Here is a 144,179-nt window from a genome sequence, read left to right as displayed (position 1 = left end):
ATTGTCTGCTTCTTGTTAGTGAAACGCTCTCCTGCTGTAGCTGCTGTCAGACATGTCCATGTCTGTGATCCTGAGTTGATAACCACCGCTGTGTGACCGCTTAGCGCGATCGCTATTGTTCGGATAAGTGAAGCCAGGTAACTGAAAGATACCTTTAGTATGTTGAACCTGCTTTGCAGTGAAGACCGCACCAAAAAGGCAGTATGATGATGAATATGCTGCCACTAACCAATACTGGACTGGTGGACCTGGCGAACCGGACCCGTACCACTGTCCATCAAATTCCTGTCATCTACATCAGTGGTTCTCAAACTGCGGTACGCGGGCTCCCATTCTACATTAATAAATAAACGCTCTGAGTTTGTACACAGTACCAAAGAGTATCTTTGACAGTACTTTACATTTAGACCAACGCTCCTTCGTAACCATTATGCTACCACAGATGCGGACAGGAGAACTGAGGTCTGATGAAGCGAAACAGGGACAAATAAACATCAACTAAACTCGTAACACAAATGATATAAAAATGCTATATTCAAGACAATTACCATTGAAGATTAGTAATAACATAATGTGTTTGCACTTTCTTCCTCTCGTAACGACTGGTGGGGCACTGCCCCCCCTGCCCCTAATGACCAGTCACATGTCTGTCTCACTGAGTAACTGAATAGCCTAGAATAAAAAAAAAGTAATTGAACTTCTGTCTAAAGTAGGAAATGACACGTAAATGGAATATGAAAATACAACCTCAATTAAGAAAAATATATTCAAATGAAAGAAAATAAACGTGAAGAAAAGAAAAAGAAAAAATCCTCTCAGCAGCCTCCAGTTTGAATAGTTGTGTAGTGTTAGTGTGCTTCTCTAAATTGTGTGCAGTCCATTCAATTTGCCATATGGACTCCAATCAAGGTCTGCACAAATTGCAAGGATAATTAAAGCAAAAACGGTCAACTGATTACGATATAGTGACACAGGAAAGTCTGAATGTTTTGTTGTTTGTTTTTTAATAAATGACAGATTTCAGTTTTCAAAAAATCTGTAACAACAAAAAAGGCATTCATTGTTAATACATGGAAAACAATACCAGTCCAATCAATTAAAAATCAATCTACAACCTAATAAAGTGCAGAGTGAAGGGATGTGAATACTTTGTAAAGCCAGAATAAGAGCTCCTTTTTGATCTTTCAAAATTCAGCATTTCTGTCAATTACACTTGCATTATTTTAGATATGACGTATTTATGGATGGTTATGTTTTACACTGAATGAAGAAACAGAGACCTTCACTTTCAGCTTGAATATACTCACAAAATCCATTAATGCTGGAGACGTTTGATTGCCTCTTGCAAGAACGTAGCTCAAAGTGACCTCCAAAAAATCATACAGGTCTCACCTTTTAATGGGCTTCAAAATTTTGAAACTGAGCTGCTTCCAACACATTTGGTAGGGGAACAGAACTCATAAAATGTAATAGCACTGACACAACAGAGGATATTAAAACAGTTATTGGGTGTTGCAGTCTCTCATATTTAAGGACATTCTTGAACAAACAGAATCATGCTTTTGTGACAACATACTGTAGCAAGATACTAGGAAATGATGAAGAAGAAATCACAGAGCGTGTGTGAGAATGAGAAGCAGTTTGAGTGCATGTGTTGGATAATAGAGAATAATATTTCTAGAGTCGTGCCACTGACCTAAATGAATGTTTCATGTGTGTGAGAACTGTAGAGATGTCTGCTATCATGTGTTTACCCCATTCTGCCAGCAGAATTCAAATTAATTGACAAAATCATAAGCAGCAGCAGAAGAAGTGTGACATTACAACAGTTCGGATTCCATGTTTCAACATAAAGTTCAAAGCAAACTTTGAGCTCTTTTAATCTACTTGATCACATCTTGCTCTTTCTCCCTGATTCCATTCGTCCGTTTTCTTCTTACCTCATCCGTCATCTGTGAAGCACTTTGAACTGTGCCAACCTGTATGAAAGATGCTATACAAATAAACTTTGATTGATTGATTCTTCTTTCCCCATTTATACTGGAACTATACAGCTCGTTATTCTCAGACTATTTACCTAGAATTTACAGCAACCATATTTAGTTTTTTTCATGCACTATCCTTGCGGTATGTGAGAAATTAAAATGTATCTCTCTACCCCTGCATAAGCTCTCACCAGTGTCTCTAATAATGTACTTTCACATGTGTCCCCAGAGCTAGTCACTCTGGGTGACACAAGACACAACCTTGATAGGTTTTTTAAAAAAAAATCAGGGGCAGTATTTATCAAGTGTCTTAGAGTGCCATTTTAGTCTTAAGTGCTGAGAACTTGTGGAATTTTGTCCTCCTTTCAAACTTAAAGGGATATCCCCCCCCCCCCCCGAGAGATGAAGTCTGCTAACCGCTAGCTTCTCTAGTTATAGCAACTTTAGCAAAGACTGCACCATAACAAACAGTGAAGTCTATTTCTCTATGCGCAAACCGCGATCAAAAAGCGACTCATAGCCACAAATAATGCTCAGAACAAACAGAGTCCCAGCACATACGAGGCATCAAATATTCTGCTAGCTTTGCCTGGTTTCTATTGAAAAGAGACAAAACAACTCACCCACTTATGCAGCAACTTTCTGCGTCCAGCATAGTGTCCAGGCATTGACAAAAGATTGTGACAGTGTCATGTCACTCTTATGACGATACCTTCAAGTGTTACCCATTATTCTATTGTGTAACTAAGTAAATTAAAGCAGTGGAAGTTCTGTACGAGTTGGGTTCAATTCAAGAACTCAGATGCAGTATCAGGCAGAGACTGACAGGCTACAGTACCACATCCCACATCAGTCGCATAGATGAAACACTTATCTTTTTTGGTGTTTTTGACGGCCCATTGATGTGGCATCCTGCCATGATTTCTCCTGGCATTCCCAGTGTTCCAGTCCAACCATGCAATAGCCTAAATTGAATTTCGATATGCTGAATTAGCATTTAACCTTTTGTTCTGTTGTGCATATGCTCACACTCACCTTTCTGTCCATGAGACAAGGCAGCTGGTTTGACTGGGAAGGAGATCTTGCGACAGAATTGTTTGAGGGTTCAATATGTATTTAGATAATACCTTTGATGATGCTACAGTAGAAATACAGGAATATACAGAAAAGATAGAGACAACAAAGGAGGAGGCATTGCAATTTACATTCAGAATCACATCCCTGTTAATGTCAGAGAAGATTTAATGTCACATGATGTTGAAATGCTTTGGCTACAGGTCCACTTGCCACATTTAAAACCTATCCTGTTAGGATGCTGTTACAGGCCACCAAGCTCTGACAGTCAGTATCTGAACAATTTGTGTGAAATGTTTGAACGTGCATGCGATGAAAATAGAGAAATATATATCCTGGGAACGCCTTGGGTCCCCCCGGAAGAGCTGGAGGAAGTGTCCGGGGAGACGGAAGTCTGGGGATCCCTGCTCCGACTGCTGCCCCCGCGACCCGGACTCAGATAATGCGGCGGACAATGGATGGATGGATGGATGGATATCCTGGGAGACCTGAACATAAACTTTCTGGCAACAAACTGTCATTTAAAACACAAAATTCTTAATGTAACCAGAGCCTGTAATCTTACTCAAGTTATTGATCAGCCGACAAGGGTGCACACTAACAAATCAGGAACTCAGGTCTCATCTACATGCATTGATCATATTTATACTAATTATGTAGAACTCTGCTCCAAGGCTGTAACTGTACCCATCAGCTTCAGTGATCACAATTTGATAGCCATATCAAGGAGAGCTAAAGTCCCAAAAGCAGGGCCAAAAATTGTTTTTAAACGATCATATAAGACTTTCTGTCCAGACCAATATGTAGCTGATGTCAGAAACATTAATTGGTCTGAGGTCAATAAACAAACAGATATAAATATGGCACTTAATGTTTTCAAAGAACTACTGGTTCCAGTGATGGACAAGCATGCACCTATCAGGAAGCTGACTGTGAGAGCTTTCAAGGCCCCTTGGGTCGACGATGAATTAAAAGCATTTATGAACCAAAGAGATAATGCAAAAAATGTGGCAGCTAGGTCTGGCTGTATATCTGATTGGCAAAATTATCGTGAACAAAGGAATTATGTAACTAAACTCAATAAAAAGAAGAAAAAAGAGTATTAGCCTATAGATCTACATGTAGGATCGATGATATAAAATATGATGGAAAGAAGCTCTGGAACACTTTAAATAACATCATGGGAAGGAAGAACAATTCCACTCCATCATTCATTGAAGCTGAAGGGCATTTTATAACTAAACCGATAGACATAGCCAATTATTTCAATAATTACTTTATAGAAAAAGTCTGTAATCTGACTAAGGTAATGCCAAGCTTGCAGTAAACCATCATATACATGTATACAAGATATAATAATGAAAAATAAGAACTGCACTTTTGAATTTTGTAAGGTGACATTAGAAGAAGTGCAGCAATTATTACTAACCATACAGGCAGAGAAGCCACCTGGTATTGACAATTTAGATGGTAAGCTATTGAAACTTGCAGCGGAGTATATTGCCACTCCAATATGCCACATCTTTAATCTCAGTCTTCAGAATAATGTGTTTCCACAATCCTGGAAAGAGGCCAAGGTAATTCCCCTACCCAAGAACACTCGTGTTGCCTTTACTGGCTCTAACACTCGTCCAATCAGCTTGTTACCTGTTATAAGCAAACTTTTGGAAAAAATTGTATTCAAACAAATGCAATTGTATTTTTCAAGGAACAACATAACATGTATTTACCAGCATGCTTACAGGGAAGGGCATTCAACAGGTACAGCACTCTCACAAATGACTAACGATTGGTTAAATGACATCGACCAACAGAAAATGGTGGGGGCAGTTCTACTGGATTTCAGTGCCGCCTTTGATGTCATTGACCATAGTCTGTTGTTGGCAAAACTAAAGTGCTATGGCTTTACTCAGCAATCCTTAGAATGGATGGAGAGCTATTTGACCAATAGGACGCAGAGGGTCTTCTTTAATGGTAGCTTATCAGACACAGGACATCTATCAAGTGGAATTCCGCAGGGCTCATCACTCGGGCCTCTGCTCTTCTCCATATTCACAAATGATCTCCCACTTGCATGTACCAAGGCCAGAATGGTAATGTATGCAGACGACTCCACACTCTATATGTCAGCTTCTACAGTGGAGGAAATTGCTTTGGTCCTCAACAAAGAGCTGCAAAGTATATTTGATTGGATTACTGCTAACAAACTCGTTCTTAATATTCCTAAAACCAAGAGCATCTTATTTGGGTCAAAACACACTTTGACCTCCAGTCCCCAGATGGATCTAATCCTCAATAATATGGCTGTTGAGCAAGTACAGGAGATTAAACTCCTTGGGGTAACCCTAGACTGCAATTTGTCATGGTCAAAACACACAGATATACTAGCACAAAAGATGGGGAGAAACATTTCCATAGTTAAGAGATGCTCTCATTTCTTAACAACAAAGTTGAAAAAATTAGTCTTGCAAACACTGGTACTGTCACAACTGGATTACTGTACGATGGTGTGGTCGGGAACATGGAAAACTAATTTAGGGAAGCTACAATGGGCTCAAAACAGAGCAGCTCGTGTTGCCCTTGACTGTACCTTAAGATCCAACATTAATGACATGCATGTCCAACTTGACTGGCTGAAAGTATAGATGCAAGGTTAAAATCATCTCTAATCTCCTTTGTGACAGACATTTATTATTTTAAAATCCCTGATTGTCTATGAACAACTTACACTCAGTGCTGATACACACTCATATCCCACCAGACATGCAATTAGTGATAAATACTGTGTTCCAAAAGCAAAAACAAACTTCAAACAACAAACAGTGCTCTACAGAGCCATTGTTGAATGGAATTCTCTTCTGGGTCACATCTCTAAAACCCAGAGCAAGGTCAGTTTCAAAAACAGGTGAAGAAACACCTAATGACAGCTCACAAAAGGTTGTAATGTACCCATAAATTATCTATTTCCTGTGTGTGTCGCTGTATTTGAGTGTGTGTTTTGACACTGTATATGTGTGATGATTCCTCACAAAATCACATGTGTCCCTATATCTGATATCTGATTAGATGTTTAGATTAATGACTACATGCTGTTGATTTTATATACAGTATGTTGTCTATGTAAATCTTTTGTTATGTTTGGACTGTGTATTTCTGAATTGTATTTTTATTTTTATCTTATTATTTTTATTGTTACACTGATCGGACCCCAGGAAGAATAGTTGATGTAAACTACATCAGCTAATGGGGATCCAAATAAAATAAAATCAAAATCAAATCAAATATGCATTATGCAATGTGATTACTAAAAAAAACATTTCAATATTAAGTGGAAAATTCTCATATATTTTTTTTCTCCAATTACAGCTATTAGTTACAAAACTAAGGCTATTCTCAGCTGTTACAATACATAATTCATATGCTGGCATCAGGTTCGATAATAATTATGGTTTACATTTATATAGCGCTTCTCTATCGATACCCAAAGCACATACAGAAACCATTTTTCATTCATACCACACTTACACCAGTGGTGGTAAGCTACAGCCCCCTGGGGCAGACTCACAGAAAGCGTGGCTGCCAATGTGCGCCAAACAGCCCCTCTAGCCACCACCATGACCATTCATATGCATTCACACGAGGCAAGTTGGGTAAGGAGTCTTGCCCAAGGACACTACGGCAGAGCATGGGAGAGAGCAGGATTCGAACCGCCAACCCTCTGATTATTGGAAGACCCGCTCTACCTCCTGAGCCACTGCCACCCCGATGAAAAGAAATTATCATACAGAAAACCTTGACAAAAACACAAAACTTCCCACCGGATTTAAGGAAGAGGACTGCTGAAGGATTATTGATTTTTGACATTTCCCATGATCCCTTGGGTTGCCTTCATTTGGATTCTGGAGGAAAGGTGTGTGCTTTCACCAGGTTTCTGCACTGTAGCCATAGTGGTATTTTAAGGCAGCTGTGAAAAAAAAAGTGGGATAGTATGTTGGCTCATCAGGACTTTTCGCTTAAATAATTTTATTTTATCATGCCATTATTCATTCCTCCATGTACTGTAGACAAAGTTTAGAGTGTAGTTCAGTTTGTCCTAGCAACTCATGTAACATTTGCTACTGGGATATCATTCCTTTTGGTGAGGAATGTATTTTAAGCACCAAAATGTGCCTACCAGAGAGGCAAAGGAAGTCAGGAGAGTCTGTGAGATAATATGAAGAGATACAAAAGCCCACATATTGAGTAGATCACAGTGGATGTCTGGAACTTTCACCTATAGAGGGTGAAATTTTTGTCTCATCAGACCAGAAAATCTTTTTCCTCTTGCTCCATCATGCCATAATGTCCTGATTGATGGAGTGCTGCTGTGATATGGTCATCCTTCCAGCAGGTTCTGCAACCTCTGCAGAGAGCTTCTGATGCTCCGGTTCTTGGTCACCCCCTGACCAAGACCTTTTGGTCTGGTTACTCAGTCCAATTCTAGGAGACTCCATACCGCTTCCATTTCACAATAATTGAGGCTGCTGTGCTCCTGTGAATACTCAAACCTTTTCAAATGGTTTCACACGTTTGCCTTGATCTATGGTATTGCCAAAGTTTTATCACTGCAGTTCCTTGGACTTTGTGTGTGTAAGATCACACTTCACACTGTTTCCCAGACAGAAGTCAAGCCACAGCCTTTCTTAATGGAGTTCAATCAAAGTCTAGACACATGTCATGAGCAATAAAGGCAAAGAGGATCTACCTGACTATGATTTAGAGTGCAATAGCAAAGGATCTGAATACTTTCCTAAATATGACATCCATGTTTTCTTTCTTTCTTTCCTCCTTTTGTTAAAGGGATAGTTCACCCAAAATTCAAATTTAACTCATTTTCATCCTCATGTCGACTAAGGGATGGGAGAAGTTTCAGAGTCATTTGCAAATTGTGCAAGACTTCCGCGCGATTTGCTCACTGAGGTTAGTGATTACATGCAAAAACACAAAGTTTATACTGTTTATACTGTACACTATATGAGTTCAGTGGTGTCTTGTAAGGATTCGAGTCATGTACCATAGATATTTGATTGTTTTTTGAGTGTTTGTTGTGGTTGAAAATATTGCTCCCATAGGTTAGTGTTGCCGCTATCCCTAGCGCCGTCTCGCCATGGTGTAACTCCAGTTTGCCTACAGTACATCAATTTTAGTCTTGTTTTTTGCTGCCCCCAACACTGGGTGAACATCAGGACAACGATTTAGGGGTAAAAAATGACCGAAATTCTCCTTTAACTTTTTACTAGTAGCCCAGTGTATTTTAGAAAATATAGTTAGTCTCAATTTATTTTTTGTTTAATTAAATATCATTACTTTTTAGTGACTTTAGTTAGAAACTTTAAAGGGACAACGAGGAGTGTCTATTCGGATGAATCTCCGCTACCCACACTTGTTAATGGGCCCATTTTCGATAAATATATCGTTCTGTCTCTATCGTTATTTTGTTATTATTAGTGGTGGTGGAAATGCTGGTCGAGCCGAGCAGCGTTTCCTTCGTGGCGAGTCATGAGAATAACGCAGCCGAATCGCCGTTTATGGTTGGAACTACGATGGTATGTGAACCTCTTTGAACCTCTGACTTTACAGTAATTATTGATGAATGAAAACATGAGTCCGTCTTGCGCCGGTCAAATAATTTTACGGTGCGCGCGGAGGCTCATAAATGTAGTGTGAAAACACTTCGCTTTTCCAAAACTCCTCGTTGTCCCTTTAATATAAGCTGAAATGCATCAACAGACAACATTAATTATTTGAACATGATCAGTTAGTTTTCATCCAAAGCCAAACTTTGAGTGATGTAGGTTTTTCATCCAAGTAAATCTTAGTGACGAAAGTAAACAGGGTCAGCTGATATTTATACGTAAATGTTTCCGATCTCTGCTAGCCTTATGTCACAATAAAAATAGAAACATATTGGTGTAGATCTTCCTCATGTTAGCATTCATTTTAACACAAACTGAATTGATTAATTGCAATGTTTATTAAATTGAAAATTATGAATGTTACAGTATATGTGTAATTTATTTCTAGATAGGACTAGACTGTAGTATTAATCATTAATTAGGCTGGCAGAAATACTTTTTTCTTGCTTCTCTTCAAGCTAATTATAGGAAGTCAAAAAAAACCTTGTATGCAGTACTCCTGAGATACACTTAAAATGAAAGCTGTCTCTCTGGATGGGTCTCAAATAATGGGCCTAAGACTGTCAGCAAACAGTGCATAATTTGGGTGGCAGGAATGCATATGTGTGCTCCAAAAAAGATTAAAGTCACTGAAAGGGCAAGCAAATGTTAACGCAAGCCAACCTGCGAGAGAGAGAGGGAGAGAGAGAGAGAGAGAGAGAGAGAGAGAGAGAGAGAGAGAGAGAGAAAATTACTCCAAATGAGGCTTCAAATAGGTAGGAACCTGACAGCCAGAAGAACAGAGGCAGCCAGTCTGAAAAACCTGAATGTACTGTAAATCAGAACTTGAGGCTTTCAGATGCACGGGTTAGAACAAGACAACTTGTAAAACTGACAGAGGGTGGCCAGAGACACAGCTTGTAACATTGTGAGGCCCTGAGAAGCTGGGAACTAATCAGGGAGATGCAGATGCAGCCAAGGTGGAGACAACTGAGGGCAGAGTCTGGAACTGTCAAGTGATGCAGAGAGCATGACATGAACACAGTAAATGTCGAAAAACAACTCCTGCACTTTCAGGCTCAGGAGGTGACACCAAAACCCGATGTGTGTCTCTCTTATCAATCTCCATTGTTCCGATAATATTTGTCATTTCCTGAAAATATATGACACCATCAATGGTCATGTACATGTGGGTATGAGGTCTCTCTGTTTGTTTTTTGTTTTTCTTCTTGGGTTTTAAAAGATGGGACGCAATCTTAACACACATTTAAATGTCAGCTCTGTTTGTTTAAGTTTATCCAGGTTCAGTATGTGTGTGTGTTTGTGTGATAGAGAGAGAGAGAGAGAGAGAGAGGAAGGTCATGCATTGTTTCTAAATCTTTGTTGGAGCTGGTGTGTTTGAAATATGTATCTTAGGAATTTCTTTTCCATTGCTTTTTATGTATAATAGGCAGCATCTAGCAGCCCTGGTAGCCTAACAGGGGGTGAAATGTGATGACAAGCAGGTAAGTTGTTATCCAGGAGCCTTCACCAGTTCTAGTTATGGGCCCAAAAAACAAAGGGTAAGGAGAAAACACAGATCACCAGTCACCTTCTCTGAGGGCCATTCTCAACTTAATTGTCCAATAAATTAATCCCCAGTATTGATCAGTAGCAATAGAAAACAAAAATTGTGCTTTACCAAAACAAAATGTTGATGCAAATGCTCTCGGGGTTGCAACATCTTCTCAAATACTCATATCTAATCACCATTGATAATTTATAGAAAGATATAAGTTTGATCAATAAAAGTTTGGTTGGCCTCGTCCAAATGTGAGGGAAATAAAAAAGGGTTGCAACTGTCAGCAGTCCTTCTTAAGCTGCATTTTACCAATATTCTCAAGCAAGTTGTCAGTTTAATGTCTTGTATTTCAGGCGTTGACATCTACAGTATTTCACTGAGCCAATTAAGTCAGCATACCTGAACAACAAAATGCATCATTGTTTATTTAAACAGCAACATAGGAGTGTTTTTACTCTGCCAAATTCACAGTGTAATTTGCGCATAAGTAAACAACCGCCCACCCAGCAACTGTGCTGTCCCCACTCCTCATACTGATGCTGGGTCTTTAAATTACAAAATATGTACTAAAACACACATCATACTGTACAGTAAGCATCTTCACACACACTCATACACCTAAATTATGTAAGTGTATGAAACAATGAACAGATGGATGTCCCAAATATAGAATTGAATCATTCACTTATCATGACAAACACTGAAACTGTTGATTTAGATCAAATAAAAAAAAAGAAAAGAAAGAAAATCGAGCTATGATGCAGGTTATATCAAGTCATGTATCAGTTTCACTGTTAAAGAGAGAAAGATACAGAGGATATAAGGTCTGGGGTTAGATGTATAAACAACACACCATGTACTAAACTCATCCTTTTGAAGAGTACACACTTTAATACAGTGAGGTGGATATGAAAATAAGTTTTTATATACGACAAGAGGACATCCGATACTTTTGTGTGATAAATTAATATAAAGTCAGTCAGCCTATGACATTGTGTCATTACGATGTTGCGCCAATGTAATGGGGCAGATAAATCAAGTGTAGCGTTAGTTCTGGCAGGCCATGATGTCAAGCTCTTAATCAGCACAGCGTAGCTGTCATCACCTGTGCAGATCAGCTGATGGCTCAGCTGACTCCCCGTGGCTGCTTCCTATTGGGGAATTGCATTCAGAGCTCGCTATTTAAACTGCTCTAGCCCGACGTCACCTCCCTTGCTGCTGCTGCTTCCTCTGCTGGCTTTTTTGCAACCCACCTCCACCCCAGCTCCTCCTGTCATTGTATTCATGTTGGTTGCTCTGCTCTGTCTGGGTTTTCTTTGCTGCTGCGCTCCCTGCTTATGCCGTTCATGATGGCTCATGAAGGGCAGGAAGGTGCTCCTCCTGCCTCAGGCTTTCCACGCAAGTGTGTGGAAGAGCAGGGGGTCCCAGAACAGTACCATACCGCCAAATAAAACTTGTGCAAGTAAATAAATATTATTTTGACATAGTGGTCCTGACAGAAATAAAGTTGTTGTCCTCACACAGCTCTGTAATGCATGAGACCAGTAATGCCTCGCGCCCTACAGGAAGCTAGCTCTTTCAAAATAAAGCTACATACTGTAGAACAACAAAACAACATGCAATTACCGAAATACAAATTTACACTGCACCAACACACCAAAAGAGGAAGTGAATGTTTTTGTTGATCACAATTTTTCTGTCTCCTATAATGACATATTGCTCCTTCTCCCCTTTCACTTGACAGAGGTATTGACATGCAAACACACTAGAAAAATTATAATCCTTGTAGAGTTTTTCCTCTTTCTAAAATGCTGTCACTAAATGAAAGGAAGAGACACACCTCATAAATCCAGATTACAGTTGATTAGCTATTACAAAATTAGCTCCAAAATACAATACAGTGGGATGAAATAAGCACTGAAAGGGTTAAATATTAAATATTGAACAGTATTCATAACACACAGTGAACATGTAATCAGACGAAAATACTTCATCAATGTTGTCTGTGTTAATTGATGAGAACCAAGTGAGAACAAAGTGGTTCCATCAGATGAGACTAAGAGGAATGAAAGGCAACGAGGAATTAATAGTAGTATATATTTTTGTGAACAAGAGTAAAAGACTTTGATGTTTGCACTTTGGCAGGAAGATGCTTTCAATGGAAGGATTGTCTCCAAAGCACTGGCACTGGTGGTGGAGGTAAGGAAGATTGGGATTGTTTTTGTGACAGGAAAACCTCTGATCAGAGGGTTTAAGGGTTTGGAGATGATCAGGTGTCCACAGGTAAGTTGGTGGTGAGTTGATTTGACGTGTTACTGCAGACGAGTGTGTCTGGTTGTAAGTGGATAAAAACAAGAATGAACTGAGCCGGTGACTGAATTCAGGCAGAATTGACACATGGCTAAAGTTGAGTTCACACCAATCTTTTTATTTTTGTCGCTGTCGCTCGTATTGCTCCTTTGTCATCGCTCTGTCGCTCAGCTGCAATCGCTTGTCAGTTTGGCATAGACTCGCCTTTTCGCTTTCATGGCATCATGCCCACTGCCATGTCTCTCTGTATACACTGGCACCACCGGGATTATGACAGCCAATCAGAGTTGAGTAGCAAGCGACTGTCGACCAAAGAAATGACGTTGACTTGGAATTTCCCATCTCTCGTCACCCGTTTGCATTGACTAAGTAAAAGGTCCATTGTGAACGCACCATAAGGAGAAGGTGCTGTAACATTACTCAAATCAACCTCATCTAATGGTTTAAATTCAGTCTTCATCTGTCTTTCGCCATTATTTGCTACAATATTTTCATGAATTTTGGGATAGGTTGGACCATTGGTTGGATGCCTTCTTTCCCAGAAGGCCACATTACAGAGACTGAAAATGGAACAGCCAATTCTAGGGATGGGTATTGATAAGAATTTAGCGATTCCGATTCCATTATCGATATTGCTTATCGATTCGATTCCTTATCGATTCTCTTATCGATTCTCATTGGGTGAGGGAATAAAAGAGAAATGGGTTTGTTTGCATTAATGCAGTGGTTCCCAACCTTTTTTGGCTCATGACCCCTTTTGACATCACAAATTTCTGGTGACCCTCAATCAAGATGAGCAAGCTCAGATATTTGTATATGCTGCATTTTATTTGATCTTGATTTATATTCAAGAAAGTGAATGTATAAAGAATATAGTTGTTTAAGATTGTGAAAAATAATTAGTTAAAAAAAAAAATTAATCAATTACTAGACATTTAAGGCGATCCCATTTGAATTCCAGGCGACCCCACATGGGGTCCCAACCCCAAGGTTGAAAACACTGTATTAATGGCTCTAACATTAAAAAAGTAGACAGGACCGACCTGCCTGGACAGGTTAACACTAGACCACTGTGGCTGTGGGCCAGCTGTGCTCACAGGAGGAATTTAACAATGTTTCCATTTCATGGTTTTTATGCATCTGTATCTTCTCACTAGTTATTGTTTTCATAACGTTCGTTTTTATGCGGAGCGAGCGAGTGAGCGAGCGAAAGAGAGAGAGCGCGCAAGAGAAAAGACACACGGCGCAGCTACCGTTTCACGTGGCTACGAGCAAAACCTGAAACGAGGTGGTTGGAAATGAAGAGAGAAAAACACAAAGAATAGACATGTAGCCTGTTCAGGAGACGTTGACCTGTCCTCCTCACGACGTGAGGGAGGGAGGACCGGAGGGTGGCTCTGGCTCACAGGTTAGTGATGAGGAAACGTCACTGTCAGCTGCATCTGTCAGCAGCTCCGCTCCACGCAGACACCACACTAACTTTATTTTGGGAGAACAAACGGTGACACGTGGATATAAACACTAAGCACCCTCATTTATAATGAAGATTGATTTTAACGTAACGTCACGTAACGTCATTAATCAATTAATGCGCGGGTTTCTGAACCAAACGGAATCGATAAGGGAATGGTTAAAGCAGACACGCACACGATTCCAAGAATTGATCCAAGTTGGAACCGGTTCCGAAGAGGAACCGGTTTTCGATACCCATCCCTAGCCAATTCTCATGCGGCCGTGACTCTATGGGATTTCTTATTCAACCTCTGAAAAACACAGCCTGAAATTATGCCAGTAGATCAATTCCTGCCTGAGTTTTCCCATAAGATTAATTTCCATAGTTACATGTAATGCCAGCCGCAACTGTTGACAAAATCACCTCCATGATGACAACAGTTAACAGATGTCTGTAGCTGACTGTTTGACCTCAGTGAAAAGGGTGCAACGAAAGAGAGTTCCTGTGAGGGATCATTTTAACTAGATGTATTATTTAATTAGTCAGTTAAAACAGGATGTTTCCCCGCCTCGTAAATCTCAAAACACCACTAATTTCAATAAATGGCACAGTCCTTTTTCTCAGCTCTCTTTTTATCTTGTCAGAAAAAAATGACTGTTCAAGAAATTTCCCTCCCTCTAGCTTAGGAAGAACTTAAAAGCAAAAATTCAGATCCCCCTTCTTTATTCTTGTGATCTTAGTTCAATCAGTTTTGTAAATTTGAACATTTCTAACCTTAAGCTATGAAACCCGAAACACAAGGCTTTACTACATAGACTCATTGAAAGACAGAACCTTAGGGTGCTTCATTAAATGAGGAGTCGTGACCTAATGTTGAGCTCTCACACAGAAATGGGGAAAAATATGCTGGTAACTCACATGCATTTTAGCACTTGAAGGATTTATCAGACACACTTTCCCTATTTTATTTTCACTCTTTGCTGTGCCACCATATTTCTTAATTGATAATATTGGTATTTCACACATAGGCCCGTGTCCCATATCTATATACATTTTTGTCAACACAGCCTATGCTAGTAGAAGAAATATGCAGATTAAAGAGTTGTTGTTTCTGTATGTTAAGTTGCAGAAATCAGTACAGCAGTGGCATTGTTTAGGCCTATGTGGAATCCACATAGACCCGAACCCTCTTATCTTTCTAACAGTGTACAGCCTACAGTAAGTAATGCCATAACATCAAATTCCACCAAAACATAAGGTGTCAGTGGATCCAGTAGATTTGGCCTCCAACAAATGTCACAAAGTCAGTATGGAAGGTTTGTGTACTGTATGTCTGGTAGTGGTCGTGTGTGAAAGAAACCCCCGCAGAGAAATGTGTGTTTGCCACAGCGGGTTGCTCACTCTTCCATTAATATGAAATCTGTCTTCTGCATTAAAATGTGCTAAACCTTGTGTGTGTGCAAACAGCAGTGCCAACAGGGCAGGGCTCTGAAGTGAAGCAGGTCACTGCAGTGAATGTTTCAAGGGTGGTTGCAGCTCAAAAATGATGTGTACAGTTCGAAAAGAGATCCACCTACAGCATAGTTACAAAATAATAAATTGCTTCTGTCTTGTGCAATAATTCAGACAGGGTTTGGGGGATTCAACAGTGGATTATGTCACAAAGTGATGCAGACATATTTTTCTTTTGACAATGAAAGCATCGCCCCAGTCAATCTAAACTTAATATTTCACAATTAACTATAGTCTTTCTTTTCTTATCTGTCTAACAGTGTACAGCCTACCTCATGAGGAAAAACATTATGCCAGTAAGATATGAGGCCTCTCGACTTAAGCGCAATACAAAACAATACTCATTAAAAGAAATTGAACTTCTGCTGTGCTGGCATCAAATTTGAATCAAATGTCAGCGGTGCACACACCACTCCCTTCTTCTCTCAGCTGAACCCACAGGTCGTTAATATAACTGCCAGTTTCTTCCTGCCAAAACCTTGTTTACACGTAATTACCTATGCATGATTGGTACGTGTGCAATGTTCCTGCTGTGCAATCTCCATTTACTGCCAGTGGTTGGTGTGTATCATCCAATTGTTTTACATGGGGGTGTAGCATGTAATCAGAAGCATGACAGCCTGAATTAATGAATTTAGCATATTAAGACCCTAAGCCAGCAACAAACATAAACACACATACTTATTAACTTATAAATGTCTTATTTGGATTTCAATCTGTTACTTTGAACAAGTGTTAAGACATTTTACCTGCTGCACTGTATAAGTGGAGCTATAGAGAGCTCAGAGTTACTTAACGTGCGTGCGTGTGTGTGTCCACTTAACCCTTGAAGGTGTAATAAACTACCATGTACTTTTTATCCCCTGTGTGTCTTCATCTGTTGATTTCCCCAGTGAGTGATCACAGGCTGATAAAGAGTAAGCAGATCACCAGTCACCTTCTCTGAGGGCCATTCTCAGCTTAATTGTCCAATAAATTAATCCCCAGTATTGATCAGTAGCAAGAAGCTATGGTTTGAAACAGATAGCACATGTGCATCTGTAGAGAAGAAACAGAAGCGGTAATGAATCGTCAACGATAGATCAGTGCCAAGGGGCTACCCGTCTTAGCCCGCTGCACCAGTCTGCATTGTAGGTGACTGTATTAGGTAGAGACGTATCAGTGTTTGTGCCTATGTTTGAGCATAGTGTCTGAACAAGTGTCTGAATGTGTGTGCACCTTCTTGTTTGGATGCATGATTGCATCCAAATGCCTAAACTTAACCATTACTCTAAACCTAATATAAACCTAATTACAACCTAATGCCTTAACCCAAGTCTTAACCCTCAAACAGCCCTTGGAAAAAGTGAGGACCGGCCAAAATGTCCTCACTTCCCAAAAATGTCCTCACTCTGTTGGTTAAAAACTCGTTCCGGTCCTCACAACGTAGCATGTACAAGAACACACACACACACACACACACTGAGCTTGGCTTTTCTCTCCTGCATTTGTAGCAGTCACATTTACCTCAGGTGCCACATTGGTCTGACACCACTGTTATTGGGGAAGTTCACACAGTAATCATGCTCCTGTTCTTTTTCACAATTTTGAAATGTATCTAAACTATATTTCAAGATTCATATTTTCTCCTGTTTTTAATTATTGATTCTTCAAAGTAGAACCTCATTCTACCCCGATTGTGACTATCAAATTACATGAATTACTTTGTACTTTTTAGAAAAACCAGTGCAAGTTTATGTTTTTATGTGTGTGTGCTGAATTTGTCTGAGGTTGAGAAAGTTTGTGGCTGTAGGATGATGGTCTTCTTAATGATTTCCTGTGATCATCATTCTATGGCAGATATGTCTCAAGACCCGCTGGATGCTTCTGCTTGATGTGTCTTTTCAAATTCTTCACTGATGAGGCTGTTTATTACGACCCACTGAGAAATTTCTATTTCTGTAGGAATTTACACTGATTTGTTCATAAAAGTTTTCAAATGACCTAACTTCAGCAGCAGCCAGCACTTCATACTACGCTGGACACCGAACGTAAACGTGCCCCCCCCCCCCTCCCGTGGCTGAGTGGGGGCCCCTAATAAAAATATATAATTATTAAAATCATGTTTTTTCAACGGCTGGTGGGGCCCAGTTTTAGGCATGGAGGACTGCTTAAAACCCCTGCATGCCTGAGGAAAACCAAAACACAGTTCTTCCTGTGGCATTTTTTCTTCTTCTTCTTTTTAGTTCACTACCAGCACCTTGTGAGCATCGTTAAGTCATTTTTTTGTCATTCTCATGCATCACTTAAAAACAAAACTGTGTTTCACAAATCCACCGCTTAGAATCCAGTGCAATTAAAACTACTGTATGTATAAAGAGTGTCCTGTCTCACATGGGACTGGAGACTAGTCTGGGCTGCATTTGTACAAACTCAGTCAGGGAGTCATTCAGAGACGTCCACATGACTGTTTCTTTTATATTGTTTCTCATCTGTGTTTTCAAATCTGCCTCCTGAAAGGAAGTTGGATCAACCAATTAGCTTTCTTAATGTACTGTACACATCACACTTTGTTAAAGGACAATTCCAGGCGAATTCAACTCGGGGGTGTATTTTCATATCATTTTAGGTCTAAAAGAATGAATCTGAAGATTTTCAGTTTAATCGCTCCTGTTTTGCGGTAGTTGCGTCTGTCCCCGCATCGCCACGGCAGCAATGAATGGGAGTGGATGTAAGTTCCGCTGTTTAGGCTGTTTCCAGCCCTCAAAGCCGCAATTTTTTTCCACAGACAGCATCAGATGGAGACTCAAACATGCACCGAGAAGTTTATTTACTTCAAGCAAGCCGACATGTTTGTAAAAGTCGATCTAATTCAAAGTCTCCCGGAGTCTCGCGCGAGCCCGAAGTTGCAGTGCTGGTGTATTCAGGCGCAGTAGGAGCTACCGTTTGTGTCATAAACACAGGAATATCAACTCTTTACTTGCTTGAAGTGTACATTTTTTTCCACAGACAGCGTCAGGTGGCTACTCAAACATGCGCCGAGAAGTTTTTTTTCTAAGTAAAGAGTTGATATTCCTGTGTTTATGACACAGACGGTAGCTTTTCCCACTGCATGTGAACACACCGAGCACGGCAACTGGGTCTCGCACGAGACTCCGGGAGACTTTGATTTAGATCTAGTTTTACAAACATGTCGGCTTGCTTGAAGTAAATAAACTTCTCGGTGCATGTTTGAGTAGCCATCTGATGCTGTCTGTGGAAAAAAATTGCGGCTTTGAGGGCTGGAAACAGCCTAAACAGCGGAACTTACATCCACTCCCATTCATTGCTGCCGTGGCGATGCGGGGACAGACGCAACTACCGCAAAACAGGAGCGATTAAACTGAAAATCTTCAGATTCATTCTTTTAGACCTAAAATGATAGGAAAATACACCCCTGAGTTGAATTCGCCTGGAATTGTCCTTTAATAGACTTAGACCAACAATACTTTTTATACTGAACTCAAAGCAGATTTTTGCATTACTTGTTTTGCACTCTGGGTTCATTTGCCATAAACAGTCGATGACTGTGACTGACTGCGTCTCATTTTACTCCAGTTTCTCTCAATTTAGTTGAGGCAGTTAAATCCTTGTCAACTTGTCTCCTTTCATTCACTTTGTACGAAATGGTCTCATGAAAGAATCACTAATTAATGAACAGATTAATTGTGAAGTGAAATGTGATGTGGCTGTCGGAGCTGGACACACTTTGTTTTCATGCTGTCTGTTTGTCTCAAACTTGAGATTGTGATATCTCAGTGACACAACTCATTCAGATTAATCACAAATATCCACTTAGATTTGGGCAGAGGTCAAAGGCCACATTGACCTCATATTCTTCTCAATGCCATACAGTATACCAGGAATGTTCAATGGGGATTCCCATGACTTATCAGCAAGTTAGAATTTGGTAATCAAAGATCACACATCGCAGTGACCTCAAAGAACTTTGACAACAGTTCATATACTAATTATGACACAATTTAACACAAATGCAATAAATGGGGAGGAAATGACATTTTGTATCCTTAATATCAAGTTCACTGTGACATCATTATGTTCTGCAAAAAACACCTCTGGACATTATTCAATGCTTTAACTCAGTGAGAAGAAATTGTGACCATGTTTCCTGCTGTTTGGCAGAGGAATATGACCGCAAGGAAGTAATTCTAGTTATTGGTATGAACTGTGATGATGCACAGATAGTTTCTGTTTCTCCACAGGGGAGAGAAGACTTATTTGACTTACGAATCATAAAGCCTTAATCTGAATGAATTTAGAGCACATTTGGAGAAATTAAGTATAATTAAATATGAAGCCTGACTAAATCAACCTTAAGGCAAAATTAATATTGATATTTTCTTTTCAGGTCCCATAAAACAGCTGCTGATACTGCTAAACTTGTTATCTTTTACTCTGCCGACTCTCTGCAGTGTGTAAGTCTTCATTAACATTTTGTGAAACTGGCTTTCACTAGTGGAGCAGAACATTTCGCCCTGTGATAATTTTAGGGGCGGCGATCATGCATTGCAAAGTGTCTGCGTGTTTTATAAGCCCTGAACATGAACTCTCTGGTTTGTGTTTCATCTTGCACCCACACCAGTGCAGCTCTGTGTGTCACTTTGCTGTAGTGCTGTCAAGTCTGGCTTAGTGTCACCCCTCATCACTCACAAGTGGGCATGTGTCTGTCATAGCCTGTGAACATACGTGGACAAGGAGCCCAGTGACTGTGCTGGAGTGCTGTAATTCCTGATCTCAAACAAGCCTTTTTTAGGGCAATAATCACGTCAGCTTCAAAGCTTCTAAAAGGTCCTTTAACTTCAAATCATGGATTTCACATACGGCTCATGAAATGACGTCCTCACCCGTGGAGAGACATGGTGCTGGAATCAAAGGCATGGATCAATTATCCACAGTTACTACAAGAACACAGCTTCAAAGGGTACATATCAGATCACAATCTCAGAGGGTTATGCTTTCTCCACCTCCTCTCAGATTTCACAAACACATATACACAGAGGGAGAGAGTACACAGAGAAGTACACACACAGACAAACACACATATGCATGAGGTGTGAAAACATTTAATTTTTACATCCTCGCATTTGATATCACTAATGTCATCAGAGTAGAGGTACTTGTTTGACTTGATTAATCGGGCTGATGAATATTGCCATTCGTAGCTAGAGATGAAGAATTAAAAGTGGTTCATTAGCTTATGAATCTGACCCACTTACAGAGGAAGACAAACAGAAACAAACAGAGGATGCCGCTGCGTTGAAGCATCCTTGAAAAAAAATTAATGAACCTTGTGGAGGTGTGGAGTATCGCACACACGCAAAAATGTCGGAGAAAGAAAGGTGCATTTTTTTCTGTGATGGAAATGTGAACTTATTCAGAGAAACAGCTATAAAAAACAACAACAAAATGAAAGAAAAGACATGAATGGGGCCTGAGCAGTGAGGCATCGAACTCTGGCTCTCGCTGTGATGCTCTGGTTTTAGAGAAGAATAAACGAGGTTGAGAAAAGTGGGCCTCCAGATGTGACTCCTTGTTCTTACACCCCCCTTGGCATCATCTTCTAACGGCTGGAATGTGTTCAATTATATTCATAAATATAGGATCGTCTCACAGTTGACAAATATAGACTGGATTTGTATTATTTAAATGCAACCTGGGAGGAAAATTACAGCGTGAATATGCAAATGGGTTAAGAAGATTAAAAAGATCAGCAAAAAGTAGGGGTGTATATGTGGCATGGCAAGGATTTACAATGATAGGGAGAGGAGAGGAAGAGAAAGAGTGAGGTGGAAAAAAGAGAGGAAATGAAAGCAGAGAGAGAGAGAGATAAAAGAATGTGGAGAGAAAAAGAAGAGATGGAGGAAGAGAGATTATGAGGAACTGGGAGGAGAGGTGGGATCGGAGGAAAAGCAGACAAAGTGTCTGAGAAAGGATGAGGACTAAGGGTGAATGCAGTTGAACCAGGACGAAAGGAGATAAAGCGGAGAAGAGGTGTTATCTGTAAAGAGGAGTAAGAGCATTATGTGAAAGGAATGATACATAAAATGGGGCTGCAGAGCTCCTTTCTTAAGGAGAGGAGTGGGCCGGACATAAAGACTGATGCTGATCTTCATTGTCCTTCACTTGGAAGTCCTCTCAGCCTTCAACCACATTACTGCCTCTGCTCACACACTAGTTCACTGTGCTATCCCAGTTAAGTACAATTAATCTCATACTGTCATTCAGAGAATAAAAAATAAGTGGGGAAAAAGGGCATTTCGAAAAATCCACTGAATAAATCATAATACGAGGCAGGCGCCTTAGTCTTTCATCGCTTTATGTTTTTCAAATGAATTTCCTACAAAAACATTATTTACAACTGTTTCTATCTCTTATACAGCCATTAGATGAGTTGCCATGATGACAGTTAATTAAATTCTTTCCTATCTTCTCGAAGTGTGGCTCCTTATTACCATGGTAATAAACATTGCGGTAACGTCTGGTCGTTATCACGAAGACAGATTGGTGGAAGCGATATCTGTTCGTTTCCACAAAAGTGGTCAGTGGTGATGATGATTGGGCCGGCTGAGCGGGGAGGGAGGGAGCAGGGTCGACGAAACTGAGGATGTACGGCGAGACAAAAGCTGTGCAGAGATGAAGTAGAAGATAAGAAAAGAGAGAAGCTGTGATGCTCAACTGGGGCATTCAAAGCTTTAAACAGTTGCTATCACTATCCAGATGTTATTCTATTGAGTTAAAATATGAACAAGTTCTTCAATGTGCTCTTTGGATTTTCATTTTTGGAACTGTATGAAAGTTTAAAAAAAAAAAAAGTCTGTGATATTAAATTTGCATTAAATATTAAAACAATCTCCAGAGGAGGACTAGATCCATTTTTAAAGTGAAAGAAACACTGGTTCACTATGTTGCTGCCGCAAACTCCCAGCCATGTTTATAACACACAGACGATGCATCTTCCAAGTTCACTGCTGATTCAAGAAGTGACCTCTATGGGCTAATTACAGTATATTTATTTATGCACTTGCAATTAGTTTTGAAAGCATTTGAAAATCATTATTTTACAAGTCCTTCTTTCTGAAAAGTGTGTGAAAATGTGTCAGGCGCCGACTCTTTTGAAAGCAAAGATCAAGCAAACAGAAATCTGTTCTGCAAGAAGAAGCCTTGTGATTTGTGTCAATACAGCTAAACTCCAGAGAGGTCCCCCTTTTCATATATCAATTCTCATAATGAATCAGCGTGTTGCTTCTTTTAATATCGTCTCAGAAGACTAAATTACCCGTCGTCTAAGAACATCAAGAGAAAAGACATCTACTCAGCAAATTATAACCTTCACATCACTCTCAGATACTATGTGAAACAGCAAATTACAGAAGCTCGTAAAACCCGTCTTAATGCTGTCATTCTTGAGATTTTTTTTAACATAATGAAATCATTGGAGAGATGCTCAAAGTATTGTTTTTAAATACCAAAGGCTCAATCATTACGTTGCCAGGTGCTGCAATTTCTGGCTCTCAAAGATCAAATCACACGAGTGGTAATCACTTCTGAAATAAAATCTCCCCATTGCCTGAGAACGTCTGCTTCCAATGCCCCACTCCTCCTAACTGTATTTTTAACTGCTGTGAGAATAAAGTTGGTGTACCAAGCAATAAAGGGGAATGAAAACATCTCAGAAATAAAAAGATAAAATTTAAAAAAAATGTTTTCAAGCTAAGCACTGCAAATGACAAGTGCTATTTTGCAGTGTGAAAGATTAGGAGAAAAAAGAAACATGAGTGTGTGTGTGTGTATGCACTGCAGAGTGTATATACACAGCTGTTGTCAATAACAGTCATGAGGTCAAATGAGTTACAGAGACAGGGAAATAAAAAGTGTATTATCAACTTTTAATCTTGTGTCCCAGTGTTAAATTATCTCTTCTGTCAAATGCTTTAAAACACTGTATATATATTTTTTTTAATTTTTGCAATGGTATATATACCCTATGTGATGGAAACTCGTCTTTAATTAAAGGAGGTATTTTGCTGCTGCTACGTAGGCTACAGTATAGCTTTTGCATTAACAGCTTTATTTAGTTTAGGAGAAAAATTGTGTGTTCAGGATCTTAATTCCTTTTCTCACCAAGAGCTGTTACAGAGAGCTGTCTCTTGTCTCTGTCACATATTTTCTTTGGCTGTACGCATGTTTATGCAACAATGGCCAGAGGTTTTTTTAATGACCTGCTCCTAGCAAAAGCTCCAAGGAAAATTTATAGAAAGTCCTTTAACACTGAATAAAGCTGGTAAGAAACTACAGGTGAATAGGGTAAAATGTGTACCTAACATATACCACCATGAAACTTCCCAAGTTTATTACTGACATTAAGGCAGTTATTTTTTGTATTACAAGTTTGTCAAATGTTATGTTAAAGGCAATATCTTATATGTGCTAATTTGCCTACATTTTGAGAACAGAAATATAAATGTTGGATAAAGCTACTTTTAAAAATCTTTTTTTATTTTAGTTGACATAGATTCAAAACATGTTGTATAAATCAGGCTGTGAATGATATATCAACCAAACCCTCTGTAAGAACCTTCAGAAAATAGAAAGGAATAAAACTGAAAAGGTTGGTCTCTGTAAGTGCTACTGAAGTGGAGATTCCTAGCTCAGAGTTTAAGTGAAAAACACATTTTGAGAAAACAGATTTGTGTTGTAAAATTCCACAAATTGTTATTGTCAATCTTACTTTTATTATTTGTTGGTGATACAAGGGAAATTACAATTTTTGGAGCCCACGTCATGGTGCAGGAGAGAGAGAGCTTTACAACACCTGATATGGATCAGACAACAGGCAGGGCACAGTATGCCACAGTAGAATGCTAACTTTTGGTGGACTTAGGAGAAATCTACATACGAAAGAAGACAAAATGCAGTAAAATAACCAACTTAATGTGTATCTTCTACCATTCCTTTCTTCTAGTTTGAAAGGAAACAAAATTAATAGCCCCAAATCTCAAAATTGATCTGTGCACGAAAAAACAATGTTTTTGCCAGTGTCTCGCCTTTTCATTCATAGCTGTTTATTCACAGGTTTAAAAGAAAAATCGTGTGTTCAGAATCAAACTTTTCTCACCAAGAGCTGTTTCCAGGCAGTAGAAAGTGGCTTTCTACCTCTTGTCTCTTGTCACATCTTTTCTTTGAATGCTTGCATGTTTATGCAACAATGGCCAGACGTTTTTTTTTTTAAACAACCTGCTCCTAGCAAAAGCTCCAAGGAAAAAGCCCTTTTTACACTGAATATCATGACTCTGTTGTGTTCATTTCCAAAGCCACGCCTTTGAGCAATTCCATGAAATCTAAAAATGAATCTGAATTACATAACAGTGAGCTGCCTGGTGACCCTCGACTGCTATTATAGCTGCTATAAGCCCTGAATGCTCTGTCCTACACCGTGCTCTTTTTCTGCTATTTAAGCAAAATCTTCTTCTTAATTTGACTGACAGGATATTACTAAGAACACATCTCCTGCCCAAAATGACCCTGCATTTTAACAAACTGTGAGGGTAAGTAATGTTTATGATTTCAGATGGAAAGGAGTTGAGAAGATCATCTCTTGTTATCTGCAGAATAGGGTACCATCCTGGGCTTCAGTAATCATCATGTGGCAGAGCATCTGAGAAAAAAACAAAAACAAACAAACAAAATAAACAGTGCTGTGGTATTCTGGGTTTAATCTGGTAATGAAGGGTGTAATTATGCAACATCATCAGGTAGAAAATGAACCAGTTTCTAATCCCACCCACCTAAGATTCCTCATTGAAAGAATCAGTGGAACTGATTTGGGGAATACATTGTGGGTGAATGAGCCAATTGAATTTTCCTCCCCCTTCCTTTCCCCAAGAGGCTGTGCTCCAACTTTCATTCCCCAGAATCTCTCTCCCTCCCTTTAAATGTTATTGCATTTACAAATCCATTAAATATGTCCTAATTTTTATCTTTTAAATTGGTAATCGGAGATGCCAGCTCTACACAGTGGCTTCTGCTGCAGCAGCTAGTTGATATAATTGCAATGTACGCGTGACTTCAGCATAATACCAATTAGCTGTGTTACCTCCTTGAAGAGCAAACTGTGTCCAAATAAACACATCTTAATTATGCCCGCAGAGAATAAGAGTTGGAGAACACACAATCAGTGTGGATAATTAATTCTGTGTTTTATCATAAGTTTACCCGCATCTTTGCTTTACGCCAAGAATCATGCAACTGAAAGATTAATAAACCATTCGTCCTCTCCACAGGATGTTGGGTCAGCCTTTGTAGATGACTGTCCTGGCAGCCTTTAGCCTCTATGGGCTTAAGAAAAAGGGACCAGTCAAAACGAAGAAAAATAAAATATTGCAACTCTCACTGAATTTCTCTATCCTGACCAGGCCAGACACTTGACTCCTATGATCCACCAAGCTTTAGGGAGTCAGCACCACTCTGCGCCTATAAATCCACACAAATCTGACTAAGTTTCATTTTGTTTGAGTTAAATCTTAAAACTATGTATTTTACACTTATTCTCTTGGGCCTCCTGTCTCTACATATTACCACCGACTGGGTTTGAAGAACCTTAAACTACATATGTCCTTTCTTTGGCTTTGAGCTCATCCATGGCAGCTCAACCTTGTGCTTATCCTCTACTGAATTATCAACAGATGGCCCTGGGTGCCAATGCATGCTGGATGAGTTCTCTTTATCCTAACAGAATCCCTTAAGAGTATTTCAACCCTCTCAAGTCTGCAATCTAATGACAAATCTGACTAAACAAAACTAGATTTGTTTCAACATCTGATCGTGAGATGCATGGGACTGTACAGTAACTGCAGCGAATATAAGTGAGATAACAACCAGACATTCCTGAGCAGAATACAAGTCTCAGTGTGCTACTACAGATGTCTGAGAATAGGCTTACATCACATCAGATACACAATTCACAGCGGGCCGAGGCTCAACCAGTGCAGCACAATGCAGGTTCAAAGTGTCTGTCCCGAGAGAGTCAGCTGTGCTCTTGACACTGGGTTGTAAAGAAAAGTGAATCACAAAGAGAGTCAATGAGTCTCCAATGGCTTTGTGAAACGGCATTGTGAGGAATCTCTCTTGCATCAGAGATTGGCTATATATTTACCCTGTGATGCAAGTGCTTGCACTATTCCATTTCAAGCAACAATGCAAGGGCAGTGTGCTACAGACAATGAATGCTTCCTCTTTATTCATTGTTACACCTTCCCTGCTACTATAATGTATTACTGGTTCCTGACAATAATAATTCATCACTCAAGACTCCTGGAAATTACCATACTGTACAAGTAGACTGCAACAGCAATATATGAACTGCTTTAAATGTTTTGTCAAGATAACTTGGTTGTGTTGTTAATTGATAGATTTGCTAACTGGCAATACTGAACAGCCACATTTCTACCCAACTATGAGTTTAAGTGCAACACCCATCTGAAGCATTATTAAACCTTTTGATGGCTTTATGTGATCTGGTTTATTGCCATACAGTTCACTGTGACTCCAGGCACAATGTGTGTGTTCATATCTCCCCCCCAAAAAGTCCTTTTTCCAAATTTACTGTATCTACGGTGTCACTACAACTACAAACCACAAAAATAGCTGAATATGTGAACAATGCTTAGTGTTGTTGAGTAGTGTGCTCTACCTTTCAGAGACATGAAGAGCACCCTTTCCTCTCAACGGCTGACCCTGTGTAAACCTCAGGGGAAAAAAGTAAGAATTTCACCCCCAAAGATTGCATAGCCCAGATGTAACCACCCCCATAAGACTACATAACGGTAACGAAAGCATACACAGCTTTGACACTGTGGCATCAGCATCAAAGCTCGGTTATAAATGTTTACCAACCCTGAAGACGTTCAAAATTGATTCATAGACACTACAATTTTATATGCCATTAGATAAAACTGATGTTTAAAGACATTATCTTTTGTTTAAGTCATTTTTTTTCTTCTAATTTGATCAATTCAACAAGGGCATCACAATTGACATTTTGGACAATACATCCTGAATATTACAACACATTCAGAGTGTCTTCATTTTCTGCTCAAGACACCCGCTAGTTGTTTGCTGCTTTATTTTTGTTTAAAGTCTTGTTAACCTTTAAACAGGAAAGCACAAATGCGAATTTTAGCTCATTATCTCCTTTCCTGTTTTCTAGTTGGCAACCTAAGTGTTACATGACACTGCCCAACAGAAATTAATTATCCAAATAAAACACCAAGAGCTAAAATACATAATTACCATAGTCATGATAGATGGCTATAATCTCAGATAAGATATTGAGGTATTTCCATACTCTATATGTGCATCAAGCAGTAAAAGAGAGATTAGGTAACGTCGTATTACAGATACTGTCACCTCCCACTCACAATAATAACAGAATTAAAATAAATTTTACAGTTTGCTGATCAAATATCCCACCAGTTTTTTGTTATTGTATATTGTAGGTTGTAGAGATTACTATTTAATACTTAGTTGGAATAGAATATTTTTAATCAGTGTTGTGAACTTTCTGTCTGACACAACCTGTATGTTTGCCATTGGGCTGCGTCGACCTTTTCCTCCTCTGAGCACCCTGGCTCTGCAGGGTTGGCTGTGGACTCAGCAGCGTGGACAAATCAGCAGCCAGGCAGTGAGACAGAGCCTTTATTGATATGCTAATGCTGCCGTTCATTAGCTGCCTTTAATTAGCGACTGCGCTGCTACATGCTTCTAGCTAACTGAAGCCACCAACCCCAGACCACTTATGAACACATGTCTCTCCCCAACAGCTTTGGACACAGAGAGCGAGCGAGTGCCATCATGAAAATATATTAATGAAGAGCCTAAGCGGGCAAAAAAATGTGGAAAAGAGGACAGATGATTACTGGAAAACTAGAGGGAGTGAGGAGGGGATCTGAGCTAAAGTGAATCATTTTGTAAGGGAATGACATTATGGACTAAATCTGTAATCAGGAAACCCAATCACAACCTTGGCTCACTTTGAGCTGTTGCAGTGCAACTATTATATTTGCCCTATTAACTTAGCCTACAATATTTGATTTCAGAGACCTTCAGCATTCAAACACATGCAATCAAAAGATTGATGAGCCGACATATAACCATACTGGGAAATCATCTCGACCGCAAATAAAAACCTGCAGTCCAGTGGGCATCAAGGTTTAAAACTACACTTTCAAACATAGTTTTGTATTTTGCTGTGATTTATGACCTTTTCTAACACTCTATTGAGTTATTGACAGCCTGTCCAGTCTGATCAAACACTGTTTGTAAATGTAAATGAGTGCAAAGTAATGATAAAATGTGCCAGGTGCTGCAAACATGAGGACAGAAAGTTGGCCAGGAGAACTGTAACTTTGTGCATTTTGTGTCTTTTTGGCCCCAGACAGATTGAGGGCTAAGGGCTGCTAGGCTTTTTGTTCACAACAACCAGTAATTCTTTAAGTTAAAATAAAAATAAGTGAGTCAAGATAGACCATCCAAGTTAGACGAATTCAGCAAAATAACTGGAAGTCGAGCAGCCACCATTACTGCGGTGACAGCTCCCTGTCAGGCATCCATGGGCTCCTTGTGTGAAGCGGGCATTCGAATGCAAGCGCCAAGAAGTGGACCTTTTATCTTCTGTGAATATGTCTAGGAAGGCTTGGAGGACATGTGCCATCCTTGGCTCTTCTAATAACAGCAGAAACAGCTGACTTGTAACCCTTCTCACGGTTACTTCCATATCGTGGTGACAGTGGATCATCTGCAAATGTCTTACTCATCCCTTCAATATGATGTGATGGTCGTCTAAAAGGTGGTGTAGAATTTGCCCAACCCATCCAGAGCTCAGGTAATTTTGACCCTCGCCTGTCCAAAATGATGAATGTCAAGCTGCTAGCTTGCTAACGTCAGCACCCGTAATGTATGCTATATCACACAGTGTTTATTAATGATACAGTCTCTTATCTCCCTATTACTCTAATCTTTCCTGTTTATCGCTCAAACAAATGATTAATTTCAAAATTAATATCGGTATTCATTTAAGATACCATCCTCAGTTACCGGAAGCCACTGTCTAAAATCATCAATCCAGGTATTCATGATGCTGTCATTGTAGAGAGTCAGTTTACAATGACAGCATAATGAATTGATGACTGACACATCCACATCACCGCAGCAATGGCGCCGCCGCAAGATGGCGGCATAGACAAATCGCTCGCCAAATTTGTCTATAAAAGGCTGAGCATTGCTGTAATTCTAACTCATAAGTTTTAAACCATCAGACATCAGAGTATCCCAACAATAATTAATTGTCAATGAGAGTAAAACAAGACTGATCGTGATGAATTAAAATTATGTCGCATCCAATCAAAATGTTTTTTTAAGGGTTGGTGATTTGGAGCTGGTGCTAATTTAAGACTCATAATATCCTTTGGTGGCCTTGGGGTAAAAGTGAACACCAGGTCACTGATCTACACATTTCACCCTGCCTCTACAGTACATGTTGTGTGGGACCCAATTATTTTGAAGTGTCAATCATATATGCTACTACATACCATTGGCAGATAAAACATGATCAGCTTCATTATATTTTGCCCAAAGCTCACATACCAGCCAGTGATCTGATGTGACATACTTAACCCTTGTTAGTTAATACTAATTAACTGATAGTAATTTGATTAAACATACAGTAAGGATTAATGAGGTTGAGCTCCAGCACAGTCACCTACTTTGCCAGAATTGCCTCATTTGACTTTTCATCATTTGTTGGTGAGATACAAACTTAAGTTGTGGATGGGCAGAGGAAGACAAGTTACTGCTCTGGAGTCCGTATGTTTATGGCATGTCAAATTGTCCAAGACATGTAAAATGATGTCCTCCCTAACCAATACAACAACAGTGTCAGCAGGGCATAGCAGAACTGAGGGACTGTCAAAGGGATAGCTCATGGTATTTGACATGGGGTTCATGCATAGTTAGTGTGTCACTTGCAGTACTGTATATTCAGTTCAGCTTCCTGCCATTGACTAAACTTGTCTGGCAACATTGGTACTGGGGCAGAACGATGTGTTCCTGTGCACAAGGCAAGCACAAAAAAGAAAAAAAAAACATATTTGAAAAATATTCCCACTATAATGCAATATCAGTTTAAATGTACAAAAAAAAACATATTTGAAAAATATTCCCACCTTAATGCAATATCAGTTTAAATGTACACTTCAAATTGAATATTTTCAAAACTTTTCCTCCACAAAAACAAAGCGAATTGTAACTCTTTCCACTTTACTGACCTGCAGCTGTGGTGCACTTGTGTATTAGGAGGAGTACAAGTTTAGCTTTTGAGAAACATGTAGTACCAAATGAAGGTGCAGTGTTGATGGGAAGATAAAGTGCTAAAAACATTAGAATAACAAAATTATATTGGGTTCATTCTTTGGCTGTCTTTTCAAAATGTCTAAAACACTTTTTACTAGTAGTCCCCTGTGCCCTACTGCTCCTCTAACTGGTTGCATGCTGATCTGAATGTACCGCAGGTAACATGCTAACTATGCACGACTACACACGACTACACACAACACCCCATGTCAACTAATCACAACAGTAACCTCAAGATAAAGGCAAGAATGACCTCGGATTAGTGGAGCAGTGGCAGTAAGCTGCCAGGGAGAGATTGAGTCAAGTGATCCCTTACAAGATCCAGAAAGGACAACCAGCCGTTACTTCTATCTATTTCTAACCGTTTCACAAAGCAGGTTTAGTGAAAACTCTGAGTCTGTTAACCCTGAAATGAGGCAAACTTTACGTGTTTACGTGATTCTTCGTCAGCATTCATACGTCACTCCACCGTGAGAAGTGGGAGAGGCAAGGCTTTTTTTTGGTGGTTGCCATGGTGAATCATGTTATCTTCGTCCCCGTAACTCAGGGTCACGTTACCTCCGAGTTGATTGAACTAACTGTTATCACCTGTTCTGAAACCCAAAATAGTTTCCTATCTCAGAGTAGATCAACTCAGAGTTCAGGATTAGACTCAGAGTTTGTTGAAGCTGCTTTGTGAAACGGACCCCTGGATGCAACCACAGGCCTCACAGCAGCTATGAGGCTAATCTGCCACTGGAACCCTGCCACAGATAGAAAAGCTAAAACACACTACATTTTTACTTTGTTTTAATTAAATCCACATTCTCATTTTGTTTTTCCTGTCCAAATCAGGGGTGGCATGGTAATTGTGGTTAGCACTGTTGCCTCTCAGCAAGACGGTTCCAGGTTCAATTCCTGGCTTGGCTCCTCTGTGTACGAATGCATGGGGGTTCTCTTCAGGTTCTCCAGCTTTCTCCTGCAGTCAGTAGACATCCAAGACATCCAAAGGCAAGAACATTAGGGTGATTGGTGACTCTCAACTGCATTGGTGTGAATTTGAGCATTACTATGTGTCAGCCCAGTGATACTGTAGACTGGCAACCTGTCAGCCGCGATTGGCTCCAGTCCCCCCTGCGACCCTGCACAGATGAGTGGTTTTGCCAACAGAAGAAAACACATCCTAACTAACTAACTAACTAATTTAACTAATTTGTTTTTATTAATGCAGTCAGTTGATAATTAGCACTTGTCCATCACACAGCTAACAACTCAACTTCTGACAGAGAACAGCTGGTTACCTTTCTGAGGGGCTGAAACTGCAGCTCTTCATGCAAGAGTTACTGGAGTGGCTACCTCTTGCTCCATTATGCCCTGCAATATTAAAATTGGACTGCTGTCAAAAATATTTTAATGAACAGTCACTGTCATGTGCAACATCTGAAAATAATACAGCGTTTCTTTTGACAGCTTCGCAATAAAAGAAAGCCCACGTTTTAAATATCTGGATACTTGTGGTTTTTAGCTCAATTGTTGTCTGATCATCTGCCTCCTTGAGTTTACTGGCCAATTCCAGGTCAGTCAGAGTTTTAATAGAGTAGTTTGTAATGAGATTAAACTGCATCTGAAAAAGACAGACATGCTTCTCATGGAAGTTGAACAAAGTCTGACAAAGTGCAGCTGAGACTGATGAAAGTGGAGCTGACAAGCTGACCCTCAGATGTCCCACCAAGGCCTACATGGGACTCTTAATTTGAAAGATCCTGTCAACTTTCCAAAACATCCAAGTTCCAGTGTATCAGCGAGAACTAGACACATCGTTTTCTATTATAAGTTGTGTATGTTTGTGTGTTTGTTGTCATCTCTCTCATCTCTGTGTCACTTTTCACAGATGCACTTTCAGTTGTGTTTTTCCTTTGTCAATCACTCTGGTGTGGACATGCTGTGAGAGCATAACAGCATGTCATTTACTGCGACAGGCTTTCTTTCTTCCGTCAAGCCTTTCTCTCTTCTCCTTTCTTCCTCCACTCCAATCCTCACTCCTTCTCAAGGCCACTCGGTATGCAGACAAGATACTCTTGATGGTTTACTTTTTTTTTTTGCTGCAAGCTGAGGTATTCTGTGATTTTTGATTTGGCTTTCAGTGGCTTCAGACGAAGGAGCCACTGTTCGCCCTGAAGCCTGACAGCCATGTTAGGATATGATAAGAGCCATAGAACTCAGAGAAGATTGACATTTTTCTGTCTTCCTCTCAGACACCCAAACTCCAGACGTCCTTTTCATCTTCAGCAACCTCGCTTTGTTATTCTCTCCCCTGATTCTTCTCTCTGTCTCCCCCCCCCCCCGCCCATAACTATTTTCAATAATATATACATTTAAACATGAGATCTTCCTGATTCATGGTGAGGTCTCGCAGTAGGCCACCTATCAGTGTGATAATCAAAACATGTCACTCTGTGGCCTTGTTGCTCCATGATTAGAATTTTATTTCATCACAAAACAAAACCACCACTTGTTCTTTTCTTCCTTCATCCTTCTCTGGTTTTCTACCTCTGTTATCAGTTTGTCCTCGTAATGTGTCCAAGACCTTTTCTTTTTCCATATATCATCTTGAGCTGATGCTTTAAGAGGCTGGTGGTTGACATGTATCACATTAGCTAACCCTAAAATTAACATTGGGAAGGTGTTTAATGAGACAAAAAGAAAGAAAGAGAGGGCGGGATGAGCAAGGAGAATGACTAGAGAGGTAAAAACTGGATAAAGAGAAGCAAACAATAAAAAAAAAATGTAATTTCTAGAAGGCAGATAGTCATACGTCTACAATGTGCGATTGATGTGATGTAACTGTATGATCACAGAGTCAGTTACAGAGAGTGTCCCAACACAAAATTGTAGAGGGAGCCTGAGCAGAAGTATGATAAGCAATGATCTCTGCTAATAAAAAACCACTCACTGGTGTTTAATGTGTTTGCATGTGTAAAGATTATGGACTGGCAAGTCCCCTCAGCCATTTTTGTGAGCTTCCAGATAACTTTTTTCATTTGTTTATTACTCTGTAAATCAGAACTCCTTCAGTGAAACTCTGCTATCAAATGTGCATTGACAAATTCATTCTTGGATAAGGTTAAAAACTTTTTTTGGATGCTGCCATCTAATCCACCACAGGTAGGCTACATGCACCATCCAACTATCTGATGACTCCTTGTTGTCAATAATGTGTTGATCTTCACTGCCTGCATGTTTGGCAGAGATACACTGAAAGATTTACATTCACATCATCACCAGGAGTGTGACTGAAATTTGTATCGTGTTCGGATAAACAACTGGCACAGATGTAACTGATACACAGAATCTCCTTGCCAAACAAACTTCACACCCTATTGGTGTTGCCAACAGATATGGCTACCTGCAAATGCAAAATTTTCTTTTCCTTAACCTGTTACTGATTTGTTCTGCCAGTGACTGCTTCTGCTTTACAGTATCACTCCTCACTTCGATATCCAGCCTCTCAAATTACAATGAAAAGCCGTTGCTTTCAGCTTTTTCAATTCCACACAGTGGGTGAGTTGTTGCTTTTGCTCTAAAATTGTTTTGTCTTTATGTAAAGCACATTGAGTTGCCTTGGTATGAAATGCATTGTATGAACCCGTTCCACAGACCCCGGTGCCTGCCCGCCGCCTCTGCTGCTCTGGCAGGGAAGTTTAGTTTATTTATTTTTGCCTCCTATGGTCGGAATGACGGTATTTTTTCTTTTTTTAAACATCCTGCCTTTCCGACAATTCCTTTAATAACATATTTTTTTCCCCAAAAAGATTTTACACTGGTTGGACTTAGGCAATGATGAAAGGAGTTTGTTAAGTTTAGTAAAGAGACCTAGTGGCTAGACAGACAGACTAGTCCCTGTCTGCGCTCTGCTGCGTAATTACGCACAACCATGTGGGTATTCCTCTATCAGTATGTCTTAAAGGTACATTGTGTAGGAATTACTCTAGCGTTGTGGTTGTATATCGCAAGCAACTCAATCGTATTTTTCATGCTGCATTCACGTGAAATTGGGCAGACGACAGACGGACAACAGCCGCTGCACGTAACGGCATAAACAAGCCTGTACGCAAATGGTCGGGCAGCGCGAGGCAAAACAATATACGTGACAATACGTTGTCATGGCGATGTCGTATTGTTTACCTGACCCATGTTTTACCGGCTTTCTCTCGAACTTCTGTGACTAAAATGACATCTGGTTTGTTACCGACAGCCGTCTGTCCGACTGCACTTGAATGCAGCATCAGTGTAAAGGCCCCCACATACTCAGGCGTACTGTGAGCAGCGCGGACTCCGTGCGCACTGTCCGCGGACATTTGAGCTTTCATAGTCGTTATTAAAACAGGTTGATGTGAAGATTTCCCGCCGAGTAGTCTATTGTGTGACACAGAGCATGCGTACGCGGAGTCCGCGCGGTCGTAATATTGAGCTTTGCGCGCACGGGTCTGGCGGACGTCCGCTTTGGGTCTGCACTGAGTCCGCCTCGAGTACGCGCGGATGTCCGCGGACACATGTACGCCCGAGTATGGGGTGGCTTTAACGCTCCATTCCTCCTCACTGCACCGTGGCGACTTTTCACAGACGGCACCTCGACCTGAGCCGACAGCTCCGGTGTCTCCGGTGAGTTTCCATGGTTTCCGACCGTCCCGCTGCCACTGAACGTAAAAACAGCACCGAGCTTACCCGCTCGATGTAGCTATATATGAATGATATGAACGGCAAATTCAGAGCTTACCGGAAGGTACACTTCAGTTTGTTGATGGGGGGATTACTGATTAATGAAAAACATACTTTCGAACGAAATAATTGATTTTCGTGAATAGATAACAGGAGAAGTTACACAATTTCCCTTTAAAGAAGGGAGTCACCTGTTGAGTAACGCACATTTCCTTATATTGAAAGCCTTGTCGGAATGGTGGGACATTCGCATGTCGGAATAGCGGTATGTCGGAATGGTGGGACGTCGAAATGGTGGGATGTTGGAATGACAGCATGTAACTGGAGCAAAGATAATAAACCATCTTTGGTTGGAGGGTTGCGTAGCCGCGTGTAGAGGAAATAAAATAGACCAGCTACGCAAAACAAGAGAGAAGCTGCGCAATGCCCTCGCTGCTTACATGGGGGAGCATACGTCAGTCCGACTGCCCAAAAGTCCGACGGCTCATTTCTCCGACTACCCATTTTACAATGTTAAGGTTAGGTTTAGTGTAAGGTTAAGGGTTAGGGCTACTTAAGTCGGAGAAGTGGGAGGTCGGACTAATGGACGCAAAAATAAAGAAATGTATGGTCGGAGAAATGGGTAGTCGGACAGACATCATGCGCCCACTTACGTGGCCGGTAGAGCAGCATCAATTGACTATAATGGGCGTGACCTGCTGCAGGCATAGCACAAAGCACTGTTCGCGTCGCGCCCGTGTCCACTGTACTTTCCCCGTGAGAATGGAGTTTGTTTTCTTCCGGTAGACGTAACGTTAAGCAGCATTAACTAAAGGTGACTCAACGTGTTTCCCATGTAAACCTCAATTTCAAATTACTATTTCCATGTAAACTTGAAGGAGAATATTTTCATTCTGAAGTATTTAATTCAGAATAATTTATTCCGAATTAAAAAAAACATCATGTAAACGTGGCAAATGACACATTACATTAGAAGAAAGACGGTACATGGAAACACATGAAATCAGAGAATTACTAGTGGCTTTATTCACATGCTCTCTTTCCTTTATTCAACAATTCAGTCCATGATCTTATCAAATTTTATTAATGATTTTCTAATAAAGAATATGTTTTACTAAAGAGATTGAGACTGACAATATAGAACAGACACTCCATATGAGAATTTACAACTTATAACTTAGTTAAAGAATAAATAAATATAACTTATAGCACATTTCATGTTAGTTTTAAAAGGAAAAAAAGCATCTGGTAAAAGCACAGTAAATTCATTATTTTTTAAATTACCCGCAGAGCAAGTGCCTGCATGAAGAGTGGCTCATGAGGGAGTCTATTCCTCACACGCCTTGTGTGCTGAAATAAGGAAATGGTAAATTGTCAGTGCCAGACCAGCCAGTGTCAACAACATTGTGTTGTCAAGGTAACGTGATAGGGGGAAAAGTGCTGTCCCATTCCTATTTATAGCATCTGGAGCCCTTTCAGATTTTTACACTCAATCACTTACAGTTGACGTCAGTTAAGTCAGTGAGGGTTCAGGGCTTGAGTCTGTAGGGGGCCGAATGGAATTGGGCCAGACACAAAAACTGGCTAATATCCAGGCACAATGAGTTGCAGTAATTAGTGAAAGATAGGTGGTCCTCAGCCGAAGATGGTTTGGGTTACCTTTCAAAACAGAGTTGATCTGTAAGGTGTTCCAGACATGCCCCACCCGGAAGAGGCTCTGGGGAAGACCCAGGATGGTTATTCATTGATGGTTATTATGATGTCTTTTCAGATATTGTTTGTGTGTGGTTTCTATACAGAGAGAATACATTAACATGAACAAAAATAATTCATATGCAATAATATTAAACATTACAACGTGAAATAAGGTACATAATACAGTATCACTCCAATGATAAGCAACACAAATGTATATAATCAGCATATAACTCTAATATCCCTAAGAGAATATCAACAAAGTACAGTGTAGCTCAAAAACACACATTGTTGCAGCATAATGCACACCTGACACTGCGTCAAAGAAGTGTATGACGGTCCCTTAACTAGCGCATCAAAGCTCTCATTACACTCAAAGGCAAATGACATTCTGACTGCATGATAATAAATCAATAATTAACATACACAACATCATGAAATGAATAAAGTGACATGACCGTCAAACTCATGCTCTTACTATAAATGAATTACAATATAAAAAACATCTCTTCATAATCACAACAACAGAAGCATAACCTAATACTCATTTTCTCATGGCAACAAATAACCAACAGGATGGAATGTTACCAGAGTCCAAACTGAAATTTTAAATCCAAAACCGCGATAGGTCCAGCTTCTCCCACCTTTTTGCTCAGTGCAGCCACACTCAAGTAACAGGTAACTGAGTGGAGGCCCTGACTGGTGCAGAGCATCCTGTCACCGCCCGGTCAAATGAACGAATGAAAGTGAATGGGCAAAAGAGGGATGCTGATGCTGAACTGGATGGTCACTTTTTTTGTGGTTTTGATTTGATTGAGAAAATTAATTTGACATAATTTTAAGATTTATTGATATTGATAGTTGTTTGTTTGACCATCTGCGCTAGGTGTAAACAAACCAGAGTTTACACCTAAAAAGAGAGTATAGCAGTAAATAACTAAAAATGTAGTTTTATGAAGCATCTTCAATACAGTGAGCGTTTGGACATAGCCTTGTGTGAAAACAGTAAAACACTGCTGTGGTGGTGGGGCCATACTGTTACATTCCCCAGTGAGACAAACTAATTAAATCCAGGAAGAGATTTACAGATAATATTTGAAATCAAAGAAATCAAAACCGTCTACTCAAAACATTATCATAACAGTAATTAGGTGCTATCTGAATAATATTCTCAGAAACAGCTTTTCAATATGTGTTTGTTTCATGTAATTCATGGTCATTTTATGGCACAGCATTGGCAAAAATGCTGATGATCCACATCTGGGAAAAAAGTGCTTCTATTAGAAATTTACGAGGGATTAAGTTTGGCTTTCTATCCATTCACTAAAACATAAACATAAAAGCTATAACTCATCCTACTGTACAGTAAACACAGCAGATTCTATTATTGCACATTACAGTAGAACCAAGGAAATGGACGAAGTTCAGGCTGTGTTCATACAAAAACATTTTGCATATGGTGCCTTTCATAGTGCTCAAACAAGACAGGAAAATAATGTGAATAGATTAACAAATAAATGATAAATATATTATCATAATTTTTGAGACAATGTTGCAGCAATAGCATTCAGTCAATCTGCCTAGATTTGAAAGAAGTATACCAGCCAGTGAAGTGAATGTGTAACTCAACACTCAATTTCCATGTTTTATGTAAGAAGTCACAAGCCAGCTTCTGATTACTGAGGGGGTTTGCATAGTAAAAGCAGCAATGGGATGTATTTTGTGCCTCAACTAGTGGGTAAATGAGCAGCACTATTTTAAAAATCAGTTCAGTGACAGTGGAAGCACAACTGGAGGGTTGTATTCAGCTTTCATGGTCTTTGTTAGAACTGCAGCAAAAAGTTTTCATCAGTTTGGCTTTTTGGGAGGAACTGACAGGGAATAAAACTTTCTGGGAATAAAGGCAACTTTATGACTTGACATGGCTTCTTAAATGTCTTTAAACATTCTACATTTCTTAAAGATTAAGCTGGTGTTTTTATATCATATTAGCTAGCCCAGCCAAGTCATTATATTTTCACAATACAAAACCCAATCAAATGCTATATGAGTATTCATTGTTTAAGTGATAGTTTAGGTTATTTTATGTGGGTTTGTGTGAGGTACTTATACATAGTCATTGTATTGCCTGCAGATGTTCTCTGTTTGAAGAAACAGTCAAAAGCAGTAGCAGAGAGTTTGAGTGACGTGCAGCCATGGATGGGGTCAGACAGCAGAAAAAAAAGAAAGTGTTTTGGCTGCTTTATAAACGCCCCCACACAAAAGAGTCAATATATGTTCAAGTGTATATTTTATTTAGCTGCCTTATTTTGCAGTCAAACATCCTTTTACTTTAGAAATACATTTCATCAACCTTTGAACAGTGGTTGTCTGAGCACAACACACCTACAGCGCAGGCTTATGCCACAGATCAGCTGGAAATACAGTATAAGTGCACTTGTGTAGTCAGCAGCACCTAAGTGTTGTGATGCTACAGAGATGGCCAGGAAAAATAATCATATTCTCAAGACGTACAGGGACATGTTCGGTACAAGACCCAACAACAATCCTATCAACAATTTTCTTTTTGTGAAAATAACTGCAAATAACAAACTGAAATTGCATTTGCGTATTGCAAATGCAATATCTTCACATCATGAAATTGTAATATTTTGCATATTGTGCAACCCTAATTCATAGACACACGTACACTTACATGCTTTGATCTTCGTGATCCAAACATCTGATCAGTGACGCACATGTGCACATACAGGTCTGCTCGTGGGTAGGAAGGTGAGAAAATGTAGTTCCAAAAGAAAAGTCTGTTTGACAGAAATATGGACCTCTCAAATATAGTGCACACTTCAACTGACATGGACTTTTTTCACCATTTTTATGGCTGACCCTGTCCAGAGCAGCACATCACTTAGCTTCTGCTGTTGCTTTCCAAAACTGAGAGTGCAATCTACACAAACAGGTACTACAAGTACCTCACACAGCCCCATATATTAACCTGAGCTATCCCTTTAAGGAATACAATTCGTGCTCTCCTCACATCATGTTTGTAATTACCATGGAAGGGAGTGAATTGTTCTATTATGTAGCTGAAAAGCTGTACACTCACCCTGCTGGAGCCCTAAGGTAACCATTTATGCTTGTGCTGGTGTCATTAGCACCAAACACAATTTGGTGGGATTTTTTGCACATTCAGCCTGTTCTTTATTTCTTGTTCTTGTACTGACAAAAGAAGTAAAGAGTTGGGATTCAAACTTCAGGGAGCCTCGTGTACTGCTTTAGTCTATGTGGATATAAATTGCAAATGGTCCAAAAAATATAAGAGTACTGTAAAGAGAAACATGAATGTGTTCTGTTTTAAAGGGTAATGACAATAATACGGCAGGAAAAAAAAAATGAAATGAACTGTTGACAATTCAACTTCATTTAAAATCAGATAACCTGTACAGTATCTAGTGTGTGTGTGTGTGTGTGTGTGTGTGTGTGTGTGTGTGTGTGTGTGTGTGTGTGTGTGTGTGTGTGTGTGTGTGTGTGTGTGTGTGTGTGTGTTGCTGTTGTCGTACTGAAACTCAGCAGGAAGTGGATCCTTTCAGTGTAATATTGCAGCACACAATTAGTGGTGCTAACAGTGAACCACCCCATTTGAAAATTTAATTAGAGTCCCAACATGAGAAGTACAAAGCAGCAGATACACTCCCACTCACTTCTCTACACACACGCACATACACACAGTGCAACGACAGTGCATCAGGCTTATGGTCTCAGGCTGCTACAACTTTGAATAAAGCGTGCCTCCCTTAGATTAATTGTGGCCCACTTATTTTTAATTAAAAATTTCGTTGTGTGGTTCCACGCTGGTGACATGGGAGTAAGTTTTAAGTAAAATAAGTCTGTCCTTGTTCTGTCAGTGTGGTTTAATTAAGACAGCCTGACAAGATTTGGTACATTTAGCCAATAGACTATTCACTGATTCTCAGGAGATGAAGACCTGAAGGAGCAGCTTTTGTTTGCTTTTTGTTGGAAACTGAACGTGGCTCTAGGAAGCAGCAGTGTGTGGTGACTTTCACAGACGGACAAGCAACAACCTACTATCTGTAGGCCTACTCGTTGCCTCTTGATACTCAAGAAGAATGTACTGTGGAAATAAGTTTCTAATTAATTGTGGTTAGTTGCTGGAGTTGTTGCTTATGTTGTTGTTGTCATTTGTTTTGGTAGATTTATTGTGATTGTTGTTGCTGTGGTGGCTGTTGTGTATTTATAATTTATGAAAATAAAAAATATGAATTAAAAAAAGTTTCTAATTAACAAGTTTAGCTTACAAACATATAATGAATGCATCATAAATGATGTCGGCAATAGCTGATCAGTTGATCACCTGTCAAAGATCCCAGGATGTGGAAAAATGGAAAACATTGTGTGAATGGGACTCGATCACAACCAAAAATGGACAGAAACTAGATTCAGAGGCAACAGGCCAAACGCAGCCACAATTGGCCAGTTAATTACATGATGGACGTGAACAGGCAAAATCAGAAGTCTGCTCTGAGATCAGATGTAAGGAGAGATGGTGCTTCCAACTTCAATCTTCTTTAACTTCTTTTTGTCTAAATGACTAAAAGTTCTTTCATTTCTGAGCAACCAAAACCCATGGCTGTCTGACCACGTCCCTCCTACACAGCACAGGTATCTGACTAATCTACATGAAGATGGCCCACCTGTATATGTATCATCACTGCTCCTTGAGTCTCTACTTGCAGCTGTAAGGGAAAGTGAAAGGTCTTGGGCTCCCCCTACCAGTGCAGGACAGATCACATCTAACTTCTCAGCACTTGCCTCATTTCCACCTTCATCAGTTATCTTCAACTCTTTATCATGGGTAATGACATGGAAAATAGACAATGTGAATGGAAGTGGAGACCACACACTTAGCCATGTCCACTAAGCTGCAAATGATTAGTTTCTCTGTTCTTGGCAGACTTATTGGTTTTTGTGTACTAGGTTATTTTCATATTGTTCAAGTGAACAAAAAACTTCCTGATTTTTTGCTCCTTATTCAAAGTCTCAACATTAAAACTTAGTTTTCATGCACAATTCAACTGTTTCTCCAAAGAAGGCGATAAAGGAACTAGAAGGTTTTATGGTTTTATTAATATTTATATTTTTTATGAAATTTATTAATTTCTTCTAGTATTGGTCGTCACCACTGACTCAGAATCACAGTGCGCCTAATTATTACTGCTATATCAATAACAAGAAAGCATATCTTTAAACTTAGTGCCTCGTAAATATGTTTTTTTTTTCTAATTTGACCTCACATACTTTATAGCATGACACTGTTATTAATTCTAGAGTCACAGGTTAATTTGCTAATCTCAGTGCACAGCAAAGATCAGGACCTTGACCTTGTTTCTTTGTTGAATAATAAGACCAACAGCAGACAGCAGCACACAGTTTAAGTACAACTTTTATTAATACTGGAATCATCACAGTGCGTTTTGTTACATTAGCAGTGACTAAAGTTAACAAAAAGAGGGTAGATTTTACATAAAGGAAGATCGAAAAGAAAAATCTTATCATCAGCGACAGAGGCAAAATGACCTTGGAAATGAATTCACAATAAATGAAAGAAGAAGAGCAGAGGAGGGGACAGGGAAAAGAGAGAAAGACAAGACCACAGTGCCTGCAGGCCTACTTTGGGGGAGGGACAGGGACAGGGACAGGGGGCAGAAGATCAGTTTGTACAGAAAGATAAAGCAGATGTTGAATCTAGTAAGATTTTGCCTTTGAACAAAATAGCCCCATGGAAAATATCAAATCATTATTATTGACGCCTCAGTGGTGAGTTGTGGAGACATTTCATTGTGGAGTTCAGATGGTGGCTGTAGGGGAGGAGGAAAAGAGCGAGCGAGAGACACTACCGAGAACTTGAGTATTGACAGTAAGACATTCAGATTAGTTACAGTGGCAGTGGCACCTGCCCTGCATGGCTGTAGGACAGGAATTTGCGATGCATTTAATCATGACCCCTTGGAGAAACAGATGCAGACCCTTGTTTAGTTTCAGAGAATCTACCTTAGTCATGTTTTGTTTGCTTCAGGATGATGTGTGTGTATGTGTGTGTGTGTGTGTGTGTGTGTGTGTGTGTTTTGTGGCTTTCTTCAGTATTAGACAGCAGGAAGGTTGACAGATTGTGTGTGGGAGGAGGGAGGGAAGAACAGTGGGGGTCTTAACCATGTCCTTGTGCAACACACACACACACACACACACACATACAAATGCAATCATGGACACACATTATATATAACTTTGGGTGATGGCTGAAGGAGCAGGTTCTACATACAGCAAATTCACAGTTTCTGTCTTATGTTAATGATGTCAAATAGATTAGATAACATTTTCATACATTAATTTTGAACATACAATGAAATCCTTGTCCACAAGTATGTGAAAGGAACTGAAGTTGTGAGGAGAATCGTTACATAATACAAATAAGGCTGTGGTCCACAAAACTTCCACATAGATTTCTGATGGTGTGTTCACGCTGTGAGCAAATGCTCACAGTGGAAGTCTGCCAATTTCATATAAATCTGAGTATCCACAGAAACTCATCTGAATGTGCGAACAGTCAACAAGATTACTGGGTGAGTTGGCCGTGGCTGAATGTTTTATTATCATCGACCAATGCCAGGCGGACTGGGCTCCTGTTTTACCTTGCTTTTAATTCCATTTTGTCACAACAACCAGTTGCTGAATGATGTGATTCAGATCTTACTTGAGCCCTACAATACTGATGTTAAAGTCTACAGTCATGAAAAAAAGCTGGTTACTGAACAGAGTAAACTCAGTTTTTCCCCAGAAAGTTATGCAAGATATGGATCTGGAAACATGCAGGCTCTTACATTTATAGTTTCTATTGAGGCTTAAGACCCAGTCGCACAGAAAACTCCCAAGCCTTCTCTTTAAGGCTTCTTAGAAAATGTCTACTTCAGTACATTTTTCTCCTTACCTTAGTCTTATAATTGAGGATTCACTTAAAGTCAGTTAAATCGTTGCACAAAATACCTTTCCAACAAAGTCAGGAAACTGCATAATGTTTATGGCAATAAATTAAAACAATAAATAAGCGATTAAAAAGAAATTAAGAATTTCTGTGCAATACTCTCAAGATCCCTCAGCAGTGCCATATAGAAAAATTAGGGTGTTTTGTGCAACTGGATCCTGGATTGTGCCAGCACCAGCCAACCCTTAGTCCACAAAGTAAATCATATAGATTTATTAGCACTAGAGCAGTGCCAAAATTTTGTTCTAAGAACACATTAAAAAAAGCAGGCAGAAGAAAAGTGGAATTAAACCTGTTTAGCATCAGATTTTCTGTGATGGCACTGTGGGTAAAATGGCCCAGTGCATGTTGAATTACTGTTCGCACTTGCATCTTGTAGGTTCCTTTGACAGAAGCTCACCAAGCAACCATCAAAGAAATATCACACATCTGTGAGATTAAGCCAAAAAAGATGCCTTAAAAAGCTTCATCAAAATTAATTAAAGTGTTATCTAGCACTGAGATGGAGCATCAGCCGCCCAGACTTGCTTTGAAACCAGCTCATGTTACTGGTTCAGAAGGGAAAGCTTTGCTCTAGCTTATGCTTCCAACCCTTCCTTGAACAGCACACTCCAGACCCATATTGATTGCTCTGGTCAACCATTACCACACACGCCCACATGTTAAGTGTTGCACACATGCATACCAACATACAATATAAAGACACACGTGGGAAGAAGGTAGAGGAAGGAAGTGTTGAGAGGAGAGTGGTGGAAGGAGGAGCAGAGCTGAGCTCTTATTAACTGTAGTCTGTGGTGAAAATGAAGACTTCATCACAATTATTTTTCATTAGCGTTGATGAGCTGTGAGGCACAGAGACACAGAGTGCAGCCATTGAGACTCTCATCGTGACACGCATCGTTTTCTAACTTGTCAGCTAGATGGCATCCTTGGGTGTAGCAATCAGTGGATGGAGGTTGAGGGGCGTTGTGAGAAAGGAAAGTGGAAGATGAGAAAGAGCAAAAAAGAAGATAGGGATACACAAGTGTAAAAACAAGTCTGATAAGAGGGATTTGAAAAATCAGTGTTCTTGTGTTTTCACTGTACTTGTTAGTTACAGACATAGGTTTTCTAATGCAAAGTCCACACTTGGTTACTTGTCAGTTTTAACATATCTCCAAGCTTTTCAGACAGTGTTGCTGTTGAGTGTTTTCTTTTCAATTCTGCTATGGTTTACCATATCAAAAACACAAACCAAAAAAGTTGTCTTTAAAAGGTTAAAGGAAGAGATCGACATTTTGGAAATTTTGTTTTGTTTCACCCAGATTTGTTTACTTTCTTCCTAAAGTCTTCTAACTGTGGGGAATCTATACAACAACAGCAGGGAGTCCAGGGAGTGATGGTGCCCAGCCAAGAAATAGTCCAAAACATTACCCCCCACGAAACTACAGCATTTTGTTTTGTTTTGCAGATTGAACAAGATATAGAGTGCTAATTAGAGACACTGTTGGATGCTTTAAAGGTCTCATATAGTAAAAAGTAAGATTCCCATGTATTTTTTTCTTCTTCTGTTTTTATGATGCATGTCTGATGGTGGAACTCAGTCCAAACTGCTGGTACTGCACAGTCTGTATTCAGAAACAGAGCCTTAAAACAAGAAATCTGGATTTCTCTAAATTTATGATGTCACAACAAGCACTCAATGCCCTCAGCCATGTCCAAGCTCCACCATCTGAACCATCCAACCGTATAGGATTTGGTATCACTGAACTAAAATCTGCTATTCCAACATTTTTATTTGATCACTCAGAAAACAGTCAGTCAGAGAGGCTCAGGGCCTCCTCTCCTCTGATTGGCTCCTTGATCTCTCTCAAAACTTCCAAACTTCAATTAAACACAGGAAAAATATAAAATATAGGGCCTGGACAATATTTTAGGTTGGTTTAAATTTTAATGCAATACTAAGCTTCGCTAACCATCTGCTGGCTGTAGCCTCAGGTGGCGTCAATATTTACATCTGACTCCCAGCAAGAAAAGAAGAATGTTCCCCAGATGTAAAACAATTCCTTTAACATTTGACAAGCTGACATAAATTATATGCACACACTCAGCACTCAACAGCATTAAGCCCTTTTCACATAGGACGCAGTGTTTTCCATGTGCGCCATCAGGACTCTGGCGCAGCGCGCAAATCATGTGTGTTGCTGGGTGACCGAAACAACATTAGGAAGTGTTTCTTTCCCCCATGCCTGTGTAGTAAATATCGATGCCCTATGTATCTGACAAATAAGCAGAAGAAAATCCTGTCATACTTCTCCCAAGAAGGAGTAGCAAACACAAAAAGGGGAAGGGAGTGGGTTCACGAAACCCTCAGGGCAAGACAAGAATTGGGAGTTTCCACTCGTCCCAGTTTCCTTTTTCATGATGACCGCTGGTTGAAGTTTCTACCAGGAGACTGAGGGAGTCCATCCTACTGGACACGCCGAAGTGTCGTGAATGTATAAATGGGAAGCTGTGCACAGCTTGCGCTCACGGTGTCCTATGTGAAAAGGGCTTTACGGTCTGAGGAAGTGGTTGTCTGCGTAGACAGGATTCAAGGTTTTCTGTAGTCGCTATTTCTGCCTCTTACCAAGTTTTGCATTCAATGTACTGTAAAATGACAGGTATGTATCTAGGTTCCATGTATTAATCTAGATGTTGTGGAGCTCACACTCTGGCCTTGCTTGGCAACAAGACACCTAATAGCTACCGAAATTAAAGCATACTTCCAACACTTGAACTCAATTAAATTATGAAATAAATGTCAAAAGATTACATTTTACAGTGCTTGGTTCATTAAGTAATGCTGTAACTGACACTGTGTGGTTCTCTTAGTTGAAGAACAAGGGATTGTTTTTGTGTGTACATGTGTGTGTTTGTGTGTATGCACGCATGCCTGCACGCATGATTTTGTATCTGTGTGTGTTCCTACAGAATGTCCTGTTGTTGCTGTAGCTCCTGCTCTGGCCACATGCCGGTAGGTCTACTTCTACCCACTTATACATACACTCATAAAAATGGGCATATTGAAACATCTGTAGCAGAGTAGTTATTTCAGCTTGTTCAGACAGTTAGTTCAGTACACAGTTAATTCAGCATGTTAAAAAAAGACATTATTATTTAGTTAGATAACTTTTGTGCTGTTACTTGGGTGGTTTTAAGGAAAATAGCACTGTTGTATCTTACACTCACACCTCACACACCTACAGCCAGTCATCCTGTTGTATGACACGGAGTGTGCAGTTAGATCTGACTGTCTTGACCTCTCAGTCAATGTGAAGACCCTCCATTGTCCTGAGTTATTATCCATCATTTGGAATTAAGCAGCGTGTCTGTTCTGCAGGGCATTGCGGACCCTGCGTTCAAGCATTAACTTACTGTAGATCACTGGCAGTGAGTTCAGTTGGTTCAATTTGCACTGGAATTCATTAACACACAGCACATAACACAACATTCAGACTAGTGGAGCTGGCTCTAGCAGTGTCCTTGAATGTAGTTTCAAAACTCTAATCAGAGCCAGACATGGGGAACACAAGTATCCTTGAGTGGATATAACAGTGGTATTTCCCTTTAACACACCCACACTGGAACATCATTGTGAATGTGAATGTACGTACATGCACACTACCCCTGTATTGCTTTCCTGCTGTTAAGATGGGATACTTCATTCAATTGTACAATAACAAAATTCGGACATTGCAACATTTCAATCAAGTCACACATGTACAGTTTGATATCACCCTTCAGCTTGAAGTACATTCAGCAAACATACGTATATTCACCTCGACAGGTCTTATACTTAAACACCTCAGATGAACATTTTCTCACCCAACCATTTTTTTGGGGGGATGAAGTCCAAGCCCGCTGTTCTTCGCTTCCACCCCCTCACCCAGTCAGATTCACCTGATACAACACGTCGCATCCGCATGTGACAACACATACAGTAGTTCACCCCAGACAAAAATAAAATAAAATAAAACAAACTTTAAAACGAAATAAAAACATCCCTTGCTGTAGCACTGTTTCAAAATGCAGAAAAAAGTGCTCAGAGAGGGTGACAAAAATGTAGAACATTCTTCTCTCTGTTTCTTAAAATTAAGTCCTTCTAATTTTCTTTTTAAACAGCCATAAACATATACGTCTAAAACAGTGCACTATTCAGCAAGAAATAAATAAGTCCATGAAAAGAGCATTAAAGAGCGCTGATGTCACCCGCTGTGTCCAGGTCACTGCTAGAAGCATGTACAGACATGTTGATGAAGAGTTCACTAGCCTACAGTTCAACTGCCAAACATAGACACACTCACTCTCGGGCCACACATCCTGCATCCATATGTTACACAGTAGTAGTTTGTGTTACAGCTGGAGTTTTTTCTTCTTTTTTACATTTATTAAAAGTAAGACTAAATATTCAAACGTACTGCAGAATTAAAAAAAAGGAAAAAGATAATAGAACTCAATAGTCCATGTAATATTTCCTAACAAACCTTATACCAAATCTGTACGCCTGATTCTCAATTACAGGTACAGCACATACAGCACATACTGTATGAACAGGCAGTGAAATGCTCATTCCACACATCTCTTCCTCTCTGTCAGCTTCAAACATGTAATTTAAACCACTCTGCTTCTTTGTCATCAGTGAATGCATCAGACAGTCCTCACCTCTTCCTCATAATCCTCTCATGCAGCCATGCCCTGAGCCAAACTGGGTTATTTGCACTGAACTGAAGTGTATTGTGGTCGCCTGGTGAATATTGTTGAATTTGATAACTGAAACTGCATCCATCTTTGTGACTGAGCAAACGCTAAGATAAATGTGCTTATACTTGAGGTGTCACTACACTTTAGCAACCAGTAATGACAAATGCCATCAGCTCCTCCTTAATCATGATGTAACAGCAGTATGGTTGTCATTACTTGTAACTGCACTTTCAGCACCTGCCCAGGTTCGATCAAAGGTTTCTCAAAACTGCTTCTAAGCCTCTGCAGACACAGGTCACATTGAAGCTACTCGGCATGTGTGGACCTCCAAAAAACAAGAGCAACAATGTGGGGCTAAGGTTAGCTTTGCCCCACTGGGAGCACTACAGAAAAATCCCCTCCACATTTGATGGCTTGTGCAAAGGCAAAGCTAGTGGTTTCTAACTGGCAACTCGGAAAACACAACATATAAATACTGTAAGACAACTCTGGAGCTACCGGAAGACACATGTCTCTTAACTGGCAGAGGCTAACCGCTTCCCCACGCCTCCTGCCCCTGAATCAGACTAATGCCTTCAGCTGTGCACAGTCTTTCATACATATATATCAATCCTCCATTAAAATAAAATTTGGGGGGGACAACAAACAATTTTACTCTTCAATTGCTGATAGTAACAGTAACGTGATGTCTGAATTTTATATCCCTTAGTGTTCGCTGCTGATTTCACTAAGTAAACACTACTGACCAAATGTATGTGTTGTTTTCATACATTAGTGTAACAGCGGCTTGTCTGTACTCCTAACTGTAACAAAAACCTGTTCCCTTTGCAATATAAACTACAAGTTTATACTGTACAAGGAGCAGGGTTAAACTAGAGTGAATCTGGGGCAAAATACTTGTTATCCAGATATGTTCAAGGCTTAACTTTACTTTTCAACAATGCAAATCTGTGGTGTTGATATGTATTTACACAAGAACATGAGTGGAAATCACGTTGTGACATAGGACATTTTTGGAAACTGGAAATACTGGTACATAACAAGAATTTTGAGTTTTTAAAAATCCAGGGAACATTCATGCCACTCGAATGTACATGAACATAATCTACACGTGAGAATGAATCTGTCCGATAGCTGATACAGTATTATGTTAGTGTCAGTGAACCCCAATTACAAAAACAACATATTTTTTCCTAATTCATCTTCTCTAGACTGGCGGTATGTCACTGGTTTTGGATGTATTTGTCTGGGTTTGGAGATTTCAGCTTCCACCTCAGTGCAGCACAGCTGAAGTAAGCTTCATTTGTGTGAACAGAATTAAAAAAAAAAAAAAAGGCAATTCGAAAAATTCAACAGTCTCTGAGATGGTGTCCTTGTTGCCCTAAGTAATTCACAGCATGTGCTTTCAACATTTATTTGCACTACAACTTCCATAGAATTTTCTAAAAGCATCTTTGACTCTACAAGTAGTTGTAGATGTTTATTTTTTAAATGTCTTACCCTCAACCCCACTGTTTTGGGATGGAATCAGAAATACAGACTTCTTAACCCATCCATCATCTTAACCCGGACAAACAAGACCTAAAAGCAAAACCTATTTGCATGAGCTATGTTGCATGACAATGTTTGTTTGTCATTTGGCTAAACTGACCCTTTAAAGCGTATTTCCAAAAGCAGTCTGTCCTATAACCTATATGTGCCGTGTTTTTTTCTTTCTTTTGCATTGTTTTGTTCTAAGATACCAGTGCAACCACATCATAAAAACCTTCAGCACTGTTCATATTCCACAGCAGGCGATGGCTTGTACACCCCTGAAGGGCCCTAACGTCAGATCCACTTTTAGATAAATATTTTGCACTACTTTCTTATCCCATCTCTCATTTGACCAATCACTCCAATTCCACAAGTCTGTATCACTTCCTCTTTTTCCTCCCTGTCTTCCTTTTCCTCTTGCCCTTCTTCTTCATCATCTGCAAATTAAATAATTGACGCAGGACAGTATCTTGGCAACCTCCTCTCTCGCTTTCACTCTCCCTATCAGACAGTATGAATAGAGCAACACCTAGTGGCTATTGTACATACTCTACCACCTATAAAAGTGCTTACAGTTTTCCTTTTTTTTGAACATTTTTGTAATCAGTTTCTTCCCCCAGACAGAGACAGGGACAGAGAGAGAGAGAGAGAGATGCCAAAATCGGCTAGGCATAAATTCACAGTCGATGTGTAATTTAGCATTCCTGATGATTGCCTGAATGTGACAAAGGAGAATTCACAATACCCCATCAATTCATTTTTCGAAACAAGAAAATAAAACACATTTATTGCTCCATTTCTGATTTAACATTTTCTCTCTGGTTCTAGAAAATATATATGAATATATCTATACGCCTGGATTACTTATCGTAACTTCTCGTACAGTGGCAACAAGGTAAATGACGTCACGATATAAACAAGAAAATACACACACAACACACAGGAGAAAAGCCCTGCCCTCACTGGGCAACCAGCTGTCCTGCAGCAGAGCTCTAATAACCCCCCCCCCCCCCCCCCCCCCCTCACACACACAAACACACGCATCCACACATAATCAATCACACGTGCACCCACGCTCAATTTTCACATTTGCATACATGCATACAAATGAATACACACACACTACACATAGAGAGAGAGAGATAAAGAGAGAGAGAGCGGGGGAAAGGGGGCACTAGCACGGTTCAATGCCAACAGTATTTTTTAAAGACTCTTTTACATTAGGATGAGCCAGAGGAGCCCTCTGGCTTGTTAGCTCCCCGTGCTAATACCAAACGCTTCTGTTCAGTGGGCTACTAAGAACAGTGTGCTGTTACTGAGACAGTTTTAAATCTAGCTGGTCACCGGTCACTGGGCACTCTGACCCCACCTCCACCCCTCCATCCCCCACCCCACCCCCGTCCTCTCTCTCGCTGGCCCCTCCTTCAGTCATCAGTCTTTCATCTTGGATTAGATTGTTGGGTTAGTTGGAGAAGAGGATGGGGGGGGGTGTAAATTGGCAAACAGAACATAACCCAGTATTTCACTCTTTCTTCACCTTTTAACCCTATCTCTTTTTCCTGCAAGTCTTTCCGTCCCTGGGTGAGGGTGTAGAGAAGACAAACATGCATCCAACACACACTAGTTATAGTGGCCTGCTAAGAGCCTGTCAATATTCAGTATTTAATTGTCAGCATGGATTAACATTGTTAATGTTATTATTTTCATAATATTATATATCATTTACTCTAATGGTGTCTTTAAATTTATTTTTTGTGTATGTTTTTGTTTTCATTCATCTTCTTTTAGAGTATAACTTTCCCTACATGGTTAAGTTTTTGTGTATGTACTAGGCGGTTGGGTTGCACCACACCAACACCTGACTCCCTATTGGCTGACAAGTATCATCTTCTTCCTGCTTATCCTCCATCACAAGATACGCGGCGCAGAGCGATCATTGGAGACGGTCTTACGAAGGCGGACCCCTCTTCTGATAGTGGTCAACATGTCACCGGACCCTTCTGCTTCCTCTGTCCCTGTCTGAGAATCGGTGGGGCCAGTCGCAAGCAGGGCTGGGTCATCGGGGAGAGCAGGAAAAGGGAACTGCCCCTCTCCAAGGGCATGTGCACTGGCTACCAACTCGCCAATCTTCTCCACCAGGCTGTGCCGATTGGCTGCGATCATCTGGTCCTCCTCTGATCCGGCCCCTGAACCTGTTCCTAATGCAAGCCCCCCATGCTGCTGGGCATAGACCTCTAATGCTGCCCCTGATCCCCAGGCAGTGTTAGGTAGGCTGAGGCGCTTGGGTGATGCCTTGACGTAATCAAGTGCACCCTGTGCGTCCTCAACTCCAGGGAAGAACACACACTCCTCACTGCCAACACGCACAGGCACGCCACCTGCATGTCCTCCACTGGCATACCCACCACCTGCCCCAGGTGAATGCGAGTCTCCAGGAACAGTGGGTGTCTTCACAGGCACAATGGGTGGTCGGATGGGGATCGGACCCGCATTGGATAGTGTGCGCCTCACGCCCGGTTTGGTAGATGGGGTTCGCCGGATGGTGGCAGTGCCCGGAGTTCCAGCTCCACCTCCCCCAGCTCCACCAGGTTGTCCTGGTATCCCATGAACCCCGGGGCCGAGAACACCACTAGGTAGGCCAGCTGTACTGGCTGGCCGCTTGGTCTGGATCATGCGCCGGTAGTTCTGCGCAATGTTGGAGTGGCGAGGAATGGTGGAGGACTTGTCAAACTCCGTCTGTCCGTCTGGACCTTCAGCATCACCGTTCACTGAGTAGCAGTCATAATCTGAACCTAATGCATGAGGGGAAGTAAAGGTAGAGAAGGAAAGGATGATGTTTTTTTTTTCTTTTTCAATAAGTGAATTAGAAGGAGGAAGTTGCCATCATAAAAGAAAAGAGGAGAAACAATATACTATGATGGAAGTGGTGAACACAGAGGTAACCACATTATTGGGGGACGGGCAGCAATTTCATGCAGGAAGACATTTAATATTATACAGTTTCATTTTAATAATGACATTTCCTGGCTGCTATCAAGGAAAGTTTCAAATTACACCTGCCATCTGATGTACCTGCTGTGTGGATGATTAAAAGGATAATTCACTTTGTTTGATTTTAATTCTACCCTCTAAAGACTGTGGTCCCAGTGAAAATGATGGATTCTGCAGAGCTTGTAAATATTGATATTTCAATTTAAAAAATTAATAATTTCATCCCATCACGGGTCGGCTTTTCTGAAATTTTCCAATAAAATAAGATGATGAATGTGGCCAAAGGAAATCTAATAAATGTGGCCTGAAGAAGATTAAAATCGGCTGTGGAGTGGAGCGGATTAGAGCGTCACCTTGTGAGGGGATTGTGTCCTCGGAGCAGGATGGGGTTGTGGTCTCGGTGCTGTATCCACTGGAGTACTGCAGGGAGTCTCTGCTGCTTTTCTGCTGCTCCATACTTAGTCCTCTGGTCAGCACCATGGCAAGGTCACTGGCTGCTGGTGAAACCTCCTCCCCATGCTGGAGATGTACAGAGAGGCCGCATTGGAATTACGTTTGACCAGCCATTTGTTAAATGTCCACATTTGAATATATTAAGACATTTACACTGTGTTGATTACAAGTGGGACATGTTCCAGTAACTCTCATTACCAGCATCACACACTGATGAGTTAATCAGCAGCACTGGATATGCTAGTAATTCAGTCCCTGAAAATATTCAACACACACACACATCCACAGCAACACAACAAAAATTACTACCTCCACAAACCGGCCAAGCTGCAGGAAATACGGTCACAATCTCCTCTTCCTGAGTTATAACATTAAATCATGGCTAGAACTGCCTCTGCAGAACATTATGATGTCACAGAAAGTTGACCTTCAATCATTTGAATATAAAATGTTGTCATGATTAACAGATTTTTAAGTGTGTCTTGCGAGGTCACTATGACCTTTGAGCACAAAATTATAACAAGTTTATCTATGAATCAAAAAGCATTTCTCAGTCATTGTGGATCAAGACACACTGTGGATGACAATTTGTTGAAGGTTTGATGTTTTCTTAGAACGTTAAACACAACTTTTCCCCTCCAACAGCACCACAGAGTATAGCGGATGCCAGAGTTGCTCATATTTTCTTTTTTGACTTTATTATTATGTATCATTAACATCAGATTAATATGGTCTTGAGTTGATCGAAATGACTAAACAGCATCTGGAAGAGGCAATTGTCTTTGCAGTGGATAGAGCACAGAAGCTTTATTGAAGCTTGTACTCTATACTATGTTAACAGTTATGTTAACTGTCCTCGAAATTCCCTAGGTGTGGTTCACTGTACTTCTCTATCTTCAACCTGCTTATAAGTACCATCAATTTACCTTGGCAGCAATAGTAGATGGTGTCATCCTGGGTCTCTGCCCATCATCAGGGTGTGATGGCCCGGCGTACCCCTGGGAGCCCGGCGAGCCATCATTCTCCCTCAGTCTATCAAGTGGTTCCTTTCTCCTCTGGACTGCTGCTGCAGCCACCGGCTGCTCATACTGACCTGCTTTGGACCAATCCTGAAGAGGTGGGTGGAATTATTAAACAGGAAGTAGGAGGTAGGGTTAACATTAGAGACTTGTCCACTATCCAGCAGTTTGAAGCCCTTCATCTGAGTGCAGAGAGAGAGAGCCTTCATGGGTGGATTGTGTCTGGGTGCCCAGAGGAGTGTGTGAGTGTGGGTGGGTGTATGTGGGCAGGGGCCTTTTTGAACGTTTTGAATGTGTTTATGGTGATGAGTTTGATCGGTTAGCTCTCCAGTGTCCGGTCCAGCTAGCAAGACAGGGGGAGGCCAAAACAATATGCATGCACACATCGCAGGTGGGTATGAATACATTAAGGAAGCAAAGCAATGTGGTTATGAATGAGTTAATCAGGTGATGGAAATGTAAGAAAAAATAAACCATATATGCTTCAACGGAAAGGTTTAAAACAGAAACCAGAAGAAAAGGTGCAACTGAGGAAATGGCAGCGAATGGAGAACAAACCTTCCAGATAGGAACCTTTGATGTGGGAGAGGAGGAGCTGGATCCGGGGGGGCGGGTATAGGGTGGGGACGCAGGAACAGGAAGAATGACAGAGAGAGGCCTGGTGGAGCCAGAGTGAGAGAGAGCGGGGCGGAAGGTAGCGAAGGACGAGCCAAACTGCGGGACGAGAGACATAGTCATGTCATCAGAGAAAGAAGAAAAGAAGAAAGACACGGATGTGGACTAAGAGAGAGAGATAAATAGAGAGAGAGAGAGAAAGAGACAGAGAGAGACAACCAGCTGTGGTGGGAAACCACTGGAATAAAAGCACACAGCTACAATGGACAACACACATCCTCAGTGTGAAACAGATCAGCAGGAGGTTTGACAACAGAAAACAGAGTTAGTCACTGCTGTTCATGCATCAAAATGACTTTAATATATGCAAATGAAGTCTAAGTTAGTTCAACAACTACTTCCTAGAGAGCCTAAATTTCACAGCTTCAGTCTATATTAGAGAGGTCATGGGATTTGTTAAAGCAGCCCAAAGCATGCATTTAAAATTTGGATGGATCTGATTTGCTTCAGTGAAGTAGTTCTGCATCATTGTACCACATTATAGCCAATGGCAGCTTTATTCTGATAACCTCGTAATAGGTTGTTTACTGCTCCCAGAAGCTGCAGAGCAGACAGTTGGCGAGAGCTGCAGTTACAGTGAGTGTTTATTTCCCCATTAGCCACACGGAGCAGAAAAGAGCCAATTCAACATTCAGGAACAAATGGTCTGTCCACAAGAAGGTGAGATTCTGCTTCATTGTCAGGAAGAAGTCAGGAATTCTGCACACCAGGTTGTTCCAGTTGCTAGCAGCTCTGATGCAGCTGTTGTGATGGTTACCCAGTGTAGTTTAATGTGAACACTGCCTGATGTGATGACTGATGTAAAGGGGAGAGGGGTTTTAATTGTGTCATAATTTTTCATAGATCTGAGAGTGTGTCTACAGTATAGTGTCCCAAGGATCTGACAGATGCTCTTTAAAATCAAGATATGCATATTTGCTTTGCCTAAACAGCATTACTGAAGTTGTATATTTTTCCAAGCAAACAGAAGCCGTTGCATACTGGTAAAAGTGAAAACCAAAGCGACACGCTCATTTAGCACCAATTAGAGAGGATATCATGCATATTTTGAAGTTGTTCTGATCTTTGTTGGTAAGCAGGGCAAGTGGCAATCTTAAAACCATGTGAATCTTATAAACAAAACTGTGAGACAGTCCACTGCCATGCTTTCCTACCAGTGAAACGCCACAATGCAAAACACAAAGGTGAAGGGCAGTAACACTTTGCCCTTCACTAACACCATGTGCCTACAAAACATAGAGCCTGTTGGGTCCCGCAATAAAAAATCTTATATGGAGATTTAATTTACCCATATTTCTTCTCTGAAGCCATTTTTTTCTCTTTTTGTTCTCTACTGCTGTGTATTATATTTTACATCATCAGGAGTCAGAGTTTGCCACTGTTTCCTGAAGTTTATAGATTCTAAAAAATAAAACTTCTGCCACTTTGGTAAATTCAATTTAGAGTTTTTAAATCAGTCTTGTAGAATTCAGCTCTAAAATGACTTTGTATACTCAAAGCTTTAAACAAAAGTTCACCTTTAACAGACATGGATTTTCTTTGTGCTATAGTGTAAAAAGAACAGTTTTTCATACTGTAGATGAGCAAACTTGTAGGAGAGATAAATGTGTCCCCAGGCTAAGAGAGTTGAAACTTTGTATGGACAGGATAAGAGTACTTACAGTGGTAGGGGAGCTGCATTCACTGACTGACTGGCATGTTTCTGAGGCCTCTGATGATGCTGAGCTGGATGACTTCTATAGCAAACAGAGAGAATAACACAACATTTTGCTTGCTTATTTTGACATTCTGATCAAGAATGAATTTGCATTGTGTTCATACTGTATTTGTGTGTTGTATGTGTATGGGAATGTATACCTGGCTAGTGATGTCAGACGGCATGGGTGAGGGTGGCTTGGAGTAGATATTAGCATCTTGGGACACGAAGCCCGAATCGTGGGAAGAGACACTGCTGAGTCGGTGTGCGGCTATGCCCCCTGGTGGCGGAGGCTGGTGTGGCAGGCTGCTGCGGTACCGATAGGAGGAGGAGGAGGAGGAAGTGGGTGAGTGGGGTTGGGAACCTCCACCACCACCAATACCACCACTACCGCCTCCTCCTGACGAACGGGAGGCACTACTGTGGGCACTGTTGACGCTGCTGCAGGGGGGTCGGTGGGGGTGAAAAGGAGCAAGGGGTGGGGTGGGGTGGGGGTTGTTGGGATGGGTGAGGAGAGTGAGGGTGGAATGAAGGTGATGGTTGCCAAATGTGGAGCAAGGACAGTGTTTAGGGAAAGAGAGCATGATTACAGGAGTGTGTCAAAGTGACAGTTCGATTCAGGAAGAGGAAAGTTGAAACACAGTTTGTAAGATAAGAGGATTTGGTTGTGATAAATTGATGGAGTGATTGGATGAGTTTGTGATTGGGTCACATGATAGATTGATGTCCAGGAATAGTTTCACATCAAGTTGTCGGTTGAACAGGTTAGTGACGCACCAGTCACAGTCATAAAAAAATGAGAGGAAACCGAGTAACCAAACACCGCAAGAGAAAGAGGGCAGGTCACGAATACACACAAAAAGACACAAACAAACAGAAGAGAGACAAAAGAGAAGAGAGATAAGTACAGAGAATGTGGTTGTGGTTGAGGGAAAGGGGGGAGAGAAAAGGGGAGGGGGAGGACATAGAGTGTGTAAGCTTATGAGGGTTCAGGGCACACGCATACTCACACTGAACACTGAGTGAACTGCATGCTCTCAGCTTTAGAGGGCAACTGCTACTACATGCTACTACATAACTACGACCAGCTCACACACAAAGACATCAAAATGATTTTTGTTTTTAGGCAAAGAACCCCAGAAACATACTTAAATTTTGCTGCCTAATTGTTCTTGTAGTATAATACATACATCGAGAGTTAAAGATCCCATATTTCAATGTTTAAAGGCTCACTATTTTTCATGTGTTTTATCTTAAGTGTTGATTGTTGTTGAGAAGATATAAGCTGATCTACTAACCGGGCGCACCGAGGATTGCTTCTCTCAAATGGGCAAAATATCACATGCAATCCGTTCAGCGCATTTGCCTTAATGAATATGCAATATGGATGTTTCTGCCAGAATGCGCAAAATATTGAGAGGAGTAGATGCAAATATATTAACCTAGCGCACGCAATGCGATTTACCGAACCTGAAACTAATTGCAGTGGCTGTATTATTGCGTCTTTATGTAGCACGTTTGAAAGTCAAGTCTCAACTGGCATAGCTTTGAGCATAAATGGCTGCGGTTATTGAGGTGAGGAGGAGGCGTAGGTACAATGAAAGGCGACAGAAAAAACAAATCTTTTCTGCTCATGTCAACATTTCTGGAATGACAGAAGAAAAAATAATTCAGACATATTGTGCATCTAGAGCTCTAGCAAAAATAGGTCAGTGAGCCAATCAGAAGAGAGCAGTCTTTGAGCGTCTCTTCTAATTGGTTGACTATAGCAATTAAATAAAAATATTGTAGATTTCAGGTTAACACTAAAAGAAACCAAAACCTGCATGGTTGGACAGTGGGTCCAGATGGGCAGTGTTTGGGCATGGCTAAGAATGGGGACTACTTTGTTGTGATATGACAGAAGTCCTGCAGCTCTTTTTCAAGTTCAGTTTCTTAAGACAGGGTGTGTGCAATTGTTCTGCGGCCCTAGGCTTTTGACACTTGCACAGTATTAATACAGAACCTAGATCTGCTCTATAATCAAAGGACATCTGCCCCTATAATATGGGACCTTTAACTCGTAGAAAATAACAATGAAAAAGAAAATCCAGTCAAACAGTTGTGATGGGCTCACAAACAGACAGGACTGACAATAACAGTGGAACAGGCTCCTCTTTCTGATTATCATTTTATACATCATTGCAAAGAACACAATTTTGATCATGTCTGTGTGCATGAATGTGTATTTGTGTGTGAGCACCTGCACATGCTGCTCTTGCGTGAGCCAGAGCTGCTTGGAGATGAAGGAGGGGTCTGATAGGACCAGCTGTAATCTGACCCCTTCAGATCCTTAATCACCTGAGACATAACCAATCAAAATGAGTTAAAATGTGTTTATTATTTCTTTATTCATATCTTCTCTCTTTATTATGCACGGGTGTGTGTATTTAACCTGTTCACTAGCAGGGGGCAGTTTGTGAGGATCGGTTGTCAGCACAGTGAGGTCATCAATGATGGCCTGGAGGTGAGTGATCTCTCCCAGCATGGCGATCTCTCCATTCTAAAAGCAAAACTAGATGAGCCTACTATTCTGTTGAATTCCTGGTCATGTTATCACCAAACAACATCATCAAGGTGCAGAAACTGAGACATGACAGTCGGGTACGAATTACAATTATATTTTTGGCCACAATAATCTCAGCATGAAAACATGATTCTGTCACAGTGTTGTTACCAAGTGAGACTAATACTTAATTTGCAGTATGCAAGTGGAAATTAAGTACAGTGGCAGTTTCACGTTGTTGTATTTCAGTATCATACAACCAACAGGCCAGAAGTCACACATCTTTATCAATGGGATAGCTCAGCAACTATAGAAAACCATAGGTCCAACACTGCCACCACCCCTCCTCTTCATCTGTCCCCTCACCACAACTGGCTGGAGGAAGCCAATAAAGGTACAGAAGCGACCCCTCTCCTCCACCAGTGCCCGGCGCACTGCCTGCTTCTCCGTCTCTTCCATCAACAGGCACATGTCGGTGACATCCTGCATGGCACTGTCCAGCTGAGGCTGCAGGTCCCCTCGGCCTGGGATGGGAGGATGGAAGAGAGTGACAGACTGGTCAGGGAGAACATGATGGTAGAAACGTATGAAGTAAAGATGGAAGGAAGTGGGGGCGTCATCAGAGAAGACGGGTGTCGAGGAAGTATTGAAGACAGATTGAGGTGTAGATAGTATCAGTGAATGAGAGAAACAGTGTGTGTGGGTATTTCACTGATTTGAAGTAAGCTTAATGGATACCTCTTCACAAGTCTCTGCTTCCCATAATGCCCTGCTCCATCAAACCACTAGAATATACAATGAAACTCATCCTGAATAAGAAGTACACAGCAACACCTTGTTTGATGTTTTGGCTCTGTACCCGTTTTGATTGTTATGTGGAATCTATTGTGGTGAATTATTAGATATTATACATAAAATATAATGTCCGAAAGCTGGCAGCCACACTAATGACAAAACATCCTGTATTGTATATATTAGAGGGATCTCATTTGTCATGTTGTCAGTATCATTTGTCAAGGCACTACCACTTAAGGCCAATACATTGATTTAATTTGATGATGTTGCAAGTTCTAGACAACTATTGCCCTTATGATGGCACTTGGAGAAAAGTAAGTCTGTCCACAAAGTTATTGAGATTAATTCTCTAGATCATTGTCTGTATCAAATTTTGTGTCTGTGGATTTTTTTCACTATATGCTGCAAGTTAAAACTCAGGTCAGTTGGTGGTATTCAAGTCTGGACCAAACAGGTTAATGCTGCCATAATGGAAACTCATAGCACAGTCAGTTGGTTTTGTAGTTCAATGTTTAGCTCTAATCTTCTAACTTGAAAGGAGGTTATTTGTAGGTTAATTCTTCTCTAAACCTATCCCTATACCTGGTTATGTTAGGCTCTATACAGCTATTGCATGTGTTAAGTTTTGTTATAGAACTAAAACTGTAGAATTGTGGATTGTTGAATGTGAGCTTCTCTCTATGAGGAACCCTTTTCACATCACACATTAAACTTTGGTGAATCTTAATTACTTACATGGTGTACAGCACCTCATGAAAGTACAGAGACAAAACATAAATATGTGTTACTGTCTTAAAACTACTTGCTGTAATTGCACAGCAATCACGTGATATCAAGAGGTAAGACATAGGTGTGTAGAAAATCTCAATCCTAGCTACTGGTAAGACATATTGAAATGAATGAAAAAGCAAAATATGAACTAACTCTTTGTAGTGTTACAGCATGCAAAAAAGAAAAAAAAAGTCAGCAGAGATGTCAGCAAGTACCAGAGACAGAGAGTGAGAAAGAGAGAACAAGAGAGGAGTCGTAGCATGAGAGTAGAATGAAAGCCTGCGGTGTGACAACAGAGAAGTCATACAGGAGTCAGCAAACAAGAAATTACATCATGCAAGTGAAACTGCACGACTCCAACTTCTCAAACTACAAAACTACAGAAGCTCTAATCTATCACCAGGAGGCAAATGTTACATCAAGCTTCCTTAGTGTTGCAAGTAGTAGTGGTTTTGGTTTGTTTGTTTGTTTTGGTAGGTATGGTAGATAGTTTCATTCATTTTTCAACTGAGAAAAGTTAAGACAGACATTTTGATAGCTATTAAATGATCCCCTGTCAGTAATCATGAAACAAAACAAACAACAATTATATTCACTCACAAATATTTGATGCATTAAATGGAGCTCTATCTATAATTGATCTTATAGCACAATGATGACAAGCAATTTGGGTTTACCTACTTGGCTACCCCAAGGCCCCAGACTTTCAGGATGCCTGAAAGCTCCAGTTTCAACATGTGGCCGGGTCAGTTGGTTTGTGGTAATGTAACTCAATCTAAATGATTTATTTTAGTATTGTATCAACCACAAAAGCACAATCTATTATTTTAAATCTTGTAAACAGTATCAAAGTAAGAGTTCAATCTGCCACATTCCTAATTCTTTTGTAGATTCCAAAAATGTTACTTTCAACATTGCTAACTTTTGACAAACTTAGTACACGTGATGTTTCTTGAGTTGAGTTCTGTGCTGCACTGTTCATCCAAGAATGAATTAGCTAGCATAGTGATTATATCACATTCACTGTCTTGAGGTCAATGCAACACAATGTTTGTGATGAGCACTGTTGCCCTTGTTTCTGCAGCAAAGCTCATGTCCTTTGAGCTGCTATATTGCAACAGACTTAAATGGTAATAGACTTAAGAAAAAATTGGCATCTGCACAGCAGAGACCACATCATATACAGTGTAAGTAATTTGTTATTTTAGTTTCTAGTATGCTTATGTGGTTTTTCAAATACAGTATATGTTTATACAGCTCAAATTACCAAAAGCTAATAATTAACTACTAAATATTTCAATGCATGTACTAAATGTGGGGAAAATATGGGGCTCATAGCTCATCTTTGGTGGGCCCTGATGGGTTTTTTCCAAGATACACACCAATCTTGTGTACACAGAAACCTTTCCATGACCATTGTATCACAAATTTCGTAATAACCGGAATGCAGTAAATTAACCTGTCTGGGTTTGGCCTCCACTACATTCATGCACATAATATGTTAATTTGAAGGAGAATGTTGGGAGTGTGAGTATGGATGGAGGTGATTCAGTAGAGCTGTAGCGAGCGAGAGGCTGATACTTACCCTGGATCTCTATTACAGGGGAAGAAATGCCACAGGAAGGGAGAGACAGAGGGCAGCAGTGAAAGGGGGAGGCAGTGAAAGAGAGACAGATAGAGAGAGAAGGGGTAGGGGTGGGGGGCAGAAATAGCAGAACTCATTGTTAAGGTTAGTGTAAGGAAGCCATCACAAGACAGCCACAGTGCCACATGTTAGAGCAAAAATAACACTGCTGCAACCAAAAGCTAAATCAAGAAATAATAATACCATCAAGCATCAGCACTCGCAGGGCTAATCAGACAACTGCAAGCATAACAGCAAAGGACACTGCATTGTTTCCCCAGTTTTACTCATTGTTGGATTATTGAATGTTATTTCTGTGTTAATATAATGTTATATTGTTGTTACATTTCATTCAATCTATTTATTTGATAATATTTCTTCTTCTTCTTCTTCTTCTTTGAAACACAGTACATAGCATACAGGCCACTCATACAGTAGTTTAAGTAATGTAACATAATAATATTTATATATGGATATAAATGTGCATGTTAGGAATTCGTTTTTCAGACATCTTGCATCTATGTATTCCTCTGCCTGGCAACTGAATGAAGCTGTTCCTGAAAGAAAGCACTATTTATTGGTTGCTACATCACAGACTGAAGTGTTTCAGGACGAATGAGAAAAGACCTGCGATACTGTTGGAAACCACTAGATGGAAACATAAACCCACAATTATTTTGACCCAGTCTGTGTAAAGCCAGTCCCTGACCTCAGTGAATGTTATCACTGTATTTTGTGATGTCTTTATCATAGACCCTTTTCTAATACAACACGTTAAGTTTTTTGTCAGTAATAATGTATTATTCATGTAATTTTTCCCAACATTGATAAGATCATACAGATAACTGGTCAAAATGTATTTACCTTTGATCCGATTGGGGTCTGATATATCTGACATAATTTGACCTTTGGCACGACCTTGTGACTGTTCTGTCAAATGTGAGGGGAGCATGAGCTTGACTGTTGGCTTGCTGACTATTACCTTTGCGAGCCTTCTTCTGTAGCTTCATGGTGTCAGATGACTTCTTCTTGATCTCGTGGCGTGACCTCTTGTACTCTTGAAACAGGATGAACAGAGATGCTTCAGTGACAGGAATGTAAAGCTCTCTGTGTGAACTCAGATTATCTTGCATTTCCAATATTGATTTAAATAGAAATGCTTCCAAGAGCTCACAGATAAAGGCCTTGCATTGCTTGGAGGAAAACAATCAGTAAGTTGACTTGACGCTTGAATTATGGCCTTAATGGGTCTATGACTGGACAGCTAAAGTGCATGTAAATGTGTTAGTCCGACTAAGACAGGACTTCTCCAGAACTAAGTAAAATGCCCACATAATGTGATTGTAAGCCAATTTTCTTCTGCGTGTAAACACCTTTTTCTGACTGAAATTGGACAATGTATGTGCACATGCTGCACAACAGTAGAGAAGACACATAGTGTAGCATAATAGCAACCCAGCTGGAAAAAAAAGTGCCTGGCCTGATGCCTCAGTGCCAATTCATAAGTCAGTTCAGAATTAAACATCTTTGGTTTGTAGTGTGAAATCAGTAAGTAGAAATCAGATTTACATAAAAGCATCAGAAAGTCTATCATAACACAAATGAGGCACATGGTGCTTTCACACTTTATCTGATTGGATTACAGCATACCACTACTACTCTGAATTTCTCTACAGAAGGGTTTCCCTGAGCCTCCACAGAGGGGATAGAGAGCCAAAGGTAAGTTAGACTGTGGACTATGTGAAGCAGAACTGGTCTTCTCTGGACCAGAAACATGATAAACATCTGCATCTTTTCATCTGTAAAGCTCTTACTGGACATTCACCATACTGTATAACATGTACACCAAACTAGACTGTCCTATCCTTTGTTTACTCCAAAAGTAGTTTTTGTGTATGGAATTACCTGCAACGCACACTCAACATAAACACACTCACTAACTCTCGACATTTCAAGATGATGAGGGTCAACAATGTGTATTCGGTAGCCTAATGCCATTGCAAAAAAAGGAAATACAAGGGTCTGATACATTTTCAGACTCGTAGACATCTCAATCTCATTGTTATACTACCAATGCAATGACCTCGACATATTAGTAGCACATATTATGTATTTGCTTTCTAGTACGCGATCTTTATTATAATATCCATTTGTAGTTACTCCTGCATTATGACATGTTTTTTATAATAGGTAGGTACTCACAATCCTTGGTTAAAGTTGGAGGAACATTACGGTTTCCTTTAATTCCAACAAAGTTCATAGTGACTTTACAACCATTGTGTGTGTTTGTTTCACTAACCTTATCCAACTCACATTCAGTTGGATAATTCAATTACAAAGAATCTGAGCATAATTCATCAAGAGATTGTTTCCTATTTGTTTTACTGCTGTAACAGTTTTCTGGAAAAACAGTATAATTTCCAGGAGACATGGTTGATCTGTGATGTGTACGTACCTTTTGCATGATCTTTATCTAGCTGGTTGGCTGTCTTCTTCCAGTCCTCAATCTTGTCCTGGAGAGGATTGATCAGACTCTCCAACAAAGCACTGTAGGGAGAGACAGAGATTTGAGCGGAAGATACATGTGTCACTGTTTCCCAGTTAATAAATTCTAGGACAAATATTTCCATGGTGTGGTATCTTGACAAGTGACTGACAAAGTGTAGACAACATAGACCCCCATATTCCAAACCCCAAGCCCCCACTGAAAAGGAGAAGCTACAGTATATTTCTGTAATGAGATCATTATATAAATTTGCTCCATGTGTCGTTCCACTTCATGATTTTAGTATCTGGAGCGCTGCCTCCCATCCTATATACACAAATGTTCAAACATACAGTGAATGTAGGTTTATTGCAAGAATCGTGTAATAGCTTTAAGATTGACTCCATCTTCAGAAGGCCATAGATCATCATTATCATCACCATCAATGTAATAGCTTTGTCAGTGGGAAATTCATTAGAGAGTATGGAGAATGGAAGAAAAGGCAAACAATGGTTGAAAATGGACTCTTGGTGAGGTTTCCACAGTGGTCTGTGTTGCGTGCCAATAGTTGTATTCATTTACAGTCAGAGAAACGATCCTAATGGGATCCACACAGATGACAAGAAACCTCCGACATCTACCCCATCATGGCTGTAAAAACCAGCTCAGATGTCAATGTAAGCAAAGATTTTTATGGTTTCTGAAAAATACTGGTGGGCTACAGTGCAAATAGTAGCAAATAGAGAGAAGAATAAATGGACATGCATCTTACTTGGTGAACTGACGAAGTTTCGCCTCGATGCTGCGATGCCTCATGCACATCCTGGTCAGAGCTGAACCAATGTCTCTGGTTGCCCCTGGAAAGACAAAATAGTCAGGTTCATATGACAAAACACACACTGTCACACACATACAGATGCTACCAAAGTTTTTCATTGCACAGTTACTGTACCACAAAAGGGCCTATTTGCTCTATTGCTGCGATCAGTATTTACATTACAGCTATTAGTGTTCTGTGTAAAGTGAATGCTGGTGAAAGCATTGTATTCTTCAAACAGATGAACAATTCCTTTTACATGAAGCCAATATTTACACAAGGCACGGATCTGCCTCTCATAGATACTGCACACACTCCCGGCTTCGTCCAAATAAAGTAGTATCTCGTGAGTGTGTGTATGTGGGAGAGCCAGCCGCTCTGGGCCCAACTTTCGTGAGCGGCTAACCTGCAACTGTAAACACCAGTCTATTTTAAGGCAGAGTAGATCCATGTGGAAAAAGCTGACCCCAGACTGAAAGTCACTCCAAGTGATGGCAGAGAGCACTGATTTCCAAACAAGGTGTTCAGAGCTGCTGCTGTCACTGCACAGGTGGAAAACCAGCAAAAAAAAATCATACTATCATACCATGACTTTACCACAGATGTAAGCATACAGTATACACTGCCTAGAGAATAGCATAATCAAGAGCTGCCACTGAAATGTACACACTGGAAAATTCAGATTAAACAGGTGCCAAATGGGATTTCCCCGAGAGACACTATTTATCATCAGGGCTTACAAAGGTTTACACATAAAAATGCAGAGGGTGCAGTGAGAGGAAGGGCATTATTCCAATATTATCCACCAGATTAATATTTCACCCACAACCAAAAAATCCTGTTTCAGAAAAGAAATGGGAGGTGGTAACTTTCCCCAAATTATTGAAAACACAATGTTGGAATAATAACTTTTACCCACACTCAACTACAATAGCTACATATACTGTAGTGTGACCAGAATATTCAGTAACCCATGACAATTCTGAAAGAAAAAATTGAATTTCATTCACCACATAAAAGAGGCAAACAGAAGATATCCATGTTAGCAACATGCCAGCGATGGCTGCACTGGGTTATCAGAAGATGTGTGCCACCATATGGTTGGCCTTAAGGTTTAATGCAGACATTTTTGGTCTCACCAGGAAGTGACAGAGCTTTAGTTCCTCAACACTTCTTCTACTGTAGTGCCATCATCACATCAAACTTGGTAATATGGGGAACACGGCAAATTACATTAGGATGTTACACATTTTAACCATGTCTTTTTATGTTGATGTCACATGGGCAATGTGACATCAACAATGTGGTTTACGTTGATGAAGAGTAAAATGCTATATTGGCTTTGATGAACAAAACCATTAGCTATCGTGAAAGAGGACTCTCGTGTGGGATTTCCTCTGGTTCAACTTGAAATGTGAAAGGCCCGTGATGACCTGGTGTCATCAACCCAGCCATGCTCATGAGCACCTCAGTGGTCATTTTAAATAAATACATATATTATTGACTAAATAAAATAATGAATAAAGCCATATAAACAAACACTCACAACTGCCAAATCGCACACATACATACACACACTTACACTGTGTGTTGTTTACATCCAGGGAGAAGTGTTCCATTCATAATTAACAAATTCCTCCCTCACGCCTCCTGTTCTACCCGGCAACCATTCATTAAAGTAGAGCCACCCTCCCCCATACACACACACACACACACACACACACACACACACACACACACACACAGCTATACACCATGCATGCTGATCAGTTGTACAACTGAATTATTTTGAACTGTGTCGACATTGTGATCCAATCCCACATCAATAACTAGATCTTGAAACTGGCGTGTAGAGAGGGTGACATTAAGTCACAGAACCAGTGAAGAGAGAGTGTGAGATTATTTGGATCGAAGAAAATGGTAGATTTGGGAAGAAATGAGCGAAGAGATGGAGGAGAGATCAGAGTGCATGAAGACGAGAGGGGCTGCCTTGCACATTTTAATGAGCTCACTGCTGGAGAGAGAACCATGGGACCAGGGTTGCAGCCAAGTGTTTGTGTTTGTGTGTGTGTGTGTGTGTGTGTGTGTGTGTGTGTTTGATCTTCATATTTATGATGGTCCTCTTCCTGTTTGTTATTATCAGCCATCTGAGACTCCATAGGAGATCCGCAAGACTAGAGGTGGCTCACAACACAAACTATACTCACATCTGGAAGACAGCTACTGTGTGTGTGTGTGTGTGTGTGTGTGTGTGTGTGTGTGTGTGTGTGTGTGTGTTAGCAGTCAGTGTTAATCTGTTTCCAATGCAAATCAAGATGTTTTACACCTTATTTGAACTAATAGAGGTCTAGGAATGGCTTAAATCTCGCCAAAACGACCGGATCGCTTACTTCTGCTTTAACTAGTAAGTGAAAGAGGTTTAGTAGTGAAGTGTTTTCAATGGAATTTCAATTTGCCTTTACTAAAAGTTTGCATTAAAACTAATCAACAGTCTTGTGCAGTCTTGAGAACAACAAGCATTGCAACAGCTACTGTTCCCATATTTTTCCATTTTTCTATCATTACTGCTACTATAAAGCATACAGTAAGTATACAGTACACTTGCAGAACTGTGAAGAAATGTGAGTGCTACAAGACATTTTAAGAAACATCAAATGAAACTGTAACATACACAAAACATGGCAACATTATGTTAAAGGGATATTCCAGCGTAAGTTTAACCCATGGTCCAACGCACCGTAACACCGAGTTAGACCCCCCCCTCGGGAGATGAAGCAAAGATATTCAATAACGTTATATGGATGAAGTCTGCTAACCGCTAGCTTTTGTAGTTGTAGCAACGTTAGCAATGGCTGCACCATAACAAACAGCGCAGTATACAGATCCACTATCCACCGATCAAAAGGCCACTTACAGCCACAAATAATGTTCAGAACAGCACCAAACGCCATCAACAGTACAAACAGGGTCCCAGCACATAATACGAGGCATCAAACATCTGTTAGCTTAGCCTGGTTTCTATTGAAAACAGACTTAAGCAACTCACCCACTCTCCTCCAGTTATACGCTATGCAGCAACTTTCCGTGTCCAGCAAAGAGTCCAGGCACTGACAACACACACCGAGGCCGGCAGCACAGACATCTGGTTTCAGCGGCCACCGACAGGCAGTGACCACCACACTGACCACTTGATTCCCCCAGGTAATTCTCTCCATTCATTTCCCTGTGAATACTCGATAATAACTTTTATAAACTGATAGGCAAGATACATAGGAACTTTGGCTGCATTATATGGAGTAATACACGTACGCATTCATCCTTGAGCTGCGGGACTGTACTTCACTCGGTAATCGCCTCCTCACCAGCTGACTACCTGTAACCATGGCTGTAACAAGCAGACATCACAGAAGGGAGTAGGGACAACGCGGCTGAGAAATGCAGTTTGAGAACAATGACGACTGGTTTCATTTCGATGGGCGCCCCTATCAGTTTGAGACCGAGTTTACTGAAGAAAAGCTTAAGAAAATGGAGGAGAAAAGTGAAAGAGGGGCAGCTGTGGTGGAAGCTATGTGCTGGAAATGGAAGCTAAAAGTGACAGAGGGAGAGAGCTGGTGGAGTCTAAATGCTGGACCTGGGGGAATCAAGTGGTCAGTGTGGTGGTCACTGCCTGTTGGTGGCCGCTGAAACCAGATGTCTGTGCTGCCAGTCGACCTCGGTGTGTTGTCAGTGCCTGGACTCTGTGCTGGACACGGAAAGTTGCTGCATAGCGTATAACTGGAGGAGAGTGGGTGAGTTGTTTTCGTCTCGTTTCAATAGAAACCAGGCTAAACTAACAGATGTTTGATGCCTCGTATTATGTGCTGGGACCCTGTTTGTACTGTTGATGACGTTTGGTGCTATTCTGAACATTATTTGTGGCTGTAAGTGGCCTTTTGTTCGGTGGATAGTGGATCCGTATACTGCGCTATTTGTTATGGTGCGGTCATTGCTAACGTTGCTACAACTAGAGAAGCTAGCGGTTAGCAGACTTCATCTCTCGGGGGTCTAACCATGGATTTAACGGTCTAACTCGGTGTTACGGTGCGTTGGACCATGGGTTAAACTTACGCCGGAATATCCCTTTAATATTGTTATCTATAACTGTATTTATCAGCACCTTCATATAACCAGTAGATTAAAGGATTGTATGTGGTGAGATTAATGGTGAACTCATGGGGTATGACCATGAAGTCTGAGTTTATGTTCAAGTGTCTCCATTAACAGTGGTGTACCACCCACCAGCTACAACCTAGAATGGGACAAAGCATATTGCAGGATGATAAATGTATACCAGGAACAAAGATACTGTAAACCCATTGCCCTCCTTGCAGAAAAGGGAGAGTCCCGACTGGGAAATATGACTTTACTCCTTTTCCTTCTAACACCTCTCACTCATTCTCCCTTTCCTGCTTTTGATCTGCTTCCTGGTTGCAAAGCTCCCAGTGTGGGTATCGGTTGGGGGTAGCCTATCTGTGTTCATGAAAAATGTAGAAAACACAATTTTATTATAAAATGTGACAAAAAACATAACATTGCTGACTTGTTGAGAGCTGTGTGCAGAGTAATACAAACTGTAGTAATTCTGTACCAATAGCCTATACAATGTCAGTGTATATGTGGTTGAAGTTGAAAGTTATTTCATACTAAATCTCAGGCAAAGTGTCAGTAGGAAACTTACACGGACAGTTTAGTTGGACGTCTGACAGCTGAGTGAAATTGATTAAAAAAGAGTATAATATGGGACCTTTAAACTGAGACGGTTTGAGGTGTTTACTGTATATGAAGTATTTTCAATCGGTTTGGTCTCCCAAACCTATTTGAAACCGTTCAAAACTGTCCATGTAAACCCAACTAGTGTGATTAGTTAAATGCACAGCAACCAGTCTTTCGCCGTGGTCACCTAGCAACTGATTTAACTGATAGGTTTGTTACGGTTTCCATGGCAGCACAAATCTTGGCCTGTTGCTAAGGTGAGAATCAGAATGTTTGTTGCTAAGATCAAATTGTCTGGTTCTATGGAAACAAGTGTCTGAACTACACCGCAAGACGGAAAGGGAAAATGAGAAGGAGAGAAAGAGAGAGGTAATACCACACACACCATCCAGGAAATAATTACATAACAAAATCATCAGGCTTGCCCCCATTTCATTTAACTTCTGGCATGGCTGATCAGACGTCCAGTCACACACCAGTGTTTACAGGTACTTGAGAGTAAAGTCACAGTTAGAAACAGATGCTGTCGTGTACTCTTACTCTCCCAGAGAATATCGCTGAGTCTCTTTAAACAGTCTGCTCTCCAATGATAACATATCTCTCTCTCTCTCTCTCTCTCTCTCCCTTTCTGTCTCGCTCTCTTTTTCTTTGCCTGGGGCATCTTTGGCCTTCCCACTGGTGCATCTCCATGGCAACAATTATCTATAATCTTGCAGAGGGATTCGTCAGCCTCTGTCTCGTCATTTGCTGTGCAATGCAACTGAACATGCAACTCCATGACCAAACACCTTTGTACATGACATATCTGAATGCACACAGCATGTGTGTGCATGTCTCTCTGTGTGTGTGTGTGAAGTATGTAGTCACAAATGTCTTATACAGTTTTCCTTTATTTTTAAGTGATGGGAAAATAAATAGTTTAAAAGTCAAAAATTAACATGTTAGGTTAGTTATATTTAGGCTAATACATTTTATTATAATTTCTGACTACACACAAACCTATTTATTGACATTACCATAAACGTAATGCCACGTTACTGTCTTCCACCTCAGTCACCTCCTATAGCAACACTGCAACTGTAGTGCTTTCATTCTTTCAAACCATATACTGCCTCTGAATATGATCAAGACAGCTATTCTGTGCTGTACAAAACAAATTTGCTGTTGTAGAAAAACTATTTCTAGGAGGCAGGGTTGTCATGCTTTCATCACTTTTCATCAGTCTACTATTTACTTTTGTTGAATCCTGTAAGACTGGCAAATCTAGGAATGCATTCCCCGTTGCAGTGCAATCTTCCTCCTGGCTTCAGGAAACTCTCAGGTCACTGTTCACCTCTGCTCAAATAAAATAGTGAATACACACAGTAAACCAATTGAAACAAGTGAGTTGAGTGGGCTATAAGACCTAAAGTTACAGTCACAGTATTTTTCACTTTTTTTTATAATGGTGTTTCCGCAGTAGCATCCTGCTAAAAAAAGACATTCTGATAATATTTCTAATACAATGAATACAAGAATATGCTGAATTCATACCAGCGATTTTGCACACAGCCGGAAGATGTTGCCATGTGCAACAACAAAACTAAAATGACCAGTTCTGAACACTTTTGTGATCGCATGGTGACTGCCAAACTGTATGTTGTGTAGTGTACCAGTGGTACACATTTTGGCTGCAATGCAATAACATAAACTTAGGTTAAATGGCTATTTCTGGTATGTTGGGTATTGGTGACTGTTATCATGCATCTTGCATGGAGACAGTGGCTGGTTAAGTTAATATGTTTTTGGTTTTTTTGGTACTATAAGACTTACATTAAGATCACAACTGGAACTTTATTCTTTAAGAGGCTGTATAATTTCCCTTATGACTTGGTTGGGGTGTTGTGCATGCTATGCTTTGACACTGGTGATGAATACGGCACTGGTGTACCACCTACCCTTAGTGAGACAGAGCTGGTAACCTTAAAGAAGAATGCCCCCTCCAAAGTTTGATCACAAGTACAACACACTTCCACACCTATTGAAGGTAAGACAGAATCTGTGTGCTAGCTGAAACATGGTAAATACATCTCAGGGATGTTTTCTCTCAGCTCACCTGTACTGTATGATCTTATGTCTTTATAGCAAGTATAACAAGTTGGCAATTATATCATATTCCTGTATGCAGAGATTTTGTATCAACACTCAATGTGAGCTACAAAACAAGAGAGAGGGAGCACCTATAACCTTGTTCAAGCCGATTTCTTTAACATCTCATGCAACACAACGTGGTCCCAAGAGGAGCAAAAGGGCTGTTTTCCTTTGTGTGTTTAATCCAGTTATGTGCTCTTGTCCATTATGTAAATCCCCCTGGAGCCTCGATGCAATAGCAGATGCTGCTGATAATCAGAGTCATTATGAGTGACAGTGGCTGCTGTGTACTGTAAATCACGGTGTCAGTTACATTACACACAGATGATGAAGAAAACAATCATAATTGGGGGAGGAAGAAGACAACATCAGGAAGAAGAGGCAGAGGGAAAGGATGGAAGCAGTCATATGAAGAGATAGAAGGGCATGGATCAGGGATGACAGTGGTTTTGATTCGGGTGGCATTACAAGGAGAGCAGGTTAATGCCAGAGCAGGTGAGGCTGCGGTTTCCAAGGTTACAGACGTCTGCGGCAATCGCCCATCTGTTCCCCTGTCACTGGCATCTCTGCAGTGACACAGCAACAATAAGTGGAAATAGGGAAAGAGAGTCAGGGCAAAAGAAAAACAGGCAGGCAGGGAGAGACAAAGCAAAGGCAGAAGAGAGGAGGTGATGAGGAGACAGATTAAAGAGGGGAAGACGGGCACGGGAAGAGAGACTGCAGTAGTAGCAGCGCCAGAAAAAGCAGAATTATTCATGAGACCTAGATTCTCTCTCTCTCTCTCTCTCTCTCTCTCTCTCTCTCTCTCTCTCTCTCTCTCTCACTGTAAAACCTGTCTGAGATTGAGCTTCCCAGACAACCAGGCAGCCAGTCACCCGACCAAAACAAGCCATCAGTCTCTGATACAACAGTATCTACAGTGCGAACACCGTAGTGCACTCCGGGGTAAATCCTGTGCAGAAAATCCCCAATACCACACGCCAAAGGAATGTATTACAGCATGATACATTATACTTAAGCAATAAGCCACAAGAGGCCGTGGTTTGGAAGGATTTTTACTGAGGAGAAAACTAGTGGTAACAGCAAAAGGGCTCATTAGGTGAAATAATCAATAATGTAGCTTTAAGTTTTAATATTTGGTATAATGGGGTTAATAACCTGATGAAACATAAGGTAACACAAGCAGCTTTGAATGTCTCTCAGCCAATAAGAATGTCTTCTAATAGATACAGTCCCATGCAGATTGCACAGCTAACCTGAGCCCTGTTGTAACATATTACAGCTTCACAAGAGTAGAACTGTTGATCTGTGGGTTTTTACAGCCAATGCATCATTTTTTTGTTTACCTGTCTGCTTCCTGCATAGATCAGAGGCAGGAGGAGTAAAGGGTCTTACATGTATCAAGGCCAGGATATGCAAACTAGTTTGCGCCATCTCTTTGGAAGGTGTAGTGTATGTGTTTGTATTAAAAACAAAACAGAACATGTATTTCTTGACTTCTGGACCCAAATTGATGTTTTACATACAGTGTTTAAAGGCCCGGTATGTAACGTCTGATAGGGGTCCCTCATTCAAAGCAAAAACGTAGGTGGCAATATGCATCATTTTAGGGGGTTAATACAGACCCTGTCCAGTTTACTTTTCTGTCACGTACTAAATAACGGAAATAAATAACTTAGAGTTCTCATCTACAGTTCCCGACCGGATGCGCCAGTCTGGACTGAAAATATATACAAATGACTCAGGACAGGTCGGACCTCGGGCTTCCTTTTTTCTTTTTTTTTTTTACAAAACACATCTTCTCACTGGTTGCAGTTGTGAAATGAAATGAAGCGGTGCTGACTCTCTTTTTTTGGCCAGGTTTGGGCTGGCTTATGCTAAACATTGTGCCGTCTACTGTTGTGAAGCATGTGCACATGCATTGTCCAGTTTTCCGATTAAGGCATGCCTCATGCAGAAGAAAACCGGTTTCCAATCACATTACTGGTGTTTTAGTAGAATTTGGAGAAGTCCAGTATGAGTCAGACTAATGAGTTTACATGCACTTCAGTTGTCCAGTTATAGTCGGATTAAGGCAATAATTAGTTTGTTTTTTTTACAACTATCATGTAAACGTACTGAGTGTTACCCATGTCATGAAATAGCATGGGATGGAAGTTGTTCTCACCACCATCACCACCATCTGTTTCTCCCAGTTTGGATTCCTTCAGCATCAGTCATCCAGGAAGTTTTTACTGGGGGCTTAATTATCCACAGTGGTGTCCTCCAACACAAACACACACTTATTATATCTGGTGAAAACACTGACCAAAGCAGTTTCATACTAGAAATGTTTCACTGATGCTGTATAGAGGACACAACATCAGGGAAGGGTTAGGAGCTGAGACTGTTGTTCAGGAGGAGCAAATCATCTGCAGAGGTGTCCTCCTCTCCATAACAAATGGACCAAGGGATTCAAACTGGTAAAAACAAAACAAAAATCAGAGATTCACAGATACAGTTCAGCAGGACATCTCAGAGAGGCTTCTGAGTTGCAAAAAATGTATACTGCTTTTTGATGAATGAATGAATAAATGAATGAAATGGAGGTTCACCAAAATTGAAATCACAGCTTTCACCCAGGTTAAAAATTACTGGAGGAAACATTTGAAATAACGGAAATATAAAACTCAATCTATATAAGTCATATTATTGGTTTTAGACATTTTAATGTGGAAAAGTTACACTTTATAGCTTGAAAGGGTCTGAGTGACATCTGCTGAGTTCCATCAGCAACGAGCCTGTAGTAAGAACAATTCTAAAGAAAATAAAAAAGCTTGGTCAAACTCAAATTGGGCGATCTACGACAGAACAAGAGCTGCCCTGTCAGCCCTCCAGTTGACCAAAATTCACTCACACACACACACACACACACACACACACACACATACAGACATGCCTGCTTTGACCCCTAACCTCCTCCTTGGAGCCATGACATCAGTGAGAAGGTCACGGTGAGGTCACTTCCTGTCATAACACATCTCTCCAACCCTGACAGCTGTTGCCATGGTGACAGAAGGATCAGACCGACAGTGACAGCTGAACTGACACACCTCTTCCCAGAGGAACAAATTAAGTTCAACAAAAACATTCCTCTCTTTCTGATATTAGCACAGAAAAATGTATCTATATCTTCGTATCTGTCATATTTTTCTTTGCAGTAAGTTCTGCTGCTAATCTGTGATACTGCTGTTTATCAGCCTCTGTCCTCAGTGAGGAGTTTGACCGTTCTGCAATGAACCTGAACAATCAATGACCTGGCCCAGTCTGGTTGATTTCCACAGCCCAGTCAGTTCCATCCCATGAAACAGTGTGCGGTAGTAGTTAATCTGTATGTAAAGCTGTGGTCACAACTAGAAGAACAAGAGGACCTTCATCTGTCTGCTCTGTTGGGTGAATATGTAGACTGTGGGTATGAAATGGGTCACAAATGTAGGCTGCCAGATCTCCAGCTCTTACTGATTTCACATAACCAATTGATTTTACTCATGCAGTGCGAAGAAGCAGAACATGTGAGCTGGACATTTCCCACATTATTCCTCTCTAGAGTCTCTAGACTGACAGTTGTAAAAGAAAATGTAGCATGCAGCCTACTGAGCAGACCAGAACCGAAGGTGTCTGACTTCTTCTTCCACAGATAATCCAACAATAAATCTAGTCACATGTTTCGTTCTTCGAAAAAACAGCATTTAATCCATCTATGAAATTACAACTAAACATTTTTAAATGTTAGCATAATGGGATACCTGAGACTGGGAACCTGGCCTTGACCAAAGCTTTTCCAATATTCTCTGTCCGTTTGTTTTGTATGAGCTGAGCCAAAATGTCTGGCCAATCTGTGCACAGCAGTTTAAACTGAGCTACTATAAACTGTTCAGTGATTATAGTTTATTCAACCCTGATTAGGTACTATTAGTGCCAAGTAGTGCTTAAATTACCCTTTCGGTAATTAGCCATTGAAGCTTTTTCTTCATGTAATCTGTAATTAGGTACTTCTCCAAATTATAATACTCTACTTTTTATGTCACTTTTTAAATTGAAAAAAAAAGACATCTTGTAATGTGTATTTGACATTTGCTAAGTCTTTTAAAAACTGATCTACCTGATGAACCCCTGGCATTACATGCTAGATTTCTGTGCCATGTTGCAGCACTTTTCTCAGCATTGCTCGCGTCATCAGCTGATCCTGGCCTTTCGCACCAGTGACCCCAGTCATGGTGCATGTCTTGTCTTGTAATAACAACAGGATGCGATCACATTGGGCAGTTTATAATATACAGTAGGGAAAGCTAGAGCTTTGATTCTGACTGATTAAACTTGATATTCTCTTCTCTTAAGGGTTATATTATAGAAATGACATCAGAAATTATAAATTCATGGTAGTGCTGAGAGTTTACGCTGTGAGAGCTTGAAGTAATTGAGAAACGATTACAACAACATGGGAGAGTCAGCCAAGGAGACAGTCATGGAGGATGGGTGGGTAGATACAGTAGGTCGATAAATCACAAGACTGTCACACAGGAAGCCACTGTTCATTTCCCACATGGCGGTGTTGTCTCTTCTCTCCATGACTGTTCCACGACCTGTGCCTGGAAAACAAATGTCTTTTAACCTCACGGAGGCACCTATTTAACCCAAGCAAGGATCTTTTTTAATCCAACCAATCTAAGACTGAGCAACAACCTTAACTGTGTGCTTATTCCTGTTACCATGATGACAAATGTCCAGTTCACCTGGGTTGTAATCAAGGGTAGCGACAGACTCGCCAAGAGGGCTGCTGCTTGAAAATGGAGACAGATCGACAGACTTTACACAAACTAACGCAAAATAATGACTGAGTAAGCAGTAAATTATTCCTTTGCTTTATATCTTTGTTTCTTAATGTTAATATACTTAGAGAGGGATTTAGTTTATATATGGATTCTTATCTGGTCATAAAATATATAAAGGTTCCCTGTACTATAACAAGTATTGATTCTGCCTTAAAGCAGAAGTAAGCGATCCGGTCGTTTTGGCTAACTTCTTGTAAGCCGATGGAGTTAGCAGCCCTCGCCCTCGTCATGGATCTATTGGTCCTCGTCCCTACGTCACCACATCCACGCGCATCCCTTGGCTGCACACACAGCCCTTCATGGCATTCTCTCTCCTCATTGGATAAAGGTTGTAGGATACAAGGAAAGTTTTCTCCTTGGCTAACAGCATAGCAGAGTGACTGACAGACCCGTGTTTCGGACCAAACACTCTATATAAGTGATTGCTGTCGGAAGATATAACTATTTAAGACTTATATTAACACAAATATTCCGCTTACCTCTGCTTTAAATAATTACACCCTGTGAAAATATATCACATTTATCATCCATTTTTGATGGAATTTTTTTAACAAGATAATCTGAATCATGAACCCAGTGAGGGGTACGAAAAATGTCACCTTGATCACAGAGATGTTTGTGTGTTGGAAAGTCCAGCACACACAAGGTTAGAGGTCAAAGCCAAAAGCCTCAGATCAAAAGTAATGGGAGACTCATGGCTATGTGTGCATGTGCATTGTTGTTGTAGGAATGAGAACAACTACAACTCTGCCAGCTCTGAGTTAGTTTCTTGTCTTAGTCTCTGTCCCTCTATAAAACACACAGATTCATGTCTGAGGGAGAAATGTGCTGTGTTCCTATCATGCGGGAATAACCATCCAAACACTTTGACTGCTCAGCGCTCTTCAAAGTGCAGAAAGCATAAAAGCATAAAAGGAGTTCTCCCCTGAATTCACAGTAGTTATCTTTCTCTCTTTCTCACACACATCTAAACGCACATCCATGTACATACCCTACCCCACAAATATCGTCAGTGTGAGCTAGAAATAAAAGTGGTAGGCTAGTTTCCTGAAAATACATTTTAGTAATGATGCCATGGCCTGTGATTAATATAAATTTTGTTTTTATTCCAAATTAAGGCACCCTATTTTATGCCCTACAACCGGAAATACAGGGAAAACAAAAGTGAATATAGCACTTCCTGTGAGACACGCTGTAACTCCAGGAGAGCAGTTGGCAAACCATCTCGGCATCAAAGAGCTTTGCCTCAGCATCATTGAGGAAGTACACTGCTGGACAACTTCCTTAACCGCAAAACGCACACGTTAAACCCCACAACCCGGCGCCTTGGACCCATTAAAATGCAGGATACTGTAGAACAGTGAGTGTGTGCTGGTGTAATGGTTTAGAGTGGAGTCAGCTGGGCCTGGGAAAGCATGCACATTCTCTGGCTTTGATTACAGAGGCTTTAAATCTCCCTTACACACATGCTCACTGAGGCGTACACACAGAAAGACACACACGAATATAAACACAGACACACACATACACAATCTCTCTCTCCGGAGGGAGCAGGACTGGAGTACAGGCCTCAAGACAGGGCATATTTACGCTAAAATGGGGGGTTGTTGGCAAGGGATAGTTTCTGTTGCTAAAAATAGCAACACATAAAGTGAAACCAGCCAGGCCCAAGTTGAATTATTATTACACAGACAACTGTGAAAAATGTAAAGAAGAAGGGGACATGCAAGAGAAAAAGTAAGGGGCCTCTCTTGTCCTCCATGCAGGTACTTTGAGTTCTAGATAAACATTTCTGACCTTATTTTACCTGTTATAGCCACTAACTATTATCACAAAGTATAGGTTACTATAACCCTGTGTCGTTACTATAAGGTGATGGTAAAAAGGGGAAATGTTGAGTGAAGAAAATAGGGACTATATAAATAATTTGGCTAAATGTATAAGGAGTCAGACTTTCACAGTCAGTGTCATTAAAACGCACACAAAAACAACTTGGTTAGGTTTAGGTTTAGAAAGCAATCAAGATTTGTGTTATAGTTCTATCTGGGTTTAAGGACCTGCATCACCCTGCTTACAAATAGATTTTGGAGTTGAAGTCGTATGGTGATCATGATTCAAAACAAAGAGGACTGACTACTGATTTCAATTGGGAACCAACCAACCCATCCACCCTCCTGATGCAATCTTGCTCTTTATGATCCATTGCATCTGTCATAATCTCTAGTAAGATGTAACTATGGAATCTGAATCTCTGGTGGTAAATGCATTTTAACATGTGCTGTCCTTTATTATAGAAAAACCATATCCAAGCATCATTGTGCAGTAAACTACCAGTAATCCAGCAATCTGACACTGCACTACAATCAATAGAAAGGAAAATCAATTGAAAATACATTTGTGCACCTTAGCAACCTGCTATTGATCTGACATCTTTCCTATCATCACTATTAACATTGGAGTTAGGATTTAAGCTTGAGTACATCCTTTTATGTATACTTTTAATATCAGGGCAAGATCTGAAGTTCTCCATCCAGATGCTGAAATCTTGGTTGAATCCTGAAAAGTAAACAAAGCTGATGTTTAATACCAGTTTTGGCACTGTTGCTTATCTCAGGACTGGCTGTTGAGTGGCTGAGCTGTCTACACTTCCTAACCTCATGAGGCTACATGATACATGATCTTAAGGAGCTCTCACTGCACTGGCAAATACTTAGAAAGCCACTCGGTATTAGGTTCAACTGAAAGCTTATCTCCGTAACATATTTTTGCTGCTGTGTTTGGTGGCTGCATATTCCCCACTTCTACTACACCATGCGTTAAAATGGTCAGCAACAAAGGGTTAACACTGGAGGTTTGAAGAAAATATCAAATCTTCTTTGTCCACACTGTTGAAATATCTGCCAAATGAGTCATGCAATCTAGTCTTGACTCTTGTTTTTTCTCTCTTAAAATAACTGAAAAACTTTTGCCAGCAGAGTGAGATAATCTGGCTGCTTCTCTCAACAGTTTTAGTATAGACGATTTCCAAACATGGTCTCAAAAGAGAGATGCTCACTCTATTTTTGTGTAGATGAATTCCATTTATCCGCCCACCACACTTTTTTATTTATTTATTTATTTATTTTATGGAAATCACTTAAAAGAATATTTACATATTGACATTTTGGGAATAGACTTAAATGAGTTATGAGGTAAACACCTAGCCAGAGCCAGCAGCTGTAACTATAAAACTTGTTGCTCTTTTTGCTGGATCACAAACAAGTTCAAGAAGCAGAGCAAAGCAAGAAATCCCCTTCCAAGGGGACATATGAGGTCAGCCAGTGAAGCAAGGTGGTGTGGAGTCGCTGTTCTGTGCATGGTTGTTTCAGCAAGGCTAATGCCAGTCAAACTGATAAACAATTCCAACAACAGGAATTTACAGTATTTGCGTTTGTTTGAAAGTGATGAAGAAATGCTGAGGATCCGACGGCCAAGTCAACTTCACACGCTCTCTTAGAGAAGAGCAGTAGGGATGAAACATGCCTCACGCACATATCACATGAAGCCCTAGAGGTGAGAGTTTATTAACGCTCCTTCACACGCTGATTTGCATGTAGAGCAACGCAAAGAGGCTCGAGAGCATGACTTACATACATTGTCACATGCAAGGAATTCCCTGTCCATCCACACTTCCATGTCACAGAGCAAACACTGCATCACTCCTCTCCTTGCACGCCCCCTGAAACATAGCCGCACATATGCTTTTATGCATGCACGATACAGACACACACACACTCACACAATTTACCAGCATTCACATGTAAACATGCACAATATAGCATAGCCATGCATGACACAGATGGTGAAACATGCAGTGTGCCATCTGCCTGGATGCATCAGATGCGCTGCTTAAGGGCATGAGAGGTAGTCCCTGCATCTGGGTGTGTCACAATCACACACACAAGACTACATACACACACTATACTGTAGGTATATTAACCCATATTGTAACTATTTATTATCAGACAAATACATACTGTACCTACACATTACACTCATATGATTTACACAAACTGATTACAACAACCGTGCAGAGTAATCCTTTGTTTTGATTAATGTACATGCATATTTCTGTCTCGTAACCAAGGAAGTTATAGTACGGATTGTAAGGCAACAGCTTTGAATAAAATGTCTTGACCCGAGGCTGTATGTTTTTATGGCCCAGTCTTTCTGAAAAGGGAAAATGCTAGCAAAAAATAATAGGCTATACAAATAAAATATGCACATAGCAGGAGAATCAGACAGAGCTGTGCTGTCAGACCAGAGTTAGGCTTGGCTGTGCTGAGTCACACACTGCAGTGGTCTAAATATAGCATTGTGGGTAATGTAGTCTGGGCATCATGTGTGCTCCTCAGCATACGGATGCAAATTAGCAGTCATGCTTACAAATGTATTTATACTGACGTTCATTAATATGCACTGTCCCTTAAAAATAAACAAATAATAAATAACTGAGCACGCCTGCTCCCCAAAGACACAGCATAATAGAGACAGACTGGAGCAACATCAGCAGAGTAAGAGAATGATGAGTTACAATGGATAACAAAGATTTTACAAAAAGATAATCTGACATCAAACACACATATGCCTAAAGTAAAGCCTCTCTCTCTCTTTTACACACACACACACACACACATACATGCGGACACACACACACACACGGTCAATGGTGATGGCATGTCTCTGGGAACCCTTTGGTTTAGAGCAGACTGGCTGGCAGGAGGTCAGGTAGCTGTGGGAAACGCTGCTCTGCTGTTACTGCAGACAATGCTTCCATCAAGCACTGTGCAATGTTCAAGAGCTGTTGAGATACCACAACAAACACCCTGCACTTTAGCAGTGTTCAAATCTCACAAGATGACCTTGAGTGGAGATTGATGATGTCACACGTACTGTACCGACTAACAGCTAAAGAATGAACGCCCAGAAAAAAAAATAAAAAATTGTTATGTAATTAGAAAAAAGATGGTGGTGGGAATGAATGGCCAGACAGAGAAACCCCCCAAAACGCATTATACAGTGGCATATATGTGCCACTGTTGCCGTGGCAACGTACTCAGAGGGAGACCCACAGAGCACAGACAAGAATGAATGGTAGGGAAAAAAACTGAGTGGACAAGGATGATGAATACACACACCAACCTGGATACAAATAGAGAGCCAAAGCGAAAGCAGGAAGTAACACTCGCCATGGGACCTCAATTCGGAAAGAATCTCCATGTAAGTGAACGGGAGTCAAAATTTTATTTCGTGATCCGATTGAATTGTGCCATGATAAATATATATGACCTCTACCTATTTAAAACATCACAGTTCATGCCAAGAAATCAGCAGTTTGTTGTAGAACAATTATAAAATCTGTAACCAGAAAGACTAGGTGGTGATGTCACACACCATGTCTGCTGATGGTGTTGATGACGTATCTATCTATCTATCTATCTATCTATCTATCTATCTATCTATCTATCTATCTATCTATCTATCTATCTATCTATCTATCTATCTATCTATCTATCTATCTATCTATCTATCTATCTATCTATCTATCTATCTATCTATCTATCTATCTATCTATCTATCTATCTATCTATCTATAATAATTAGGTTTATAGAACAGGCTGAGATACAGTAAGACCTGATGTTCAGCCAGGGTTTCCCAAGTATTGTAGTTGGATGCAGTCAATGGAGAGTCCTCAGAAAGCTAGTAGTTCAAGGGTTCATGTGTGTGTGAGAGATTCTGAGTGTGTCAGTGTGTGTGTGTGTGTGTGTGTGTGTATACAGCTGAGCCAGCAGCAGCTACACCAGTTATCACGCCTGGCTGATGGTTGTTAATGCTGCGGATTAACACCAAACTCTCACTAACCCCCACTCCCACACACACACACACACGGCATCTAGCGATAACCCAAGAAAGCTCCCTAAAAACACAACAAAACTCTTAAAAACAACAACAACATAACACTGCAGTAAACTTTGACAGACTAGCGACTGAAACATACTCTCTCTCTCTCTCACACGCACACACACGCACACACACCACTCCTCAGTCTGCCTCTTCTCTCATTAAACAGGACTTGGCCTTGGAGCAGCAGGACTCATTGAGCTCTGCTTCCCATGCTTACTGAGCGAGTGCACTATGTGTGTGTGCGCGTGCGAGTGTGTGCGATAGAGCATGTCTTGTGTTGTTGACCTCCAGGACAATACTGCACTGTGACATCAGGAAATGTCCTTAGAGAGCTGCCAGAGACAGAGAGAAGGATGGAGGGAAAGAGGAGGGCAAAGGAGGGAATGGCAATGATGGGAGGCTGGAGTTGATGGGAGAGACGTGTTAAGAAATAAGAGGAGAGCAACGTCTGGGCTGAGTAATGATGGTAGAGGAAGCACTGAGGAGTTAGATGAGTGAGAGAAAAGCTCAATGGAGGAGGAAGAGAAGAAGAGAAAGAGGGGTGCAGGGAGGGTGCTCTCTGTGGCTGAGGCTTAATTAAAGACAATAATGTTGTTTTTGCAGCTCTCCACAACAACAGGCTGCAACCGTGGCGTACTTTCAGAGGGAAGATGCTGGGAAAGAAAGAAAGAATATGGAATGGAATATCGTGACATCACTAAAAGGGTTTGGCAGGGCAGTGAAGCCATACCTGATTGGAGTTAGTTATTAGTTAGTTATTAGCATCATTATTTATTTCAAGAGTCACAATTACTCAGATTCCTGCTATTTATCCTCTGGTGTTGTCTGACAGCCACAAATTTGTTTGTGTATGTGTGACAAATTGGTCCAGATGTGACGATCATACTGTATCATTCGTATTTGTGCAATGGAACCAGTCGTATAGTGAGCCAATAGAAATTAGGCATGTGGCAACTGGCCAATAGAGGGTGCTAGGCCCACCACTTCCCAGTACCTTGAATAAGACTTAAAAAAATAAAATAGAAATAATTTTAGAAGTATGTTTTTAGATAAGCGACAAGCTCCGAGTTCAGACTTCCAATGTAAATGAAACGCACCATTCCATACTGTGATATACCAGTATTATACTGTATGGTATCAATTGAGAGACCTGAGCTGACATGTTTGATGGCTCATGTCTGCGTTATCTCTCCATTGACATTCTCAGTAAAGTTAAGCTGCAGCCAGCAAGTCAATATTGACTCCAAGTGTGTTATTTTATTATAAGAACCCAAATGAACTAATGAATATACCACCACCCACCATAGTGGCAGTGTAGCCTTTCTCAGCAGCACCCCCCCGCCTGAAGTGGACTACACCAGCCACACCACTGCATGTAGCCCACGTTTAGGTCAGATTATTTTGCTATCTGGGAAAATCACCAGATATTGAAATTGTTCCAGTTTCTTCAGGTAATTGGCAACAATTTCACATTGCTTTCCTCAGCTTCACTGAATGTTGCCTTGCTGCCTATGGTCCAGATGTTCTACTTTTGATAGAAAGACAGTCTAAGTTTGATTATAGGTCATGCATATGTATTCAGCTCCCACAGTGGGGTCAAGGTAAAGTCAGTGGGTGAATTAGTCCCCATGCTAACCCAGTTATGCAAAGTATAAAACCTGAGGTCAAGCACTTTGTTTGCATGATCAACCGTATCAGATCAAATGCGTCTCCAGTTGACTGGCAAGCAATCTGTGAAATGTAATTAAGCCATCTTGCTCAGATTTCTCCTCTGCTCTTGGCAACAACGTGGCTATTTTTTCTCTGCCACCACTTCCCTCTCTTTCTTGCACACTCACTCTCTCTTTCTCTTTCTTGTTGCCTGGCAACCATGCACGTAGATGTGATCCCACTTGTCTGCGATTGGCTGAAGGGATGACAGATCCATGTCAGAGTGGAAAAAGGAAGACATGCATGTAACTCAGACACGGGCTGTAAACTTAACAATTATCACTCAATTGAAAACGAAAGAGTTGCACATGCACCTCAAGGCAATGCCCTTCACCCATTGTTCCCATGGCATGTCAGTTCCACAACACGCATGTGTGTCTGTGCATGTCTGTGGTCACAATTGCTTGCTTGCTGTACAGTGCCTCCACACACACATGCCTGTGAGCTAATATGCGTGCATGTCAGATTTGCATGTGTAGGTCAGGATTGTAATGGCGTGTGTGCGTATGCAAGGGGAGCGTCTCTGTGAGTGCTATTAACTAGCAGGTGGTCTTTGCAGGGGGGTGCCATGCTGCAGGCTGAATAAGGGAAACACTCTTTGCTGAGTTGCATGTGTGTCTGTGTATTTGTGTATTAGCTTAAATTGCCTCACATCTTAGTGTTATCTGTCATCCACTCACCCAGGAAGTCATCAGTACATCCAGCATGCATTGGCCTGCCAGGCAACCAGTAAGTTAATGAGGGAGTGAAGAATTTTGTCTTATCATACTGAGTGAATAAACACAAATACACACACACAAACACACTCTGTGAGAATATTCATATTCATTTGAACAGCATCCAGTTGAAAATCATGATGGAGGGATTCTTGAGCTCATCTGACAGGGCGGTGGGGTACATTCAGCTACTGACTTAGCTGATGCTCGTATCCACAGCGACAGCACAGGCTTGCCGTTGAAGACTTCCTCCCGATCCCACACAACAGTCCTCTGTCCATTCTCTGTCTTTATTGCTTAGCCACACTCAATGTTCTCTCGAGCACGGACCCCTCTGTCTTTTCATACAGTCCTCGGAGGTCTGGAACAATCCCCAACTGTTGGTCTGTATCATTTCACTCCCATTTAAACACATTAACTATAATTTCTCCACACAGCACTGTGCCTCAAATCTGAGGGTCTTTTATTTACAGCAAATCAATGCACTCTTCTTTATTTTTGTCAAGTTTCAAATGTGCTTTGTGCAGCATGTTTTGAACACCAATAAACTGCTCTCAAATTAAAATTCCTACCTTGGTAAAATGACTGTAAACTCATGCGACCACGGTCAGGATCATTGGCAGCCTACATGTCACACCAGTGGTATTATTAGTGGTAGTGTTTCTCCAAATCAAGACCACATTTCCCATAAACTTCATTGCTTCCTGCCCCCTAGGCTCCCTTCCTCTGGCTTTGCTGAGGACAATAAACATGTTGGAAATGAGTTTTCCAGCTTCTCTTTGCTCCTTTTTTACCATCTGCAGTTGAATTGAACATTGCCTCTGCTGCGTTCTTGTTCAGTACAAAAACAATCACCAGTCATTTTATTTGTATGTACATTTGCAGACCATTTTCTAACAAAGTGTTATGACTGCATGTAATACACTTTGACACCCTCTAATTTGAGCTTTCCTAAAAACAAAGATTTTTTTTTGTTTTTGTTTAAACAACATGTTTAAATCTAACAATGCAACTAAAAGCTAATCTAATTGATTCTACCTAAATTAATCTATGGTATATCCACAATATTCTGGATACATTTGTAAATGTAAACTCTCTTCTTTCCATTTCAGCCATGTGCAAATTTGAAAATGCCTACTTTGTAAAATGGCATTGATATTGTGCATCTTTGAGCCACAATCATATTGTAAATTTAAACATGGTCTCTGATGAAAAGAGCTGAATCTCATTTTCTTGTGACCTTTGTTTTGGCCTGAAGAAGGTTGAAATGTAATTCTAAAAGAATGAATGTTTCAAACTAAATTAAAATTTAAATTATTAGGGACAAAAAAATAAAAAGCAAGTAAAAGTAAATTAAAAAAAACTCTATTCTGACCAAGGTCTATGTTTATTCTTGGAAATAACATGTTAAACACAGCCAACCTGTCTTCGAGAACACATTTCTTCATGTTGATATCAGCTGCTATTTTATTATCTCTAAAGGGTCTGAGGACGATTCAACTGCATCTACATGCCTGAGTGCATACACAATAGGATTTATGATATTCATTATGAAACCTTGTATTAAAATGCAGGGAAGCAGCCTGGCAATAAAAACCACCACACATTCTGTACCATCAGGTCAGCATCCCTATCATCAAGACGCACACACCAACACACACACATGCACAGTGGCCCTTTATTGCCGTGTCTTGTGCCAAGTGTGCATAGTGAGAGTCCTGGGACTGAACCAGGTTTTACTGCAGCTACTTCAGAGAGCGTGTGGAGATGAAAGAAGAGCAAAAGGGGATGAGTGGAAATAGACCTGTCTCATCATCATCATCATCTTCACAAAAGAAACAAAGGAGCTGATGAGTAAAACAGTAAGAACCACTGAATGCACTAGTTCCTATGATAATCTAATCAATTTTACCTTGATCTATCTATCTATCTATATATTTTTTTTCCCTGGGAGTCAGCTACAAACAGGAAAAATAAACACTATTAAAATGAAATCAGTTTCATATCAACTGCTACTATATTTAGCACAGTACTTTAGCAAATGAGATGTGGTTACCACAGAGGAAGGTATGCTGTATATCATTCAGATCTGGGCAATAGCACCGTAACAGGGCTGAAAAGGAAGAGGGTGGTGACAGAAAAGGCCAGATTTAATCAGCCCAAGAATCCACAACAGATGGTTAGTGTGGCATAAATGAACAATTTTATATCTGGAATGGCTCTCAGTAGACACATACCTCCACCAAGGCCAAACATTTTCCTCCAACAAACTACAGTATACACACTCAAGGATGGCAACACCCTAAAGATGGTCCAGTTTTTACATCAGGGTCCAAATATTATGGACGGAAAGTGTAGAAAATGCTCCATCTTGCAATGTTAAGTGATCAAATACATTTTGGGATCCTTAACCCTTTATCCACATCTACACTCAATTGGGTCTTTCCCTGCCCCATCCCTCTATTCCTAAATTGCCAGAGCTTTTTACAACAGAACAGAGCCTGTGGTATAACTCTCCATCAAAAAACCTGAGACCGGGAAACCACAGCTACAGTACGTGGTGGAGCAGCCGCTGAATTTGTAGCTACTTTCTTTCATGCAGTTTTTATGTTTTTTATTTGTTTATGTTTTAATCAGTTTCCAGATTAAACAAAGGTGACCTGAAAATGAATGAATGTTTAAAAAACCGAAAATGAAGCACTGACTCTTTGTATGACTTGAAAGTCTGGAAGAAAGCTGAATGTGTGTTTGTGTGTGTGTGTGTGTGTGTGTGTGTGTGGGGGGGGTCCCTCACTAATGATGAAGTAATGATGAAGAGCGGTGGTTTAACAGTGCCAAACAGACAGGTTATTAAACATGGGAAAGACACACACAGGGCCCCCTCTGACCAGATCAGTGAAGCAGTCGTGTTATGTGTTTATGTGCTTATGTGCTTCCATTTCTCTCTCTCTCTCTTTCTCTCTCTCTCTTGCACACACACACACAAACACAAATACACGCACACAGGATACCCAAGGGGAACAGAAAGTTTGGGCAATGGGAGGGGAGAGGAGAGCACATCTGAAAGTGCACTCAAATTCACCCCTCACCAGGGAATTCACAAACACTTCCACATTTCCTTGTGCTGGATTTCACCTACTTGCTAAAACTCTCTCTCTCTCTCACTCTCACACACTCTCTCTTTCTCTCTCGCACACACACACACACACACACACACACACACACACACACACACACACACACACACACACACACACTCAAACACACCCACATCCTCACCAACATACTCTTTCCCTTATCTGCTATGCTGCCTTCTTTAACTTTATCTTTAGCTGAATAAATCTGGTACATCAAGGGACTCTGCAGAACATGAGGCCTGGCCAAGATCCAAGCAGGACAAAGCCACTAGTCCCACTTTTGCTGGACTATTTCCCACTGGTCACCTTCCACAGAGTGTGATGCAGTAAACAGCTTTGTTCGGTTTGTGCTACTGTACCACTTCATTGTATAGACCTTCAAATAATTCTACAAAACAGAGTCTATAAATTATACCATAAAGAGGATCAATGAGGATTTGATATCCCCTGTTTCCTACACACTCCAGACACTCCACTAGACACTCCACTGCAAGTCGCTGGTGCTCACAGTACTCAGTACTTCCAAATTTGTCTTTAAAATACCATTTCATTCCTGTGCTCCATATCTGACGCGTGGGAGCATGAATTACAGCGACTAGAGGAAAGAGACTTGAGTCTACAGCCATGCTACCGTCTCACAGCAGTTCAGTAAGCTACTGTAGATGCTAAAGTCAATGAAACAAATGAAACTGGACCTGATGATCATCGTAAATAATCTAAAGTTAGGATCATACTGTTTATCTCGAGGGGTTAAACATTAAAGCATAACCCAGATGGGTAACTTCCTGTCTTTTAAATATATTCAAGTGAAAATTAGATTGTTAAAATATGTTGCAATACACAGACTTGACATCCTGATTCAACATGGTGGTTATCATTAGTGGTTGTGAAGAGCTTTTGGAGGTAAAAACCTGCCCCACCCCCACCCCAAACTCTGGTGCACACACAGAAAATATCACATCTGTCAGACAACGCTGCAGATGTGGCCCGAGTCAGGCCTGATTTGAAAAGGGTTGCCAGTCCATCACATGGGCTAATATGGAGATAGCCCACCACTCACTCTCTCAATCACAATTTAAATTTGCCAATTAACCAAATCTGCATGTCTTGTGACTGTGGGAGGAGAGGAAACCCTGGGAGGTATGAGGAGAACGGGAAAACTGCACACAGGAAGGCCTCATCCTGCTGGCAGTTTCACCTCACTGTGAGGTGACAGCGCCGTCTGCTCCGGCATGAAGCCAGTTTTCATTTACTCCAGCTGATGAAAACATAGATTCCAACTACATAAAATTTGGACAGCAGAATGGAAACAGCCAATACAGACACATAAATGGAAATGTCGGTACAAGAGCAGAGCACAGGATCATCAGTACCCTTTGAGCTCGATTCACACACACACACACACACACACGCGCTGTACTAAGTGGCACATTGATAGCGAATGGGAAGGAAGACAGAGAGCATCATTATTGGTGTCGTCTCCCGCCTCCATCCATTTAACAAATCTATTAGAGAACATCACACACTTTGAAAGAGCAGCAATTGTACAGCAATCTGACAAATGGACTCTAACAGGAATGACTCATCAGTATAGAAAGTACAAAGAGGCTCTGATGCGTCTGTGCCAGCATCATTTGTTATATTTTTGCCTCTCTGCATATGTGGCAGTGGTAGGAGGTTGTGTAATGAGCTGACAGAGCTCTGTGATTTCCTGTCTGGCCTGTAAAAGCAACACAAGCCTCTTCCTACATCGTCCTCTACAGGAGCCCACCTGGGGCCACTCACACACGCACATCACCATCACATACTGTGTCTGGCAGCTGCACCTAATAAGTTGCAACAGCCTCGGTCATATTCCTAGTTTCCCTCAGTGGTATTATCATAGTCAGATGGCCTACAGTGGGCGGTGAGTGTTTGTCTGACCTTCTCAGCTCTCAGTCCACACTCTATCAAATCCAGTGCCAAATTTTAAGCCTACACACAGAATATCAAGAGTGTAAAGCCAGAAAACATTTTTTTTAATCCACTGAATTCAATAAAGTTCAGTGAGTTCTTTTGGCCAAATACAGCACAGGAAAAACACCATGTTGAGCTTTGCATTCAAAATATCAAAACAATCTCAAGTGGCTTTTCAAGAGATTTATAAACAACCCACAACATGTGTGTAACAAGGGGGTTAAAAACATAATGCCACAGTGTAACAATGGATTAATTATGGACATTTCCAGTGTTTACAATTGGAGAAACAGCAGTAAATCTTCTTGTTTGTGAGTTGCTATTGCATTTTCAGAGGTGTTTTACCACAATCCTGTCTTAACCAAGCTGAGAAGTCTGGCCTCTAAAAACATGGAACAACATGACCAACATGTTCGCAGCCTACTGTGAAATAACAGTTTTGTTCATACAGCTAATTTCCTCGTTCATTACTAATGTAACAGGGGTGACTTTTCATAGAAATTATCTTTTTACATTTTAAAAAGGCTGGGTTGTACATAACTGAGGGCGTGACCACTTTAAGTGACAGGTGGGTGAGAGTATGCCTGCCAGGTAGTACCAGCATCCTCCAACGTCTCTGCTTGACAAACAGTCCACATCTTTTCTCATTTTTGGATTAGCTCACTCTGAGCTTCAACCACTCTCCAGAAAGCATGGGTGACATAATGAGGGCTACGTTCAACTTTACATTGCACTGCACTGCAAATTCGTTACTAGACGGAGTTGTTTTCAAAGTGAATTCGAAGTAAATGCATGGGTAAATGCACATCAATTCTCAATCAGCATTTGTCAACGCTAAAATCAAACTGGTTTCAATTTCTAAATACACACATTCATGTTATTGTTAAATCAATAATCTTTGTTTTGCTGGTTTCCATGTCTCAGCAGCTTCCACCCAGACAATAATAAAACAGTGATGAAAGACACAACACAGAATTTCAACACTTCATAAACTGTTAGATTCAAAAGATATGACCGAATGACACAAACAACTGCAAACAGCAGCTGGAATCAAAACCGACAACTCACTATAATGTGAAACTGACCTTACAAATGCATTGGCAAATCTATCAAAAATATATCCTGCTTCTCAAATCCATTTTCAGCCTCTCCAAGATACTAAACATTTGCAGTGCTTTGAAGTTTGAAACAAAATATACCACCACACTGCTGGAAACACTTTCATCAGTCCGAGGACAATTTAGCAGGCTAGTTGATAATATCTCTGAAACGTAATAAGATTCCTAATAGTGCTCTCATGTGGAGGGCACTTCAGAAGAGCAGAGCACAACACAGTGTTGGCAAAGGGACACATACAGTACTGAACAGATGCACACGGCTGAGCTGGTTCACACATATACACCGTCCATAAAATGCACACAAGGATGTAAACATACCTCTGGTGTTGGTAGCCATGTCTGCCACTTTCTGAAAGGCATCCAGGAAGGCTACAGCAGCCAGCACAGTGGTTCTAGGTGAGCAGGAAATACTTATTAATGATTCAGCTTCATTGATCATCACGGCCTATTTGTCATTTCAGCTTTTGAGTAGGCATGTGTCCTAGGATTTTAAAACAACTTCAACAACATGTAAAACTGTGTAAAATGTAAAACAACTTCAACATTTGAAAAGAGAGTAATATTCTTTTGCAAGACTATTTATGTCTTTTATTTAACTTACCGGAGCTGGGAATGCAGCTTGGTGGCCTTGGCGCTGAAGTCCTCCCACACAGGATAGGAGCACTGTTAACACACAGACAGAAAGACATGTTAACAGATATTTTATATTTCAAAAGAACAATCCTGCTATGCCCAGAGGTTGCACAGCTTACAGCTGAGACAGAAAGATGCATGTATTTCAAATGCATTACAGTTTTGCAGTTTTCCACCAACGCAATAGACTGACAGTTTTGGATTGCATGTAGCTGAGGGTGTGAATAGTTGCTGTGAGCAAAAGCACAATACCCAACTTGATTTTCTGCTTTGAAAATATGAGTAATGATAGCTTTGCTGTTTCTGCATTAGCTGCTAATGTCACAGTGCTGGTTTTCAGAAATACCCAAAATGCAGATCAAGGCTCAGCAAAGTTGTGCAAAGAAATAATGTATTGACTCATGGGAAAACACAAAAGAAGAGAACCAATGCAGATGAAAAAGTGATGGGAAAACAACAAGGTAAAAATACACAAGGGACGTAATCTTGTTAACTATTTGAGGAGTTGAAATAGTTAACAAATTAATTTAGATGATTAGATTACACTTTTAAATCAGTTTAAAGACAAAATCTTCAAATCCCCTTTCTCTCTCCACAAAAGCATCCACACAGACACACACCCTTACCCCAATCTCTCCATCAATAACAGCAGCCACCCCTCTCCCGTCTTCTCTCTATGCAGACATCTAATCCACCTACCCAAACACAGACACACACACACAGACACACACACACACACACACACACACACACAACACTTGACAGCTACTGGCATCAAGCAGCATCAAAGGGTTTGACTGGAGCAGCCAGGATTGCTAACACAATTCAAAGCTAAAGCTGTGTCTCTAATGGATGCTGCTCCCCCATCCTCCCACTCCTCCTTTAGACTGAATGACTGCTCTATCACACACCCCCAGCCTCAGCACATATTACATTATACTTGATCCAGGTTAACCCATAACCCTGTTAAATGCTTGTAAATTGTCTCTGTGTGTGTCAGTCTATGAGATAATATTTCTACAGTGAGGGCTGAGCATCCAAACAGAAACAATGGGAACATGTTGAAAAAAATCATTTCAAGGAAACAGGAAATTGTGAAAAAAATGAAGGTAAAGGAAGACACTAAGGGTGTGTGTGTGTGTGTGTGTGTGTGTGTGTGTGTGTGTGTGTGTGTGTGTGTGTGTGTGTGCGTGTGTGTTGAGGGGTGGGGCATCCTGTCATGATGTCAGACTGGCACAGACAGTCGGGGCTGTATACCCTTTGATCTGGCCTGTTTGATGTGGCTTAATTTGGTCTGAAATCACAGTCATATTTCCCCTCGGTACCAAAAGCTAACCCCTCCACCATCCTCCATCCAACGCACACACACACCCTGATCCCTCCCCTCGCAGGCTGTTTGAAGTGCCCCATGGAGCTTAAGTAGTGTGGATGAGAGATAACGTGAAGTGACGCCCCCTCCTCTCTCTCTCTCACACACACACACATACACACACACACACACACACACACACTCAGATTCATGCATATACTGCGCTCCATCTCATTATCATATTTCAAGTATTTTAATCCAGTAAAAGGGCCTGGTGGCAAGTGACCAAGTGATGAATGAGTTTGTGTAAGTGTGTGTGTGTGTGTGTGATTTCTTCCTGTTTCTTAATATGCAGGCCTTCCTCTACACACACCGTGTTAGTATTCTGCTTGATGATAACAACCTGAAACATATTTGACTTAGAGCAAACCAGCAGTCACCTGCCCAACCAGAAATCCAGCAGTGCTGTGAATATGTAAACATTAAAGTTTTTATTGCATGATGCAGACTTGCCCCACAATTATACTGCCTCTTCCCTGGCCCACCCCCCATCCCTCCACAAAGTTTACTGCAAGTAGGTTCAGTGCTTTTTGCTCCCTCAGTCACGGGTCAAAACATATATGTAACCTCCCTGGCAGAGGTAAATATCCCACAGAGATACAGAAGTCCAGCAGTAAATCATGAAATCGAGGGCAGTTTCCATGACAGCTGAAGACTTGAGGATGTGTACACAGGTACATTCATACTACAACTCAGATTACACGTTGGTTTGACATTCTACAAATGTGTATTTCCTAATCCTCACCCCTCTCCTGCCGGTGGTGTTAATGTACCACAACATTGTTTGTATACCGTTATAAAAAATCAGGAAGTAGAGGACGAAAATAGACGGAAGACAAAAATAGAAATGTAGATTGTTTCAAAGACAATTCAAACAAATGTGGATTGCTGGATCACCTTACACAACCTCTAATCAAAGCAATAATCTATTTTTATGTGTGGAGTAGGCTATGCTAGTCCCTCTGCTGACACCCTGCCTGGCACAAATTATGGCTGCATGAGGGCGTCTGCACAGACCCTCACAGCCATGTGTATGACTTGACCTTACAGTTGGTTGGCTCTTGCATGTTGTACAGTCTGTGTTTACTCGCCCCAGATAGTCACTGAACACTATAAACAATCAGTGTAAGCTAGTTGTGTAGTGTGCCTTTATCTGCACTTGGGCTGTAGTCAGATTTGACCAGTCAGGGGTACCATTGCCTTTTAACATGATGTATATTTAAACTGAAATGTATTATATGATGATTTAAAATCTTTCTCACTCTTGTGAAACATGCTAATAACCCATGAGCATGGTTAGCATTGCTAGCCTTACTGTGACTAAAATTCATTGATCAACAAAGCATATATCACAGAACACAGATTTAACCAGAGCACACATGTTTCTGAGACAGGAAGTAACAATTATGAAGATGTGCTGCACTAAAAAAGAAAGGAAGTTGTAGCTGGCAGCTATAATTTTTTTAAATGGTGGCAAATTAAACTAAAAAAAAAAAAATCAAATTAACATTCTGGTATAGGAAGCATTGTTTTAAAGTTAAGTAGGCTGTAATTTTCATACATTTGAGACTACTGCTTTGATGAAATTTTAAAGATGTCTTTGGTGGAAATGGGAGAAACTGAATTACCTCATAAAGAGAGAGGCTTTTTGTCCAGAGTGAACGATCTACTGTGTGAATTTCTTTTCAAAATTGGCCTCGGCCTGCGAGCTCCCTGCTCCATAAATGCATCTGTGAGTGTGTGTTTGTCTCAACCAGAGAGCTCAAAGACCATGGCCATAATCGCTGCTCTCCTGTGATTGCAAAACTTGAAATATCAGGGCGGCCAAGAGGCAGATACACAGTGTGAGAGAAACAGAGAGGGAGACAGTGTGAAAAAGCTTTTGGATGCTGTTACATCACCACTTCCTGTGTCAGAGAAAAATTCAGCAGGGCATGCATGATTACCTCTTGTACAGACATGCACACACACAAATACAGACACACACACACCAGTGTAAACATATCAAAACTAAAAACGGACCACAGCTTCCATCCCTCCCTGCTTTACCAAATACTTTTAGAGACTGTATCAATACACTGTTACACATACAGTACTCTGTTTTTGTACTCCAATATCTCAGCTTTATCCTTTATACACTTTAACTTCTCTCCTCCTTCCTTTATACCCTCCCTTCCTTCCTCTTTCCTTGATCCCTGCCTCTGTCAGGATATCACCACACTGTACAGTATGTGGCATGCTGCAGAGCTGCCGCGTCCCATTAATTTTCTATGGAGAACTACAATTCACTTGGATGTAGTACATCAGGGAGTGAGAAATCAGTCATAACCAGGCCTGACTTTCTTATTAGAACAAAACTGCAAAAAAAGAGACTTCTTATTCACTGGTGATTATAACATGTAAAATAAATAAATAAAAAACAGAGACCAGCAGCACGCAGCTGTCTCTGGCAGTATGGCCACTTTTGGTCTGGCTGTAACTTCAGCTCTAACCACAGACACTGTTTACCAAAACCCGTCCTCCTCCTCCATGCATCCTTCCTTTCTTCCAGTGAAAATCCTGTTCTCTGCAGCACTTGGATTTTATTTTCCTTTTCTCTGTCACTCCTTCACCCATCTTTCACTCTTTCATATCTCCATCCCTGCTCTTCTCCAACTTCAGTGTTAAATAAAAAGGCTTATCCTTGGTTTTCACTTCCATTTCTAACTAGACTTACAACACAGTCACAACAGCAGGGGGTGACACATATTGGATTTTTTCTTGTTTCGGCACTGTGCCTTTACTACAGTAAAAAGCCACAGAGGAAAGAACATGCAACATGCAGCAATGGTCCACAGCAACAATTGAACTGTGGAGGTTACAATCGTGTGACACACACCTCACCCATGTGGTCACAAAAGCACCACCATTCTTTAAAAAGCACTAATGCCAAAGTGCTGTATACTAGTAATGAGATATTAGTTTATTTTATGACTTAGTTTGATTGTTTTTTTGGTCTTAATTACAGTAGACTACACATGACACAGCATACACTAGATAATAACAGGGGTAAACTGTGATAAAAACGTCCAAGACGTCTGAAATGCTACACCCTCCAAGGTCAGCCCTCAGCAGACCCAGACAGTAAAATTAATGAGACAAGGGGTGTTAAAGCCATTCACTTGTTAAAAAAAACTGTTGAGGTTATCCAGGAAGAGCTCTGGTTAGAGCGTCAGTGGTAGAACATACAGTAAGTTAAGGAGAGGTAGACACAGGCACATCCATGTTACCAGGTGCCGAGTACAAAAAACGTGATCAAAAAGAAAGAAAAAGACTTGTAACACTGTAGCTGCTCCCAATAAAAAATATACTTAATTCTATGAGGAGGCGGCTCGAAATGTTGTCCTTTTTATATTATGATAGAAAAAAAATTTATTTATGTATGAAACCCCAAAAGGCTTAGTTATTAGGTTAATGTGCTAGTTGTGGGCAACCTCACACTGTCCATGGGTTTAATTGTTGCTTTAACCTGGTTCCAGAGTCCTTTGAATCTGGTCCCATCTCTCAGATTTATTCAGTGATTCATAAGGTCCAATGTTGTTCCCATTGTCTGAGCTGAGTAATTAGAATTGAAAACTGAAGTAGTATTTTTGTAGATAAATGTTCTAGGGCCTTTTCTTATTCAATAAAACTTTAATTATTTCTACATCCATCCATCAATCTGTGTAGGCTACTGTGTATTTGTGATTTGACTGAGTTATAATAGAACGAAGGGTCAGTCAGAGTCAAACTGAGCATTTCTGAGTGTATACAGATAAAAAGTCAGTAAACTGTGCTCTAACCTCCACTTGTTCCCTGTTTTAAATCCACCAGTGTGTAAGGACCCTTGTATTTATCCCTAATATTCTCCTTTCCTCCAATAATAATCCCTCGTCCCTGGTACCCGGTAATATACGGACTATTTTCTTTTCCCTTTTCCCTCACATTCTTTCTGCCAGTAATCCTCCATTTCATCTAGTCCTGACTCTGGACTCTGGGGCTCAGTCAACAGTCCTCTGGCCTAGTTCTCACAGCACCACCAGTCCACCCAGTCTGCCCAGCGCTCTATTGAGAGCTCCACTCCACCACTCACTACAGTGGATGAGAAGCTTACTGTCTCCTCTCGTTCTTTTGTTCCCTTTGTTTCCCCCACAGCAAGACAGAAAAACAGAGGAAATCCAGCAAGAGAGACAGAGGGAGAGAGAGAACGGGTGGAGGCAGGCAGAGAGGGATGTAAGGATTATCCTGATTTTTTGTTGTATAATCGAGCCAATTCACACGTTAAAAGAGCAATGCAAGAGCCAAACAAAAGAGGCTAATTTCACAGAGCGTCATATGCATAATCGACTGGCAAGGAGTTTTCAAAAAGAGGATCAAACTCATTTTTATCAAGGTTGGGGATGGATGTATAAGCCACAGAGAAAAATGCTACATAATATCTGTCTCCACTTCTACCAGCAAGAATGGCAGGGTCTTTTGTCTCCTTTGTAGTCAACAGCACTCTTACAGTGATTCAGATTTACTTACACAGGTGGAGTTGTATGTTTTCCATCGAACACCAAAAGGGATTGAACATCCACATGTGTTCAGAGATGCATGAGCTTGGCTGGGCCCATACTGAACATTTTGATAAGCGTAAATCTGATCTTTTTCAACTTGGTCCAGTCTAAAATTGTTAACAGCTACTATCCAGAGGGCTAATGTTAATTTGCTCTCACACTCATGAGACTTTTCCTTGACCCTGCATTTTCCGATTCACACTTGTCCCCCCCCCCCCCCGATTTTGTAATATTTTTTCATATAACATTAGAATAACTTAAAATGAGCACCAGTGCTGCACAAGGCAATACAATGAAAATGGACAATCACAATATGAAAACTACTGAATAGCAACCGCATCCGTTTTACAATTGCACGAGGCTGCTTCCTCCCTAATCAGCCCATCATTGATAAAAGTGGCTGCCTGATAAGAACAGAAGAGAGTGGAGTGAGAAAACAAGTACAACCAGTAAAGATGAGGAATAATCTGATTTAAACAGCCAGGATATGTCAGCTTGCCAGTGTGACAGCTTTTCGGGGTTTGTTATCCCTTTTTGCTTTTCCATGAGGTAAAAGTACCTGTAATCATGTTCTGGTGACACCTCAGCCGAGGTTGCAAAACGGGAAAAGAGGTACAAAAAAGTGATGTGAAAACACTGCAGACCACTGATTGGTTGAGAATCATCACCGTGCCATTGCGTCATCAATGTGCGGCATAAAGTACATGGAATATCCTGCACGGCTAAAAGCTGTTTTAATTCCCACTCTAGTGCTGTTATATATGCCACTTTATTAAGTTTTAATATTTTGTCATGCGAGAAAATAACCATTTAGATCCCCAATATGTGGTCAGTTTAATTGTAGTGAAGTGTAATTACTGTAATAGCGACCTTTATTGATAAATGGCATTAAGAGCATAAATCCTGAAGGTTAGTTTACTTCAACTATGACCATGCCTCACTTTACCTGAGTATTTTTAATTATTTATAAAATATATATATGTATTTTATTAACTATAAAGGTGATAGTTTAAAAAACATAGATCATATGAATAATTTTCAATGGTCATGCTGTTTTATGGTTTAGAGATCTTGCCTAACAGCAAGTTTAAACAAGGGAGAAATCATAACATAAATTTGTTTGACTTCAGCTGAAGCTTTTCAGCGTATTTCTCTTGTTTTACAAAAAACATTATACAGAAGGAAGATAAGTGGAGTCATGATTTCCTCCACCATGCTGAGTGTGAATCACATAGGCTGGCACTTTGTTTCAAAGGGAGAGGGATTAGCATGCAGATGAGGAGACAGAGGCTGCCTTGCTGCATAATTGATGAAGTGCAGCAGCTAATTCCAATCTAAACATAGTGATGAGGGGAAATAGGAAACCATCTGCGTGTTGTTGTGTCTCTACACTGCAAGGCCAGAGATCACAGACACCATATACTTAAAACATCTGTACAACAGGGTGTCTGCCCCATGGTTTGGTTAAAGCTGCACTCTTGAATTGCATATAATACTGTATGCCAGACAGAGGTGGCAGTGATATGATCACATCTCACACTACTTTATCACAGCAGGAATGAAAGATGGGAGGTGAGAAGGGAAGAGAGAAAATAGCACTTTACAGCTTCAATATTTTACCATAATACTTGATAAAAAAAAATAAAAATAATTTCAACATCATTTAAAAGTTTCACAACTACAATATAACAAAGCACACATATGGCTGGTCTTCCTTTGGCATATAGTTATTGTACAGATCACATCATTATGTTATATTTATCAATCACTAATCGCAGCTAGCCTGTTAACTGCAGCTGCCAATGGCAGACCTTGTTCTGCTCTACAGCTTCTAGATTGGTGTAACAGCACATGAGCCAGTTCTCCAGGAAAACAGCAACCATCACTACCAGCTACAATCAAAGCTGGTGGAGTTGCAGTCCATCTGCAGGACAAGGGATCTGGCTGCTTAAAGGGAAAAATGCAGCCGCGGGTGGCTGATTAACAACAACTGAATTTTCAAATCAAAGCACTTTCATGTAGCACCTCATAAATAATAAATGCAGTGCTGTCCAAACAAATGCTGCATAAGCACAGTTTGAATTGTAGGTGAGGAACTGTAGAAAGAAGAAATATCATCCAACACAAGCATCAAGGCAAGCTAGAAGCTAAAAATCACAATATAATCAGTTCAAAAGAGGACGCAGATTGTGGATTGTGATTTAGACCAAAGACACTGGCATATAATACTTTGCCTGATTGCCCATGTGGGGTTCCCCTTTTAGCTTTACAAAGCTCTCAAGCCAAAGAAGCATTTCACGCATAAACATCAATAATCAAGCACAGACCAAAAAGTGTAGAGAGATTTACACACTGTCAGACCGCACACCAATAGAAGGCAAGAACGAGGTGGCACCATCATATTTAATTTGAATGGTATATTCACTAGCAGCCATCACTCACCCAGGCTCTTACAGCTATGAAGATGCCACTTAGGCTGTTTCTTTCCTCTCCTTCGCTGTGCTGAAAGTCATTATTATCTGCAACGCTCCAATCGTGTGAAAGGACCGTCGATGCAAGCTGGAGGTGCGTCCACCAGACCACTTAGTCTAAGTGACGGCAACTGTTACTGTGACCCTCAGCACTTAGAGAGATATGTGTGCAGAGATAAGGAGGTAAGGGGCTTGTCTTTGATGGCTGAGTCTGATGAAACCAAAGCAAATTAGACTGAATGAGTCTTGTGGGCACATTTGTTAAGATAAAAACATGATTGTTGACAAATGTTCACTGCAGAATTATCTGAGCCTGATTTAATAGTAAGTGTATGCTCTGGTAGGGTTGTTGTTGACCTTTAAATTGAAGCAGCGCTGATTCATATATTTTATATTACTCATGCATCAAAAGACTGTGTGCGATGTTGAAATAGTTGATGACAGTGACAAAGCCATGAAAATGTCACCTAACTGTGGTTGTAGCATTTTAGCATATTTGTTTAGTTGTTTCAATCAGCATTTTTAAAAATCCTGGTCACAAACAACTGATTAGTGAAACACTACCTGTCCAGGGAAAACAGACAAAGTTTATGGTTACTGTATATAATGAGCATAGTGGAATATTTAGCTACTTGGTAGAGAGATGGTAGAGATCAAACAGCGGAGAGAGACTGCATTTTGCACTTTGTAGCCATAGGACTTAACACATAAGATTGTTTTCAAATAAAAAATACAGTAGCTTCAAGGTAAACAATCAGAGGCTTGGGGCATGGCTGAGAGCAGTTAGCTGTGACATCACAAAGTTACATGAGTCCTGATGCACAGTGTCTGAATACAGGCTGTATGTATTTCTCTGTGGACAGAACTCTTTTATATACAGAACGAGGAGAGGAAAGCATGGGCATTTACACTTGTACATGGGACCTTTAATGTTTGCTGACAGGTTAGCCATAACAACTTAAACAGTGCAATATGAGTACACCACTCACCATAATGTCTGTTTATGCACGTGTCCCTGGCTACCGCACAATAAATTCCAAGATATTCAAACAAATGACAGGAGGCAAGGTGAGGCTCTACAGCGCTAACAGCATGTCATTAGGTGTAGAAGCTGCCAGTGTTCATAGATAGGATGGGTGGGGTTTCTTTATGTCTGAAGGCAGATGCTGGATTGTAATTTTTCTACTCTAAATGTCTCTGCAGCTGAACGATTCAACTCAAATTGGCAGCTCCTAATCTGAAGGAGGAAAGAAACTTCAAATTTCATAGTGTGATAACTTATCTCAATTATGCACAACCTACAGTCTGATCATCAATCATACAAGCTGACACACACATGCACATGCACTTATTAATTACAAACACCTCTGAATGAAGATGTAATATATAGAGCATGAAGATAACTTTCTTTCCTTTCAGTATCTTATGTTTGAAATGAAGAAGAGAATATTGATTTGCCACATTCATTGTTATTCTCTGTCTGTGTCTCTGGCCTGTTCATAATGATGAGTGTGTTTTACAGTGAACAGCTGAGTGTGATGAGAAGGCTTTGACAGGCCTGACAAAGGGTTCAGTGAGGGAGGCTGACTTGGCTGGCTCCCAGCTGCCTCCATGCCTCCCACGACCAGTCCTTTTCATTCATCTCTACCGGTCCTAACGAGGCCCAGGACCCGAACGACCTCCGAGATTTTAACGAGCTCTAACGAGGAAGATGCTCCTTTAGATGTTCTGTCATTTTGCTGGCACATTGACTGGCACCTTAAGAACTGAAGCAACATGGTTTACAGGTTTCAAGGTCAAAACCATGCACATCAAAGAAGGTTTCTTACCTTAAGATCCAAGACAAACACAAGTTGCCTTTTAACTCACTTTTTCTTACTCTGTTTAAAAACTGCCCGCTCTGTAAAGAAACTTGAGCTTGTCTTCCACCTTTTAATTATAATTTTGAAACATTCTCATTTATCATGGATCACAGACCCCTATGATAAGATGACGTTTGATGGGATTTTGTTCTAGGGTCCCTCATCTGATCATATTTTTGATTTGAGATGACCTTTGTGCTGGGGACCTCCAGGAACCCCCTCAAGGATCCCTGGGGATCCCCAGCCCCTCTTTGAAGACCACTGTTTTAAGGAATATAAAGTCAAAAGCTGAAAACCACAGCATTGATAGCAACCAAATGTCTTACTGAAACCAATTTATTTCAGAGGATGCTGGTGAAAAATTATCTGCAGTCATGGGCTTAAATTATTGTTTTAAAAAGTTATCATATGGAAAGCTATCATTTAGGCTCTAACACACAACCAAAGGTTATATAACCACACTTTGACAGAGTAATTGTGGCTATGTCACGTAGTCACAATGTTATAGGTTACCTCATTGTATACAGTAACTTGCACACTGGCTACGTAAAAAGTCATTATAATCACCAAGCTTCTGCCACTGTTGATGAAATCAAGGCTTCATGGACATACAGCATGCTCAGGATGAGAGCTGTCCCTGTTTCTTTTTCTGCTCCTCTCTCTATTGACACGCATCCCGGGCCTCTGTTTTTTAACAACAGTGGTATGGTGGAAAATCCTCTGGACCACCCAGACACAAACACATCACGGATTGGACTAATGATAAGCTTCTACAGAGCATCTTCAGTTCAGCATGGCCCAGAGTCATAGGACATAATTGTCACAGGCTTTTTTTTTTGTTGGGGGGGGGCAACAACAACAACAATGAGCTGTCTCTGTGGGGATACTGAGCAGTTTATTTCCAGTTCTCATGGTTTGCTGATGTTGTTGCTTTTCCAGTGTACTACTTTAATGAGGTGGAAGACCAGCCTCAGAGCACAGCATCCCTTGAGCTCTCTCAATTTCCTTTGAAAACCCAATGTGTCTCTGCAGCCATGGATAACTCAACTCACAGTGAGTTATCCAAACTGTGTCAAACTGTGTGTGAAGGTATCTGAGGGGGTCATGCTTAATATTTTCTCAAATGAAAACAAATGGATCTTGTGGCTTGCATTCCAGGTGCTTTAGTTAATCTATAAACATCCACGTCACCAAGTACAGTGTTACCATTCTTGTCTCTTGTCTTGGTAGCAGTATGGTGTAATACAGTAAGGGAAACAAGAGGTACTATTATCAAAAACTAAAATAATTATTTATATTACATTCACAACTAATGCACAGACACAACAATTATGTCTGATAATGTTTAAGAAGACATGCAAGAAACAAAACTGCCCAAACACAGATGTTTGCTAAACAGGTAGACACTTGAATTCTGGCTTGTACAATATTTAGCAGCCTTGGAGCAAAACCCAGATTCTTAGCTGTGTTAATGATGCTAAAGACAGCACAGGCTATATCCTCAACAGTTTTCAGAGAGGCATGCACTTACATCTTGCTCCACACATGCCCCACCAAATCAATTAGTCAAAAGTTATGTGTTGCCAAGGTGATGATGGCAAAGTGGCCAACTCTTAGCTTCAAAGGCACTCCTCAAAAGCCTATGGCTACCTGGTCCATCTTTATTTATAGTCTGTGATTGCAGATAGATCATCAGATCTTGACCTGATGAAGAGCGGTGGCTCGAAACATCGTCACTAGTGAATAAATTGCGCTGTACAGGAGCCCCTGTGTGTGAGCTTCTCTTCACTTTTGCGCAGATAACATTTAACATAAACATAAATTTAATCATTGGCTCATGACTGCACGAAGAAATCCACCAACAACAATCTTAACTGCACACCTGCACATCTGCAGGACTTCCTCTAGCTACTGAGAAAGCTATAAGCTTTAAGAAGCATCCCTGTATGGGTTTTGTTGTCTGATTACAAACCTTTTGGATCTTTAAGACATGAAAATGCAAGCCTCAAATTTTCTCACAATCGTAGTGGAACTTGAGGGACAGCCTACTAACCCACATACATGTGAGCTTGTGTGTGGGTTAGTAGGTCATAGCCAGAGAACATAAGTAAAGCAGATGTACGGCCAACAAAAGCCACAGTCTCCTCCTGCTATCCAGCGTCTGAAAGCTGTCTCTACTCAGATGAAGAAAAGAAAAAGGATCTCAATTTACAGTATGTCTGATGTTTGTTCATGGAATAATTTAAATGCTTATCTTCCATAGTTTTATTGCACAGTGTGAATCAATCAGTGGAAGACACTGTTTCTACATGTACTGTACTGTATGTCACTGTTACACTGATTACAGCTGATATTTTCCCTTGTACTCTAAGATATTTTGACTCAGAGTCCATTAGACAAGGATGAGTTTTTCACTATCTTGTGTGTATTCTAACTGAAAATGGAAAATATGAAGATTATTTCCATGACATAAGACCTCAGTAAGTTACATTACAAGGTTATTACCAATGGAAAATATAGGACTAATTAAACTATTTCAAATCAAAGGGGGTCGTCTGTATTAACAGCCATAATATTTAATGATACACTATAAAAATGATTTCACTCCACAGTTAATGAGGGTGGCACCAGAGGATAGTGGTTAGCAAAACAGGTCATGATCTCTGTGTCAAAGACATGCTACTATTGTAGTCTAAGCATCTCAGTTGTTGGTGTTTTGTTGAATGTATTAAAGGGGCAACAAAAACATCAAAAATAGCGACGCTGAAAGGTATATTTTAACATCTGATCTACAGCACAGAATATTTAATGTGCATCTATTAACTGTGGTTTATATCAAACTCTGTCTATTGATATTTCATGGAAGGAAGGGAGAGAAGGAAGAGAACTACTATGTGTTGAAAACAGACAGGTTTTTCAGGGGCTTCCTGGGTGAGGAAATCATACTCTTCCATTATTGATATAGTTTATCCACTGATATGATTTGTGCAGGTGAGGAATATAGAAGCTATACTGTTATAGCTGTATACGGTATTTTACTCTTCTGCTTAGAATTGCTCATCTAGTTTTGTATCGCTATTGAGCATGTCTGCACTACAGTGTTCAGTGGTTCTCAACCTTTTTTCAGTGACGTACGGTACCCCCTGTGAAATATCTACAGTGCAAAGCATTTTTGGTTTAAAAAAAGATATAAACACAGCACTGTGTCATCAGTGTCTGGTTTAATAAACTTACACTATAACTGTGCAAAACATTGTTAATTTGTAGTGGCCTCTTTTGAACTATTTGGAAATAAAAAGATATAGAAATACAGACTTGTTAAAATTATGAATAAAGATCTTATCAACTTAAAACAGCCTCTTTTGGAATTGTAATAAATTTCTGTTCTCGAACTGAATTCATGAAATTAGATAAACATCACTTCACCAAAAAAAAAAAGGAAATCCAGATAATGCAGCTTTGCAAGCCAGTCTTTCAAACAGGTTGAGAGCCAGTGCACTTCTGTGTGCAGCTGCAGCAGTTGTGTGTGTTTACAGAGGTGGCAAAACAGATGTGTATCAGTGGCCTTGACTTTATGAAGTTAATCACTTTGATGACGTTGTTCAAAACATCTTCTGAATTCATAAAGTTTCCTCTTAAAACACTCAGGAGGCTCAACAACATGACGTGCATGTTTTGTGTTGAGATGCCGCTGGAGATGAGCTGGCTTCATGCCACTGTTTGCTAACTTCTCCTCACGTAAAAAAAAAAAAAAAAACCCTGCAATGCCTTGGGTGTGTTGCTAGTAACTCATGGACGTAAATCTCTTCAACATATATTCTTCTGAATACTGCTGGGATTTTGTCGGCTCTGGTTTGACTTTTTATGCCACTATTGTCAATCCATGTTTCAGCAGCGCTGTTGCTGCTACACTTCAACCACCACTGCATTGTTTGATTGACAGGTGATGCCATGTGGCACATGCCAGGTTGGGCCAAACCAATGGGGGAGACTTTTTTAGGATAATGAAACAAAGTAGCATACTGAATATAAGATTCAGTTTATGAACATACAATTATGTTCTACTGAAATACTACCTGGACAGTGGCTAAAAATGTTTTGTATGTTTGTTTTAATATTGCCAAGACACGGGTATTGATTCAAAACAGACTCTGTATTATCCATGCCTAAAGAAAGTTTGTTTAACCAATACAATGCTCTGCCTTCGATTTCCTTCAGCCTCTCTATTTCAGTCATATTCTTATTTATTCCATCCTGCTGCTGCTGTCAACAAGATATTACCAGTATCCACTGGTCCACAGCCAGCTGAGCGTGAACATGACCTCTGTGTCTCATCATATTAGCCCCTGGTGACCTGTGTGTGTCCGTTGCTTTGTATGTGCAATTCACTAGAAAGTAACGAGACATAGCCTCCAGGCTAAACACACACTGGCAGACAACTACATAATGGCACCCACACACACAAAGGCACAGACTTAAACACAATTTACCGTGTGAGCATATGTAAAGGTTTCATATGTATATTTATATAATACCAGACATCCTCATTTTTATACATTTCTGTGCAACACACAGTAGACCATTGCCAACCATACATCATCCAAGCACAGATGACACAGAACAGACACACAAGGCCTTAGGTGGGGGATCTGCTGAGGAGAGAAAGAGGAAGGGAGGACCTGAGGAGGGGCAGGATGAGGCAGAGGAAGATGATGGAGAAAGAGGAAGAAAAAGTGCTTTCCAAACAGTACGGATCTGCTGGCAGCAACATTTAGTTGTGAACTCAAAGTCATGCAATCACCACGTCTACTTGCAAACATGAACACGTAAAATAAACTTACGAAACTGAGGTAGGATACAGTTTACAAACTGGGGGAACTATAATCAAAGTTTTGCCTTTTTATGCTGCAAGTATCTGATCTTCCATCTCTTGAAAAGGAAAAAATACATTTTATTTGAGTTCATTTATAATTCCTGATGGAACTTGTAAGTCAGTTGTGTGGAATAAGGACATGCTATTATACTACCGTGCTAAAACATTAGTTCTATGGAGTAGACTTGCTTTAATGTCAAATGTACAGTAAGTGCATTCGAAAAACAAAAAAAACATTTAAAAACCAAGTGCGGGGTCAGCAAAGCTTCAACATCAGAAATATTATCAAAATATGGCCAAATGCAATATGCAAACCAAGAGGCAGCAGTTCTGATAAATGATATTGTTTGGTAAAAGACCCAACAAAAATCAGGTTATCATCGTGTTTAAATGGCCATGCACACTGCAATCATGACTCAAGATACCACGATAACTGCCAAAATAATCGCTTTTTCTTTCTTTCTTTTTCTGCGTACCATTCAGCCCTATGATTCACATCAAGCCATTTTGTTCATTTTAGGCTTCATTTTAGGACTGAAACAATTGACCCTTCGCCAACTCCTCCCACAAACGGCTATTGTCCAATCCTACGTTAGCAACCGTAACTATAGGCCTGGCAAGCTTTCCGCAGCGAGTCATTATGTTTGCTTTTGTGGACACATTTTGAGACTAGGACGAAAAACATTTGTTTGTAGAGAAGGATGTTGTTGCTGCTGCTGCTACTATGGCGGTGGCGGCGGCGGCAGCAGCAATATAGAGATGTTCAGATACGAGCGGACTTTTTTTTCGACTTGAGAAAGTGTAAATATGGGGATAACCATATGTTCACCTCCAAAATGACAGCTGTACTTTTAGGGCTTTTACCTGGGCTTTTAGGCGAGGGATCCTCCAGGCAGGGACTGCTTTCACTGACTGATACAGCGGTGGGAGAAAAAAAAAACAGCAGCGAAAGCTGTATGTGGTTCACAATCGCCCCAAAACTTGCAGTTTGACAACGTTTCATGACCAGTGAGATGACCTAAGTCTTCGTGGGTTGATAGACGGTAAAATTACCGGTCCTTACTGCTGCTCTGTACATTGTCCAGTCGTGTCGTTGAACAGATGTTTTATCCTCCTGCGCGAGTCACGTCACTGAAAACTATGAATGATCTTTGTGACTTCTTCTCTCTATTATCTCAGAACAGTTTATCCAGAAATTTGCTGAAATTTCCTTTGAAATCGATACCAAATATTGCCAAGAGCATGGCTGGGAGTGAAAGCTTGCCCGGCGTAGCAACAGTAACCAAGGGGGCGGGGCTTACGCGAAGGGTCAATTATTTTCACATCAGTTAATTTGTAGATTATTTTCTCAGTCTGCTCATTTATAAAAATAATCTAATAAAACAGTTTCCCAAATCCAAAAGTCACTTCCTGCATTTAAATACAACAAAGGTATAACCCATAAACAACATTGAATAGTTAATCAGTCACATCACTACTTTGTTATTGATAGGTGTTTTTTTTCTCCCTTTTTTCTAAGTTGCCTGCTCCATCACCAGCACTTCCAAAAGTTAATCTGCAGTGTGCGTTACTCTCTTCCTCCTTCTGATACATGACAGCCAAACTGTACAGACAGTGTGCAGCGCTCTAATCATGCACATGATGGGATTTTTAAGATGTCTGCTCTGCACTGACTGTTTGATTGCATCCACTTCATAAACCCAGCTGTCATAACCAGCCTGTTCCAAAGAACCAATTAAGGAAAAGTATTAATCCATTTCTTTCCTCTGACAAATGTCTTCTTCTTTGGTGAGCCATAAACACTGATTAAAGCCACATTGTTTCCCATCAGAGAGTGTTTCAGGGCTGACGACACAATGATTCTCACCCACTCACTGACATTCATTCATCACTGCATGGGGATTGAGGTGACCCATATATTTCAGTGTGCTGGATAACATAAACAGGAGGACCATTAGAAACAGGATGAATAATAAATGAAAACAGAGACAGAGTAAAAGAACAGTGAGCGGGGAGAAGCCTTTTAAGTGGTAGCTTTGAACGCTGATGGCTCGTTTTGTTCTGTACAATGTGTTTGTGTTGGAGCTTCAGAGAAGTAAGATGGAGGTAAATGTTTATTACAAAGCGTGAACGTCTTGAGGCTTTGCTTGATATTATCCTTGACATTTGTGCTCATGAAACATACTGTATCAATATCTTGTGTGAGGACCGGCCATCCCTATGCACACAGCTAGTTCTGCGAAGGTTGAACACTGAGCTGAAATGACAGCTTTCTTTAAACTACAATGTGACGTAAAGCTGAGTGATCTGACTGTCTTATATCAAGGACTTTTTAGGACTTAGGACTTTGAGGTTTTAGGACTACTTTCCAAATCAATCTTCAAGTCTTTAAAAATATCTGCGTTGAGATATTTGATGTTATTTGCTAATTGCTACTAACCAGCCTGTTGTTGGCGGTTAAGCATTCCTTGTTCTGTACTGCAGCCTTGATGAGTTTGAGGTAACTACTGTCAGCAGCTGATAGAGTTATGGTCTGCCTGTAAGATGAGAAATCTGCCTGCTCGTTGGACAACCTAAGGCGAAATGGGCTGAGGCTAGCAGGTTAGTGGTGACTGAAGTTTCAAATGAAAATACTCACATATAGGACTTCAATAAATAGCATAACTGTCCAAATTAATAACCCATATGAACTATATATAAGTTGCGATTGGTTGTGACAAGTCACACCTTTGATTTGTAATCAGACGTCAGCATTGTGTGTGTAGAAGAGCAGCGAGCAGACAAACATTCAAAGGTGTCAAAAGATACGTATCACAACTTTCAGTCAACCACTTCCATTCTCCACAAATTCACATTCAAATTGTGAATTGTGATTCTATTCAAAAATATTGACAACATGCCCCCCCCCCCCTTTAATGTGACACCATGTGACTCCTGTAGGCCTTTAACAGTATTTCAACGCAAAATCATTCCTATTAAAGACAATGCCAATCGGTCATGGGGTCATTTGACAAGAAACTGTTAAAATATAATTTTCTGCAAAATGAACTACAACAAAAACAACCCGATTTGATCTTGCAGTACCGCAGTACCTCTGTGTACCACCTGCTCTCAATCATGAACTCAGCAGTACAGATGCTGTGTCATAGGTGCTGATGTTGCTATGCAACCAGCCCGAATGGTTTTTCAGAGGGACGAACATTTTCACAGGTCTCTTATCATCTCAAAATGGTTGTATTTGGCAGAATAATGATTTTCCATTTGCACAAAATCCTCAGAACTGCCTTGGTTTATGACCTGCATAGGGGGATGCATCACATTACACAGCTCTCAGAAGACTCTCCTCCATCTTTATTGAATACAAATGAATGACCATACCCTCTCATGCATTATGGGAAATGTAGGAGGTTTTAGGGCTTGACATGTTCTGCTTCAACCTTTATTAAAGAAACATTTTTTCTGTAAATCACTGGTATATCAATTCAAATTGTCCACAATGCCACAGCACAGTGTTAATACCTCCTTGAGTATTCTTTATTGAGGTAATCATTAATTGCATAATGTGAAATTCTACTGGGTATTTACGACTGGAAAGAGTCTTTTGTTCTGTGTATCCTGTGCTGAGTTAGTATCCAGGATCAAATCTGTGTGAATCCCTTTCTCCTACTCCCACTTGTCTCACTACAACAACAGAAAGTCAATAATCTCTCCTTAGTGCACAGTAGGAGTGTAGCATTGGCTGTGACCTCTACCGTAGGGTCAAGCAAAGTGGAAATAAAAGGTGACAGGAAAAAGCATCACCTTAAAAAAAATGTCTGTCTACATTTCTCTTGCTTCCTATGTTGCAGTACCCCCTATTAGGGTTTTAATGCATAAATAGTGTAGGGACAAAGAGTGAGGGAGGACATGATAGCCAGGCAGAGCTGCATGGGCATCTAGCAGGCAGACATATTGACAGAGACTGGATCATAACCCATTTGATGGACGCTTTCATCCACAGCATCTTTAGTGAGCATGGGTGGGTACTGAACCCCCTCTGAAGCCTGGCAGTAGCTGCTGTTAGTGCCATGCTGTGGCCATCAAGCTGCAGAATCACTGACTGACAGACAGGTCAGTCAGACAGACAGGCAGACAGACAGGCAGGCGGGTGGAGGGAAACAGACAGACAGGACAGAAACGGCAAGGATGCAAGAGGGTTGGGTGTCTGACGGCTGCGCGGGTTCTCACGCCTTCATGTTTTGCTGCTAGATCAGCCTGACAGAAAATCAATGACGCTGCACTCTCATGGAGACGCACAGTAGCCACGAAAAAAGGCGAGAACGACACGGGCAGAGTGAAAAAATGCAGTGCGGTCTGTAGACTTTCTGTTAAACTGGGAAAAAATCGTGATGGTTGTGGGGGTGAGGATGCAACATCCCAAGCAGCCATCCACCCTGGTCCACACGTGTATGTAACGGAATGTGTCAGAGCCATTGTTGCTTTCCCGACGTATAGACACAAATCTGGTCCGATTTTGGGAGGCCTCTCTAAGATTTCAGTTTGACCCCATAAAAAGCATCGAGATGAATGGAGTCCCCGTTCAACCACTCACACAGCATTTCTATAGGAAACCCGTGGGTTACTCACACCTGCAATTCACATTATGTGCGCACCGTCGCAAAATTTTGCCAGACGCTTTTGATGAGCCTTGGTGAAACCAGCGGACTGAAGGGTTTTGCGGGTGTGGTGATCTTGTTTGTGCCACGGGAGAGGATTTAAACCTCGCGTTAAACGTGCCCGATAATGGATGCATTCACGTCTACATGCGCAGGCAGTGTTCTGGGGAGGGGGTGGAGGTGGGGGAGCGGGTTTCGCACCAACAACCCCAGTTGGCCGCCGCATCACTATCAGTAAAACGATGCTATCGGTTACATACAACAGACATGAGCATCATTTCATCAGTTAAGGCAGAAATCCACACATTTTAATTAAATGCAGACTTGACACTGAGGCACCGAATCCATTATGAATAGCCTGTGGGATTATTCTGAGGGAAGTAGCACATGGGTTTGACCGCAATCACGGAAACGTTAAAAGAAAGGGGCTTTTATTTACCTTCATGTCGTTGACAATCGCCTGGAATAGACCCCCGAGGGCCCCGCATTCCTTCTCCACGGTCTCCATGTTTGCCAAATCCACCATTCACCGGAATTTGCAGAAGCGCGCACCAACTGCGCGCTACCAACACTCAGCAGGGAGATGGGGAGGGGGGAAATGTACGCTATTTCCACAAAATCACGACCGGACTCCCCGGTTCTTCCTTCAAACCGAGGGACCAGCAATAACGGGGAGGGGGTGTAGAAAGAACAGCAGGAGGAGGAGAGAGGGGTGGAAAAAAAGATGATGCCGAAACAGACGGCTTGCGCTGCGGTCTCTTCCAAGCGAAGGGAAGATGGGTTGTGAGAAAGGAACGATGGACTCTCACTCTCTCTCTCTCGCTCTCGCTCTCTCTCTCCCTCTCTCTCTCTCTCTCTGTTCCCGACTCTGGGTCAGTCAGGCGGTGAGACGTTCACAAGGTATCGGAACGACCATGCTCACCTTGGCGCAGCCAGCGCTACGCGGACTCGGCGGGGACGCATGTGAAAGCTGTGGAGAAGCTGCTGAGCGGTGATGGATCACAATGCGTGCGAGTGTGTATGTCAGGGTCCGTGTCTGTGCGTTGGTGCATGCTTGTGCACGGAGGTAAAGGCAGACTGTGATTGGCGCAGAGGCGGTGGGCTCAGCGGTGCGGGGAGAGCAGCCAGTAACACGATCCATGCAACTGCAAGGGAGTGAAAAAAGGAGGCTGGACAACTCTGGACTGCCTGTCACATGGCCACACGCACGCACAGGCACACAGTGGACCACCAAACAAAATCAGCAGGGGGTAGATGTCAAATAGATTTAGCTACCAGAGACGAGAGGAATTTGCACCCGATGACTGTTATTAATCACTTAGCTATTATATTTTTTAATATGGCTTTCATATGTCTGGTGACCTGCAACGACTGTATGGCATGTAGCCTATGTCCTGGCATTGATTCTTACATGACTCTTATAGCCTATCTGATCTATTTGAAGAATATATAAAGCTCACTGGCGATAATCTCTAAACATCTATCATGATGACTTTCGATCAGTTTTACGTTACTTTGATCAGGAAACATGTCTTGTGAGCAGGCTATACATTTTGATACAGATAAATTGTGTGACAGTGCTCACAACAGGGGTCCTTGTAGGGGTCCCACAGTATAAAGGGGCATCATTTCTTTTAAAAATAATTCCACACGTTAAATAGCCTATATATGAATATTTTGAGTTTCAAAAACCTTATGCAATAAAAAAACCTAGAAGCAATATTATTGATTTCTACAAGGGGTATTTTGATATTGCATAACATTGAAATAATACAAATATGACAATGTGTCTGTTTATCCTCTGAATCAGTTTGCACGAAACAAAACCTCTCAACTTTATTTAACCAATCCATAAATATAATATGACGTCTTTAGATACAGAATTGTCCTGTATTAACATGCGATCAGAGAGCTAACTGTATGTTATTTGTCTTAAATGCAAATGGGACGCTGACTGAGGCTCAGTATGGAGCACAGTGCAGTAAATTCAACAGTTTGCTTAAGGAGTTTTTGTGATGTAAAATTGTTATCTAGACAGTAGCAGTTTGCACAGCTATATAATCCATAAGAAGTAATGTAAGGTGTAGGGCTACCTGTGAGTTTCAACTTGACTTTTAACCCTCACTTGTCTATATGAATTGAATTCACGACAGTATCCGCATTGCCCCACAGAAGTGCATTCACAGTACCTTTAAATACTGAGATGATGTTTTTTGTTTGGTTTTTGTTTTCAGTTTAAATCTCTTATATTATTTTTTTTTTTTTTATTGTTACTGTTACGATCATGATTCTGTTTACTCAATCTCCTCTCGTTGATCTTGTGCTCTGTATTTTTTAGTATGTTACTGTCATGATGTAGTGTCATGCACTTGGTTTTATCTCATACTGTTGATAATATGTTCTGTATTTTTAGATTAGCCGCCTATGGACTGGTGTTGAAAATTAGCACTTGTGCTAAACACACTCAAGCAAAGCATGGTCTGTCCACTGGAACAGTCTTAATGTATTTGTGATGTCCATATCAAATAAATAAACATAACATAACATAACATACTAAAGTTGTGGTGTACTTGACTTACAGTAAAAGTCTGCATGTGTTGCAGGCCATGGTAAAGTATGAGTTGCGTGATTTATTTATATTTGTATAACTACAAATGTCAAAACTGAGTATATGGCTGGACTCTGTGCTAGGTCATTTGTATTCAGCCCAGTATTTGTTGATCACAATGATCCCACTCCCACTCTGTGCTCACACTCACACTGAAAATTCCAAGTAAAGCTGTTGTAATTTCAAGCAACACCTGCACTGTGTGTTAGGTGCATTGTGGGTGCATTTCCATCTTGAGGCAGTGGAAAGCAATTGTATGACTGACCAACAAAAACCTGGTCTTGTCCCATGGTGCAGTGTTTCACTGTTATTTTAAGAGTGCATTATTAAGAGAGTTATATTCTCATATACAGGTGCATCTTGCATTCGCACTCTGCCTGTTACTCAAGTAGAGTAAGATGAAAATGTGCTTCAGATGTTGGGATAAGTCAGGTAGAAAATTACAAAACAGCCTCATAAGGTTGGAGCTTCTTTGTGTAATGTTGTGTGTTGTGTCAGATTATCATGCATCATAAGTCTCTTGGACAGAAATGAGGCTCTGCAGAAAAGCTCTCTCACAACATGACATAAAAGATGTCAAACAGAGTAACTAGTGCTGTTGCTCCTTTGTAAAGCTGTGTGTACTGTATAGCGCATTGATTCACTCTGCCCTTTCTCGGCCTTCATGGTGCTCAGAGCTGCATGGACCCTGCTCAGGGGTCAGTCACAATACATAATCCACTGTCCACAAATAGGGTTTAGTTCTTTGCAAAACACTGTGTCATCATAATATCAGTCTGTAAATTGAATGGGAGCTACACTCATATTAGAGTTGTGTTTGTCCTGTTCCCTGTGTATTTCCTGTTTTATTTTGAAGTTCCTGTCTTGTCTTCCTGTGATTACCTCATGTGTCTCACCTGTGTTTGATTGCATCACCTGTGTCTTGTTTCCTCGTGTTTAACCTCAGTGGTTACATTCGTATCTTCCTGTTACTTCGGTGACTTGTCTGGACCTTTTTCACATAGCTGTTCATCACCCTATACTGAGACGTCTCTTCCAGAGGCTTGCCTTATATTACATGACCCTATGACGAGTTTTTCCTGATGTTTGTCATGTGATTTTTACAGCATGTTTTTGTGAGCATGCAAGTGCACATGTTTCTTTCTTTTTGTGTGTGTAACTAATTTATTACTTATAGACGTGTATATATTTTTGTATTGTTTATATATCTTTTTGAACACTGTATGTGCTTATGTTCTGATAAAAATTGTATCACATGATTTGTCAGGTGACCTCCCATTTGGGTGTGGTGTGTTTGTTCACCTGGTTCATATCTGCAGAAGGGATACTGTATGTCCCTGAAATGTCACATTAAGGTGATAGTAAAGAATAACTTTGGAGCTGCTTCTGGTGTGTGGACCTTGTGTTTTGCCATTTTAACCTCAGTGCTTACCCACTGTCTTTGGTGAGTCTGTCTGCGTTGATGCCCAATGTTTGAGGTCAGCGTTCCTGTGTACCTGCATGTTCCTGTCCATGTTTTGGTTTTGCTTTTGGTCACCCCCCCCCCTGTAAGTTAAGCAATGTTGCTTGTTGACCTTCAGTCAGTCAGTGACAGAACTGTTAATGGGGCTTGGCCCAGCTGTTGCAAAAATTGGATTATCTTTCTTTCAGCCTAGTTTACAATGCTCACTGTCTATTGTATCAATCTGTATCATGTGTGATTTAAAACTAAACAGGTGTTACAACACTGATCAGTGTCAGAAAGTGTTACATTTCAATAATTTTCATAAATCTGCAATACAGATTATGTAATTGTTTATACAATTAACTACAGAAGATTATTCTTGCAGGGGTAAAAATCCTTTTAGTTTGTGTTTGTTGTTAAATTTGGATCTGTGTTGGTGTCCATGACAGTATCACTTAAAAATATACAGTACCTTGGTTGATATTCAGTTGTTATTGTACTGTAATATATAAGTAAATAACAGAGTGAAAGAGGAACTATACAGTTGTATTTCTGCAGAAAGGAAAGAGAGCAAGTGTCTGTGGACAAACTGCTGTACTGTCAGAGTATTTGAGTAACTTGATAGGGTGAACAACCCAGAATGATGTTTAAAAGGTCAATGGGTCACAGTGCCCAGGATATTCTTGTGACCACAGATGGATCTTGAAAGAGAGAAGCGCTTGGAAACCGGACAGGCACAGGGAGCAGTACGGGATCTTTTTCTTGTATCGGTTTCAGGCATTAAGATGTTATTGTCACATGATAACCTCATCTCTGAACATGGCGCCTGGAAATTAAATTTTTATTGAAACAGCTTTTGTGTCAAGTAGCACAGGTCACAACCTCAACTCAAAATGAATTCCAAATATGAAATTCCAACTAGAAGATCTGATCTACGTTACATTTTTTGCCCTTAGTTCCTTCCAAATGAATGCCTCAGGCTTCAGAGAGCAGGTGACAACAAGCATGTGACACACTGTTATCTGTATAAGGACAGGCTCATGTACACACATACACACACACTTAAGCTCATGCCAAATTGTCAGCATCCTGAGACAGATGGGAAGAGGAGAGCGCATGCCCATGCCCTCTCTATGTGTACATGTTTGTGCATTCACATGGTTACAATAGACCTCTATGGTGACCTTGACAAAAGTAAGGATGCGATAGATATCACACAGCCATTGCATTCTTGTCTGTGCTTATGTTTGTCCCGAAAGTCATGTGTTGTCTTCTCATTCCTGCGTAGCGCTCTCCCACATGCTCTCTGTCTCTATCCAGTAAAATTTACTGGTTCAAATGGACATGGCAGAAAACCGTTGAGCACGTGTTCAGGCGCAGCAAAATTCATCTTTGGTTCTCATTATCTCCCACAAAGCCCTTTCCTGAAAACGATCAGATCAGTGTCGAAAGTAAACATACTTCAAAGAGTCATGGAAACGGTGTGGGTGTATTAACAGCTGTGTAGGGTAAAGTGACAGAATCCAGCCAGGTTAAATCAATTTGACAAGCTTTTACTGCATTCCTAAGCATGGATCTGTGGTTTTCTATTTATAGGTGTCTCAACAAAGCTACCAGTGGTGCAGACAGTCTTGTTCATTTGTCATACAAATGAAACCCCTGATTACGTTTTCCTCATCTGTCATCCTGTTGGTTTTGGACGCAAAAAAAACAACAACCTAACAGCGACTGTACATTTTGTTGTCGTCACTGTCATGGGAAAGTATCCAAACATTCTCAGTATGATTTCACCCTCTGGCATCAGTGACCAATTTTCACTATTTGTAATAGGAATGTCCTTTTCTGCACATTTTACATCTACATCCTGTCATTTCGTCTTGAAAATGGGACATGGGAAATAGATCTGCGGAAATAACAAGTTGATAATTTGACTAGGTGTCTGTTGCACATACAGCAAAGTAGTTGTAAAAGTAGTTTAACACTAGAACCGCCAACATTCCATGTACTCCTAGAACCGCCAAGAGGTCATTTTGACCTCCATTCATTCTAATACAAAAATGCTAAATGTACTGCATTTATATAGCCATATATATTATATAAGCAGCCAGACACACAACTCAAAACACTTTATAGTAATGCTTCACATTCATATACATACACATACTTTACAAAAAATAACAATAGTCGTTGCTAGGCAACCAAGATAGATGACTCTTTATTTTTCTATTTTTCGAACAGTGTGTGTATAAAAATTTTCAAAATTGTTACAAATTTCTGAATTCATGTCCATTTCTCATGAAAGCAAGGGACTGTCATTGTTATGTTCAATGTTTATGAGTAATGTTCATTTGTTATCTGTTTGACACCTGTTTTAACTATTTGACAACTTTCTAATATCTGAACTCGTGTTGTGTTGTGGGATGAGGTCAAAATGACTATGACTACGACTAACTAAATAACTAACTATCTAACTAACTGACAAACTGAGTGACTAAATGGACATTCTTTAGCCCAGATTGCAATGATTGGAAAATCAGTTTTATATTTTTTTATATACACACACTGTTCGAAAAATAGAAAAATAAAGAGTCGTCTATATTGGTTGCCTAGCAACGACTATTGTTATTTTTGGTAAAGTATGTGTATGTATATGAATGTGAAGCATTACCATAACGTGTTTTGAACTGTGTGTCTGGCTGGCTTTATAATATATATGGCTATATAAAATGCAGTACATTTAGCATTTTTGCATTAGAATGAATGGAGGTCAAAATGACCTCTTGGCGGTTCTAGGTAAAATCACTCTTTTTTTCGTTCTCTTTTATACTAGAATCGTGAAAACGCATAAGATTTTGTAGAACACACTTTTAGGAAAAGTCACCGACTGGGAGACATAGGGTTTTTACGCAAACAGAGTTACGTGCATTTTAAGAAGCGAGAGAGGTCAAAATGACCTCACGGCGGTTCTAGTGTTAATAGTTTACGCATTTTCAAATAGATTTCAGACTTACTATTTACATACTGGCACACCTTAAATGATGTTAATCACTGAAATCTGGGAACATGATGAGATGAATAGAGGAGTTGCTAGCCATGTGCATTTGTTTTCAACAAAGCCGGCAAGAAGGCAATCCGTGGAATGATGTCTACCGAGGTGGGTAACATCAACAAGAGATTACAGATTACCGGCCATGTTTGTGTTCTAGTGCCGTAAAGCAGTCCATGTTTCCCGAGAGACGAGCTCTGGGACACCGGGTCGGAGGCAGTGATCTTGCAAGTTTGGTTTTCAGTCAAGAGACCCTCGTGGGAAGGCAGAAAGCATCAATTCTCACCGTAACAAGTAATTTAACCATCACAATTACTCCAAAGCTGTATAAAAAATCTTGTATAGTTCTTTTTAAACTTTTGAAGCACTCATTGAGGCTTATACAGTAGTTGTGTATCAGCTGATGAAACTGCCTGGATCACTGCTCTGTGATGTAGTGATGCTGGGAGATAATGAATAATATCTTAACAGAAGCCAATTTACTCAGGAAAGTTGAAGAATCCTGGGTTTGGTTCACATTTAGCCTGTTTTCACTTTTAGGGGCAGCTCTTTGTAGATGTTTCAGATGGAGCTTTATCTTTAGGTTTCTCTTTGATGGAATTCTTGTTACTTCCTGAAGGAGGCTGAACATTTTATGAACACTACTGAGGCCCTGTTCCATGTCTCTACTCACTGCTCCAGCATACAGTGAAATACAAATCAATTTATCATTTATTTCAATTAGCCAGTCTTTCTGTCAATCACCAAGTATTTTTTAGTAAGTTAGAGACTCTGAATCTGTATATCATTCAAAATCTAAATGATCCACATCCCTCCCTTAGATATCAATTCACCATCATGCAACTCCATCTATATTTGTTTCTCTGCAATGGCTAAAAGAAGAAAACAAAATACTCATACACCTGCACTCTTGGGAACTATCAAAGTCCAAGCAAATCTGTAGCTTTTTCACTGTTTTGCTCCTTTACGCTACGGAGCTCCCCCTACAGTTTCGGAGTGCATATTTCCACTGTCATAAAAACTCACCGCTAACCCTCCTCCCTCCATGTGCATGTGCATTTGTTTTCAACAAAGTCAACGAGAGGGCAATCCGTGGAGGGTTAACAAGAGATTCCAGATTACCATGGTGTCGTGGTGCCAAGCGTCCCTAGGTGGAAGGCTAAGAGCCTCCATTCTCCTCATACAAAGTCATTTAACCATCACATTTACTCATTAGGGTATCTTGCATAGTTCTTCTTTAAAGCAGATATCAGTGGCACGGCCGTTTCGGCTAATGCTGTGTTCAAGGCAGGCTTTTGAAACCGTAAGTTACAGCTTCAAGTCACAACTACGACTTGGTAGCGTTCCAGGTAACCCGTAGCTCGTGTTTTTACCGTCCTGTTGTCTGTGAAAGTTCCCTATAACGGCCACTCGTAACTTCCGACCCGTGAACTCGTACCAGATCGAACTGGTATGACTTCACAGGAAGGAAAAACACAAAGTACGAGTTTCCTTGAACGCACCATGAGTTAGCAGCCCCCGCCCTTGTCAGGCATCAATTGGTCCTCGTGCTACGTCACCACATTCACGCGCATCCCTTGGCTGCACACACAGCCCTTCATGCCGTTCTCTCCCCTCATTGGATAACACTTGTATCCCACAAGGAAAGTTTTCTCCTCGGGTTACAGCAGAGCAGAGTGACGGAGAGACTCGTGTTTAGGCTGAAATACTTCATGTAAGTGATTGCTGACGGAAAATAGGACTATTTAGGACTTATATTAACAAAAACATTCCACTGATATCTGCTTTAACTTTAAATATATTTTAGAATCACATCCGTTGTCAGTGAGTGCAGACATGTTTCTACTTTACAATTTCATTGGTTGGCATAAACACACAATATCTTGCTGTTCTCACCTGTTTTTTCCACTCTTTCACATAAGCAGTGGGACTGGTGCCAATGTACAGTACACCTGCTGATAATTACACTGGATGACTGACCACAGGCACAATAGTGAAGTAAACATGAAACAATGAGGAACAGGAATAATTTTTTGTCATTCCTTAATATTTCTTGTGTTGTATGTGGAATAACAGCTGAGCAGTAGATTAGTCGATGGGTTTTTTATATGCCCTAAAAAAGAGTTAGCATAATAAGATGATTCACATGCTGCAGTGAATCACATACAGTGTGACAAAGCTGAGCCTGTGTGGAGTCAGTGTACGTAGGAAGCAGTGCTGTTTGAAATGAACATCTTTCTGTGTCAAAAAACGTCTAATAAAAGAGGCTGAGTCAAATTCAGTGAAGAGAAAGCTTCAGCCTACAGTGCCTCTTGCTTCCATTTTGAATCACAGGCTCCTGTCAGATATAATATTTTTCTATACTGTGAAAATATAAATAATAACTACAACTTTTCAAATGTATATTTCTTATCTATATTGACATGAAAGCAAGTAATCAAGTTTCATATCTATGTTGTTGTGGACCCTGCTTATGCACACATGCACGCGCACACACACACACACACACAGAAAAAACAGAACCTGCAGTGGGGTCAGGGGTCAGACATCAGCTGACCATAAAAAGAGATGACAGGGCATTTCTTTTGAGAGGAAGCAGCAGAACTTGAGTAACTGATGTTGGCTACTGAAAGCCGATTTCAGCTGTTTTCAACACGGCAGTGCCCCACAAAATGTGAACTTTTGTTTTTTGTTGTCTGGTGAGTTGCTCTTTCAAGAAAATGATTTGAGAGCTAACTTTTGGTTTTGTTTTGGCCATACAGAGGAACTACGACCAGCAGTGACCTTTTGATACTGCAGCATTTGTCAGCAATAAATACAGGAAGTCGATTTTAGATATGGTCATAGAACATAAGACTGTTTTAGTGAAAAACACATTTAATCCCCCATAGTTATAGAGTCTAGATTTTTGTATATGACTTTGACTGATTACTGAATAGTCATGATTTTGTTTTCACAACAGTTTCTCAAATTATTTCTTATTCGCTGTAACTATTATCTTACCCTTTCCTTTACCCTCACTCAGCACAGCTTGTTGGTGCACCTGCTGCCAGTTAAAATAAATAAATAATCATAACAGGGTATTTTTACACTATTCAAAAATATCTGAAAAGGGAACTTTAACCCCCCTCCCCCTCTACACGTGAAAGTTTGTATGTTTTAACATTAGATCTGATGCTGAATAAATGATGTAGCAAACTCTACACTTCAAGAAATATAGCATGCAGTCTCCCCCCATTATCCTGCAGTAGTGGACAAAATCTACTTCTGAATCCAAAAAGGGGATAGCAGCCAGGTCATGTCAACTGGCCTAAATTTTAGCATACCAGGACCTGCATGTCACCCAGACCTCCTCCAGCCAGTTTACCGCTAACTACTACTTTCATGTATGCCTTAATCTACACTGAGGCACAATCCACTTCATTGGAGTTGACAGAATTTACTCTTAATGGTGCCCCGCTAAAGAACAAAGGGATCAGGTTCTGCTGCCACAGATTTGCGTTGTGGACCCATAAATGGATATTACGTTGCATATGGCGTCAGACTTAGCAAGCACACACACTAACACTGGTGTAATTCTTTCTTTGCCTCTCCATCAGTGTCACTCATTTATCCTGTCACATTTGTTCTCTCCTCTTCTTTCTTTATTCAGTCACGATTTTCTCTCTCTCCCTCTTGCTTGTTTCCAGAGTCACTTCCTGTCTGTGTGCTGAGTAAGTCCCTTTGCCTGTCAAGCATCACAGCAGACATAATAAAGGACAGGCAGAGGAAACAAAGATTGGACAGCTGAGTGTGGGAGGTTGCCATAGAGAGGAGGAGAGGAGAAAAGGAGAAACCCCAATTTTTATTACTCTCCTGTGCCCTGCACCCCCACACCCCCTTCCTCCTCTTCCTCTGTATGGCGGAGCAAAATGTAGGTCTGTGCTTGCCTACAGCCATCAGCAACAATCAGTTCTGCCCCAGTTACTGACGCATCTCACAGACTAAACACACACACACACACACACACACATACGCCACAACAGGCAAAACTACACACACATATGCACACAGAAACTGACGCACAATATGCTAACAGAAACACGCACACTCAGAACAGCCTCAGAACAAACACACACACGTACACGCAGGCAGACAGAGGCAAGATCTGCAACATGCCTGTACACACTTGTGCAAACATCTGACGATGATCATGTTTCACACCTTAACATGGAGAGGACATTTTACTATTCTGCAAATGCTAATTAAAAAATTACTAGTACAGTATTGTGCATTTATCTCTGATGCAGATGTACACACTTGCACAAACACACCAGTCTGATAGCACAGCTGTATTTTCTTACCAGCTGTTACAGTAATAACTGTTGAGATGTGAAGAATGTTTTTTGGGGTTTTTTTCAGAGTTGACAACATGTGGGATCATTTTTAATCTGACTGAAATTGCAAATGTTTTTATATTAAGGTTTTTAGATACAGTATATTTTAAATTCAAATTGTAGGCATTAGTCCCCTTTCTTTTGGCCTACACTGACAAGATGAGATGCTTTCTTTCTGCAGGCATATGATTTTGACATGATTGTGTCAAATTAAAGGAGCAATCAGTGTCATTATTATTGTTCCTCTCCCTTATCACTGTATAAATTCTTAAAGGGATATTTCAACATTTTGGAAATATTTGCCTATTGCCATAAACCCTATAGTTTTAGGAGTAGGTTTATTACCTTTACAGTAATTGTCGGTGCAAGCTGTTCTTAAATCGGCGGGGAAAAGACGCGAGCTGCACGGTATTTCCGTGTTTCCCTCATCAAAATCCAACAACTCCAAAACACTCACACAAGTTGTGACCTGCACATTCACCACGCTATGAAATAATAACGTATGATTATGTAACATTACGACACAAAGCAAATTCTGTACTCAGAACTACTTCCTTTTGAAATCACTCCCCCCAGCAACCTTGTCTGAATGTAGTTTCTGTTACGCATTTGCCTTGAAAACAACTCCGTCTTGTAACATTCCATTATTATCTCATAGCGTGGTGAATGTGCAGTTCACAACTTGTCCACAAGAGTGTTTTGGAGTTGTTGGATTGTGTATTTAGTTTGATTAGGCACATATCAGATTCCTAAAATTAAAAGCAACATGGACAACAGAAGGGGTTACATGGCTTTCATCAGTTCACAAACCAGGAAATGAACTCAACACTGCTTTCAGGTCAATTCTGGAACAAGGGCAATGATTACATGGTCCTCTTTAAACTTTGGAGCTTTCTCTTCTCATTAAAGCAAAAATACAGTACACTGTTTTATTTTGCCACATAGGCACGTAGGCCTTGGACTGGTTGTGCTGGAGGACCTGCTGTGGGCAGATACAGCATTGTAGCATGACCTTAATTATTCAAAACTAAACAAAAAATAAAGGGCTAATCACTCATTTTCTTTTTCATAAGTGTTTTTCAAGCATCTGTCCACTTTCTTTGAAATATACATATGACACATCAAAAAAGTAGAAAAAAAAACATTGTGATCTGTGTTTTACCATTTTCAATGTTTGAATGTTTCTAAATAAACGCCTGTGAGGTGACTCATCATGATGCCCATATGTGTTACTGTCTAAAGGCCCCATGAGATGACAGTCTGTGTTTTTGTTTCATTACATTCTGCCAACATGGTCAAACAGATTAGCTCCACTTTGTCTTCTGTGCATCCTGAAAAACAGTCATTGAGTATGAGAAATGTCAACACTGATATTTCACATACGGTATCTATTTATTTATTACAGTAGATGTATTTGTTTTTTGCATAACATATTGTGAATTTTCCATTAGGCTATATCAGCATCCTATTTTTTTAAGCATATGCATTGCATACTTTATATCTGCCATTATGATGACAGATGGTCAGAATCACTGCAGCATATATTCATTACACTTATTATATTATATTCTTTACACACAGATCAAACTTTCACATTTGCTTCTGTAACACAAGGGCATGAAGGCTACACCAGCTCTGATGTGGTGAGAGCACTGAATGGCAACAATTTACATTCAAATTATGGGAAAACTAGTACCTAAATTGATGATGAGTCTCCACGCAGGCAAGAGGATAAAGAGAAGACATTTACATCAGGACAGGGGAGGGGGTGAAGGAGGAGAACAAACATAAGAGAAGATCTGCTCTCTCATTAATTCTTCACTTTCATTTATTGTAAATTATTTAAAAGCCATGTTGCAATGCGTCTCCAATACAGCATGGGCTCCTTGTATTCATAAGACACTTAAACACCAACAAAGGGACACATGCACAGTCACACACACGCACACACACCAGCTATACCTAATCCTATGCTCAGTATTCATACATTCAGAATATTGCACATACAGAACATACACACACTGTTATGGATACAGACAGACTTGTGCCATCCCAGGGGAGCTGATTAGCGCAAAAAAAATTGTCATGCAACCTTCTCCCTGGTGTATGCGCATGTGCTATACATACACACCACCACTACCAGCTATATTGATCACACAAACACGCACAGGCATTGTGGACCTCCTTGTACTTGGTAAAAAAAAAAAAAAAGCCATATTCTTTTATATTAATATATTCTGTTTGTTAAAGTATATTTTTCGGCTTTTTGCCTTTATTTGATAGTGATGACAGTAGAGATAGACAGGAAATGGGGAGGCAGAGAGAGGGGGAATGACACGCAGGAAAGGTCTGCCCGACGCGGGATTCGAACCGGGGACGCCAAATGTTGTCTTTTGCTTAAGCCATTTGTGAATTACAAGAGGATATAATATATATAATACATAGATATAATTAATGGGGGCGGGACTAGATAAGCTTTTGGTTCTCCCGCTTTCCCTTTCGGCCATGCCCGAAATAAACAAATTGATTGATTGATTGATTGATCCTCACTCTGAGCAGTGATACATCTTCAGGGTAAGATTGAAGGCTACAGAGTTGGGGCCAAGGCTAACTGGTAATTAGTAGAAGAGGAGACGCGATCAGATGTTGAGTGTTGGTGAGAGCAGGAATGAAGTTTGATGCTGAACTAATAACATTTCTTATAAGGGCTTTGGCTAAGGAGCTAGACAATGTTGGTGGTTTGATATCCTGCTACTCCGGCCCCATGTCAATCAGCCATTTGGCAAAATACTGAGACCCATGATAAGTATGATGTATAAGTAAATGAAGTATTGTGAGGTGCGCTGAGCGCTCAATAAGATGAGAATAATTCCATATTTCTCCACCATTGTGTACCATAAGTGTACACTATTTATATTATAGTCTGTTGACCTTAAATTGCAGCAGAATATGCACTCACTGGTGCCTTAAATCAGTTTGCTTGTTGATGAAGATAATGCATTTTAAAGCTTATTTCCTTCTTACAAAATATTGTTTATGATGATGTTGTAGAACTGTCATATTAATGTGTTTTACAGATACTTGTGCAGTGTTCTTTGACAGTGCTGTATTTCATAAAGCTTTGCTGAATATGAGTTCTTGTTCAAGACACTGTGATTTGACTAAATGGAAATGTAATCTGAACATCTACTTCATCTACCATACTCCAAAAATGTCAAAAAGATAAAAAAAACAAACAACTCCAAGTAAGCTTCCTGAAAACAGATGGGTGCATTTTTGCATGAGATTTTACAAGGTAACAGAAGGTACCAACTGCACAAAATCTCCTCTTTGTCTCACACACACTGGAAAACAGTGCTGTCTGCTGCTTGGCCCAGATACATCACACTGTCTTGATACAGCATAGCAACAAGGCATCTGATCAAAGAATATAGAAGAGAGGAATGAAAAAAGAGAAACAAAATAAAGACTGTGCAGACAGACGGAGAAAACTGGTGAAAACAAAAACAAGGAATCGCAGAGGGGAATAGGAAAGAGGTTAAAACAATAGCAGAATGTTTGAGAGATCAATGAAAGACGGAAAACACGAAAAAGGAGGCTAAGGGGGAGTTCCTGAACCTCCTCCAGTAGATTTGAAGACAAACTAAATCAGCACTAAGGTCTTTTGTTTTATTTGATTTAATTCCATACTGTGTACATTTGAGCCTTTGAGACCCACACAAGGAGCACTGTATCTGGGCTTTAATGGCTGAAGGTTTTTACTGACAGTGTCAGAGGTTTGAATACTTTCAGAATGAGTGTGTTTGGTGTTGATTACATGAAGGGGATAATTCAGTGGTGGAATGTCTAACTTGGCACAAAAATCCACAAGTAATGAGACAAGAATTTACCCCCGACTCCCCTTATTAGAGCCAGGAGTGCAAAGAAAATACCCCTAATCAACTGTTCACAATTTAACACATTCCCAAAGTTGTAAAGTAAAAATAAATTGGATTTATTAGTTTTATTCTATGGGTTTTTAAAGGGGGGCTACAAGTTAAGGGGGAGCTTAGTTGTATAGTTGTATAACAACACATACAAATCACAGTGACCAAAATCTGTGTCAACACGGTTTCCAGAGTGAGTTAACAGTAAGTAGGTTTTCTCAAATGCTCAGAAATTATCTCTAAATGAAAAACTGATGTGTACAATAACATAAGACAATATTCAAGCATGGGGGAAGTGGCTTGTTTTTTTCTCTTGATGGGTTTCTCCTGCACATATGGACAGGTGCAGTGTGGGCCTGATGCCCTCTCTTCCACCTTGTACAACAGTTTCAACATCTTTCATTTCTGCTTATGTCACAGCTGAGTACTACCATCTAGTGGTTATCTTGTGTAAATGCACTTGAAAACATGACCCACTACTGGATGTCACATAATGCTGCAGATGTTACTCTAGCCCTAAATCTAAAAATGAACATTACTATATAGACTAGAATTAAGCATTTATATGGATATTAATTTAATATAGTTCACCAAACAATTACTTGTTTGTTTCTGTTAAAATATTTGTGTTTTCTTTTTCTTTTTTTATGTTCATGGTTTATCAGCCTACTGGTTTTGAGCAGTCTTCTACAGTACTTTTGCCAAATCATTTCATTTTATGTGGTTGGGTTCTAAATGTGTTAATGTCAGTTTTAAATTAATTTACTGTAATACTGAATTTTCTATCTATCAATTGATTAACGGAGAGACACAAAATTATATGTGCATCGATCAATATTAACCATACATTCAGGCCTATTAAAAACACAAGTGCCTAGATTATTTTTAAAAAAGTAAGATGATCATGACAATTACTAGGGGAGACTGGGGATGGTTGTAACAAAGGGATGGTTGTAACAGCATCACTTTCACCAATAAGGGATAATATTAGAGTTATGTGATCAATATCATGTGTACCCACTCACTCCCTGACATGCATGCATGGTTGTGCCAATAAGTGTGTAGGTTTTACAGCCAAAAAACACTTTTTTTAGGTAAAAAAAACTAATATTTTGGACAAAGCCTAAATTTTGACTATCGATACCATTGAAGTTTGAATTAGGTAACTTGTATAAGATGAAAGAGCAAGTTCTCAGGTGAAATATAAGTCATTTCATCAATGTTTATTTTAAACCACCATGGTGGTACAGCTAGTCAAACAATGACTGACAGGGGTTGGGGATGGTTGTTACACCTTTTACCTTTGTTGTTTTATTACTGTAAGTGTCATTAAGTGTCACCATCTTTCCTGGAATTGTATCCTGTTGGAGGTTTCCATTCATACATGTTCAGTATTCAATGGTATTATCAGAATATGTTCTTAAAGACAGCTTTCTAATGTTAGGATCCACACCACTGTCACTGTTTTTCATTTAGCCGTCAGTCATGAATTATTTTTGTTCATACTGAACCATAGGAAGATGCATAACAATAAACCTACATAGATGCATGTTTTTTTTGGTTTGGTCTCAGTTTTTAGTTTTTAATCTCACTGTTACAATTTACCCCTGGTTGTGTTACAACCTACCCTGGTAGTGGGGTAGGTTGTAACAGTGGCACTCCTTGTATTTGACATCAAATAGTGAATTCTGTGATATAGGCCTACTTTGAGAAGTTTAGGGCATTGCTATTTGTAGAGGACAAATGATCCCCATCCCCGGTCTCCCCTATTTCATAATGTTGCCAGTTCATCGTTTACTTGGCCGAGCCATTCAACCGCTGCACGCCCGTCAGGTGCTGGTGGCTCCAGTTTGTTGTACCCAATCGGAGGCTAGAGACAAGTCCCATGCCCGCCCCCGCGGAGATACTATTGGTTGAATGTTAATATGTTGTGGCGTTATGGGCGGAGCCTGTGGCACTACGATGAGTTTTGTCGGAAGGTTACATGATAACCTGTGCCAAGCCAGGTGGGAAAAGGAACCGAGCAGCTTCCTCACCTTGACTGCCCAAGTAATAGCGGTGAGTGTGAGACGCTCTCATCGTAAATGCGCATTTCTCTGTAATGTGTTTTAAACGTTGTTTCAGTTCCTCTATCTCTGTATGTGATGTAAGAGGCACCGTTCAGCGTACAAAGGAGCTCGGTTGTTTATCACAGTTGTTCCAGGTAGCAAGTTCACGGTCATTGTGCATTAGAAACGGGGTTCGTGCAAGAGATAACAAGTAAAAATCCCTAACCCTAACCCTAATCAGTTTATTTACCACGTATTTTTTTTCTTTTCTGAGAAGACCCAAATGTTTCGCTTTTGTAATGGGTTATGCAACGGTAACACCCCCTTCACATAGCCTACTGTTAGTGGGACAAGGAAGAGGACATGTTGGACTAAACAGGGATACAAAGCCTTTTATCTCACATATGTCAGTTCTGTTGTTCGTGTAGCTTTAGTGTGAATAAGTTCAGCTGATCTGGCATTGCTTTTGCTGGTGTGTGTGTGTGTGTGTCTGTGTGTGTGTAGTTACAGTATAGCAGTAGCATCTCCTTTACAAGCTTTATCCAGCTGACTTCATGTTTGCATACATTCTAGTTAGATTCCCCTAAATCAGGGGTGTCAAACATGCGGCCCGTGGGCCAGAACCGGCCCTGCAGAGGGTCCAATCCGGCCCTCAGGATGAATTTGTCAAGTGCAAAAATTTGAAATTGCACATGTTTTTATCAAGAAATTTCAGGTGGTTCATAATATGTTTTGTAAAAGGATAGTTCAGTAACTGTAAAACATCTTATTAATGTACCAAAACAGAGGAAAATTTCAGGGTTTTTTTAGATATATTTAAAGGTTATTATGCTATTTTTTTTACTGGTCCGGCCCACTTGAGATTAAATTGTGCTGTTTGTGGCCCCTGAACTAAATTGAGTTTGACATCTCTGCCCTAAATGATCTAGTTAGTTGCTTACAATTAAATAATGTTCTCCTATGGAGCTACAGTTATTGTCCTGTCATGACACCTTCACTGTGGGTCACTTACTAAAACAGAATCTAGGGATAACTCTCTGATAAACAAAGGAGATAAGAGAGAGAGAGGAGAGGTTAATGGTAACACCTGTTATGAATTGTGAAATGATCTATACTGTTGGTGACTGCTGTTGTTTGTGCTGCTGCGTTTTAAAAATGACCGTGTTAGTGGACAAAGTACAGCATGCGACTGCATATCAGATCTTAACTTGATAACCTGACCCTTCACCAGAGATGAACGGAGCAGTGGCCATGGAGGCTGCCAGGAGACGAACCCAGCCAAGTTCCAACGGGAAAACATCCAAACAGGTGGAGGAGCCAGCGCAGTGGGGGAGAGCATGGTGAGTTCATATGCAGTGGATTGTTTAAATTATTAAAAATCAATCAGCAAAGACTCCACCAGAAGTTGATTATACAAAGTAAACCATGAATATCTGCACAGAGTTTCAGATAATTGCTAATGTCTGTATAAATTGTCATGTAAATATAGTTTGTTGCCATTGCTAATGTCACAAGCAAAGCAGTGTATTTCTCTTTGGGGCATAATATTCGAGATGTATAAGAAATTAGCCTACAGTTGAACTTTTGCAAAGTTTACTTTATTAGATTCTGAATTTATGTTTAGGTCATTGAGGCTGAGAGACCTTTGTCAGAACATATATTTTGGCCTGTCATAGCAGGAAAAGCACAGGACAGCATTCCATTTAGGTGAGCTTATTATTGCACCGTCCTGGTATTGTACACACTGGCACTGGCATCTGATGGGTTAGATTCATTTCCTCCTAGGACAAGCCAAAATCTCTACCCTGGAAAAGGTCAATAACAAAATTTAAAAAATGTTTTAGTTTATTATTTCAGACCCATTTTATTTACTTTGTCGATTCAACATTTTTTCTATACTGTGGCTCAATGAAGTATTATCAATAGTCAGCTTGTAGGCTCACTTGACCAGTTAGATGGGCGATGGTCGACTCTAATATTATTAGTAGCATCAATGCTTCTGAAAAAGTCTGTGCCACACAACGCACAGCAAAAATGAAACTGTTTTGGTTTTAAGAGAGTGTTGATTGCATAACATATTGGTGATATGAAGTGGCATGATCAAACCAATCATTTAGATTGGTTTCCTTTATCCTTCACTTTCACTATGCAATTCTATCGCTCCTGGAAAATAAAGGCTATATTTACAACAAAAAGGAATAGTTTTTTCAATTACACAACCAAAACAGGAAGATAATATAATTTTTGTTTTGTGCTAAGCACTGGTAAGTTTCCCCAGGAAGTTGAAACAGTGGACATTGGAACAACCTGAGTAATTGTAGAAACTCACAAGAGGAAACATCAAGAGTGAGGATGGAGAGTGATATAAACTGAGGTAAAACAAGTTGATTCAATAGAGTGGACTGCAAGACTTTGGAAGGGTTGAAAACTGAAATTCAGTTGGAATTATTTATTTTGTAATAAGTCATTAATAAACGTATTAATACAACCAGGAGTTTTCATGTGAAATTAGGGGTCCAAGTTCAAAGTCAGATTCTCTAACCATGTTGTGATCCAGTATTCGCAACAGTAGTATTATCAGCAGCAGTAGTTCCAACTGGCAACACTAAAAGCATTCTAGGTGAGACATTTTAATCAATTGTCTGACAGAACAAGTGCATAGTACAGCCTCCTCATACTGTGTCTGTTTCTGTGTTTCATTCATTCCCAGGGAGGTGGACTGGTTTTCACTCATCTGTGTGATCAGCCTTCTCTGCTTCGCCCCCTTCATCGTCTTCTACTTCGTCATGGCATGTGACCAGTACCAGTGCTCCATCACCCAGCCTGTGCTTGAGTTGTACCAAGGAGAGACCACGCTGCTCTCCATCTGGGCCCGGGCTCCCTCTTTCACCTGGGCAGCTGCCAAGATATATGCCATCTGGGTGGCCTTCCAGGTAAGAGAAAGGATCAATGTACAGTAGTGAAGTGTATTCAGCTGTGGCTGAAGAGGAAGGAATTGTTACAAATGCAAGCAAGTTAAGTCAAGTTCTGTTTGTCCCTTAGGTATTCCTGTACATGTGCATTCCCGATGCTCTCCATAAGTTTATTCCTGGCTATGCTGGTGGAGTGCAGGATGGAGCAAGAACTCCTGCTGGTAATAAATACACACATAACCATGCTCCACATTTCTTTAAATGAGAATTAGGGTGTTACACTAATCTGGTTCTGTGTTGTTTACAAATATAGTACATTCAATATCCACTTCCTGTATTCTTTTCCTATTTTCCAGGCCTGATTAACAAGTATGAGATCAACGGACTTCAGTGCTGGGTTATTACTCATGCACTGTGGTTTGCCAATGCCCAGTATTTCCATTGGTTTTCTCCGACCATCATCTTTGACAACTGGATCCCTCTGATGTGGTGTACCAACATACTGGGATATGCTGTGTCTTCCTTTGCTTTCATAAAGGCCTACCTGTTCCCCACCAACGCTGAGGACTGGTGAGTACAGATGCACGAAGCATGCAGGGGTACTTCAAGTAGATTCCTACAGCAGATAAGTTTTCCATCTGTGCTGCATATAGCTGACAGGCTTAAAGTTTGACTAGTTTGCACTAGTTTGCACTTCATCAACCTGTTTTTCCTCCCTTTTCTTATGATTCTTCAGCAAGTTCACAGGCAACGTATTCTACAACTACATGATGGGCATTGAGTTCAACCCACGAATTGGCAAGTGGTTTGACTTCAAGCTTTTCTTTAACGGCCGACCTGGCATCATAGCCTGGACCCTTATCAACCTGTCCTACATGGCCAAGCAACAAGAGCTGTATGGCCATGTCACCAACTCCATGATCCTGGTCAATGTGCTGCAGGTAAAAAGAAACGAGTATGGAACTGCTTTAAATTGGCTGTTTGTAGGTCTTGCTTTTGCTGCATAGCCAATGTTGGCATTAACAGCTTTGCATTTACAATACAAGAGCTTACAACACTCCATCTGAGTAGCACTACATCCTCAGGGTAGATCAGACACTACAGTGTTTTGGTAATGTAAAGTTAGGAGACAGGTTGGCTGGAACATGCTCAACCGGTTATGAATGAAGAAATAGAAAAAGAAACAAAACTAGCGTTAACACTGGCATTGCTTTGCACCACTGGAGGGAGCTCCTGGTGAGAAAAGGAGTGAAATTTGCAGGAGGAAACCACCTTTGATAAATATATCTGACTCTTTTCCTTGTACTGTACTAGTGATGTCAGCAGAAATACTTTAAAATGGAAACATAACACTCGACGGTTTGCATGACTCACAGCATCTCTTATCTCTTGTCATATCCTAACATCTCATTTTGTTGTTGGACTCTTTGACTCTTTGTGTAAACCAAATGTTTATGTCATGCTTTACTCACAAATAATGCGTCATTTGTGCATCCTCACCCTGTTGAGAAATGTATGCTTAGATGAACAACTATCCTTCCTAAGTCAGTCATGTTTAACCAAATGTTGAATGTTGAATATAAAGGTTTGGATATAGACACTGCTCAGTAGGTCATTACAATAATTTGCTAATTGTTTCATTTGTATTTTTATTTTATTTTAGGCCATTTATGTGCTGGATTTCTTCTGGAACGAGGCATGGTACCTGAAAACCATTGATATCTGCCATGACCACTTTGGATGGTATCTGGGTTGGGGAGACTGTGTCTGGCTGCCATACCTCTACACACTGCAGGTTAAAAAACACATACTGTCCAAAACTCATAGTAATACATGCAAATAAGCACACTTGCATACTTTTAATCACATAATTAGCAGTTCTTGGCTGTGTCAGGTGTAACTACATCTCTTAAGTCACTTGTTTTTAAAATTAGAGAAACACCATGATGCAAAAGTTAGGTGCTATTTTTTTTTTTTTTACTGAAATCAATAGTCTCACTTTTCAGTCTAATCTAGCTTTGAAATTCAAACATCTGAGTGAAAGTAAATTGAAAAAAATATGTTTTTAGCATTTTATTATTCAGTATATTATGCAAAAAATTAGCATACTGTACACATTCAAATCACAAATTAATGAAGTATAAATGAACATGTCTATCTCCCTGCAGGGTCTGTATCTGGTGTACCACCCAGTTGAGCTTTCTACCGTCCACGCTGTGGCTGTCCTGTTGCTCGGCCTAATCGGGTATTACATCTTCCGCTCCACTAACCACCAGAAGGACCTGTTCCGTCGCACAGAGGGCTCCTGCTCCATCTGGGGCAGTAAGCCCAAGTACATCGAGTGCTCGTACCGCTCTGCAAATGGTGGTACCCACCACAGCAAGCTCCTCACCACGGGTTTCTGGGGCGTGGCCCGGCACTTCAACTACACCGGTGACCTGATGGGCTCTCTGTCTTACTGTGCTGCCTGTGGCTTTGGTCACATTCTGCCCTACTTCTATATTGTTTATATGACCATCCTGCTGGTCCACCGTTGTGTGCGTGATGAGCACCGCTGCAGCAGCAAATACGGCAAGGACTGGAAGCGGTACACAGACGCTGTGCCTTACCGACTGATTCCTGGAGTGTTTTAGAGAGGAAGAGGGTAAGGCAATGAACGAGAGAAGGGTTGGGGTGAAGAATAAGATTAGGAAATTATGATTGGAACTGGGTAGCAAGACAAACATATGTATGACAGTTTATGTATCTGTGTTTTCTACATACCTAGAATACACAACACTAAATACATTGGTGACACAGCATTTAATGTATTTTTATTTCTATACTTGTATAGACTGCAGTATGTACACATACACAGTGTACAGGTACAGTACGGTCTGTTGCTATACTTCACTGTTTTAGGAAAGGCAGATACACCAGCCTGCTGCTTCACGGTTAAACACATTATTTCTTCAGGGTAATATTTTTTATGAAATGGTATCACCAAGAATACCTTAAACCAGCTCATGCTGAAACCAGGACCAGAAACAACCAGTCCTCCAGACAACTGGTGTTAATGACTATTCCTCATAATGCTGTGACATTCCTTTAGCAAAGCTAAGTGTGGGTCATATGACAAGGTTAATAGAGTAAAATCACAATCAGTCATTTATCATGACAAAGACCAGATATGAGAATCGGATACTTTTTGCATCAGAGTGAATTTAACACCAGCAGTTTGTTTTGACTGTTGCTCAGAGAAATGATCAATTTGATGCTGTCACTTTGCACTCAGGTACCCTGTGAATAGGGGCAATTCGTTGTTTTGGCTTTCGTAGACTAAATGAGAAATCATCATTGATGGCTGATGTATTTATTAATCAATACTTACTATATTTTGTTGCTGCCCTGCTGGCTTAATGGACCAAATTAGATTTTTGGCTCCAGTGGCAAAACCTGCCTCTTATAAAAAGTTATGTAATCTTTGTATAAAGGTTGTCTGAGTGCTTGAATTTATTCACTGCCTTTTGGTCGTCTTGCTGGTGACAATTTCCCTCTTTGTTATTGAGAGAGCACATTCACATGTTTTAGGTTTGTAAGAGGCAGGACAGCAATTAACACAGTTAACACAGTTTCTGTTCTGATCTGATGAACTGACTGAGCCTGTGAAGCCTTCTCAAATGTAACAATTACATTGCAGTAAGTTAGATCATTGTTTTTACTCAATGTTAAACTGTCATGTTATGTTGATACAACGTAAGCCATTTCTTAGCTCTGTGTTGATGAAAATATTTTTACTGTTTTTACTGTTATCCAAACATTACATTTGTTTTGGGTTTGGTTTTATTTCCTCATACCACCACTGCCTTCCCTATCCTGAAAAGTAACGAATTAAAGTTGATTTTCTTTTTCTATTCAACCACAGCAAATCTTTACATTTTCTTTCCAATGATCTGTCCCATTTTGATGAAAGAGCAAAGTGGTTTAAAGAGTAATATTACTCTTTAAAACACAGAGCCCTGTCGCAGTCACTGTCGTAGTGTCCTTGGCCAAGACACCTTACCCACCTTGCTCCGTGTGAATGTTTATGAATGGAGGGGCCGTTTGGCGCGCATTGGCAGCCACGCTTCCGTCAGTCTGCCCCAGGGCAGCTGTGGCTACAGACGTAGCTTACCACCACAGGTGAGAATGTGGTCTGAATGAATAATGGTTTCTGTAAAGCGCTTTGGGTGCCATGAAAAGCGCTATATAAATCCAAACCATTATTATTATTATTATTAGTATTATTATTTAATATGTTAATATATAATATTTTGGATGTGTCACTGGCATACACCTAAAGAAATCTGCTCATACAATATTGTATGTAGTATTGAAAGGTATTACTAACTCATTCCATTTGATCCTTTGACATATATATATATTTTTTTTCTTTTTTTTAAATTATTATTATTATTTTTTTAAATTTCCAACACTGGGGGGCGACCTAGGACAACTGTTCTAAACAGACAGTCAGGTGGCGAGTTGTGTTTGCAGGATGTGTGTTGAAAAAAGGAAATGTCCATATTTGGAGCTTTATCAAATTCACAGAATCACTGAACTTTAAACTCAGTTTTTTCCAAAAAGACTTTTTCATCCAGCCAGTATATTATTCTTTTAATGCACCCTTAGTAGAAAAACCTTATTTTCATTAGTTCATTAAATGTAGTGCTGTGCATGGCCACAAGGCTCAGATTTGCTGGTCACAAGCAATCAATAAAATATACAAGGAGTGCAATGACTTCTGCATTCAATTCACCTGACATTTCTGTGACTCTCAGTCAAATATTGCATAATACAGCACAGGTCCCTAAATACACAACCTATCAGAGGCTTGTTAATAAAACATCCTAGTAGATCAGACAGGACAATGATGATTGAGAGAAAGTTTATATGACAATAAAAAAAATGGGTGAAAATGTATTGTATACCTTATAGGAGATGACATACAGTTAAACATCCAGAACATTAGCCAAAAAGACATTGTGGTGAAGTTTTTAACAAAGCCGCCAAAAGCAATCCATGGAACGGTGGATAACATTATCATACGATGTTACGATGTGTATATTATCTGTCATGAACAAGAGATCACAGCATTACAAGGCGCATTTGTGTCGTGTTGCCGCAGAGATAAGAGCTGGGACACTGGGTTGGCAGCACTAATCTTGCAAGGTTGGTTTTTGGCCAAGAGACACTAGGTGGAAGGTAGAGAGCCTCCATTCTCTCTCGTTAGAAGCTACAAGTCATTTATTTAGGCCTCACAATTACTCTGAAGCTGGTAAAAGTGTAAGGCAAAAGTGTAGCAAGTTAAAAATCTTGCATAGTTCCTTTTTAAGTTCAGAAAATGCTTTAAGAAAAAATCTGCCAATGAGGATCAGTGATGATCAAGATGAACGCAATGGGCTTTGTGGGGAGGGTGTTTTCTCAACATCACTGTCAGCATATTCTTTCACCAAGAGTATTAAATTCTAGACACTACCTTGAATCCATGCTGCAAAAATACATTTTAATGTGACTAATAGTAGGCAAAGACATTAATTTGACAGCTTGTTCTCAAGCATTTTTATAATTCATTGGACCTGAAGCCCGATTATGCCATGTAAGCACCAGCCTGGTCCCTGACCGCACCATCAGGAGGTCTCCTATCAATGTTATGGATGTAAATCAGTTAAGATAATGGAAGACTCATTGATTCCTATTGCCTTTGTTCAAAGCTAATGCAATATGCACAAGATTCATTGCATTACATTACATGGAACCAAATTACCATTCATTCATTTTTTTTCGGGTTAACTGATTCTCAAATTATCCCTGACAGTGAGGAGGAGTTGCATGAGCATGAAGCCCTCTGCTGTGGGATAGTTGGGTTCACCCATAACCACATTGACAAATATGTCTCTGTGAAAAGTGATGGAACTCTGAAGAAAGGAATGACACTAAAAGCTAGACTATTGAATTTTCAAGTGGGGGATCGTGCACCCATCTATTTAAATGCCCAGTCTACACAATAACCACATTGTGAAAGAACCCCTTTTTGCAGCTGCACATTCAGAGTGAGGGGCAGGTGGGGGTCACAGAGAAAGAAATAGCTGTAGCAAAGTGGGGTATTTGAGTGAGTGGCAATGAGAATGAGACAGGAGTAGTAGAATGAGATACAGAGAAATCGTTGGAGTTGGTGCCACTTCACAGTTGAAGTTGGCTTGATTTTCGGGGAGTCTAAATTAGTTTTTATTGTGAGTTAAGAGACTTTAACTGGAAGCAAGGAGGAAGGGGCACCTCAGAGGGAGGAGGAAATACATGGTTTGTCAGCAAACTGCAAGCACCAACAATTCATGTGTACCATAAAGTACAGTAGACCACTGAAGAGCATCCCAGGCTGCAGTAGGCCTAATAATCACATTGCGGTAAATGAGGTTAGATAGACCAGCTGCTTGTGGTTGGTGTCAAAGGAGCAATTCCAGCTTTATGATGTTGATTTCTTGTGCTTGAGTTTCATGGATCCATTTACTGCAAGTGTTTTTCTTTTATTTCTTCTGCTTCTAGCAACAAATGGACTCACTCAAATCTTCCATCTGCCTTCTGGTCAGCCAGCCGCAATTCTGATCAACCGAAATATCTTTATTTGATGGATAGCCATGAAGGTGGGTTCAGACATTCGTGGTTTCCAGACAAAATACCGTATACAACTAACTTTGGTCACCCTTTGATTTTTCCTTGAGGTCCACATGCATTGTTGGGAATGAGATGTTTCCACATGGAATTAACATTCATACTCTGCTCAGAAGATTGGTGACCCTTTGGATTTAGGGAATATAACAATAGGCTAATGATAATAGTTTACCAATTAGAAGTTTGCATATTTTACCAAAAGAACCTGCAAAGCTAATGGCATTCCCATTAGTTTCAGGTCAGCTTAGTATTCAGTGTTAGTTAGCTAAGCATCAGCTATCACCAGCTAAGCATGGCAGCTAGATGTAGATACAGATGAGTGTAGCCTTTGTGAAGCTCAGAGTGGGCTATGCAGCCACCATCTTGACAGTGCCTGACCTTGCTGAACCACCAGCTAATCCAAAAATGAGCATGTGGAGCTGAGACCAGTGCAACAATTCACCCACCTGTCACTCAACACAGCCACACCCTCAAATATTCACAACTTTAAGCTATCATCCAATTCAAATGAGCGAGTTAAATATAAATTCACAGTTGCCAAAGGCAGTTACACTCCTGCTTTAAAGTTGGATATTTCTATATATTTATATGAGAATTGAGTCAGATTTGGAACCAGACTCCTTTACTTCCATGTTGGCTTCCTTTTTCAGCCTCTGGGGTTGCTGCTTGATAAGATATCTAATTAAGATGGTGGGCTGATAAAAAGAAGAGCCTGTTAGCATCTTTTAGCCCAAAGCACTATTGTGCTTGATGAGGCCTTTTGTTTTCATTTTCTTCCTGCTTCCTCAGTCCAACATCTTCAGTCTCTCATTGTACATCTGTCTGACAACAAAAGGAGTCACTCAAGACTTCCTCATTTTTCTTTATTCTACCACTGATCTTCCTTCCCTTTGCCTCCCCCCTCTGACCTCTGACCTGTAGTCTGGTCAGTCCTGTTAGCCAATAGACAGATGAGACAGCCAGACTGACCTTCAGACTAAACACAAAGAGCCCCACAAGTCTGATGTTAAATGTCATGGCATGTGGTTAACACCGATCTGTTTTAAAGAGGAAAGATAACCACAAATATGTTGTGACTGCTTTTGGAAATCAAAGCTTGGTCCGATATCTGGTCATCCTCAATTAAAGCAGCAACTTGAACTCAATGACTCCAGACCAAATGCATCTGTCTTTCGCCTGAGGCCAGACAAGACAAGACCTACCTAAATTCAAAGTCTCTATTGTGCTCTTCCAGACATAATGAAACAGGTCTTAAATTGAGAAAAAAGGTCCGCCAGAATAAGATGGGAGAATCCTCTGCCTAACATTTTAGACTTGACTCCTTGTAAGTCAGTCAGAAAGTTGAATTAAAAAAGGATTAGGAGCAGAGAAAGAATTAGAGGGATTAAAAAGGGATTCTAAGGCTGCGCCACAAATCCATAGCTGATGTGGTAAAAATGATTGGTTGTAGGTGCTGCATCTCATATTAACAAGATATGTGAAGCATGAAGGCATGCTCTTCACACATAAGCTCAGGCGCCAAACTGCCCATGTTTTACATGTCTGGAGTGTGGGAGTCAAGGGCCCAACTTCCTGCTTCTCCTGTGCTGATTGTTAGACTCTACTTGAGAACAGATCAATTTGTTTCAGTATTGCTAACACTAAAACAAATTGAGCTTGGTCAAACTCTGGGGGAGCTGCTGTGGCTGTAGTAACACTTACACTGGTTTATAAATAAAGATGAGTGATCAAAAACAAGTTTACTCCTGAAAAAGCCAACCAGGATGAGGACAGAATAACTAAATGTACTTTCAGTGAACTCACATATACAGACACTACAACTTGTACAAACATGATGCTCACAAATGTGTTCCTGAACATTACAGTAAATACAGAAGAAGCAGGTGGGTACTTTCCAGAAGGAGATGATTTGTTTGACATGTTCGGTTGCTTTGGAGACAAGCACTGATGCATGTGTGGGTACAGTATGAGTGTGGGTGTGTGTGTGTGAGAGAGTGGCAGAATTGCCGGGTGACAGCCAGTTGTCCAGAGGGTGGGGAGCAGGGTAAAAAAGGATATTAGCTGGCTCTTGAGTCCAGGGATGGAAACCAAACTGGGCAGAGCTTCAACTTCAAGGACGCCCTCTGACCAGATTTTCCCAGCCTGATCAGGCCTCACCCCTCTCCAGAATCTGGGTTATTAACTGGCATGGCATCCAGTGACAATGACAGGCACTGACAGTAATTTGGGGTCAGACATTGATACTGGGTCCAATTATTCCAGATTCTCATGTCTTCTTGCTGTTAAAGTTGGAGTGGATGTATTTTTCCACATCATAGCACACTTAGAAACTGGTGAAAGTCTGACTCTTGCCACTTCAGAAAGAAATCTTTGTCATTTTTGAAACAATGGAGCCTTGATTTCAACAAAGTATTGGATTAGGAAAGCCGACTGTTTTTATTAGCCACGGCTAGATAGATAATTAGGGTTCCATTTTGTACGAAGTGAGATGTCTTTCTTTTTTGATTACAAAGAAGGTGATTCTATTAGTACTGTGAAAGTATCAAAATGCTAAATCAACAGTCTATGATGATTTGTAGAAGTGGGTCAGTGTATCTTTGGAGAAGTACAGCCCAGATTGCAGAGTCATCACATTAACATACTTCAACCTCTTCAGTTTCTAAACAGTTTGAGGCAAGGAGCATCGGGTGGATAAAATGAGTGCAACCAAAATCAACCTACAATATGTCTATAGACGTTAGATGTCAAGATAGTTGTTTAGGCATCCTGGACACACTTCCCTTGAAGTAATGTTGAGCACAGCACAAAATCCCTTGAACTGTTGTCCAGGGTGGGTAAAAAAAAGAGTGTAAGTAAAAGTCCAAATGTCAGAAGATTCTCGATGTGTCTCTTCTTAAGAGATGCTGAATTAGCCATGCACTTTTCTCTTACCAATTAGCTGACTGGTCTGAACTGGATCTAATGATAATTGAAGCGGCAGCAGCGCCTCACACAGCCCCTAATAGCTTTCTCTTTAATAAATCACAAGGGGCAATCACTCTTCCATTACCTTCAATCACACTTGCCACAATCACACACCATTAAAATGCTGCACTGTATAGATTATACATGATGACAGCAATCCAATCCTTCGTCCTTTCTATTATCTGAAGTAGAACCAGAGGTTGGATAATAACACCCAATGTGAAGTCAGCACTTTAGTCCCACACGCGCCTTATAACTGTTCAATCCCCCCATTTGTTGGCAGTCAAACTGTGTTTTCTAGCTTTCTTTCACACGTTAACCATGCAGCTACCCCGTACTCAGTCTATTCTACTAGCCAACTTAATGCTGAGCTCAGTTCTTCCTCGCCACATTATTAGCTTTGACCTTTGTGTGTCAGTTCCAGCGCTGATACCAAGCCAGAGAAACTCTGCCAGAACCTGAGCCAGAAATAAAGGGGTAACACATGTTGCATTTTATGAACAGTCCAGCTATGGAACGTACTTCCACTGTGATGAATACAGGTCTGTGGGGACTGTAAACCATGCTAGGCTCTCCAGACACAAGAGGATCCCTTCCCAACCACACCCTGAAGCTATCTCTTGGCCAGAACCCGAACTCTGTCTCTTTACAGTAGATGTCACTCCATCCACTTAATGCTCTCCTATTCTGATTCCCTTCTTTACTTTTATCCAGTGGGACAGCTCTTAACTTGTCCCCACTTTTAATTTGACCCACCCGTACGAAGTACACTGACTATAAGCTCTGACATTGCTGCCATATAAATTTTATCTTTATTTTTTTTGTTAA

The 144,179-nt window shown here is 40.5% G+C and overlaps 2 protein-coding genes across 8 annotated transcripts; one reads left to right on the top strand and one right to left on the bottom strand.

Annotated features, from left to right (window-relative positions):
* Window positions 1-52,477: 52,477 nt before the first annotated feature.
* Window positions 52,478-114,382, bottom strand: mtss2b (MTSS I-BAR domain containing 2b). Of its 7 annotated transcripts, none has more exons than XM_085767504.1 (15): window positions 113,780-114,382; window positions 93,502-93,563; window positions 93,219-93,292; window positions 66,522-66,606; window positions 65,720-65,811; window positions 64,247-64,321; window positions 60,441-60,598; window positions 59,964-60,071; window positions 59,772-59,869; window positions 57,691-57,970; window positions 57,495-57,569; window positions 55,717-55,872; window positions 55,066-55,248; window positions 54,040-54,205; window positions 52,478-53,487 (listed from the first exon to the last, which is right to left on the bottom strand). In XM_085767504.1, the coding sequence occupies exons 1-15, from the start codon at window positions 113,864-113,866 to the stop codon at window positions 52,604-52,606; spliced, it is 2,583 nt and encodes an 860-aa protein (XP_085623630.1). In that variant the 5' UTR covers window positions 113,867-114,382; the 3' UTR covers window positions 52,478-52,603. The 7 variants fall into 7 exon arrangements, with proteins under 7 accessions (XP_085623630.1, XP_085623637.1, XP_085623644.1 ...); XM_085767511.1 differs by having other exon boundaries at window positions 57,691-57,967; XM_085767518.1 differs by having other exon boundaries at window positions 57,691-57,838.
* Window positions 114,383-130,672: 16,290 nt separating this feature from the next.
* dhcr7 (7-dehydrocholesterol reductase) lies at window positions 130,673-137,598 on the top strand. Its single transcript, XM_085767464.1, has 9 exons — window positions 130,673-130,798; window positions 132,020-132,128; window positions 133,499-133,721; window positions 133,831-133,921; window positions 134,057-134,270; window positions 134,437-134,641; window positions 135,364-135,495; window positions 135,869-136,373; window positions 136,620-137,598. Exons 2-8 carry the CDS (start codon window positions 132,022-132,024, stop codon window positions 136,331-136,333), a joined length of 1,437 nt encoding a protein of 478 aa, XP_085623590.1. The 5' UTR covers window positions 130,673-130,798; window positions 132,020-132,021; the 3' UTR covers window positions 136,334-136,373; window positions 136,620-137,598.
* Window positions 137,599-144,179: the final 6,581 nt, after the last annotated feature.

This window comes from Trachurus japonicus, chromosome 3 (assembly GCF_045865225.1).
Source record: "Trachurus japonicus isolate A0001 chromosome 3, Traja_1.0".
NCBI classification, from domain to species: domain Eukaryota; kingdom Metazoa; phylum Chordata; class Actinopteri; order Carangiformes; family Carangidae; genus Trachurus; species Trachurus japonicus.
The sequence above is the reverse complement of the archived record's forward strand: the minus strand, read 5'-3'. Positions and strand labels throughout refer to the sequence as shown.

Coding starts and splice junctions, on each gene's coding strand:
- mtss2b (XM_085767504.1), bottom strand. CDS start 113,866: ATGGTGGATTTGGCAAACATGGAGACCGTGGAGAAGGAATGCGGGGCC. Junction 60,072..60,440: donor GCTTCCTCCAGCCAGTTGTG/GTGAGGGGACAG, acceptor TTTTGCTTTTAG/AATGGAGAGATCGCCATGCT. Junction 54,206..55,065: donor CATCTACTATTGCTGCCAAG/GTAAATTGATGG, acceptor GTACATCTCCAG/CATGGGGAGGAGGTTTCACC.
- dhcr7 (XM_085767464.1), top strand. CDS start 132,022: ATGAACGGAGCAGTGGCCATGGAGGCTGCCAGGAGACGAACCCAGCCA. Junction 132,129..133,498: donor GCGCAGTGGGGGAGAGCATG/GTGAGTTCATAT, acceptor ATTCATTCCCAG/GGAGGTGGACTGGTTTTCAC. Junction 133,722..133,830: donor CCATCTGGGTGGCCTTCCAG/GTAAGAGAAAGG, acceptor TTTGTCCCTTAG/GTATTCCTGTACATGTGCAT.